The 144,179-nt window shown below is 32.7% G+C and overlaps 10 protein-coding genes across 14 annotated transcripts in view; 5 read left to right on the top strand and 5 right to left on the bottom strand.

The window, feature by feature from the left end:
- LOC128041283 (protein LATERAL ORGAN BOUNDARIES-like) overlaps nucleotides 1–706 on the bottom strand; it is a 2,351-nt gene extending 1,645 nt beyond the window's left edge. Inside the window, exon 1 of one of the 2 annotated variants that reach the window (XM_052630970.1) lies at nucleotides 425–706. The gene's annotated coding sequence lies outside the window, so the exon portion shown is untranslated. The remainder of the gene's footprint in view (nucleotides 1–424) is intronic. The other variant, XM_052630969.1, reaches the window with a different exon arrangement.
- Nucleotides 707–19,377: 18,671 nt separating this feature from the next.
- Nucleotides 19,378–22,685, top strand: LOC105770323 (ferric reduction oxidase 8, mitochondrial). 2 transcript variants are annotated; one of them, XM_012591470.2, is made up of 8 exons: nucleotides 19,378–19,629; nucleotides 19,744–19,837; nucleotides 19,936–20,121; nucleotides 20,227–20,464; nucleotides 20,555–20,882; nucleotides 20,970–21,228; nucleotides 21,322–22,058; nucleotides 22,194–22,685. In XM_012591470.2, exons 1-8 carry the CDS (start codon nucleotides 19,473–19,475, stop codon nucleotides 22,373–22,375), a joined length of 2,181 nt encoding a protein of 726 aa, XP_012446924.1. In that variant the 5' UTR covers nucleotides 19,378–19,472; the 3' UTR covers nucleotides 22,376–22,685. The 2 variants fall into 2 exon arrangements, with proteins under 2 accessions (XP_012446924.1, XP_012446923.1); XM_012591469.2 differs by having other exon boundaries at nucleotides 19,933–20,121.
- A 9,806-nt stretch (nucleotides 22,686–32,491) lies between these two features.
- On the top strand, nucleotides 32,492–36,082 carry LOC105765913 (SNF2 domain-containing protein CLASSY 3). The gene is made up of 3 exons (XM_012585189.2): nucleotides 32,492–33,397; nucleotides 33,522–33,686; nucleotides 34,071–36,082. Exons 1-3 carry the CDS (start codon nucleotides 32,492–32,494, stop codon nucleotides 36,003–36,005), a joined length of 3,006 nt encoding a protein of 1,001 aa, XP_012440643.2. The 3' UTR covers nucleotides 36,006–36,082.
- Nucleotides 36,083–55,501: 19,419 nt separating this feature from the next.
- LOC105769984 (protein MOS2) lies at nucleotides 55,502–57,354 on the top strand. The gene has a single exon (XM_012590983.2). It carries the CDS (start codon nucleotides 55,698–55,700, stop codon nucleotides 57,084–57,086), a length of 1,389 nt encoding a protein of 462 aa, XP_012446437.1. The 5' UTR covers nucleotides 55,502–55,697; the 3' UTR covers nucleotides 57,087–57,354.
- Nucleotides 57,355–59,084: 1,730 nt separating this feature from the next.
- LOC105769983 (phospholipase SGR2) lies at nucleotides 59,085–74,366 on the bottom strand. 2 transcript variants are annotated; one of them, XM_052631305.1, is made up of 22 exons: nucleotides 74,007–74,366; nucleotides 73,428–73,675; nucleotides 72,028–72,128; nucleotides 71,131–71,325; nucleotides 70,404–70,559; nucleotides 70,011–70,082; nucleotides 69,769–69,921; nucleotides 69,550–69,600; nucleotides 67,781–67,951; nucleotides 66,198–66,347; nucleotides 64,787–64,852; nucleotides 64,184–64,696; nucleotides 64,038–64,098; nucleotides 63,779–63,906; nucleotides 63,484–63,556; nucleotides 62,805–62,907; nucleotides 62,286–62,379; nucleotides 62,073–62,135; nucleotides 61,687–61,735; nucleotides 61,392–61,492; nucleotides 60,733–60,779; nucleotides 59,085–59,921 (listed from the first exon to the last, which is right to left on the bottom strand). In XM_052631305.1, exons 2-22 carry the CDS (start codon nucleotides 73,642–73,644, stop codon nucleotides 59,681–59,683), a joined length of 2,805 nt encoding a protein of 934 aa, XP_052487265.1. In that variant the 5' UTR covers nucleotides 73,645–73,675; nucleotides 74,007–74,366; the 3' UTR covers nucleotides 59,085–59,680. The 2 variants fall into 2 exon arrangements, with proteins under 2 accessions (XP_052487265.1, XP_052487266.1); XM_052631306.1 differs by having other exon boundaries at nucleotides 73,428–73,670.
- A 3,671-nt stretch (nucleotides 74,367–78,037) lies between these two features.
- On the top strand, nucleotides 78,038–84,597 carry LOC105769977 (uncharacterized). Of its 2 annotated transcripts, XM_012590973.2 has the most exons (7): nucleotides 78,038–78,304; nucleotides 79,041–79,441; nucleotides 80,154–80,339; nucleotides 80,480–80,581; nucleotides 80,704–80,775; nucleotides 80,860–80,976; nucleotides 83,104–84,597. In XM_012590973.2, exons 1-7 carry the CDS (start codon nucleotides 78,097–78,099, stop codon nucleotides 84,334–84,336), a joined length of 2,319 nt encoding a protein of 772 aa, XP_012446427.1. In that variant the 5' UTR covers nucleotides 78,038–78,096; the 3' UTR covers nucleotides 84,337–84,597. The 2 variants fall into 2 exon arrangements, with proteins under 2 accessions (XP_012446427.1, XP_012446430.1); XM_012590976.2 differs by lacking the exon at nucleotides 78,038–78,304 and having other exon boundaries at nucleotides 79,115–79,441; nucleotides 80,144–80,339.
- A 735-nt stretch (nucleotides 84,598–85,332) lies between these two features.
- Nucleotides 85,333–98,636, top strand: LOC105769978 (uncharacterized). The gene is made up of 13 exons (XM_012590977.2): nucleotides 85,333–85,624; nucleotides 87,578–87,659; nucleotides 87,745–87,815; nucleotides 89,315–89,429; nucleotides 89,561–89,640; nucleotides 90,332–90,416; nucleotides 90,507–90,587; nucleotides 94,715–94,809; nucleotides 94,903–94,953; nucleotides 97,032–97,112; nucleotides 97,600–97,672; nucleotides 97,758–97,835; nucleotides 98,241–98,636. The coding sequence occupies exons 1-13, from the start codon at nucleotides 85,515–85,517 to the stop codon at nucleotides 98,307–98,309; spliced, it is 1,071 nt and encodes a 356-aa protein (XP_012446431.1). The 5' UTR covers nucleotides 85,333–85,514; the 3' UTR covers nucleotides 98,310–98,636.
- Nucleotides 98,637–99,149: 513 nt separating this feature from the next.
- Nucleotides 99,150–100,782, bottom strand: LOC105769981 (cytochrome c). Its single transcript, XM_012590979.2, has 3 exons — nucleotides 100,513–100,782; nucleotides 100,213–100,346; nucleotides 99,150–99,614 (listed from the first exon to the last, which is right to left on the bottom strand). Exons 1-3 carry the CDS (start codon nucleotides 100,622–100,624, stop codon nucleotides 99,519–99,521), a joined length of 342 nt encoding a protein of 113 aa, XP_012446433.1. The 5' UTR covers nucleotides 100,625–100,782; the 3' UTR covers nucleotides 99,150–99,518.
- Nucleotides 100,783–119,556: 18,774 nt separating this feature from the next.
- On the bottom strand, nucleotides 119,557–120,432 carry LOC105769979 (ethylene-responsive transcription factor ERF022). Its single transcript, XM_012590978.2, has one exon. It carries the CDS (start codon nucleotides 120,396–120,398, stop codon nucleotides 119,859–119,861), a length of 540 nt encoding a protein of 179 aa, XP_012446432.1. The 5' UTR covers nucleotides 120,399–120,432; the 3' UTR covers nucleotides 119,557–119,858.
- Nucleotides 120,433–140,779: 20,347 nt separating this feature from the next.
- Nucleotides 140,780–142,145, bottom strand: LOC105767639 (ethylene-responsive transcription factor ERF021). The gene has a single exon (XM_052631825.1). It carries the CDS (start codon nucleotides 141,759–141,761, stop codon nucleotides 141,225–141,227), a length of 537 nt encoding a protein of 178 aa, XP_052487785.1. The 5' UTR covers nucleotides 141,762–142,145; the 3' UTR covers nucleotides 140,780–141,224.
- Nucleotides 142,146–144,179: the final 2,034 nt, after the last annotated feature.

Below are 144,179 nucleotides of genomic sequence, written 5' to 3'. Positions count from 1 at the left end.
AACTGGACCTTCATGATTCACACAAGGATTTGTGCCTGCCACACCATCAATTTTGGTTCCGAAGTTTGTCTCTTTTTTATATATATAAAATAATTTATTCCTTAATTAACTTGCGGTGCAAATTTAGTTGTATGAGCAGCTGTAAAGTCATAGGATCCTTTCTGCAATCGAATGAAGATGGGATCTGATCTGAGAAGTGCAAAATCACCAAGACAAGTTTATCTTTTCATAGGTATATTTAAGGTATTCGAACATAAGAAAGCCCTAAACTAGAGCCTTTAACTTAGCTTAGCTTAGCTTGCCAACAAAGAAAAAAAAAAGAAAAGATATGTTAATGGCAAAGAAAAGAAGAAAGCAGCTACACATATATAATATCCTGTTTTGGATCTGTGTTTATTGATGAGAAGAATAAAAAGGGAAGTACCTTTTCCCCTTATAGGAATGAGCTAGCTGTGTTTGAGGAGGAAGTTGTTTGCTCCTACCAAGATAAGGCAGCCTTGGGCAGTGAAGTGATGATATACCTAACCTCACAGATTTATCGCTACAAAGAGGAAAACCCTAATTGGAGAAGGAGAAAGGGAACTGCAAAGTTGAGTGAGAAAAAGGGTAATGGAGAGGAGAGGAGAGAAGAGAAGGCAAAGAGCATTTAGTGGATGGGGATGGAATGGAGGCAAAAGACAAAGGTAATAAAATGGGAGGTACACTAAAAGAATGACTATGACCTTGCATCTAATAATAATATGAGGGATGTGGGGATGTCTCCCATTTCTCATTCCGCATCATCTCTCTCTCTTTCTCCTTCTCATGCATTCCGACTTACCATATATTCCCTAATCCAAAGAAAACAATAGTTAAAGCAAACTAATGGAGAATTATACGTATTAATAATTGGGAGGCCAAAGGAAAAGGAAAAGCAAAGACAAAAAAGAGATGATTGCTTGCTAGATGCAAATTTAGCAATAAATTTGAAGTTGAGAATGCATAATGCATTGAGACTATAATTTTAAATATTACCAAGACAAGTGTTAACTATTAGTTTTTTTTTTTTTTAAAGGGTGAAGGTTGTACAAGGATAAAACTTAGGATTAATATCAGTTGAAAACTTAAACTCAAATCTTTTTTCACTCCACCTAAAATTCAGTTAAATATAATATGACATGAGGTAATTAAAAGCATAAACAATTAAATATAATGCGAAGATGTATATTTAATACCCTTCACCATTAAATAATAAATAATTCTAAAAACATTAAGTTAAAAAAATAGTATTACTATATTTAAATTAATCGGGTTCCATCAAATACAAAATTGATGAATTTGCTTGGTGTAGTGACAAATGACTTGCATTGTTTAGGCTTTTGTTGACATCAGGTCTTAGATTTAAACTTCGCACAACCCTTCCCCTCAATCCTTGATAATAAAAAAAAAAGTATAAAAAGAGAAGCGTTTGGACCGTGTTTGTCAATAACATGTCGTTGACGGTATCTTGGCAGGGTGGTGGATGTGTTACTACTTAAAAGCAGAGGGAAGAATTGACTTTTTAAAGATTAGGAAAACATGAAAATCAAAAGCATTGTTACAATACACCTGAAACATTTAATATCCCTTACCGAGATTAATCAATAAGTCAAGTAAAGGATATCTCACTAAAATTGTCACCCAAACTTCATATAATTCAATTTTACTCCATCAAAGAATTTAAGCATCGCAAAGTCTAAAATACCAACAAATATGCAATGTATAGTTTTGTACCATCAAACTAGATTACTATATACATTCACATTGTACTAAACCTATGGACATACAATTCTAAGTACCAAAGTATAAATTTCATACTCTTCAAGCCTTCCTTTGGTAATGAGAGGTGAACCAAGTCAACCTACTTTAAAATGATCCTCTTGAACTCAATATTCAATCTACACATTTAAGACAACGAACACGTTAAGCTACATGAATAGCTTAGTAAGTACTCATAGAATTCAAATCTTACCTTTAGTTTTAGTTGAATAACAATAAATTAAATATACATTTAATTGATATCACTACTTAAACAAGATTATTCATCACATATTTCATACCACATTTGCTTAGCCCATAAAAAACTTGAATGAACAAGTTGGATGCTTAGAATAAACAGGGGCACATAAGTGCTATGTTAGGGGCACCAGAGTGCATATGTCAGGGGCACCGAAGTGCAAATTATAACGGCACTGGAGTGCGAGTAACATAGAAGCGCTCGAATATTCCTATAATATGCCAACTATATCCAACAAGTTCAAGTCTTGTCTACATAAGCAATTCATTAACATGAGTTCACATTCACTTATAAGCATTTCTTTAAATTCACATCACTTATCAATTAGTCTACTTATATTATTTATAATCTTTCACGATATTCTCATATAGGCATAACAAATGTTTTCACATATTCACATAACATGGATATCTACTTGAGTAGCAATCACTGAATTATTTAATTCTCAATCCAAGAAATTCAAAATCAAGATTCGTTTGATGTTTTAGAAACTAGACTTTCTGACCTTCTACCACAAATATTTTCAGATTTTTACCACAAGTGAATTAATATCTAAGGGAATTTTGGTAATTTCACAAAATATCTCACTTGCAACATGACCATTTTGCCTTGATAATTTTTAATATTTAAATTTGAGCCATCCCACTCAGTATAAAGACAAGTTTAGTCCTTCAAGTTTTCCATATTTTCACTTTTCACTTTTCACTTTTTTATAATTTAGTCTATACCTCGAATTATTATCTCATAACATACTACTTGTTTCAACTTCGTTCGGCATCCATCAACTTTCTCTACTATCACTAATATACTTTATTTCATTTAACCAAGAAATCCACTATGCAAATTCTTAATTTAGTACCACTTATATAGCATGGTGGTTTCAAGGGAGTTATAAAAAATCCCCAACACATACACCCCCACACACACCCACATAGAGTTTAGCTTAGATCATATACTAAAAGATGAACATAAAATACGACTTTGCAAATAATAACAACATTGAAAACACCAATAAACGCAGCTGCCAAAATATCCCTAGAATAATCAGAGTCTAACTGGGAAAAGAAATCCTACTTGAAGTCTAAAACGCAACTGCCAAATAGGAAAACATGTCGTGACGTTGCAACGTCCCATTCGCCTCGTTATGACATCATCTATCGCGTTATCCCAACGAGCCAACTTTTCTCGTCCCGATGTCGGACATGTTTTGGCCATTCTTCGGTTGCTCTTTGATTCTCATCTAAGGTGCCTATAATGTGTCCAATAAATGCGAGACACACCTCACAAATCTCCACCTTGAATCGTATTTATCAAACTTTATTTTCCATGTCCCATTACGGGTGTAACTCGAATTTTGCTAAATGTTAACCAAGTCTAAATCGTGCTCGAACTTGGAAACTGAAAGACTCATAGTTTTTAAATCAAAGTTGTATAATGTAAAAACGGCCAGTAAAACCTGAATAGGAGAAAAAACACCAACTCTCTCCACTTGATTGTTACCCTATACGGCCAACCTCGCTTCAAACACTCTATAAACCATTCGAGTCTTAAAGACCAAAAGGGGATGAGATTCTTCCCTAAATCAGGCACATACTTGACATCTGACGCGACTCCACCTTCAATCAAATTATGTGGAGAGCAACAAATCATCACCCTCGTTCTCGACCACATCTGCTGTAACAATCCATTTTCAGTAAAATAAAAAAGTGGTTTTGGGACCACTAATTTGAGGCCAAAAGAAAATTTATTTTAAAATTTTTTTATGGTCTACATTATGATAGAAATATCGTATAAAAATTTTGTTAAGAAATTTTACTGATTATATGTTTAATTTGATAAAAAAGACCAAATTGCACAAAGTGCAAAAGTTAAATTCTAGTAGCTAAAGGGATCAAATAGCTATGGAATTCAAAATTTGAGGTCCTTATATGGAAAATAGACCATTTAGAGGAGTTAATAGATAAGGATGATTATATGTTTAAATTAAATGTTATGTTTGTGAAATATATATTTGCTATGTATAAGTATTGATCATATATCTGAAGATATCTGATAAGTACAAGTCTCATTTGAACCTTGGAAATTCGATGGATACAAATGACATTGTCATTAAGGGTTCCCGATTGGTTGGATCCTGCATGTGCTGCGGATACACCACAGCACTTATGAGTGTCCCGATAATTGGCTTTTATGAGCTTCTCGTTATTTGGCTCTCCGGAGCTTCCCGATAATTGGCTCGCAAGAGCTTCCCGTTATATGGCTCACATGAGCTTCCCGTTACATGGCTCGAAAGAGATTTTCGATTACATGCTCGTATGGGCATACCTGTATATGAATTGACGGATTATAGATTTTTACACTTCGTGTGTACTATCCATGTATCCATCGATATTTTGAATGATTCAACGGGCAAAGTTCTGACATGAGATAATATGAATTCGAGACGAATTATTACGGGTATAAACTTGAAATACATGGATATGATTTGTACATGTTATATGAACATATGATGTGGAAAGTATATGTATATGGAAATTTGATTATTAATGAGCTCTTACATGTTTCTTGATATTCATATGAAATACGTGACTAACATGGTTGATGAGGATATGTGTTAAGGCTGTTGGCCAAATTGGTTTGATTATGCCTTAAATGTTTACCTTAATTTGATTAAGTGGTAAGTTAAATTCCATGTTATACGAACTTACTAAGCTTAAATGCTTACTCTGTTTTATTCCTCTGTTTTATAGTAACTCAGAAGCTCGTTCAAATTGAAAGCTGGTTGGAGCTACATCACACTATCCATTGGCCCATTAGTAAATCAATTTTGGTTATAATGGAATGTATAGGCAAAATTTGGCCAATGATGGCATGTAAATGTTTGGTTGAAACTAGCCGTTGATATGGCTTGTGATTGGTATATTTTGATATGTATGTATATGGCTTTAACATGTTGATGTGTGTTTGAAATGGTTGATAGATGGAAAACATATAGGCATATTGATGATTGGTTTAAGATAATATATTTGGTAAAATATGCTTATATATGTATTAAGTTAATTTAGTAAGATTAGATACTTGGATATATGGTGATATACATGTATAAGACTTGGTTTTGGCTTGATTTAAATGTCTTGTTATGGCTTGTGAATGTGCATGTTGATGTGTTTAGGTTGGTACCAAGTTGGGTGAGAAATGTGGCTTAGAAATGACCTATTTTCGTCCACACGGGTAGAGACACAGGCGTGTGTCTCAACTGTGTGTAACATACGACCAGGTAACACGGTCGTGTGTCCCCTGTATTTTATAAATTTGCACAAGTCAGTATACTCAAAATTGTTCACACGGCCTAACATACGTGCATGTGGCTTGGGCGTGTGTCCCCTGCATCTTATAAATTGCAAAATAGAATGCTCAAATTATTCACACGGCATGGCACATAGGCGTGTAACCCAAGCCAGAAAGCTTTCAAGTTTGGACACGGGCTGGTACACGATCGTGTGTCCCTATTTCGAATGCCCACACAGCCTGAGACACGGGCGTGTCTTTTGATCGTGTGAGACACACGGCCTGGCCAATCGGGCATGTGTCCCTTGTACCTTTGAAAAAATTTTAATATGTTCCAAAAAGTTTTCTACGTACTCGGTTTAGTCCCGACTTGTTTCTAAAGTGTATATTGGGCCTCGATGGCTCATATAAGAGACAATATGATTGATTTTGATTGGTTTTTGATATGAATGCTAAATGACATGAAATGTCTGTTAAATTATCTATAAACTCTGGTAATGCTCCGTAACCCTGTTTTGGCGACGAATACGGGTTAGGGGTGTTATATCAACTACTTTTGTAATTATCCAAAACTGCTAGAAATTGAAATTTTTGATCTGTCAAACTTCTTGATATCCAAAAATATTGTTGCCACTGAATGAGTCAATCTACGGAAGCAAAATCGTAGCTCTGATATTGATTTTTAAGAAATTGACCCGTATGAACAATAAAACAGTAAAAGTAGAGAAGAACGAACACAAATATTTTATGTGGAAAACCTTCAAAGAGGGAAAAAAATCACAGGCAAAGAGGGCTTCGGCTTTTCACTAAATGAGTAAACAAGCAAGAGTACAATACAGAGTAAATAATTGAAATGTACAACCCGTACATTACCTAAAACCCTGAATACAAAGCTGAAAATCCTAAAGAGTAAATTAGTAAACAAAACCCTAAATCTCATAAGGCACTCACAAAATGGGTATAAAATACTCTCTATAATTACTACGAAACTCTTACCAAAACCAATACGTGACTACATCTTGTCACCCTCAAAGATAAAGCCAACGAATACATCTTGATTGGATTACCAAAATAGGGATACAATAATCCCTTTAAATAGGCTAAAATTAGAGTTCTAACTATACTAAAATATCCCTGGAACAATCAAAGTCTAATTAGGAGAAGAAGTCCTACTTGAAGTCTAAAACGCCACTATCAGATAAGAGAACACATCGTGGTAGCACAATATCCCATTCATCTCGTCACGACGTTGTCCAACGAGTCGACGCTCTTCGTTCTGATGTCGTGGTATCACAACGTATCCGATAACTATAAGGCATACCCTACGGGTAACTCCTCTGGAAATATATCCGAATACTCACAAACTACTGGCACTGATTTAATTTTTGACTCAGATACTTTAGTGTCCAACACATAAGAAAGATAAATATCGTATCCTTTTCTGATATACTTCTGTGCTGTCACGACTGATATCACATTAGACAACCCATCCAGTTTATCAGATTCAATACGGAGCAACTCACTATTCAGACATTTTAACATAATATATTTCTGTGTACAATTTACCACTGCATCATGCTGAGTTATCCAATCCACACCTAGAATTACATCGAATTCATCAAATGGAAACAACATCAAATCAACTGGAAAACAATAACTCTATACCATTAACGGACAGTTTTTACAAATTTAATCCATCATCACATACTGGCCCAGGGGGTTTGAAACTTTAACCGCGAATTCAGTGGACTCGACAATTAAATTTTTATTAAACACTAAAGTCGTGCAAATGTATGAATGTTTTGAGCCAGGGTCAATTAAAGCAGTAATATCAGTGTCAAGAAAATAAAAAGTACCAGTAATAAATTGGGTGTAGAGGCATCCTCACGTGCACGAATAGCGTATGTCCTTGCCGATGCTCATGCTTCAGATTTAACGGTTGAATCTTTCGTCGCACCTCGACTACTACTGACATTACCGGGGTGACGAGGTGGTCTACCTCTTGGGGCAGGATTGCTAGGCCTTGAAGTCTGAACAGTATCTTTTTCAGGCCTTTCTAGGCAGTCTCTGAGATAGTGGTCAAGAGAACCACATCTAAAGCAGGCTCCGCTTCTCATGCGGCACTCACCGAAATGCAATGTATTACAATGTTGCATCTAGGTTTGGGACTTTTGACACTTCCAACACTTGATGGGCCAGAGATCTCGGATTAGAGTGTTGAGTACCTCAGTCTCTCCTAGAATACCCCACAGATGTGGTAGAACGATCATGATATTTCTTCGATTTTTTTGAAGCCGACGATTGTGACTTTCCCATAAATCTTTTACTCGAAGCTCGAACTTCCATCTCTACTTGCCTCTTTTCTTTACTTAATTCTTCGGCTTGATGTGCTCGGTAGACCAGTACAATAAATTCTTTTAATTCGAGAATCTCAACTAATAACTTGACGTCTTCATTTAATCCCTTTTCAAAACGTTTACACATGGCAACTTTAGTCGAGATACATTCTCTGGCATATTTACGTAACTGAACAAATTCCTGTTTGTACTCGGATACAATCATATTCCCCTGTTTAAGTTCTAAAATTCTATTTGAAAAAATTCTCATGTAACATTTTCCCTCGGTACAACAGAAATCAGGGTATTCCACCACTGGTAGGTTGAGTCTTTTAGTAGAGATACAACACATTTCAAACATTCAGCTGGTGTGCAAGATAATTCATCCAGAACCCTGATAGTGTTTTCTAGCCAAAATTCAGCCCTTTCTGGATCGTCTTCAGCAGTAGCTCTAAATTTTTCTGCCCTATATTATGAATTTTATCTATCGAGGACTTATCAATTCTAACAGGTTCTGTACCTTGTGGCATATTAGGAACCGGTTGAGGAATATCAGGGGGAGGTTATTGTACAGCAGGATTTGCTTTTAAGAATTCAGTGAACCATTCATTCATCACTTGAAAGAATGCTTCTTTTGCCTCCTCGCCTCGGCCTTCAAATACGGGCCTTCTATTACTTGAAGCAGCTCTTTGAAATGAAGCTTGAGCATTGCTCTCAGCTGCCTTGGATTCAACTCGGTTAGACGACATTACTATATGAAAAACATGTTTAAAATGGTCAGGAGATATCACACTATCACATGTTATATAATGACATTTATAGTTAAACTCATACTTGCTACGTTAGTCCGAGAATCGGCTAAATCGTAGCTCTGATACTAATAAATGTAACACTCCTAATCCATTTTCGTTGCCAAAACAGGGTCATGGAGCATTACCAAAGTTTACAGATCAAATACAGTCAATTTATAACATTTACTATTCATTTCAGAAATCAACCATATTCAATCATAATGTCCCTTATATGGGCCCTTGAGGCCCAAATTATGCATTAGAAATAAGTCGGGACTAAATCGGGTACTCAAAGAATTTTTTGCGTAATTTCAAAATTTTTCTTAGATGCAGGGGACACACGCCCGTGTGCCAGGCCAAGTGACATGCCTGTGTCCTAGGCCGTATGGGCATTTGATGTGAGACACACGGCCGTGTCCCAGCCCATGTTCATACCCGTGTAACTCTCTGACTTGGATCACACGGCCAAGTCATTCGCCCGTGTGCTAGGTTGTGTGAACAATTTAATTTTCAATAATTAGGTGCAGAGGACACATGGCCAAACCACACGCCCATGTGTATGACCGTGTGTCACACACGGCTGAGACACACACTCGTGTCTCTGCCCGTGTAGACGAAAAATAGATCATTTTCAAGGCCACTCTTCTCACCCAACTTGCCTTCCGCCTACAACAACACTTAAACACATTTACCGACACATTCATAACCCTCAAATCAAACCAAAACTAAGTCTTATGCATGCTATACCATCATATTATTTATTCATGTATCCAACTTACCAAATTGATCAAATACTCTTTTAAATATGTTTATACCTAGTATATCATTCTAACCAATCCAAGTACACACATACCAAACAATACATAGCCTCATACATATATACATCAAAATATACCACCATTAGCATTTCAATGGCTAGTTACAACCAAAACATATCATCGTTTGTCCTAACTTAGCCTATACATGTCATTATACCAAATGTAATTTTTATTAATTATACCAAAATGAGCTGAAGTATAGTGTAATCTTGCTCCGACCCGCTTCTAACCTTTACGAGCTTTCGAGTACTATAAAATAGAGGAAATAAACAAAGTAAGCATGTAATGCTTAGTAAGTTAATATATCAGGAATTTAAGTTACCAATCATGTTCATTTTAAGTAAGCAAACATAGTACATCCAAACCAATGTAATCAATAACCTAAACACACATACATCATCATCCAACATGTTAATTATGTAATTGATATAAATATCAAGAAATATGGATGAGCTCATCAATATTCCATTTCCACATACATGTATTTATCACTTCAATTTTCGAATGAACATGTACATATCATATCTTTGTATATCAAGTATTTCTTATAGCAATTCATCTTGAATTCATATAATCTCATACTAAAACTTTACCCGTTGAATCATTTAAAATATCGATGGATACATGGGTAGTACACACGAAGTGTACAATATGGTAAATCCGTCAACTCATATTCGGGAGTGCTTATAAAAACACATAAACGGTAAGCAGAAAGCTCATAAGAGCCATATTTGGGAAGCTCGTGCAAGCTTATAACGGGTAGCTCTGAAGAACCATTAATCAGGAAGCTCCAGATAGCCATATATCAGAAAGTTCAAGCGACCTATGTCGGAAAGCTCACAAAGAGCCAATTAACGGGATGTTCATAAGAGCTAAGGTGTGTCCACAACACATGTAGGATCACAACCTATCGGGATGCTCTGAAGAGCTATAACGGGAAGCTCGCAAGAACCATATAACGGGAAGCTCATGAGAGCTAATAACAGGACGCTGTTTCGAGCTATGGTGTGTCTACAACATATGCAAGACCACAACCAATACGGGAGCTTTGTATCTAATCGATTTTCATGTATTCAAACGAGATTTAATATTTATCGGGCATTTTCGGATATATGATTAATTTCATAAACATAACAATTACACAATTCAACATTCACATATACAACATTTAATTCAAACATATAAATGTGCACAATTTAGTTACACGAACTTATCCCGACACTTGTTCGTATACGGGAACCTACTAATCCGATACTTTTTATCTTTCTCGATCCAATTCCGTACTAGGTTTATTCGGATTTATACGAGTAAATTTAACTCAATTTAATGAAATTCATATTCAATTCAGTCCAATTCACATCTTAGGCAAAAGTACCATTTTGCCCCTATACTTTCGATTAATTCCAATTTCCTCCTTAGGCTCGAAAAATGAAATTCATGCAATTTAATCTTCATTCCAAGCCTAGAAATTTTTATAAATGTTAATAGCAATCCCATGAATTCCATAAAATTCAGAATTTTCCATGAATTCAACATCTTTTCAATTTAATCCCTAAATCATGTTTTCTTCAAAATTTCTTTAATAAAACACTTTTAAAGACCCATCAACACCTCAAATTCATCATCTAATAACTAAAATCATATGAAATCATCAATGGTAACTTCCAAAATTTTCAATAAAATCAAAACAAAGGTAAAGGTTAATTGGACCTAATTGTAACAATCACAAAAACATAAAAATTTTAAGAAATAGGAGAGAATTTTACTTACATGAAGCAAAATTGAAAACCAACTTAAAACCCTCTTCAATGTCTATTTTAGAACTGAAAATGATGAAGAAATATCTAGAATTCTTTAATTTTCATTTATTTCTTTAAATTTGACAAAATTTCTAATTTTGCCCTTATTTCACGCCATTTTTATCATGTTTTTAAGCCAATGCCGCCCCTGCTAAATACTTTAGGCATATTTATGCCTAAATTCCTTATTTATTTACCATTTGAACTATTTAATCACTATTTCTTTTAATTAAAAAGTTTTGCACCTTTTTCAATCTAGTCTTTTTTAACAAATTAGACATGTAATCGACAAAATTTCTTAACGAAATTTTCGTACAACATTCCTATCATACCATAGACTATAAAATCATGTTAAAATAAATTTTCCTCCGACCTCAGATTTGTGATCCCGAAACCACTGTTCCGATTTCACTGAAAACGGGCTGTTACAAGTGATGGTTTTTGAAAGAGGTTCTTCTTCTTCCTCCTCTTCTTTCTCCTTAAGCCTGAATGTACCTCTTCCTCATTAATTAGGGAAACTATGATTCTGGGTCTAATAAGTGGTTATTCCATTCCTGGGTAAGAATTTCAACTCTGCATGTTAAGTTCTGAGAGAATAAGACTGTAATAATTATATGCACTAGTAAAACTTTAAGTACAAGGTTTTGCATGAAGTTATTAGCGATTGAAAGTCTTTGAGAGAATAAGACCCACTTGTCATGTATAATCACTTTTCAAGTGTGGACACGCCCTTGAAAGTCTTTGGACCCCATTTGAGCATAACAAGTTCGTACAACTATAACATAATAGTCCCCACTATGCACGTCATTCACCTACTCCCTGACAACAACTTCTCTGCAACGACCTACCATGTCACACTAGTAGACAAGAGAACCTCTTCTATGAATGCCCTCCTAAATAATGAGAAGTGGATCTTTTGGAGCCCTTAAGAAATCCTAGAGCACTTATCCTCTTTAGTCTCCCTCTCAGCTTTTTCCTTGTCCTCTTGTCTTTTTCGGCTCTCCACCTCTTAAAGTGAACTGGCATCGTCAGCACCACCACATCTTCCTCTTCGTTCTCCTCCTCATTGTACATTGTATCAACATAAATAATTCAAAAAAGAAATAGAAAGGAAATAGAAAACTCATGTTAAAAAAAAAAAAAAAACCAACAACAACAAACTCACACGTTGGATCAAGAATTCTTCACTTCAAACCATAGCTTTCAAAGGGAAAAGGCTACTTCTTGAATCTTCAACATAGTCACTCGTTCAGCAGTGCACTACTAGAGATTAGATTCTTCTTAGGCATTACTAAGCCAACTCGTTGTATCAGCAGCTCGAAATGTAATGTTTTGAACTAAAATTACTACTACGCAGTTTAAATTTGGGCTATATTTTGGTTGTATTTGTTCTGTTAAAATAATTTTAGAAAAATAGATTGATGTTTTAAAAAAGTATATATTTTTCAATGTTTAAATGATTTTAATTTTTATGTACAATATTTTTATTATTTGATATTTTTTTTTTTGAAAACTGTTTTCAAACAAGTAGAACATATATTTTTTCCACAGAATATCACATAAGTGTTTCATTTTAATAGTTGAAATTTATTTTATAAGAATTAATATCTTATAGATTTAATAATAATCGATGCATAATTAAATTTTAATTTGAAGTTACAGGTGTAAAAGTGGATAGTGAAATATTAATATTTTAATAATATTATATATATGAGTTTTGTTTAAGTTCATATTTATATTATTAAAATATTAATATTTTAACTATAAACCATTTATTACTAAATAATTATAAATTATAATATATATTTATTATTTAAATATTATTATAAAATATTAAAATATTATTATTACTGTTAAAATTTATTATTAAAATAAATGTAATATTAAATAATTTTATTGAAATAATTAATTATATTAATAATTTATTATTTTATTAAATATAAATATGTATGCAAATATAAAAAATATTGAGGTGAATATTTTAATATTTTAAAGTATTTTTAAGAATTAAAATTAAAACTTTATTTTTAATATAATAATATTTGTTTTGATTCAATTTAATTGTAATATAAAATTCAAATTACTCGTAACAGACTCTTTTACAAGAAAAACTTTAGTTGTGAAAAGATAAAATGAATTTGCAGAAAACAAAAGACCTACGGTGCACTTGGTTTTAGAAAATAATGATCGTTTTCATCAGGAAAATGAAAATAGTGAAGAAAACCATGTTTGATTAAGAATTTTGAAAATAAATTTCTGAAAATGAAAAGAAAAATATGTGAAAATTAAAGAATAAAAAATATGTTTTCATTAATTTTAGTAAAATGTTTTGGAAAAAATAAAATATGGAATTTTTGAATTTCATTTTATGCATTAAATTTACCTTGGTTTGAATTTTTAGAAGCAACTTTTTATTTTTATAGTCTTTAAACCTTTTTTTATTTAATTGCATTTTATTTAACTATTATAATACATTTTAATAAATTATACTTTAATTTATTTTTATTTTTTTGAAAGTTACATATCAAAGGCATTTTCACTATTTCCATTATTAAAAAAAAGTCTATTTTCATTTACTAAACATATTTTTAATTTTCAAAAGATAGAAAATGAAGATTGTTTTTTGAAAATAAAAGAGAATGTTTTCTGAAACCAAACACACTCTTATTTTTCATTAACTAATAAATTATTTTCCTTTGACTAAATTTATACCAAATAATTTTTTTTGTAAGTTAATTTTATAAAACATTCACACCCTTTGCTTTAGTCAAAAATTCTGTGTTTGGTCAGTTTGGTACAGTATGTTTTTTGGGCTAATTTAAGGTATAATTTCTTAATTTCAAATATATGGCTACAAAATAAAAACAAACACCAAAAGAATTACAAAGCCTCTTTCCCCAAACAAAAATGAACCCATAGCTACAACGTCTACCTAAAGACTAGCTCAACATATGCTACAATAAAACTCCATTCAAGAGTTCTAAACAGAGTTTCAGTTTCTATAATATTACTTATATGAAATTAATTAAAATTTGGCAACCTGCACGCTTTAAAGTCTAAAATATTCAATTAAAAAAAAAGGCGAACTAGTTAATTAAATGAGTAAAATAAAAATGTAAAGGAAACTATGCTAATTTGTACCTGTATTGCATTATGTCTGCTGCATTAATAGTTTTAATTATGCTAATTACATTAAACTCGGTTTGTAGCTGTGGCAAGATAGGTCAAAGCATATTGAATGAAATTTAGGCATGAATTCCACTAGTCTTTATCAGTATGCCCTTCTCTAACTGGTCAATACAATGACAATTAATTCTTTTATGTGAATTGACAGATCACAAAGTTGATAAAAAGGAAATTTTGATATTAAAAAGCACGACAAAGTTCATCTATTATCAGTTTCAGTCTACTCTAGCACCTCTTAGCTTAGGTTTTTCATATTAAATTCACAGTAGATGAATCTTTTTCAGTAGAGATGATAAAAAGACCCAAGACCCCTCCCACCCAAAACCTACCATCAAATGCCAGACTAAGCATGTTGGACAAAGCCTGGTCCTATTCCTATTCTATACACATTTCATTAGTAAATAATATGTGTACGACTGTTAGGCTCAGCATTACAATGTATTTACCCTCCAACGGACCACGTGTCATAAATTCTGACATGACTCCTGCAATTCACATTTAGGTTTTTTTTTTGTTCGGTTCATCAACTAGCTGTTGTCGGGTAGGCCCAATATCATTCACAAGATAAATGCACAAATTCTTTTTCGAAAATATTTTTTTGCATTTTTAGAAAATGTTAACAACTTGTTAGCTCAAAATATTGTGTACATTGACTGTGGGAGATATAGTGAGATGTAATTTCATGGATTAACATTTCTGTCGTGAAATGACTGGGATTTGATGCCACTAATCAGTCCACTGTCTGCAACAATCCGCAAATTATAGGGTGTGTGGAGATAACAACGTAATGTTGGCATGTATAGTGGCAATGAATTAGGGCTCTTAGACTACCTAAGATTAAGGTTTCTTCTAGATAGTGTTAATTTACATAATTATATTGCAAGCTAGTGTAGGCTATGTCGCTATGATGGTAGCTAGTGGTGGGAATTTTACTTAAACAGCACTAATGTCTTTATTGAAAAAAAAACCCCTTTTCTTGGTGGATAATTATCAAAGCAAGCATGCATATTAATTTCATTGTCTAACTTTCATGATTGCAGAACCTTATATTATATGGGGTTACTAGCTAAAACAAGAAAATTAATCATGTTTTGGACTGTCAAAAAATATGAAAATTGTAATGTTGTTGGTCAAAAGATCCCTTATCATTGAATCTTATGACCTTACTGAAACCTTGTACATCATAAGCACATACATCATTAGATTGGAAGGATGAAAATCACAGTAAAGACAAAACATAGTTTGTCACAAACCAAGCATAAAACAGATTAGTCCTATTAACACCCATATGTTAGTTAACGACTCTGAAAAGATGGGTTCCTCTCTTTTCTGACAGAAACAAAGTTGATCGATTCTCACAATCTAAGATCCACGTTATCAATCAGCATCTATTGAAGCGTGTTGGATGATCATAATACAGTCATTCAGCCCTGCTGCATCTGAATAGCTGACTTTATTGCTGCAAGTTCAGCAAAGCAAGTATTGGCTTAGCCGAAGTTCGGAATAGTTAAATTATTTATTGTCATCTTGTATATAGCCAGCCCTCTCCGTTAGAAGGATCAAAAGACACTGTTGTTGGGCTTCTTTCTTTTGTGATCAACAAGGCAAGGATGGACTATGAGAAGCTACGGTTTTGGGCCCTTTTTGTTGTTGTAGAAAACAGTTCAAACATTGTAGCTTTGTTATTGCATGTGTACTCAAAACACTTGTTGTATAATGCTGTCCTTGTAGGTTGTAAGCCCCTCCTTGAACAGGTAATTATCACTAACGCCATTAATTAGGTATTACACTTACTGTTTATGCATGAACAAAGGGGAGGGGTCCAGTTGGATTAGAAAGCTAAGCTTGAAGATTATGACAAGATTGAGGAGGAAGCAAATGGAATTAGTAGTGAGAATCATCATTTGTGGAGGGATGTCACAGCAACCACGTGTACGTTATCTTAATGCTTAAACTTTGTTCTTGCAAATAAATGTAACTTTATGTGCTGTGAGTTACCAAGTGGAGGAGACTAATCAAAGGAGGTCAACCATATATACCATACCTAATGTCATAACTGTTTTTTAGTTATATCGTGGTTTAATTAATGTCATAAGTTAATCAAGCATAAATTTAATTGAAAATTATTAAAATATTTATTTACGTAGAAAGTGAGTTATATGACAGTGGAAATGTTTAATTCCAGAAGTGAGGTTGTGGTTTCAATTTTTTTAAAAATATAACTTAAAACAGTTACTTACAGAGTTAAATTAAAATGTTCTATTATATTAGTATGAATCAATAAAAACTTATGAAACAATGTTCCCATCGGAACCTCAAGTTGTACTTTCCGTATCGGTAAATTTCTCCGTCCATACCAGCAATATTGGCTGGTTCCGCTGGATTTGCGAAAAGTTGAGTGTCGCCCGAAACATGATTTTATTACCTGTTGACTACAGTAAAATAAAAATGATTTTGCTTTGACTCTTCATCTCGACAGTAGGCGCTTCAAAAATCAAAACCCTTGGAATGCAACAAAACTTCATGGAATTATTAAATATGAAATCTTGGGTCCAGTTTCGTGGTGGGGAATCTGGTCACCATCGTGGTCGTTTTGGATTGAAATACAGTTAAGAGTTTGCGAAAACGGTAAGCAATGGAGGAGTGAAAATAAAAAGACAAAAGAAGAAGAAAAAGAACCTGAATTTGTGGGGATTTATCATTTGGAAAGGGAAAACAAAAGCTTGAAGACTGTGTTTTGATTATAATAAAAACCCAGACCCGTATGATGTTTTTTTATCTGGGTTTACTTGATGAATCTATTGGAAAAAAACTGACATCAATTTTTACAGCTTGATTGAAACTCGTAGCACGGAAGCAGGGTCGATTCATAATATTATTGGAAGTGATTTTCTCGTTAGAGTTTTACAATATTTAAATTAAGAAATTACTAATTCATAACGATATTACTTTTTCCTAGGGATTTGCTAATTTATGAGAATTTTTTGAAAACGTTTGTAATTAATATTTATTTAAGCTAAATTCCAGCTAATTTTCACCGGCTTTAAACTGTCTGTGTCTGCAACAACCCCCATCGATTTTACTACTTACCAAAAACATAAAAACAAAAATTGAACCAGTAACTGCCAATTAACCAGACAACTGATGTTCATCAAATAATCTGAAAATGAAAAATCTATGCTCGGTAGATATAGATATTTAGTACGAAACTGTGATACCTAACTCACAACAAGTAAAACTATTGCTTCGCTTAATATCTCTTCTGGAAGAATAATTTTTTGTTTAAAATAATCGTTATTTGAGAATAATTATGTTTAGAATTGGGCTCTAATTTAGAACAACTATCATTCGATGCAATGTCATTTGAGAACAATTCTTATTGAGAAAAGCTATTGTTCGAAATAACTCTTATTTAAAATTATTGTGTTTCAAGGACATCTTCTATTTAGAACAACTATATTTTTTTAAGAATATTATTTAGAATAAGTTTTTTCAAAAAAAGCATCACGAACAATTCATGTTCGGAACAATTTATAACAACACTTGTTTAAAACAATCCTTGTTTTGCATTCCAAGAGATATTTCATAAAAGATGTTTCACATTATACCACTTCACCAAAGTAAAATGAAAAATATAACCCGAAATATAATAAAGTTATTGGGTTGTCTTTACTCTTAAAATGTTTCAAAATAAAATATAAAGATAATTAAAGAGGTTTTTCTTAACATTTTCTGTAATATTGAGTATTTCTCCCTTTTATTTTGGAAAAATAATGAACTTTGCTCATTATTCACCATTATAACTTAAATTTTTATTATAAAAAGAGTAATAATGCCTTTAGATGGTAGTAGTGAATGTTATGAGGCTTGAGAAAATTGAGTTATGACAGAGGGTGAGATCGGAGAAAGTGTGTTGTGTGTAAACTTGGGGTTGCTGGTTCGGTTGGAGGAGCTGGGATGGTGAAGATGGTGGTTTGAAATGGTTAATGGTTGAGAGTTAAGTGCCGGTGTGCATGAGATGAAGATGGCCAGAGCTAGAGGCTACCGCTGGAGGTGATGGTAGTTGGAGTTGAAGGCTTGGTAGGGACTAGGAACAAGGTAAGAAGGGGCGAGAGAAGAATTAAAGTAAAAAAAAAAAAAATTAAAAAAACCTGTTTAATTATATGGTATTAAAATTTTTAATGTCGAGCAACAACACAATAATTAAAATATTACAAATCGATAACATTAGTAATCAAAATATAATAAGTTAAAGTTAACTAAATACTCAAATTAAGGCCCAACTTTTAGGGTTATTTATATTAGGGCCAAACATTTAAAACTGATTATATAAAGATTTAACCTTAACAAAAATGTTCAAATAAATATTTTTCACGTACTCCAGCTCAATTTGAGTAAAAATTAAGTGAATGTTATCATTTTAGAATAAAATGCACTATAGATGAGTTAGATATTGCTTGAAAAGAAGAGAATAATAAAAACATAATTTGAGACTTAATATGTAGCATTTGAAAAGCCCTTATTTGAGTATTTTTAAAAAATTTGGTCCTTATTTGAGCATTTTAAAAAAGATTTGGCCCTTATTTGACCATTTTGAAATGTTTAACCTTCATTTGAGCATTTTTGTAAAGATTAAGTTTTATATGACCATTTTGAAATATTTGACTTTTATGTGATTAGCCCCTAAAAATTAAGTCCAATTTGAATATTTGACCATTAAAATTCAATAACCAAAATGTAATTTAAATCATGCATAAATAATTATTTTTTATAGTTTACGCTTTCAAAAAATTCAAACCTATAAATACCAATAATCTGAAAATGAAAAATCCATGTTTGGGACTATATATGTCACATATATACAACAAGATTTTCCCATGTTAGTTGCATCTCCTCATGGTAATATATATGTCAAACATAGGAATAATGGAGACTTGAATATTAAGCCCCTTGGATATGCAAAAGAATCCTCTCTCTTTTTTTTTCCAACCACAAAGGAAGTGACTTTAATGACTTTGTAAGTGTAAATGGTGGGCACTCTTTCCTTATAGTTACAGGTAGTGGGCCAACTAGAATCTTTTTTATCACCTAACATAGTGCGACTGCTTGTGGTAGTGGAGCCAAATCTTTTCTCCAAACCTCTTTATATCTGATCCATTCTCACACTTACTGCAACTCACCAATCTCCTTCCTGCAACTATTTTGGAAACAAATTAGAGATGGGCAAAGCCGCCGTTGTTATCCTTCTCAAAGTCTTGATGATCTTAATATCCACTGCCTGGCTATCTCTCTGGCTGCTCAAACCAACCAACTTATGGACCAAAAAATGGAAAGCAGCTGAAAGCAGTGCTCGAAATACCGTGTTTGGTTACTATGGTAAATACTTGAGATATTCAGAAACCCAATTTTTTCTATATAGATATTTGTTTTTAAGTCTCTTCTCTAACATGATTGTACCAGTTAGAATTAACAGCCAATTATATATTACAGGTCTTGACTTTACGGTGTATACGTTTCCTGTAATTGCTGTGGCTATGATTGGACTTGTGTACTTGAAGTTGCAATCTTGGGGGCAAAGAAACAGGTAATATAGTTATGCCATTTTCATCTTGTGAAGTGGATATATATACATATTTGCTTGCTTTAACTTTCGCTTCTTAATTATTTAATTTGCGACAGAAGACAAATAAGGAGTTCAACAGCTGCTTTCTCAAATCCACTAGTTACAAGTAGTCTTGTGGGCATTTTATCCGGTGTTGAGATTCTCTCAGTATTTCTCTTTATCCTCTTTCTAGCATGGACCTTTTATACGCGCATATCTCACGATTTTACTAAGTTGACACCTATGGAATCTTTGAAGTTGGACTTGTGAGTTCTTAAAATCTCTTACTAAGATTCAAAAAATAATGACAGATGCTGAGAATCAAAGAATATCATCGTTACTTATATGTGAGTGTGTTCTTTTGAATTTAGATGGCAACTCAAGTTTCTAAGAGTGGCAACTCGATTTGGTTTGCTAGCAGAGGCCTGCTTGGCTTTGCTTCTTCTACCTATCTTGAGGGAACTGGCCGTATTTCGCATACTTGGTATCCAGTTTGAAGCTTCTGTGAGATACCATATATGGCTAGGGACTGCTATGATATGCTTTGCTACTTTTCATGGTGCCAGCACTTTGTTCATCTGGGGTGTTAGCCACTACATTCAGGATGAGGTCATAGTGAATATGAGCGAATCTTATCGTACTACTTGTTAAGTTTCACCTACATAATCTTACAGTGACACTTGTTTGAACAACTAACAGATAACAAAATGGCAGAGGACAGGCCGGATATACCTTGCCGGAGAGATAACACTGGTTGTGGGGTTGGTTATGTGGATCACATCACTTCCTCAGATCAGGAGGAAAAGATTTGAAATCTTCTATTACATGCACCACTTGTACATAATCTTCCTAGTATTTTTCTTGCTTCATGCCGGAGATCGACACTTCTATATGATCTTCGCTGGAGTGTTCCTCTTTTGTCTTGACAAACTACTTCGCATCCTACAATCATGGCCACAAACTCATATTCTTTCAGCTAGATTATATCCCTGTAAAGTTGTAGAACTTATCCTGCCAAAAGACACAGGTAAATTCTTCTTTTTTTACTGAAATATATACCATGTGAAAACATTTTGAGAAAGTTTCTTTGATGTGGTCTTTGTACTCATTTCAGGCTTGAAATATACCCCAACAAGTATAACATTTATGAAGATACCGAGTATATCCAGATTTCAGTGGCATTCCTTTAGCATAACTTCTAGTTCGACCATTGATCATCATACAATGTCTGTTTTAGTTAAATGTGATGGACGGTGGACAACTTCTTTATATGACAATATACGGGCTCAGCTAGACTCTGATGCTGATAAGATGAAACCCATACCTGTTGCAATAGAAGGCCCCTATGGTCCTTCCTCTTTGACCTTTTTGAGGTGTGCTAAAGAATCATATAGCATGAGATTTCATTATATCTAGAACTTAATTCTGTACTACACATTTTTGTTGAAATCAGAAATCCTTTGCAGATATGACAACCTACTTTTGGTTGCTGGTGGAATTGGGATAACACCATTTCTTAGCATACTGCATGAAATTGCTGCAACTCAAGGGAATGGCAGTAGCAGATATAGATTACCATCCAGAATCCAGTTGATATACGTTGTCAAGAAATCACAATACATTGGCTTGTTACAATCAGCTTCTTCCCTACTGCAGAACCACCCCTCAAACAAATGTCATCTGAAACTAAAAGTTTTTGTCACCCAGGAAAAGCAGTGTGGTGCAACACTAGGAGAAATGCTTAATGAGGCATCTCAAGTGCAATCGGTTCATTTCGGCTTAAAAGGTCCAATTTACGCAATACATGGACCACAAAGCTTGTATTGGACTGCTGCATTGGCTGGAATTGCTTCCATTACGTTCCTGGTTTTTCTTATCTGTTTCAACCACATATTTGTTCCCTCTGGAAAGAATACTAGTGGTCATCACTCTTCAAAACAGGCCGTGTCTTCCAAAATGAAGGCTCCTAAAGAAAAGAGCCCCTCTTGGGTTGCCGACATACTTATCATATCCTCATTCATCATATCATTAGCATGCACCAGCTTGGTAGCTATTGTTTTGAGATGGAGACGGCTGAAGAAGGAAGAAGTACCACTTGTCTCCTCAAAGGAAGAAAAAGTACAGCAACTAAGTTCGATTGAGACGAAAGGTGTGGTAGAGGAGGAACATGAAGTCCATTTTGGAGGAAGGCCTAATTTGAAAGGTACTGTCATACATACATATATAGTATGCCCTTCATTCTTATAGAACCTGCACTGGTCTTAAGTGTGTTTATGTTAGTATCAGATATTGTTGTGATTAATTTTCTTAACACATTGAAATGATGGAATCTCATCAGATGAATTCTCCAAATTCCTGAATGAAACTAATGGATCTGATATTGGAGTGTTGGTGTCCGGACCAGAAACAATGAAAGAGGCAGTGGCATCATTGTGCCAGCAGAAATCTGGATGCTTTCAGATTGGAAATAAGGAAAAGAAACCATACTTGAGTTTCCATGCCCTCACCTTTACACTTTAGTTTCACGGTAAAAAACTACAGTCATGGAGTCGCAATAGCTCCACATTTATAATAATTAGTCTGTAATGTCTGAATCAGTAGCTAATGGGTGCTCCTGATTAGCTTTATGTGAATTTTGAGCTTTTAGAAATATAAAGAAGATGTAAATTAAAAAAGAAGCTGATAGTATATATTGAGAAGTACTTGTAGCAGCAGGGACCTTAGGCCTCCAAAACTGGTACAAATACAGTTTAATCGTTTTTTAAAATTATAAAATTGTTAGTTGATACAATGATAAAATTGTATTTTGGGTCCTAAAATTTATAATTCATTGTTGTTGTCATTGCTACAACAATACCAAAGCCACTCTTCATCGCCTAACCCTTTACCATATTTTGATCATCCTTTATCAAGATTATTGTAACTTAAAACAACAATACCTTCCCCAAAAATAGCTTGTGACAGCGACAATGAACTACCCACGTTTTATCTTGGTAAAATTCTATTATTAATTCTTATACTTTTTGAATTTGATATTTTTAATCTGAATCTGATATTTTTATAAAATTTGATATTTGAAAATCCACATTAGAGTAAATGGATTGCATTCACAACTTACACGTACAAAAACTAATAGTAGAATTGACCTCATGTGTTCCATCTTTGCGGCCAAAAATCTAATCTCTTAGCCCACTGCATTGATCTTAATGGGTTCATGGCTTTCACATCGTCACCTACCAAACAGTTGTTGTCAAGCCATCAACAACAAAAAGAAGCACAAAGGAACACTATTTTTCCTTTGTTGTTGATCCCTTAAGAACCAGAACATTTCCAACAAAAACTCAATTTCAGGCGAAAAGACAAACCCATCAACAACAATTATAGGTGTAACCCAAGAAGAAATCTAGAGCTTCTAAGCATCCACTCACAACTGTTATGACTGCAGACAGAGTTGGTTCAGGAGCTCATTGGAATCCCTGCACCAGCTTTGTATCCTCACCTTACTATTTGCACAAATGGTTCATTTATTCTTTTTCACAACTCTTTTGAGATTTATTTTCGAGAATATTGTGTGAAATTTTGTTATATGTTGTATCATTTATGCATATTTTCAATCTATTTGTATAAAGCTTTTAAGTATATGGTACTTGCATTTACATGTTGAATCAAATGCTACAGTAATGGAAGCTAAAAATGTTTTCAGTGATGAAAAGCAGCTATCAATTAACATGACACTTATTGCTAATACTATTACTGATATGTTAAAGAAGCTTTGTTGTTTTGAGTGCGCTGCAAAGATAATTTATTTGGCTTTTTCATTTGAACCTTTTGAGGATAAAAAAATTTGCTAAAACTATTACTGTTATGTTTTTTTCAGATAATTAAAAGAGTTGTTTAGGATCGAATCTAAGCTCTTTTACTTACAAGTTATAAGCTATTGCTATTATGTTTGTCATAGAAAAAAAATATAGATTTCTTATAACAAAGTTTATTTTATTTTTCTAATTATCTGATCAATATTATTTTCAATGGGTATTTGATATTTAATAAAATGTTAAGATTCAAGAAGGAAGCAAGGATTTTGATGATACTTAGATAGTATAGATATTAAGATTTTGAGTTTTAAATTAGTACGAGTATTATTATTAGGATAAAAAAACGCTTAAATGCGCTAAAGCGCATCATTTTTCTATTTATAAATTAAGAAAGAGCGATGAATAATTATTAATATTATAATCAAAACGAAAAACTTATCTAACCCTCTCTACATATAAATGAGTTGTTGTAGTGACTGTAATTAATGCAGACTCGCCTGCCCCTAATCACATTTACTGGGAGAAAGGAAATATGGAATCGCCATAAATATATTTTTAATGGCTTCATGCTGATTGTACGGGTGTTCATTCGGTTAACCGACCGGTTAACCGACCCGAAATTACTATAACCGAATTAACCGACCTTCCAAAAATTTTAACCGTTAACGAACCGATTTTTTAAAAAATTTAACCGAACCGAAATTTTTCGGTTAATAAGGTCGGTTAACGAATTAACGAAAATTATGTATTTTTATTTTGGTTAAAATTACCCGAATTATCCGAATTACCGAATTACCGAATTAACGAATTACCGAATTAACGAATTAACTGAATTACGAAAAATACCGAATTACCCAAATTTTTTATTTTTATTTTAAAATTTAAAAATTTATAAATTATTAAAGTAAATTGGGTTTTAGATTTTAGTAAATTGGGTTGTCTTTTAGTTTTAGTTTTATTGGATTGGGTAATTGGGTAAACTTTAGTTTTAGTTTTATTGGGTTGGGTAATTGAGTTTGGGTTGGGTTGGATAATTTTATTTATTAATTTTTTCGTTAACGAAAATTTTCGTTAGCGACGGTTTCGAACCGAATTAACCGTTAACGAAAAATCATAAAAAATTAACCGACCCCGACGAAAAAATTCAGTTAACCGACCGATTAACCGAATTCGGTCGGTTAACCGAATTTTTTCGGTTTTACCCGAATTATGCACACCCCTAGCTGATTGTGACTTTTTCTAGTTTTTTTTCATTTAAAATTTTCACCATTTTTATATTTAAATTATAGTTTTATTATTCTGTTGAATTCAATTTTATAATTTCTATAATAACATTATGAATCAATTGACATGTTACGCGTCAATACTATACATGATTTTCATGTTTATGTAATAAAAATAATTTTAAAAATTAAAAAAGTATACATTTTAAAAAATATATAGTTGGCATTGACGGTCATCAACTGTTGACCGGTGATGATAGACGTTGACCGAATTTTAATATAATTTTTTAGATTTTTAAAATTTTAAGAAGTTTTTTAGAAATTATATCTTTTAAGTTATTACAATTGTCTAGAATTTATTTTTAGATTCTTTTGTAATTTTGTAAAGTTTAACGAATTTTTAAAATTTTGATGTACTTTTTGAATTTTCGTAATTTGTATCTATTTTTTGAGTTTTCCTTTTGCAAATATATATATTTGATTTTTTGGAAAACAAATATCTTTTAATTATTATAATTATTATAAATTTTTAATAATTATTATATGTTTTATATTTTTAAATAATTTTAATTTTTCTATATAACATTTTGCAATTTTATTCATTTTAAATAGTTTTATAATTTTTAAATAATTCTTAATAATTTTGGCCAATCAACTTAGTCAACGATCAATCACATGCCTCACCAATTAACCTATCATGTTATTGATAATATGGGGTGTTCTGATTGGCTGACATATTTTTAAGTCATTAGCTGTTAGGTTCCAAAACGAGTAACAGTGCAAAGTTCAGATATCAATTTGAGATAAAATATTTTATGTACCAAAATAGGGAAATGGGTATGGTTTTAGAGGCTAAATTATGAAAAAAGCCCTAAAAGAAAGGAATTTTTAGTCATTTTTCAACCGAGCTGGTGCTCGAGAGTTGATGTTGAGTTGTTATACCAACTCAGTTATAAGCTTAAATATAGCATATATCACAACAAAATTAAAATTAAAGTGAAAGTTAAATAAAAATATAAATTGGTTCACTTGAAATAATGAAACAAATCAAATATGATTAATTATCTAAATTAAAATTTGTTAGACCATACACCAACATCCAATAAGAAATAAGCATAAGATCATGAGATATTCTCTCTCCTTCATCTTCTTCTGTAACTAATCATGAATTGATTTAAGAACCGAAAAGTAATTAGAATGTAAAATTTGACCTTACCCTTTTATCTTACAAATCAAACATTACTATCTGAATGGGTTTTTGTTTCCAAAATATTCTATTTGTATTACAGGAGAGTAGTAAATGAATGCAAAGAGAGAGCAGAGGGAAGAGAGTGAGAGTGAAGCAATGGCAACAGCAACGCATAAACACGCAATGTGGATTATGGGTTCGTGATTTTAGTTAGTAAATCATTACTTTTAGCTAAAACCAGAAGAAGTGCACTGCAGAGCACATCAGGTTACCTATTCCGGTGCCTGACACGCTTCATATAAACAAGCAGACAACCAATATGCTAGCAAAGCAATCTTTACTTTTTTTTATAAAACTAACTCAAAAAATAATTAATTACTTAAATGACCTATTCTTTTGAAAAAAATACGAAAATAACATAAAATCTACAGTAAAAGTTGGTGGATTTATAGATTTTAGGTTATTTTCATATTTTTTTAAATAGGTCATTTAAGTAATTAATTATTTTTTTGAGGTTAATTTTATAAAAAATCCTAAACTTTCGGGTCAACTATCATCCAATTAATGCTCTCTTTTTTTATCACTAAACTATCAATTTATTTAATTTGGTCTCCCAACTATTGTACCATTTTTTTGTCACACAACTATCAATTTTTAAATTTGGTCACCCAACTAATCGAAATTATTTTTTTAAAATTCGTGTTAAATCTCTGACGAGTGGTGTGACAGTTAAAAGATCAATATAATAATAAATTTACACCTCAACTTTTACATATATCGATTTAGTTATAATTTTAAAAAATTAACCCACTTGATCCACAAAATTTACCTTCTTCTTCCGCTTCCCTCACCACCACTACCATTGTAGCCTCCATCTCCACTTCCTCCTTTTTAAACTTTCCAAGCAAACAAATGCATGTCATAACATTAAGCAAGTACGACTATGATGTGTTAAAATCAATGGTTCATGGCTATATTGTAAGGTACTAATAAAAAATAATCCAAGGATCCTCGGACAAGACCTTTGTGTAATCCTCCTTCAACTTGGAATTTGCCAAGCAATAATCATTCTCAATGTCTATAAGATGAAACAATTGATAAAGTTTCCATAATACAGAGATTTTGCTGAGGATATTCAAACTACTACACCTTCTCGATAACTTGATCACCGCAGTATTTCCAATGCTCTCCTCCATTAGGTGGTGGACTCTTTTAGAGAAACAAATCAAAGGAATATCATCTACGACTTCCTTCTCAACATTCTTATCCAATTTGCTTCAACTTCCTTTGAGGGATCATTTGTTTCACCCATTTTGCCCCATACGTTCAACAATTTATCACGAAAAGACATGCGATCCATGCCCTCAGTCGATTCCATACAAGGATCAATATCCTTCATATGGTCTTCTTTTCAAAATTGAACATTTTTGGTGGCTTTACCGCGATGACTTGCCTTTGGAGGTTGATTCATTCTACAAATCGTAGACATCAAATTTTTTTAAATTTGTCTAACTTCTTATAATTTTTATTTACCCAATTTTAGAAAAAGGCTAAGAAAGGAAATTTAAAAAAATATATATGTAAAATATCATTTTTCTTCTCTTCTTTCTTTATAAATTAATTATTTTATGAAAAGATCATGATTATAAATAGTTAGTTAATTATTTTTGTAACACCCAACTCAAATAATGAATGCCACATTTAGCATTAAACATTCTTTGTCCTATCAAATACTTATAGGTTGGGCTCTTATTAAGATCAAATTACCCTTTCTAGAACTTAATTGGTCTTACAATAAAGTTTAATTCCATTCCAAACTTGTATCAGGCTTCTTTTGGCCCAACTAAACTTTTTCAGTTCTAGTTCTATATATCTTGAGATAGTGTCATATTACCATAGAACTTTAGCTTCGAAGTTGTCCTGTCTCGAGACAAATGAGTGCATGTATTGAGACAAAGGGGCTTATTTCTCGAGACATGACCTTGATATTGCAGCTTTTTAGCTTTGAAGTTCTTGTGTCTCAATACACATTCCATACGAGACCCAGGATATGAGACCTGAGAATTCTATTTTCAAACACCTTCAAATCATATCAAAACTGTCCACGATCATTCCAAACAATAATTAAAACTCATAAACTATGTAATACCTCATATTTACTATTCAAAATATGTTGAATTCAAATGTCAGAACAATTAGACACTTTCTTTCATTCTTCATTAATTTACCTATGTACATGTCATACTCTATATCATGAAATTTATTTCATACCCCTTTTTCTCCCAAGCATTGATGAGGTGGCGAGATGTGTCGAGGTCGCTACTTCGAACGATAACTTCAATCAGATCTTTCACCTACGCGTTTTCAATCCGATCTTTCACCTATGCGTTGAAAAATAACGCGTTAAGCTTATGAAAACTTAATAAGTACCCATTAATTCAAATAATACCATTTTTTATTTATTTATCATAAAATTATTATTATAGCTGATTAATATATCTTAATAGTCAACAAGTTATTCCATATTTACAAAATTCACTAATACTTTGATTTACTAATTTTATCATTTCACGGATTACCGAGATCAAAACATTTTTCTAAAATCACTTACCACGACTTTTTAGCCCATGATAAACATGTTTGAACCAGATGGATATATGGAACATATCACAATACACAAAGCACAAAAGTGCTGGAAACACAGGCATTGAAGTACATAACAGAATAGAAGGCATCGAAGTGTGATATCACAAATAACACGGGAGTGTTTGGGTTCCAATAGCATGCCAATTATATCCACGAAATTCAACGCTAGTCTACATGGGTACTTTAATATCACTGAATTTACAATTATTAATCATGTATACTTTATTCAATTTTCACAATTTCATTACACTTTCACATTTCTTTCATTCTAGTTTATTATTTAATATTATACGAACATATAATTTCAAACATTAAAATTTTCAAGAGCATTTTCTTTACACTTTCATTTCATGCCTAACCATGATCTTTATTCATACTAGTATTTATTTCATAATTTTCATAATTTAACTATACTTTTGCACTTATTCAATTTAGTCCTTATTTTCATGATTTAAATAATAATTGTAATTGCAATTACAATAATCACAAGAATTTTATTTACTAAATACTTGGTCTGTAATTTATCATATATTCCGTACTCTCTACATCATTTTCACTTATCTAATAATAACACATAAAATTTCACATAATTTTCAATTTAGTCTTTTACCACAAAATTCATTATTCACTACTTATTCATTTCAAATCAATTTTCTTCCATGTAACACTTCACTTGAAAAAAATCTTTTCAACGTTTTTAATAATTGTAATCATTTTTTAATATTTTACAATTTAGTCCTTAATTATAAAAATCCAATCATTATCATAACATTATTCTAATTCCACCTTTTATTCAAATTCATTATCACTTATCACTTTAATTAAATAATTCATCATTATATCTTATTTGACATACTTAGATCTATACAATTTACTTTTCTAATTTAACTATAAATTTATAAAATTCACAATTTAATCCTTGATAACAAGAGAAATCAATGGTACTTACCTATCACCAACCTCAAATCACTTGTTTTTCGCTTCTCCTTATTACTTGATTCACTCTCTCAATTTCTTTCTTCAACAACACGCCAAGAACATAAAACTTCCCATGAGAAATCTTTACTTTAATATAATTTTTATACTTTTTTAACAAGAACATGATGGAACTTTGATATTTTTACCTTGTTATCTGAATTTCAAGCCTTAGCTTGATTTTCTCTCTCCTCTAACATGAACATGCAACCTTCCATTTTGTAATCAAAGTTCACTAGATTGTTGGAAGTTTGATTATACTAAAAACTTTGGTGTAATTTCAAGGATTTCTCTCTCAAATTCAAGAAAAAGGATCAAGTTGTAAAGAAAACAAAACTTGTTTTCGTCCGTGGAGAGGCATGAAATGATGGAGGGGATGAAGATAACTTTCTTTTCATCCTTTTTAATGACTTAACCATTAATTAATTAATTAATAAAAATACCTAATAATAAAATAATTATAAATTAATCATAAATTATTCCAACCAATCATCCTTCAACACCATTCATCCTTAATTATTACACCTTAATAATTGATAATTATCCAAATTAATAAATGATCATTTTGCCCTTCATAATTCTCTATAATTTCATCTTTGAATCACTATTCACTTTTTGTAAAAGCGTGATTTAGTCCCTCATATTGCTCCACTTATTTTATTTAGTCCTTACTTATCAATTTTGTGTTACAATAACTTTTGGGTTATTTGTAATTTTGTCATTCAACCTTCCCATATTTACATTTTAACCCCCAATTTTGAATAATTAGACTTGAGTCCCAAAACTTTTCACATCATTATGATTTAGTCCTTACCTTAAATTAATATATCACGACATACTTCTTAATTCAACTTATTTTGGCATCTATCAACCTTCTCTTTTATCATTTATATTTCTTATTTTACTTTACCGAGGAATCCGTTATGCACAATTCTCACTTATTACTACTTTTATAACATAACGATTTTAGGGTGTTACAATTTTCTTTTTCTTTATCTTGATTAATCAAACAAAAGTTTGTAAAATTTATTTTACCTTCTTTTTGTACTAATTTTAACCGTTTAAATAGTATCTATATCTATACTTATTATAAAGCCCTAACTATGTTGGTGTCACGGGTTAACGAGGTACCAATGTCATAGTTAGGAAAATATAAAAATACCCTTCCTGTACAAGTAAATTGTATTATTTTGAGATTATTTTTATCATTATATATTTTTTATATAGAAAAACATATACACATAATAAGATTTAAACCTATACTTTTATTTGTCATAAGAGGTTAACCACAAGTTGGCTAGCTACAATGGTCAACTTTCATAGCATCATGGTCCAATATTGGTTTAATCGACATAGGAGGCCTGGTGTAGACATGAAGACCAGCAGTAAGAGACCATCTTCGCCATGAAGTCTACTGCAAAATTGAACTCTCGAAAGACATGCTGAAGCTCAATTTGCCAATCTTAATCCATTAATTCTTTGATCTATTGGACGGTACTCGAAAACCATCTCAACAGCAGCTTTGTCGTCCCTTTGTAGCTTCTTAACTCTCGAATAAAGCCTTTATTTATTATTTGTATGAATTTTAAAAAAATATATTTATACAATTTTATTTTACTGTTTAAATAAAACTTTATTTATTATTTATAATGAATAATATTTGATGCACCGTTGATGTATAAGTCTCATGTACCACTTGTGAATAATGACATGACATGTCAACATTAAATTAAACAAAAATATGGAGGACTTGTAAATAAATACTAATAGTTTTATTTAAACATCAATAGTAACTATTATAAATAAATATTAACAATTCTAAGATTTAGTATATTGAGTTTAAAGGTTTAGGGTTTTAGCATTTATTTATAATTAATTATCGTTTAATTTTGTTTAAATAAAATTATATGTATTTATTTATAAGTCCTTCACTATTTTTGTTTTATTTAATGATGACATATCACGTTATTATTTATGGATGGTGCATGTAACTTATGTACCGATAGTATATCAAATATTCTCCATATTTATATTAGTTTTTAGAAATATAGTTGTTATATAATTTTATCTTTTTTATTGGGTTAAACCATTATTTGGAACTTGACCTTGGCAACCATTCTCATATTAGAGTCTGAATTTTTTTTAGTCCAAGTTAGACTTTAAACTTGACAATTATTTTCATATTGAGACCTGAACTAGATAATTGTTCTCACATTGGGGCTTGAATTTTTTTTATACAAGTTAATCCCTAAACTTGATAATTGGGGTCTGAACTTTGCAATCATTTCCATTGGAACCTAAACTTTAAAATTTTCAATGAAATATTAACAATTAATTTAGACAAAAAAATATTTAAGTTTCAATGTAGGAACATGGTTAAGTTGAAAACTTAATTTTGACAAAAAGAATTAAACCCAAAATGAAAATAATTATGTGAACAAATAATATAACCTTTATTCTGTTTTAGCTTTCCTTTTTACTAATTTTGATTCAAACATAATGGAAAAGCTTTTCAGTTGCACTTGCACTTAGGTTTGAGGTTGTCCGGGATTTTACTCTCTCCTTTTGTCTCTGATTTGTCCACTCCTCTGAATCGTGGGCTGACTGGGCAGGGCACTGCAGGCGTCCCTTCGTTTGACCTTCGCCTCTTATTTATTTTACATTTAATTAATTTTTAACTATTATATTTCCCAAGTTTATATTGTTATTGCATGCATTTGCCTTGCCTTTCTCTTCCTTTCATTTTTTCTTACCGTTTTCGAATCAAGTCACAATGTTGAATGAGTCGATGTCGGTCGCTTCAAGAACAAGAAGCAGGAAGGGGAAAGCGCCGTGTGGTGATAGCAGCAAGAAAAGGAAGAAGACACTGGCGGTGGAGGAGGTGCGGTTAGCGGCAACAAATATGGCAACGCCGCAGTCTTCCGTCAATGTTAAAGTGTCTTTGGCTTCTCAAAAGGGCACGGCTCAAGTTCAAACCTTGAGAGAAGAATTCGACGGTGAGTTACGCGGAAAAGATGGAAACGACCCTGACCCTTACATTATTTGTCTGGGTAGTAGTGACGATGATGGTGATGACGATGAAGATGAAGACAGTGAGGATGATGAGGCTCTCACCTCTACAAGCGGAGAGGATAATTCTGACTCAAGCGATTTGGATTATAGGGAGGAGGAAGGGGAGGGAGAGGATCCTCAATCCTCTTCCAGTTCGGAAGATGAAGTCGAAGAGACGCCAAGCCACGGCATTGCCAAAAGAAAGGCTACTGAGGTTGAGTTCCTTGGGGAGAATGGTTCCACTGTCGATGAAGTCGAAGAGACGCCAAGCCATGACATTGCCAAAAGAAAGGCTACTGAGGTTGAGTTCCTTGGGGAGAATGGTTCCACTGTCGATGAAGTTGTAATGAAGCCTAAGAGTAAAAGGAGACGGTCCGCCTCTGCCAAGTCCGGCCAAGTTCACCTTCTTAGTGTTTTTGTGGATTCTATTTTGGACAACCAAGACTCGGATTCTAGTACACAGGGAGAGGACCCCATTCTCCAACAAGAAACCTACGAAAACCCTTTGCCTCTCAAGTTCACTTTTGGAGTTGAGGACTCAATTGTTCCGGACAAAACTGAATTTGAGAACGAAATGAATTCACTCTGGTCTGAGATGGAGATTTCTCTTATGTCTGATCCAACTTCGACCCTGCCATCCCCGGTATGGTCAATGCTTTAGCATGTTTTCTTCTCTTTCTTGTGAACATTTTGACTCAACTTGTCTGCATTACGCATTTGTAGATTTGCACTGAAACTAAGATTTGTCACGATGAATTGATGAACAGTTGGAAAATGAAGATGCTGATGTATCTGAGTTTGAACATGACACAACAACCCATTCCCTATGTCTTCAAGGGAAGCATCATCTTGTGTTAGACGAAGAGATTGGAATGAAATGCAAATTTTGTTCTTTCCTGCTGCTGGAGATCAAAGATATCTCACCGCCTTTTGTAAGTTGTTTGTGATACTTCCATGTTTCATGCTTAATATTCTTCTTTCATTTTATCTTGGATGGAAGGGTGGAGCCAACATAGAGTGGCATGATGGTAGAGAAAAAAACTCTGTTGAAAGCATTGTTACTTGTTATAGTTAATTTACAAAGCACTGATGGATTTTGTTGAATTTTGAAGTATATAGGTATTGCTGTTGTGATGAATGCTAGGAATTTTATTAGCCCATAAAACGGTTCCAATGAGAATTATGCTGCTATCCGAGCTCAATGGCTCAATAATAGTCTAATCTCTAGGAGCCTTGTATATATATGGCACTTGACTGAATTGCTCTTACTGGTTTCAGATGATTGATTATTTGTAACTTGGTTTTGCTTGATTCAGATGACTGATCGTTTTGGAAAATATGAGAGGCAATTCTCTGGCATTGTAGATTATTCTATGTTTGATGACCTTCACTGTGAAGACTCTAACAATGATATGTCTGGTTTTGATCACTCTGCTGAAATCGAAGGCACAGTGTGGGAAATCATTCCTAACTTAAAAACTAAACTCTACCCCCATCAGCATGAAGGTTTTGAATTTATTTGGAATAACATAGCTGGAGGGATTTATCGTGACAAGTCAAAAAACTCATCCAAAGGTTGTGGTGGATGCATTATATCTCATGCTCCCGGGACGGGGAAAACGCTTCTAACTATTGTCTTTCTTCAGACGTACTTAAATGAATATCCGAGTTGCAGGCCAGTGATTGTTGCTCCTCGCAGTATGCTACTCACATGGGAAGCTGAGTTTAGAAAGTGGAAGGTTGACATTCCCTTTCACAATCTCAACACTCTGGATTTTTCTGGCAAGGAAAAACCGAAGGCAATTGGTCTTTATGAAAAATTCAAGCTGAAAGTTCCATGTCAAGATAGAGCTCTTGCCCGACGTCTGGTTAAGTTGCTTTCCTGGAAATCTGATAGAGGCATTTTGGGAATCAGTTACAAACTTTTTGTGCAACTTGCTGTAGTAGATAATGAGGAGAAGCACAAGTGTACAACATTAAATAAGGATGTAAGTAAAATCCTTCTTGAGCTTCCTGGCCTTTTTGTTCTAGATGAAGGGCACACACCTAGAAATGATGATACGCTTATATGGAAGGCTTTATCAAGAATCAAAACAGAACGTCGTATCATACTCTCAGGAACTCCTTTCCAAAATAATTTTGATGAGCTCTTCAACACTCTCTACTTAGTGAGACCGAAATTTGCTGAAGGAATCCAGTCTAGACATCGAGTAGAGGTTAATAATAAGTGTAGTGATGAAGGAAAAGAAGCAAAAAGGAAATGGGCCTATTTGACTGGTTCCATTGGCAAAGATGATATATATGAAGCTGAAAAATTGAGAGAGCTTAAAGCTGTGATTAAGCCCTTTGTGCATGTACATAATGGTAGAATTCTACAAACTACCCTTCCTGGTTTGAGGCATTCTGTGGTTGTTTTACGGCCCTCTGATCTGCAGAGTAGAATCCTCGAGCGTGTTAAAGAAACAAAAAATGCATTATTGCGGGACTATTATGTGTCCTTGATCTCCACCCACCCTTCTTTGTTGCAGCAGTTATCCAACAAGGAAGATATTAAGGAAAAAGTCAGCTCCATTGTTAGTATGGATATGCTAGAAAGGATAAGACTGAAACCCGATAAAGGAGTTAAAACGAAATTCCTCATGGAACTTCTTAAGCTTAGCGGGGCTCTGGGTGAAAAGGTCTTAGTTTTCAGTCAATACCTTGAACCATTAAACCTAATAGTGGACCAGATAAAAGATTTTTTCAAATGGAAGGAAATGGAGGAGATATTGTACATGGATGGGCAATGTGAGATGAAGCAGCGTCAAAGGGTAATTAATGTTTTCAATGATCCCACGAGCAAAGCAAGGGTGTTGCTTGCATCAACAAAGGCTTGCTCGGAAGGTATAAATCTTGTTGGTGGTTCTAGAGTGGTTTTGCTTGATGTGACATGGAACCCCTCTGTGGAAAGACAAGCTATATGCCGTGCATACAGGCTTGGACAGCAAAGAATGGTATACACTTACCACGTTATCTCATCTGGGACGATGGAGGGGTTTAAATGCTATCGACAAGCTGAGAAGGACCGGTTATCAGAGCTATTATTCTCTGCTTCTCACAGAAGGGATGATCATCACAAGAAAGGATTTAATTGCCCAGAGGATAAGATCTTGGAAGCGATGGTAGGGCAAGAGCAATTCACTTCAATGATTGAAAAGATAATAAATGAGCCCAAAGATTCCGACTTGATTGTAACTTATGGAGGTCTGTAACAGGTTTATATCCATGTAGAAATTGGACTCAAGGAATGCCAAGTTTAGAAGCTGACAGTGTTTGCTTTTTGTTCGGTCTGCTGAGATTTTGAATCCTCATTGGTATGTTGGTCTTGGTGTTTAGCTTTGGAGGTTGCATACGTATATTCTAAGACATCATTTGTATGCTAATATTTTGTTTTCCTTTTTGTACACACAACTAATTATGATCCTTTAATGTCATTTCCAAAGAACATCTTTCTATAGACATGACAATGAATGAGGAAGACATGATCAATATCAGCATTTCTGCCATCTCAAGGAGTATCAATTCTAGCCATAAGACCATTTTTTTTAACATATTTAGTTGCTAGGAGTTTGTGATATGCATTGTTTTTAGCTGGGAAGCAAGATAAACGGACATGCTGCGTCCAAGGTAAAAAAGGAATGAAAGAAAGTAGCTACCAATGCTAGGCTGGCTACCAAGCGGAAGATGATGCTTCCTTTGAAGACATGGGATTGTTCCATTTTTAAGTTTTAGAAAAGCTTTAAAGCAAACAAAACATGCAAAAGCTATTCAAGTTTATAAAAGTAAGAGAATTTAATTGATTTATTTTACGAAGTTAGGAAAAAAAATCAAATGTGGAATAATCTAATTTAGTAATGGATGGTAAAGCTTAACAAAGGCAAGTTGTTTAGGAGTGTTAATTCTTAAGTTTGATTTTAGGGTTTTAATATATTTTATTTTCTTCCTTTATTTAGATTATATAGACTTGTGTATAAACACATTAACTCGAGATGAAATACAAAAAATTTTCTCTCCATTTTATTTTCGTATATTTTTTCTTTGGTATTGATAAACACGATAACATGGTATCAAAGCCTCTTGGCTTGATTTAGTGGGTTTGTTTTTGTTGTTTTTGAATGTGAACCGTTAGAGTATATTTTTGGGTGAGTTTTTCAAAGTGCTCGTTTGGGTAAACCGTCGGCACATGGAGGTGCACCACCAAATCTATGACCGCACTACAGTTTTTGGCATCTAGCAAGACCATGTGTGAGCGTCACGCGCCTTTAGAGTGTTTAGATTGTTCTTCCACGCGGCAATGCGTGGGGGTGCGTACTATGGTGTTTGATCACTGTTTTTTTACTCCAATGTCGACTCGGGGTTTCGACCAAAGCCCAATTACCAGGTTATCGATCAAAGGTGGTTCGGAGGTGTTTTGGGTTTCTTCTTGTTGTTTACAAGGTACTGTTCAAAACTTTTTGGTTACACTATTTGGGGTACTATTCATGGGTATTGTTCACGAATATTGTTCACAAGTATTGTTTTTGGTTGTTTGTAGTCTTTTTATTTTTTCGGGTTTCGTTGCCTTTTTGTCATGGCTTCCTTTACTTCGTTTGTGGATTCAGGTAAATTTAATGCGTCTTATTTCCTCTTCATCCAAATGGGTCATCGATTTAGGGATTACAGATCATATGATAGGTAATCCCAACCTTTTCTCTACCTTTGAGTCACAAAATTCACTATTGTTGATGGATCTACCTATAAAGTTGTTGGTTTTGGAAGTATTAACCTAACTTCATCTATCACCTTATCATCGATATTAAATTTACCTAATCTTGCCTTTAATTTAATATATGTTAGTAAACTTACCCGTGACCTAAATTGCATTATCTTTACTTTTCTCAATCATTGTCTTTTACAGGATTTTATGACAAAACACACAATTGGTAAAGGATATGTATATGATGGTCTTTATATTTTTGAATTATGGGTTCCTAAATCCGTGGCTTGTCCTGCTATTTTCTCTCTGATCGAAGCATAATGTCGGTTGGGACATTCTTCTCTTTCTTTGTTGAAGAAGTTATGTTTACAATTTCAAGACCTACTTTCATTAGAATGTGAAGCATGTCACTTTGTGAAGCACTGTCGAAACCCCTTAAGACCGAGATCTAATAATGAGTTAGTTCCACTTTTAAGTTAATAAACTTGAATGTTTAAGGACCTTGTTCGATAGTATCCAAACCTGAATTTTGATGTTTTGTTAAGTTTGTGGATGATTATTCTCTAATAACATGGATATATTTTATGAAAATTTGGTCAGAGATGTTTCCTCATTTTCGTGCTTTTTGTGTCTAGATAAGAACTCAATTTGGGGTGTTTGTTCAAATTTTGCGCAACGATAATGCTAAAGAATACTTTTACGACTCTTGTGAGGCTTTTATGACCCAAAATGGGATTCTTCATCAATTCTTTTATGTTGACACACCATCTTAGAATAGGGTCATTGAACGAAAGAACAAACATCTCCTTGAGATAGCTAGAGCTCTTTTATTTTAAATGAAAATTTCTAAAGAATTTTAGGCTGATATTATTTCGACAACTTACTTTTTGATCAATTGCATTCCTCATTTCGTACTTGATGTTGATAACCCATACAATGTTCTATTTCCATCCAAACCATTATTTCTAGTGGAACTAATAATTTTTTTGAGTACCTATTTTGTTCGAGATGTTCGGCCTCATGTCACTAAGTTGGATCCAAAATCCTTAATAGTGTTTTTGGGGTACTCTTGCCTTTAAAAGGGGTACAAGTGTTATAATCTAGATCTCAACAGGTATTTGGTGTCTATTGGTGTTGCATTCTCAAAACAAGTGTCATTCTTTTTAGAAGAAATGCATTCGAATCTTTCGAAACAGAGGGAGGAAGATGATTGGTTAACTTACACTGTCACTAATCGACCAAGGGAATCTGATTCTTCGATAATTGCTTTGATAAAGCCACTGATTACTCAAGTTTATTCCAGACTTAAAAAGACTCATGATACATGTCTTCATCATCAAATCTAAACCATTTACTAGTGTCTTCGTCGTAAAATCTAAACCCTTTACTAGTGTTTTTGTCTTCTGATCCAAGTGACCTTGACCTTTCCATTTCTCTACGTAAAGGTAAATGTAACACCCCTAACCTGTATCCATCGCCGGAACAAGGTTATGGAGCATTACCGAAATTTACAGATCAAATACAAACATTTCATAACATTTAACATTCATATCAAAAATCATTCATAATTAATTATATTGTCCCTTAAATTAGCTCCGAGGCCCAAAATATGCATTAGAAACAAGTAGGGACTAAACCAAGCACTCAGAGATTTTTTCGCAAAATTTTAAAATTTTTCCTAGATGTAGGGTACACACGCCCGTGTGGTCAAGCCGTGTGGCTCACATGGCCAACAGACATGCTAATGTCACAGGCCGTATAGGCATTTGAATTAGGGCACATGGTCGTGTCCCAGCCCGTGTCTGTACCCGTGTAACTCTTTAACTTGGGACACATGGCCAAGTCACACGCCCGTGTGTAGGTGCAAGGGTCACACGACTAAAACAAACGCCCATGTGCTAGGCCGTGTCTCACATACGGCTGAGACACAAGCCTGTGTCTCTGCCGGTGTGGACAAAATAAGGTCATTTCCAAGCCTTATTTCTCACCCAATTTGTCTTCCACCTACATCAACACTTTAATACATTCACCAACCGATTCAAGACATTAAAACCAAGCTAAAACTAAGTATTATACATGACATATTATCACATATGTTCAAGTGTTCAAACTTACCAAATAGAGATGTGTGCATATAGGCATATTTTATTGATTATGCTATCTCAAACCAGCCATCAATAGGTCTATGTACTTTCCACCATTTAACCATTTCAAACACACACATCAAACATGTTTAGGCCATATATTTACATATCAAAATATACCAAACACAAGCCATACCAATGGCTAGTTTCAACTAAATATTTATATGCCATCATTTGGTTAATTTAATCTATACATGTCATTATATCCAAAAGAAAATTTATTATTTATACCAAAACAAGCTGAGGGATAGTGTGATGTTGCTCCGACCCGCTTCCAACCTTTACGAGCTTTCGAATACTATAAAACAAAGGAAATAAAATAGAGTAAGCTTTAAAGCTTAGTAATCCCGTATAACAGGAAATTAACTTACCATTTATTTCACATTAAGGTAAGCTAACTAAACATGCTCAAATCAATTTGGCCAATTGCCTAAACACATATCCTTATCAAGCATGTTAGTCATATAATTCACATAAATACTAAAAAAATGAATGAGCTCATCAATATTCAATTTTCACATACATGTATTTATCACTTCAAGTATGTGTGAACATGTACATATCATATTTTTGTACTTCAAATATTTCTCATAGTAATTCATCTTGAATTCATATCATCTCATGTCAGAACTTTACCCGTTGAATCATTTAAAATATCGATCGATACAAGAGTAGTACACATGAAATGTACAAGTCTAAAATCCGTCAATTCATATTCAGGAATGCTCATTGAGCATTTAAACAAAAAGCTCTTCCAAGCCAAATAACAGAAAGCTCATGTGAGCTTATAATGGGAAGCTTATACAGGCTTAATAACAGGAAGCTCATAAGAGCTTAAATCAGAAAGCACATGCGAGCTTAAATCAGAAAGCTCGTGCGAGCTTAACAGATAACTCCGAAGAGCTACTATCAGGAAGCACATGAAAGAGCTTTTAATCGGGAAGCTCTGGATAGCCATATATCAGGATGCTCATAGGAGCTGCGGTGTGTCCACAAAACATGCAGGATCACTACAGATCAGAATGCTCATAAGAGCATATAAACGGGAAGCTTGGAATAACCATGTATCAGAAAGCTCAAGAGAGCTTATATTGGAATGCTCATGTGATCTGTATCAGGACGTTCTTGCAAGCTATGATGAGTTCGCGACATATGCAGAACCACAACCACTCTGGGAACCCTGTATTCATCTAATTTCATTTGTTCAAACGAGATTTATTTCTTGTCGGACATTGTCGGATTGTGATTTATTTTCATACTTAACAATCATACAAATCATATACATATAAATCAAGCATATCACATAAATATACAATTTAGTTACACGAACTTACCTCCATAATGTTCGTGAACTCGTATGCTACTAATCTGTTACTTTTTCTTTACCTCGATCTAGCTTCGTATTTGATCTATCCGGATCTATACGAGTGAATTTAGCTCAATTTAATACAATTCATATTCAATTCAAGTCACCTCTTAGGAAAATTACCATTTTGCCCTTATACTTTTAATTAATGACGATTTCATCCCTAGGCTTGAAAAATAAAACTCATGCAATTTAATCCTTATTCCAAGCCAAGCCAATTTTTACGTATAACATTTCCAGCGCATATATTTCACAAAAATTAGAATTTTTTCATGAATTTTACGTCTTTTCAATTTAGTCCCTAAATCACAATTTCATGAAAATTTTCTTTACAAAAGTTGTTTATCTATCAACAACCTTTCCATTTCTACCATAAAACTTCATAATTCATGCATATTCATCCATGGAAAAACCCTAGTACTTTAATTACTTTACAAATTAATCCCCGATATAGCTAGATTAAGCTATTACGATCTCGAAAATATAAAAATTACTAAAAATGGGATAAGAAAGCATACCTAATTGATCAAAATAAGTTTGTCTATCTTCAAGCTCTCAACTAGGGTTTCCATGGCTTTTTAATTGGGAAAGATGATATAAAATGATGATATTAGATACTTATTTTATTTATCATCTTTTATTTATTTACTTTCAATTTAGTCATTTCATTTTCTTAAATTTCTATGGATGAATCATCATACTTATCTATTAACTCCTCTAAATGGTCTATTTTCCATATAAGGACCTCAAATTTTGAATTCCATAGCTATTTTATCCTTTTAGCTACTAGAATTCAACTTTTGCATTTTATGCAATTTGGTCCTTTTATCAATTAATCATGTAATCGGTAAAATTTTCTTAACGAAATTTCTATACAATATTCCTATCATAATGCAGATCATAAAATAATATTTAAAAAAATTTCTTACGGACTCGGATTTGTGGTGCCGAAACCACTGTTCTAATTTCACTGAAAACGGGCTGTTACAACTCTCCCCCATTAAAGAATTTTATTTCTCGAAAATCTTACCAGTAAAGAAGTTTATTTATTGCTTTCTCATAGTTCCCTCTGGTTCCCAAGTAGTTTCTTCTATTCCGTGTCGTTGCCAGAGGACTTTCACTAAAGCTACCTTTTTATTTATCAATTATTTCATCTCACGTGTCAGAATTCTGATCGGTTCTTCACTGTAACTCATATCAGGATTAATCTCAACCTCTGTCGGGGAGATGACATGTGAAGGATCTGACCGATACCGTCGCAACATAGACACATGAAAGACATTGTGAATTGTTTCTAGTTCTGGTGGTAATGCCAATCGATACGCAACAGGTCTGATTCTTTCAATGATCTCATATGGCCCGATAAATCGTGGACTCAATTTTCCTTTATGGCCAAATCGAAAAACTTTCTTCCAAGGTGAAACTTTCTTCCAAGGTGAAACTTTCAGAAATACTTTGTCACCAACTTGGAACTCTATCTCTTTACGTTTTAAATCCGCATAAGATTTCTGACGGTCAGAAATTGCTTTCAAACTATCTCTGATCACTTTCACTTTTTCTTTAGTCTCACGGATTAGATCAACTCCATGTATCTTTTTCTCACTGAGCTCAGTCCAATACAATGAAGTTCTACATTTACGACCATACAAAGCTTCATACAGTGCCATTTTAATGCTTGATTGATAACTATTATTATATGCAAATTCGACTAACGGCAGATACTTTTCCCAATTGCCTTCGAATTTCAAAACACAACACCGAAACATATCTTCTAAAATCTGTATTACCCATTCAAATTGTCCATCTATTTGAGGATGAAATACAGTATTAAAATGTAATTGCGTACCCAGGGCCTCTTGTAACTTGTTTCAGAATCGGGAAGTAAATCGTGGATCTCTGTCTAAAATAATGGAGACCGGCACCTCATGTAACCTAACAATCTCAGAAACAAATAACTCTGCTAATCTGTCTAGGAAGAAATCCATACGTACCAGAATAAAATGTGTAGACTTTGTCAAACGGTCAACGATTACCCAAATAGCATTTTTTTTCGGAGATAAGGGTAAACCGAATACAAAGTCCATAGTAGCTCTTTTCCATTTCCATTTCGGTATCATGACTGGCTGTAATAATCCCGAAGGTACCTGATGTTTAGCTTTAACTTGCTAACATATCAAACATTTAGATGCAAATTCAGAAATATCACGTTTCATTGGCCACTAGTACATCTTTTTCAAATAATTGTACATTTTATTACTTCCCGGATGAACAGACATAGTACCATTATGAGCTTCGTGCAAAATCTTCTGTATAAGCTCTAAATTCCTCAGTACACATACTCTGCCTCTGTACAACAAACAATCATCATATCCAATCTAAAATTCTGAATTGGAAGTCGACTCACAATGTACCCGTTTAGCTTATAACTCATTATCACTTTTTTGAGCTTCACAGATCTGCTGTAAAAATATTGGCTTAGCTTTTAACTCAGCTAAGATTGAGTCATCATCAGATAATGATAATCAAGTATTCATTGCTCGCAAAGTAAACAGAGACTTTCTACTTAGAGCATCTACAACTACATTTGCTTTTCCTAGATGATAATCAATTACCAAATCATAATCTTTCAATAGCTCAAGCCACCTACGATGTCTCAAATTCAAATATTTCTGCGACATCAAATACTTTAAACTTTTATGATCAGTGAATATATGACATTTTTCACCAAACAGATAGTGTCGCCAGATTTTCAGTGCAAAGACAATAGCTGCCAATTTTAAGTCATGTATCGAGTAATTCTTTTCATGAGGTTTAAGTTGTCTAGAAGCATAGGCTATTACTTTACCTTCTTGCATCAATACACAGCCTTAACCATTCAATGATGTATCACTGTAAATTACAAATTTCTTACCCGATTCAGGCTAAACTAGAACTGGTGCTTCAGTTAACAAAGCTTTCAATCTGTCAAAATTCTACTGACATTTATCAGTCCGTTCAAATTTCACATCTTTCTGCAATAATCGTGTCATCGGTAAAGCTATCATCAAAAACCCTTGTACAAATCTCCGATAATAACTGGCTAATCCTAGAAAACTTCTGACTTCAGATACATTTTTCGGTGGTTTCCAGTTAAAAATTGCTAAAATTTTATTCAGATCCACCCTAATGCCTTCAGCAGATACTATATGTCCAAGAAAACTAACTTTCTGAAGCCAGAATTTACATTTACTGAATTTAGCATACAACTGTTTCTCACGCAGTGTTTGCAGAACAATTCTCAAATAACTAGCATGCTCGGTTTCATTTCGAGAATATACCAGAATATCATCAATGAATACCACCACAAATCTATCTAGATATGGTCTGAAAATTCTATTCATCAAATCCATAAATACTGCAGGTGCATTTGTTAAGCCAAATGGCATCACAAGGAATTCATAATGTTCGTACCTAGTTCTGAAAGTTGTTTTTGGTACATCTGACTCTTTTACCCGTAATTGATAGTAGCCAAAACGAATATCAATATTTGAAAAATATTGTAGCACCTTTTAACTGATCAAACAAGTCGTCAATTCGAGACAGTGGATATTTATTCTTGATTGTAACTTTATTAAGCTACCGATAATCAATACACAATCTCAGAGATCCATCTTTCTTATTAACAAACAGAACCGGCGCACCTTAAGGTGAAGAACTAGGTTGAGCAAAACCTCAGTCAGTCAGTTCTTGCAATTGTGCTTTCAACTCTTTTAATTCTGTATGGTGTTATAGATATCGGTACTATTCTTGGTATAAGATCTATAGAAAATTCAATTTCTCTAACCGACGGTAATCTAGGTAATTCCTCCAGAAACACATCAAGATATTCACAAACCACTGGCATTGATTTAATATTTAATTCAGACACTTTAGTATCCAACACATAAGCAAGGAAAACATCATACCTTTTTTGACATATTTTTGTGCTGACTTGGCTGATTTCACATTAGATAAGCTATCCAATTTATCAGATTCAATACAGAGTAATTCACCATTCTGACATTTTAATATAATATGATTCTGTTTACAATTTACCATGGCATCATGCTAAGTTAACTAGTCCATACCCAAAATTACATCAAATTTATCAAACAGTAATAACATCAAATTAGCCGGAAAACAATAACCCCGTATCATTAATGGACAATTCTTGTAAATTTTATCCACTATCACATACTGACCTGGGGGTTTGATACTTTAACCACGAATTCAGTGGACTCGACAGGCAAATTTTTAATAGACACTAAATTCGTGTAAATGTATGAATGAGTTGAATTGGAATCAATTAAAGCAGTTATATCAATATCAAGAAGAGAAAAAAATATAGTAATAACATCGGGTGCAGAGGTATCCTCACTTGCACGAATAACATATGTCCTTGCCGGTGTTCGTGCTTCAGATTTGACGGTTGTATCTTTTGTCATACCTCGACTACCACTAACATTGACAGGGTTACGAGGTTGTCTACCTCTTTTAGTGGAGTTGCTCGGCTTTGAGGTCTGTATAGTATCTTTCTCAGGCTTTTTCAGGAAATCTCTGAGATAGTGGTCAAAAGAATCACATCTAAAACATGCTCTGCTTCTCTCGCGACACTCACCAAGATGAAATTTATTACAGTTTTTGCACCTAGGTTTGGTATTTCTAACACTATCTATACTCGCTACAGATGTAGCTTGAGATCTCGGATTAGAGCGTTGAATACTTCTGTCTTTCCCAGAATACCTTGTAGAGGTAGTAAAATGATCATGATATTTCTTTGATTTCTTTGAGGCTGATTATTGTGACTTTTCTGAAAATCTTTTACTTGAAGTCCGGGCTTCTATCTCTGCTTGTCTCTTTTCTTTACTCAATTCTTCAGCTTTATGAGCTCGGACTATCAATACTACAAATTTTTTTAATTCCAGAATTCCAACTAATAACTTAATATCTTCATTTAAACCCTCTTCAAACCGCTTCCACATTGCAATTTCAGTCGGGACACATTCTTTGGCATATTTGCTTAGTCGGACAAATTTTCTTTCATACTCAGATACAATCATACAGCCCTGTTTGAATTCTAAAAATTCTTTGTGTTTCTGATCAAGGAACCTCTGACTGATATACTTCTTTTTGAATTCAGTTTGAAAAAAATTCCCAAGTGACCATCTCCTTCGGTACAACAGAAATTAAGGTGTTTCACCACTGTTAAGCTAAATCTTTTAACAGAGACACCGCACATTTTAAACATTCAGCCTGTGTGCATGATAATTCATCAAGAACTCTGATAGTGTTTTCCAACTAGAATTCAACCCTTTCTGGATTATCTTCGACTGTAGCTCTGAATTCTTTTGCCCCATATTTTCAAATTTTATCTACAGGAGGCTTAACAGTTCTAACAATTTTTGTACCTTAAGGCATATCAGGAACCAGTTGAGAAACAGGAAGGGGTGGAGGTTGTTATACAGCCGGATTTGTTCTTACGATTTCTGTAAATCATTCATTCATCATTTGGAAGAAGGCTTCTTTTGTAACAACCCAGTTTAAACCCTAGTCAAACAGTGGTTTTGGGACTACAAATGTGAGTCAAAATAATATTTTAATATTATTTTTTTATTTCTACAGCATGTTAATTTATGTGTCTGAAAATTTCGTGTGAAAATTTTATTGTTTGTGTGTTCGATTTTAAAAAAAAGACTTAATCGCGTAAAATAAAAAAAGTATCATGCTATTTGTTAAAGTGTTAAATTGCTTTAATTAATTAAAGGTGAAGTCCTTAAGTGGATATTTGGCCATGGAACAATGTAGTGGACGGTTATGGGCTTTTGTTATATGGTTTTCTAATTAAATTACAAAGGTTAGAATAGTAAATGGTATATTAATAAGAAGTAAATAAAACAAATCAATAAGTTAGTGGGTGTTCATCTTTTATGGCCGAATGTGAGAAGAAAAGGAAGCCATTTACTTTGTTTAAGGGTTTGGCACTTTGAAGTTAAATTTGAGGTATGAGTTTTGTTCGGTTTTTGATAATTTTTACGTTTTTGAGATCGTTGCTTCGTGTTTTAGCTAGCCCATGCTTTAATTTTCTAATTGGATGATGAAGTTGAGATTTGCCATTGTTGATGGCTTGATGAATTTTGTGTTTGATGATGAAAAATAAATATATGTTGTTAGATTATTATGTTTAATTAAGTAATTTTTGATAAAAATGTGTATTAAGGATTAAATTGTGAAATTTGTAAACTTAGGGGTCAAAATGTAAAATAAATGAAATAAATGGGCTGCTAGGGACCTAAGGAGAATTCGGCCTAACATGGGTTTAGTGAAATTTTGAGTATTTTATGTTGTTTTGAAATAGGGACTAAATTATGGAAATGTGAAATGCTAGGGGCTAAAGTGCAAATTGCCCAAATTGTATATTTTTAGATGAATTTGAGTGAATATGTTATTAAACAAATCAAATTTGAATTAATTTTGATCAAGAGAGAAAGAAACCGGATTTAGAGCGAGGGAAATCAAAAGTAGTTGAATAGTTCGTTCGTCTCCGTACGAGGTAAGTTCGTAAGTAAATAGTTGTTGTTAATTTATATGAAAATGTATTTAATTGTGCCAAATTGAGTTTTTGTAACTATATATGAGTTTGCCGAATTGATATAAGTGTGGGAGAAGTAGATACGAGATTGAATTGATTGAATTACGACGTCCGAAAGCCCCGTACAAACCATAGGAATAGTTAGGATATATATATGTCATGACATAGGATTCCGATATGTGATTTCGTGTAAGACCCCGTCTGGGACGTTGGCACCAAATTGAGATTTACGTGTAAAACCCTGTCTGGGATAGTGGCATCGATATTTGATCACATGTAAGACCTCGTCTGGGACGTAGGCATTGTACAAGCTTTTCGAGTTATCCAAGTATCCTTATTGATTTCGAATGGTTCAACGGGCAATGTTAAGTTAAGATCGAGTGTGAAATCGAGTTAAATGGCTCAAGTACATGCGAAACTAAATGTTCATAAAAATAGGTAAGTATAATACTTGAGATGATTATATGAATTATACATGTTAAAGGTGTGACTATTATGTGCATGAGTTTGTTCATGTTCGCCCATATTGATATAATTATGTTAATGTTCATTTGATAAATTATTTGCTTATAACTTACTAAGGAATTTAAGCTTACTATGTGTGTATTTGTTCGTTGTTTTATAGATTTCTGGAAAGCTAGTTACGAGCTCGGGGATCATCAAGGAAGTCTGTCACACTATCGATCTCTATTTCGGTATTTTAAAAGCTTGAAACTTTGAACATATGGCATGTATAGGCTAGCATTTGCTTTGTTTAGTCTTGAAATGTGTATATATTTAGCCATGCGAAAATGGCTTAATCTTGATATTAATGTTATGTGTATTCAGTCATGGCAATAGCTTATTATGGAAGTATATTTCATGGTATATATATATGTGGTATTTGGTTATATGGTTTGGTTTGATTAATAAGTTAGTTGATGGTTGTGTAATTTTGGTCATGGTGTACACATATTTTGGTAAGTATGTTCCAAAACAAGTATGAACGGTGTTTTGGTTATATGTCTTGGTTGAGTAATGATATGAATGATTTATAAATAGTTCATTTAGTAAGCTTGATACATGATTTGATTTGCAATTGTGGTTGGTTTTGTGTTTCGGCTCAGTGAAGAGGTAAATTGATGAAATTATGTTCGATTGTGTAAAGGTTATTTAAATCAGTCTGTAATGGTTAAGCATGTACATATTATATGCTTGAATGAGTGAGTTTTTAGGCACAGTTCAAGATGTAAATGGCATGAATAATTTTTGGAGGTTAAATGTGATGATCGAATATTGGATTAATGGATTTGGTTGTGTATATGAAATTTTGGCATGGTACATAGCATATGAATTTGGCATATTTAATTTTGATTATTGAACTTAGAAAATGGTTAAGTATAGTCAAGTGGGCAGTGTATGGAATGGTTACTTTTACAATTAAAATTCGATCATTTAGAAATTGCTTGTATGTACTTGTATAATTTTTCCCATTTTGCCGTGTGATATAGTTCAGCTTCAATTAATATGTACATGTACAAAGATCGTAAATAATTTATATTGATATTAGTTAATGTTATGAATTGATATGGTTAGTTGTGGTTTAAATATGCGCAAGTGGGTAAGTTAATATAATAGATGTATTGTTGTAAGTTGAGTATATGAAAGTGACATATAATTGATGTTTATTAAGGTGTCCAAATGCCTACCTATATAGCCACAAGTTTCGGCTATTGGAATTATAATGTATAATATTACGATATGATGTTTTATAATAGTAAAATATGTTTGATTAGTTGGTTAAGTGGTAAACATGTAAGAATTTAATAAATTTATGACATATGGTTTGAATTTGGTTTTCATGTGTTAGTTTGATTAAAAATTTGATGTGGAATGGCTTTATGATTCATATATTCGAATCTAGTATAAATGATTCATGGACATTTGAGTTTAGTAATGTTACAAATGTATTTTTATTCTTTGGTGAATAAAATGTGATAAATGATTGTGCTGAATTGTGTCTTTTACGGTAATGCCTCGTAACCTTAATCCGGCGACGGATACGGGTTAGGGGTATTACATCTTTAGCCTCTCCTCCTCAGACCTCAGATACGGGCCTTCTACTATTTGAAGCCGCTTTTTGAACTGAAGCTTAAGCATTGCTCTAAGCTTCTTAAGATTCAGCTCGATTGGATGACATTACTATATGAAAAACATGTTTAAAATTGTTAAGAGATATCACACTATCACAGGTTATATAATGGCATGTATAGCTAGACTTGTACATGCTACGTTAGTCCGAGAATTGACTAAACTGTAGCTCTAATACCAATAAATGTAACACCTCTAACATGTCTCCGTCACCGAAATAGGGTTACAGAGCATTACCGAAATTTACAGATCAAATATAAACATTTCATAACATTTAATATTCATATAAGAAATCATTCATAATGAATTACATTGTCCCTTAAATTAGCCCTCGAGGCCCAAAATATGCATTAGAAACAAGTAGGGACTAAATCGAGTACTCAGAGAATTTTTCGTGAAATTTCAAAATTTTTCCTAGATGCAGGGTATACACGCATGTGTGGTCAAGTCGTGTGGCTCATATGGCCAAGAGATATGCCTATGCCATAGGCCGTATGGGTATTCGAATTAGGGCACATGGTCGTGTCCCAGCCTGTGTCCGTACCCGTGTAACTCTTTGACTTGGGTCATATAGCCAAGTCACACGCCCGTGTGTGAGGCCCTGTGTAGGTGCAAGGGTCACAAGGCCAAGCCACACGCCCGTGTGCCAAGCTGTGTGAAAAATCCTGAGCATTTTGTTTTGAATTTTAATGATGCAGAGGACACACGGCCAAAACACACGACCATGTGCTAGGCCGTGTCTCACATACGGCTGAGACACAAGCCTGTGTCTCTGCCGGTGTGGACAAAATAAGGTCATTTCCAAGCCTTATTTCTCACCCAATTTGTCTTCCACCTACATCAACACTTTAATACATTCACCAACCAATTTAAGACATTAAAACCAAGCTAAAACTAAGTCTTATTCATGACATATTATCACATATGTTCAAGTGTTCAAACTTACCAAACAGAGATATGTGCATATAGGCATATTTTATTGATTATGCTATCTCAAACCAATCATCAATAGGTCTATGTACTTTCCACCATTTAACCATTTCAAACACACACATCAAACATGTTTAGGCCATATATTTACATATCAAAATATACCAAACACAAGTCATACCAATGGCTAGTTTCAACTGAATATTTGTATGCCATCATTTGGTTAATTTAATCTATACATGCCATTTTATCCAAAAGAAATTTTTCTATTTATACTAAAACGAGCTAAGGGATAGTGTAATGTTGCTCCGACCAGCTTCCAACCTTTACGAGCTTTCGAATACTATAAAACAAAGGAAATAAAATAGAGTAACCTTTAAAGCTTAGTAAGTCCGTATAACAGGAAATTAACTTACCATTTATTTCACATTAAGGTAAGCTAACTAAACATGCTCAAATCAATTTGGCCAATTACCTAAACACATATCATCATCAAGCATGTTAGTCATATAATTCACATAAATACTAGGAAACATGAATGTGCTCATCAATATTCAATTTTCACATACATGAATTTATCACTTCAAGTATACGTGAACATGTACATATTATATTTTTGTACTTCAAATATTTCTCATAGTAATTCATCTTGAATTCATATCATCTAATGTTAGAACTTTACCCGTTGAATCATTTAAAATATCGATCGATACAAGAGTAGTACACATGAAGTGTACAAGTCTGAATTTCGTCAATTCACATTCAGGAATGCTTATTGAGCATTTAAACAGGAAGATCTTCCAAGCCAAATAACAGAAAGCTCATGTGAGCTTATAACGGAAAGCTTATCCAGGCTTAATAACAGGAAGCTCATAAGAGCTTAAATCAGAAAGCTCATGCGAGCTTAACGGGTAACTCCGAAGAGCTATTATCAGGAAGCTCTTGAAGGATTTTTTAATCGGGAAGCTCCGGATAGCCATATATCGGGACGCTCATAAGAGCTGCGGTGTGTCCGCAACACATGCAGGATCACTACAGATCAGAAAGCTCATAAGAGTATATAAACGGGAAGCTTGGAATAACCATGTATCAGAAAGCTCAAGAGAGCTTATATCGGGATGCTCATGTGATCTATATCGGGACGCTCTTGCAAGCTATGATGTGTTTGCAACATATGCAGAACCACAACCACTCCGGGAACCTTGTATCCATCTAATTTCATTTTTTCAAACGAGATTTATTTCTTGTTGGACATTGTCAGATATGTGGTTTATTTTCATACTTAACAATTACACAAATCATATACATATAAATCAAGCATATCACAGAAATATACAATTTAGTTACACGAACTTACCTCGATAATGTTCGTGAACTCGTATACTACTAATCCGTTACTTTTTCTTTACCTCGATCTAGCTCCGTAGTTGATCTATCCGGATCTATACGAGTAAATTTAGCTCAATTTAATACAATTCATATTCAATTCAAGTCACCTCTTAGGAAAAATTACCATTTTACCCCTATACTTTTAATTAATGATGATTTCATCCCTGGGCTCGGAAAATGAGATTCATGCAATTTAATCCTTATTCCAAGCCTAGCCATTTTTTACATAAAACATTTACAGCCCATATATTTCACAAAAATCAGAATTTTTCATGAATTTTACATATTTTTAATTTAGTCCCTAAATCACAATTTCATGAAAATTTCCTTTACAAAAGTTGTTTATCTATCAACAACCTTTCCATTTCTACCATAAAACTTCATTATTCATGCATATTCATCCATGGAAAAACCCTAGTACTTTAATTACTTTACAAATTAATCCTCAATATAGCTAGATTAAGCTATTACGATCTCGAAAATATAAAAATTACTAAAAATGGGACAAGAAAACATACCTAATTGATCAAAATAAGTTTGTCTATCTTCAAGATCTCAAACTAGGGTTTCCATGGCTTTTTAATTGGGAAAGATGAAGAATCATTATACTTATCTACTAACTCCTCTTAATGGTCTATTTGCCATATAAGGACCTCAAATTTTGAATTCCATAACTATTTGATCCTTTTAGCTACTAGAATTCAACTTTTTCATTTTATGCAATTTGGTCATTTTATCAATTAATCATGTAATCGGTAAAATTTTCTTAACGAAATTTCTATACGATATTCCTATCATAATGTAGATCATAAAATAATATTAAAATAAATTTTCTTACGGACTCAAATTTGTGGTCCCGAAACCACTGTTCCGATTTCACTAAAAACGGGTTGTTACAGTAAATGTCACTATACCTATCCTATTTTTAATTTTGTTTCATTTAACCATTTGCCTCCTTCCTCTTATTCTTTTTGTGTCCTCAAATATTGTTTTCATTCCTAAGAAAATTCAGGAAGCTTTGAGTCATCTTAATTGGCGTGATGCGAGATTAGAGGAAATACATGCATTAGATGAGAATGATACTTGGAACCTAGTGGATTTCATTTTGTATGATTTTGGATAATGGATATTCGAGGTGGTCTATCGACGTCCGCTCCGAATCCGCAAAATTCAAGTCGACAATTTGACATTTGAATTGTCATCCCTAGTGTGCACCAATTGATTTCGCCCATATCGACCAATACAAAAAAAAAATTTAATTTTATATTTATTTGCACAAAAATTTATTTTTAAAATGTTCTTTAATTTTTAATTTTTAATTTAGATTTGTTGAAGTATGAATTGTTGTATGCACTCTATAGTATGGGATGATCTTATTGTTTAATTTGTAGAATAATTTTTTGTTTATATATTTTGAGTTTGTTAAATGATGGGTTTTTATTTGTTTATTTTGAGTGTTTTTAACCATAGATAATGGATTGTATTTGTGAAGCTTATTAAAAATGTTTTTTATAAATGATGAATATTTTATATATTTTTTTGTATCGTAAAATTTACATATGTAATATTTAAACTCAGTCACCAACATTTTAAAATATTTTCTTTAGCAAAGCTTTATTTTTTATGAGGATTTTATATATGATTTTTATTCAATCTCATTATATAATATTTGTAAATATTTTTTATATACATATATCAAAATTTTTTTAACTAGTACTAGGATTTCATTAGAACTTCACAGTTTAACATGCTTGAGCAAGAGTAGTATTAGGATGGATGACCTCCTAGGAAGTTTTCGTGTTGCACCGATCTTTTTGAGAAATAAATATTTATTCTCGAGTTTAAATCCTTTTTCATGCATTTTTGAACCCTGAGTTGTGGCCTATTGATCGGATGTTTATCTACCTTATGAATAGTCTGTGTTTAAATCATCGTTGTATAAAAAAATCAAATGTTTTTAAAAAATAACAAAAAATTCAAAACAATACACTGAAATAAACTAGTATTGATACGTATCAATACTAAGAGAAAAATAATATGCCCACCAATACGATATTGACTTAAGACCCAAACAAAATCTTTTAAAAAATCCAAAATATGTTTTTAACAACTACTTGAGAAATGTAAAAATTCAAATAATATTAATTTCAAAGTACCCTAAAAATATTAGGGTAAATTACACTAAATAGCACTATATTGTTAGTAAGTTTATAATTTGGTCACTCAATTTCAAAAAGTTACAAAATGATCATTGAACTATTCAAAACTTTTCATTTAGGTCAATGGGTTGTTAAAATCACTGTTGTATGGCTTTCTCTATTAGCACCGCTTACACCAATCAAGAGCTTTCATTCTCCTTCTCTTCTACAATTCAATTCTTTTTTTCATGAAACAACTTTGAACATCATAAATTTGCAAACTAAAATCCAAACAACTTCTTTCTCCAATCTCCAACAATGACCATCAGGTTGATTTGAATCTAATATATGTTTTTTCTATTCTTTGATGGGTACTGATCCATCGTATTGATCGTCAAATTGTCGTTTAGAGTTTAATAGCCAAACTTTAAAAAAAAAAATTAATAACCCTGTGACTTAAATAAAAAAACTTTTGAACAGTTCATTCACTTAAATAACAACTTTCAAATAGTCTAAACTTAAGTGACTTAATGAAAACTTTTTTAAGTCGAGTGGCTAAAACGTAAACTTATAAATAATTTTGTCTCTTGGTGTAGTTTACGTAAAATATTAAAATATTAAAAATATTATGTTGAAAAAGTTTAGAGACTAAAGTTAAAAATTTTACTAAATTGAGAAGTTAAATATTACTTTATCTATTTTTATTTGATAACTCAACTTTTACTATTTTAGAAGATAAAAGAAAATTTAAATAGACATAATGATAAATTTAATCCTCAACGTTTATATTTTTTTGTTAATTTAACCTATTTTTTAGCTAAATTTGGTTGTTAACATTTGAAAAGAGTCTAATTACTTTTCTTTAATAGGAATCTTGACTAAACATTAATTTTTAACGATGTTGAAGTAACAACCTATATGGTAGTCCACATGCACTCTTGCTAAAATAAAATATTTATCTTATATTTCATGTCAATAAATAATTTAAAATTATAAAAAATTAAATTATAAAAAATATAAAAGGTTTAAGAAGTTTAGCATGAAGTCCACGTGAATTGCTATGTAAGTTGTCATGCTAAAAGATTAATATTTTAGTTAGTATTTTGCTAAAAACATTAAATTAACTATTTTTGAAAGATTGATAAACAAAGTTGACATTTTTAAAAGATTTAGATCAAATTTAACTTATAAAAAGAATATAAAAACCATATTGGCAAAAGACGTAAATATTAAGGACTAAAATCCACATTACACCATTTAAATATAATAAAAATTAGAGTATGATGTACCTCTGTTCATTTTCAATTTGTAACTAAATTTCCTCGCCAGCTTGTGCATTTGTGTCGGTCTTTGTATTCCCGTTCTTTCCCCCCTTTCCCTAAAAAATCAAATCCCTAACATTTTTATTCTTCAACTTTGACCTAATCCCATCGGCCCCTCTGCTTTCCGTTGAGATCCGGCATAAGCTTTGGTCTGGTTTTCAGCGGATTTTCGATTCGACGCCATGAAACTATCCTTCTCTCTCCCCTCCAAATCAAAACCCACCCAAAAAGTGCCCATCCCCAAGCCCTCCACCGCCCAAGATGACCTAAACCCCAAAGAATTTGTCACAGAATTCGACCCTTCCAAAACCCTACCCGACCCCAATTCCAAACCCTCCTACGTAATCCCTCCCAAGCAAAACGAATGGCGCCCATACAAGAAGATGAAGAATCTTGACCTCCCTCTCCAATCCGATGCCTCTCGTGATCTCCAATTCGAGCTTGATTCCTCCTCTCACAATCCCAACCCTGATTCCGCAATCTCTTACGGTCTCAATCTCCGCAATAACAGCTCCACCAAGGGTGAGGCGGATAACAAAGATGTAACTCCTGGATCAGCAGCTTCCGTCGAGACGCTCCTTCTCCAGAGTTTTAAAGAGGATTTGAAGAAGTTGCCCGAGGATCGAGGGTTTGAGGAGTTCGAGGATGTACCTGTGGAGGGTTTTGGTAAGGCTTTGCTTGCTGGATACGGGTGGGTTGAAGGTAGGGGAATTGGGAAAAACGCTAAAGAAGATGTTAAAGTAAAGCAATACGAGCGGAGGACCGACAAAGAGGGGTTAGGGTTTAGTTCTAAGGAATTTAAAGACAGAGGACAGGGTTTGAAGAATGTCAAAGAGAATATTGACAAGAAAGAAAGAGAGGAGGATGAAGATGGGTTTTTTGTGGGGAAAGACGTCAGAGTGATTGAAGGGAGAGGGATGGGTTCCAAAGGTACAATAATGGAGAAGTTGGGCGATAGTTGGGTTGTTTTGAAGTTGAAGAATAGAGACGAAGAAGTTAAAGTCCGTATATCTGAGATAGCTGATTTGGGTTCAAGGGAAGAAGAGAAGTGTTTGAGGAGATTGAAGGAGTTGAAGATTAGGGATGAAAAAATGTCGAAACATAAGGATGAAAGAAAGTATAGTAAACGGAGTAGAAATACTGAAAAAATAAGTGAAACACAAGTTAATGTGGAGAGAACTAGGACTAATGGTGACCGAGGGGTTTCTTGGCTTAAAAGTCACATTAGGGTTCGGATTATTAGTAAAAGTTTAGCAGGGGGGAGGTTATATTTGAAGAAAGGGCAGGTGGTGGATGTTGTTGGACCATATATGTGTGACATAGCAATGGATGAGAGCAAAGAGTTGATTCAAGGGGTTGAGCAGGAACTGCTCGAGACTGCATTGCCGAGGCGTGGGGGTCCGGTTCTTGTTTTGTATGGTAGGCATAAAGGTGTGTATGGAAATTTGGTAGAGAGGGATTTAGATCGAGAAATGGGTGTTGTAAGAGATGCTGATAGTCAGGAGTTGCTAGATGTGAAACTTGAACAGGTTGCTGAGTATATGGGGGATCCAAGCTATCTTGGGTATTAATTATGGCATATACCTTCTCAACACAGATAAAAGCAATAGGTATTTCCTGCTAAAGTGTGCCCTTCTGTCAATTTTTGTTCATCACCTATTGCCATGTCAAACGCTGTATTATCGAAGTTATGGTTCAAATATAACCATTCTTGCTGTATTTTTATTTGTACTTAGCGTATAAGCTTCTCCATTAGTGTTCAATTGGCAATTTAAAGTATTCCAATTTATAGATTAGAATTCCAATCAATCTGAAAATGAAGATATTTTTCTTCCTCTCCTCTACCTGAACTCTACTTTTGGAAATTGACTTATGAAAAAAAGTTGAAAATAATTTTCTGGAATAGTTTATATATTTTATTGCTTGGAATGATAATTGTGTAAAATTATTTTTCATTATGCGGTTGCTTTGTGGAAATTTTGCATTGATATAAATTATGAAAAGAAGCGATCCCTATGGTATATAGATCCTTCGTTGCTTTGCTTTAGCTTTTATTGAAAAGGGATTGATCCTGGATTAAATGACATAACTGGAATGAGCAAAAGCTTGAAAGTGTCCTTCTCTTTTATGTTTATGAATGTTTCTCTTGGTTTGTATTGTTTTTCTTCTCTGCTTCTTATCTATCAATCAAATTGACTCATGTTAGTTAGGCATGAGGTACTTAAAAGAGAACACGAAAAGTGAGAGAACAGGTAGGTATCTTGTTAGTGACAAGAAGAGGCTTCTACTGTTAGTTCCATTCTGTGGGTATTAAGCATTAAGGAAAAGGATTGTTTGTTTGTTTGATGTACTCATGAAACTCTGTGCAAGTGCTTGTATGTTTGGTTCTAAAACTAATGCAACTATATCTAGGTATTTTCTGCTAGTTTTTTCAAACCATAAAGTGAATGGATTCTTATCCCCTCTATCAATTAAGAAACTGGTATCAGTTAATCATGTATATATTTTTAATCTTGAAAAAGTAAATATAACTTCTTTACTCATATTATGTGGTTGATTTGAAATATTATAATAAAGAACTTTGGAACTGGGGGTAATCTGCCCTTATTTAGGAAAATATATTTTTCTTGCAAGAGGTAATTATTGAAAATACTATGTTGATAGTTCTGATAATGTTTTCTAATGTTCTATGATTATTTTTGGGGGGTAATCAAACAGTGAAATTCCTAAACCATGTTAGTGGCTATGTATTTCGAGTAGGCATCCACCATCCGGTTCACAGTAAAAGAAACCGAGTTTTGATTATACGAACAAATTTTGATTTCTTGAAGCAAAAAATCATATAATTGACAAAACAAAACATGCAATCCAGTTGTTTTAACGAGTCAAAAATCAAAAGCATCCTTTTAATTATTTAGATAGACGTAGTGTAGCAGAATACATAAAATTTGCAGATACGAACTTCCAACATGGTGCGAATCATCCATCTAAAATACATGACAGCATCTAAAACTAAAGCTTTCCCTTCCAACAAAACCATATCTGCAAATTGATTCAAACAGGTTTGTAGCTCAACTTCAATGAATTCAAATAGCAATTAAGTTCTTCCTATGTGATGTAAAAAGATAAGAGAGGCTCTCATTACATCTACAAACCAGATTCAAACAGGAGTACATACAAATTAATGTTAAATCCATTACAAAGCTAAGTAACATTATTACAAATACAACATATAATCCCTTATTTTATCTAGCAGATGCTACAAACAGGCATATAACTTAATGGGATGGGATTTTTGTATGCAGTCCACAATTCCTCAGAACTAGTACCTCCAAATCCAGGTAAGGAGAGGGCTATAAAACTATCACAATTCCAGAGAAACATACCTAAGCATATATGAAGTAGAAGTTGAGCTTCTTCAGCCATTTTAACCACTGTCTGAGAAATGAAACCTCCAACAGATTACCCCAAACGAGATGCAATCTGTTAGGAAATTTTAACTTTCTCTACCAAGAAAACCAAGAGTATTAGGATGCAAGGGGATACCAAATCATCACTTCCAAAATTCTTCAGTCCACAAAAATAAATGCTCTCTACATTCATGACAAGTTATTATTAGTATCCAGAACAGATCAAAATAGTTTATCAACTATCAATTTTTATCAAACCAAAATAAAAGATTCAACGACCCCTGGAGCCCCGAAAGACAAGGCAAGAATTATAATAGTTAAAATTAGTTACCAACAATATTCTTCAGTTTATATACTATGTAAACTTTCTGCACTAATAGTACACCTGTACATTTGTTTGAGCCACCTAAATTCACCAAAAAGTATACGACTTTGGTACAATTGTCTGTGTTTCATTTTTGTACAGAGGGAAGCAGATACCAGAACACCTTTGTGTCTACTGCAGCATACCAACGTCCCTGATGCAACAATCATAGTCTCCAAATTATACTTCTTTCCTTCAATTCTTGAGAATCCATGTAAAAGAATGGCACGCCAACCATCTTGTATTTAAATACAAGATTAAAGACCCAAATGCAGCAACATGAGTTGCAACAGCAAAAGTCACTTCTGGTATGATGGTATAGTACATAACTTCATAACCAGCTCAGCTTGTATAAGTCTAGCGCACGGCAAGAAAAGAAATCTGTTGCCACTCAAGACTTCTTTACAAATTTCTTAGCTTCCCTCGAGAAACTTTTCACCATAATTCTGTCAGAGAATGTAAGAGGAGATTCTTCATCTGGAGACCCTCTGTGATCAGACCAACCCGTAAAAACACTCTTATCCTTTGAGCTGTCTCCATTGGATTCCATAGAGGAGTCAGGATCTTCAGGTATATCTCGATATAAATGTTTCAAAATGAACAGTGCGGTATCATAATCTCTCCAATAGTTTCTGTTAAACCAAAAGAATAAATGAGACTAAAACTATATACTTTTATTCTTCAAAACTGAGGCACCATCAAACACAAGGTTCAAACTATTAGACCATTACAAGTATTCTTACTGCATAAAATTAGAAAACATGAGGACATTATGAAATTGAGCACATTTTTTGCAGGGGCTTGTCTGGAGGCAGTAAGATCCCCAAATTTCGTTCTTTTACATTATTTGTTCATATACTAATAATGCTTTTCAGTTCTCATCTCTTATGAGAAAAAAATCAGTTTGATGTTACTGTCAATAACATTCATTTACGATTCCAACCTCAAAACTAAAAGTGACACAGTATATTAGAACATGAGAAATAAAAAAAAGATACTCTGGTCATTTGCATTGAAAACTAATAGTACTACTATTGAGGTTCTCATCTCACAATGGTCAATTTTCATGTTTGCCATGGTCTTACATTCAAGTTTAGCCTCTCCACCAATTATCTTATGGTTTTATAGTTGGATGCTTAACATATGAGCTAAGACGCTACAAGACTCTCCACGATTAATGATCAAGTCCATATGTTGTTTGATGGCCCTTATTTGTTTGTCCACATGGCATGCAGGCCAAAGAAAATATTCAATAGTTCAGGATTTCCTATGATAACTGCAAAGGAGGACGACTGAACTTGTCACAAGCACACTATGTCCAGGACCAGAAATGTGACAATATGCCATAGGAAATACATAGCATACCCATTAGTCTGCCCAAATACGAATCCAAACCTGTACAGGCACCTACATGCATATTATACAACAATTCAAGAATCTTACGTATGTGCTCCAATGGCTTGTAGATATGGATGTTCAAATGTTTTATCCTGTAAAATGAAAAGACCCAAGTTAGGAGAAATCAGCAATATGAACCAGCAGTCATGATAAAGAGCACACACTAAACACCCTCAGGTGAAAAACCAACCAATCAAACTCACCCCACCTTTTCTTTAGTCACAAAGCTCCTTGAGTTCTGATCTTAAGTTTTAATTTGGCATTATCCCACTTTAACATTTGTTACAGAAGATACTTCAATATGGTATTTTGATACTTCCTCATCCAACTCAAATTACTATTATGGCTAAACCATTAGAATTACGATCACAAGTAGCTAGAAGCCGGGAATGACCGTTACTTATGGCATTAAAGTGCCTCATTCTCCAATTACATACTGTCCTATTTGGGTTAGAGCCATAGTCTATAAGGACTCTCATGATCAGTGCTACTAGATCCAACGGTACAAAGTACAAATGAAAGACAGAAAGAAACAAAAAATTAAACTGAAGAATCCAGGCTGGAAAGTGTGGCAAGAAAAAGTTCACATGCAGTCTCATTTTCACATGTACACACCAATGCACAAATGCTCACACCCAAAAAAGAAGAGGGCCCGGGGGGGGGGGGGGAAGGAACTCAAATAGCATCACTGTATAATTACATACTTGAAGCATGTGATCTATTCGCCCTTCTTCACTCCCAGTTAACCTCTCAATCATTTGAGAACCATATGGCCTCTCTTCTTTCTCTTCCATGTTCTTTGGTCCTGTTGTGATTAAAAACAAATAAATGAAAGAAAGAAGGTTGAATAAAAATACAGGGGCAATGCAGATTAGGTCAAAATCAATATTGTTGGAGGTACAAAGGTAATATGAACTTATTCATGCTACTTTCTTTACATAAAAAGGAAATTAAAACAAAAAAGTGTTGCAAAAAGCTTTGGAGAAACTACTGATTTACCTTCTAGGTCGTCAGTGTTTCTTGATTGGCAAACTGTGAGCACTTTAGCCTGTTCAAGAAGCATATAGTTTAGAAGTTTATAAGACCAGGAACTAAACAAATACAAGTTAGTAAACAAGTTAGTAATGTGAACCCCAAAATATGATTCAATGAGACTCCAAGTTTGGCAGATACATAGCATTAAAAAAACCACTAATGCAAAAAAGTCAAAATTATCATAAAATGGATTTTGATCATCATTCCTACACACACATACTTTTAAAGTTTCAGGATTAACCAAGGAATTGGCACTTGGACTGAGAAAATTTTGAGAAGTTTTCATTTTTCATAGAAATCAAAGCAATAGAACCAAACAAAATGAGATACTGGAAAGTGTAATAACCCACCCTTATAAAGCTGAGACGATCCATTACTCCTTGAGAACGAGCAGCTAAATCTTCAGTGAATTCCTAAACATATCACACAAGCATAACAAAAATTGAGAAGGGATAAAAATTACAGTAACGGTACACAGTGATAGGTTAAAGATACACCAAGGGGGCCAACTATGAGAAAGTGGGAAACATTATCTGATGTCATGCATGTATCAAAGGGCTTACTTGAAATCCAATATGCAACCTTCTTCCACCTTTGTGATAAGGGATAATGACAGGACGTTTTGTGATGTGTTCTTTGCAAACAAGTGGTTCTATTCTGCATAAAGATACAAAACACTGTCAAGTTTAGGACAGAATAAAATAACAAATTAAAGAGGAGAAAAATGGACCATTTTCTGAATCAAATAGGTATGGAAAGGGGAAGGATGCCACCAAGTTGAGGACACACAAAAATACATAAAAACATAGACACACACAATGTATATGCATGTGTGTACTTATATCAAGTTATCAACAAATCAAACTCATAAAGCTAGAATGGGCCATTCCTCACCCACACACCCACCCTCCTTAAGGGTTAAAAGGATAAATATTGTCTTCTCCCAAGCATGGCAATCCTACCAGTTTTGTTAGGCTAATAAAAAAGGCTCATGCCAAGTCTTGAATCAACCATTTCACTTAAGGAGTTTGACATTCTCGGTTCCAATAAGAATAAAAAATGCATAACAGGCTAGCACCAACCTATATGCTACAGGATCATATGGGTGGAAGATGTTGAGCATTTGACGACAAGCTGGCATCTCTTCAGAAATGTTTTCCTCATCCCAATAATCTTGGCCTTTGCCTGCAATACAAAGAGAGACAATTAGCAGTTCAAGCAAAGTACCAAAAAAAGCATATAAACAACGACCGTTGAGAAATGAAAGAATATCTGGGAAAATAAGGCAAGAAACATAATGTTGGGACCTGAAGGTTTTACTTGAACTGGAGATAAGAAAGATAGAAATCTACTAGCTAATCACATCTCAACAGCAGAGAACTAAAACAGTGGCACACTGGGAAACCATAGTATTTGATCATAAAATTTAAAAGAAATAATATGGCAGAGTCATTAGAAGAATAAAGTGAAGTAAGCAACAATAAAATAAAATGTGAGATCATTTATAAAAAGAACCAGGCATAGCTTGAAGTTAATGGCAACAACCAAAATAAAGTTAAACCATTGTCATAACTTTCTGAGACTCCATAACATATACAAAAACTATAATTTTCACCAGCCAATGGAATCCATCCATATTAAAAATAAAAAATATTAAAAAAAAACTGTTCCAAGTAAGGGGGAAATCAGAAATATGCTGAAAGAACTTCTATGTGATGTGCCAATATAAAAGCACAAGAACATCTAAGATTTGAGAATTACCAAGTCCAATACGGATATTGCGAAGGGCAAGGAACACTCCCAGAGGTGATCCCACAGCAAAGAATGTGTCAACCTGATATCATAAATTGTTAAATGTAGTTCATATAAGACTGTTAACGTATCTACATTTTTCTATTTCTATGGACCGCATGTGTTTGTATGTTTGTTGTGTGTCTACAGATAATGCTAAAATACCACAAAAATGTAGTCTATCTTAAAAAGAAGGTACTCTACCACAATACAACAAGAAGACTCATTAATGAAAGAAAAACAGTTACTACTATTTTCACCATACCTTGAATTCAAGCTTTGTGTATCTGATATAAGGTGTATATCTCTGTGGTGCATCATCCAACGTAACTACCAGCTTTTGATCGAACTTCTGCAGCGAAGGTGGCTTTCGCACAAGCATCTCCTTATTTTCTGTTATGTAAGAGATTGATACTTACATAAGAATTTCTTCCATAGGAATGAACAAACTAGTAATGACAAGCATACAGACTCCTTTCTACTTGCAAAGAAAAAAAAATAGACATTTCCTTTAAGCAACATACCAGTGGTATCCTCACTTTTATGTGATTGCAGTTCTGCAATTTTTGCCTCTAGGGAATTAACCTGAAGCACGAAACTTTCATTTAACACATTGGAATCCAGAAAAGCATTTTGATTGCTTATATAACATGCATATCAAAATTCCTACCTCTTCCCTAAGCATTTTGATTTCTTTATCCTTATCTCTGGCTTCTTCACTCTCTTCCTCCGTCACTTTCTCTGAAAGACCAGCAACATCTGTAGCTTTACCTAATCCACCCTCATCCAGCAAAAGGGTTCCACTAAAATCATTAAGTAATCGATGCACATCCTCCTCACAGCTTTTCTGAATAGAGTCCTCAGCAGACACATCAATTTCAGAATTTACTAAGGATTCATCTTCCACATTCCCTTCAATCACCAAAGCAGTTGGTTGTGAAACCAACATGTCTTCACCAACACAATCTACTGCATCCTTCATCCTCACATTGATGTTGTTTTCCTCTAGATTATCCAAAGAACTGGGATTAGAAGATTGGTTATTCGTATCAACGGGACATCCAACATCCTTTGAGTGTTTCTCATACACCCACTCCATTGGAAATGGGGAGGAGAGATTCTCTTGATGGCAGAGGATGTCATAGGAGAGGACGCTTCCCAAAGAATGCCCATATATGGAAACCTAAACAGAATTCATATAATTACAAATAATTAAATGCAAACATGATCACAATAGTAACATAACTAAATAAAAGACAGAAAACTAACATACCTTTCCGTCATAACCAGGATTCCGTTTAAGAAACTTTAAATACAGCCTATTTAACTGGTTCGAAACCTGCATGAAAAAATGTCAAATACATTTGGTTTCAATTTTTAAAATTTTCACAGACTGTAAGAACCGTATTTTATGGAAGGATTCAAACAGAAAATGAACCAATAGAAATCATAAGAAATGTGAGGCACCTTAAAACTTGCTCTAGAAGTAGATCCTATAATTGATCTTTATTGACGGTCAACTTCACCAACTGCCTATATTTCTCCTCCATGATATTAAACCAAATAATTTCCTGAAATTATAATGTAGATCTTACATCTGATAGCACTAAAGTTCCCCCATGTCTCCTCAGAGATCATTGATAATATGCTAAAAGAGGAAATTTTACAATATATTTCCTTCTTTTGGAGCCAAGATGATAAACCAACAATCCTACACTTTTGCTTGTCCAAGAAGCCTTGAAAGTTACTTGAAATATTTCTCAAACTTAACCACTAAATAAGTTGAATATATCTAAGCTATACATATCACAATGAACATAATCACCTACATAAATCACTAGAAGATGATTCATTCATAAAATACAGTTCGAGATATAATAGAGAACTTAGCAGGAAGTAAGAGCATTCAGTAACCTTGAATAGAACCATACAGCCTAATCCAAGGTGGTTCACATGTCTGAATCACCTAACTACCATTTATATTTTCTATTTCCAGTACCCTTTACTGGAAACTTGCCAGCAGTGTATATTAGGCAATTGTGTTTTTAGCTCCCACATGAAAACTGTACAAATTTGCACAAAAGTTTTCCGTTATTTAAACAAAATTACATATTCAAGATACTAACCAAGATAGCAATTAGTTCTTAACAAAATTAGACTCATCTTATCTGGATATTAAAAGGCTAAAAAGATCTATAAAGTAAGTGTTTAGGGTGAAAAAAGTTATAGATCCATATTCTTTTTTCTTTTCGAAAAAATTCTACAACAGTAGCTCAAACTTTTTTCCTATAACTCTTTAGATCAAAGTACATCCCCCAGTTCCAAGGACCATTTTTATGTGAAACTGAAAGTTAAATTCCTTATTACCAGCTCCAGTGCAAGATATTGAAGATGCAGTATAGATATCTTAGAGAAAAGCCCTTAAAGCAGTGCAAGAGCCAATTCCCCAGTGAGACTGATTGCTATTATACCCAACGTCTAAAATGCTTCAGTTTATCAATTGATCAAGCCCAAGAAATAATCTAGCAATGAATTGAATCTCAAATTCTAGAAATTGTTTGACAAATTCTTCTGCAATTCCTCCATTTAGATCTATGGTAATAATTCTAGGAACAGAAACTAATAGAAGCATTTTAGAATAATCATGCAGACTGTAAATATTAATATAGTAGCAAAGAGAATACCGAGTTGATAATGCTCTGACAGTATATGGGACTCATGTAGTATAATACATCATGAACAGTAGCACTTAGCATAACACGCAAACCCCGCACACCATCTAGTGTGATTTTCTCAACTGCAGCTTCACCACTGAGCTTCAAGCCTTTTCTCCACTGAAAAATGAATGTGAGGTACCATGAAAAGATAACATCAGAAAATAGAAAAAAAGAAATGAAAATTGCATTGAAGCATAAAAGACAAGAAAATGATTAAGAAGAGAATAAAAACAAGCAAAACAAGCTCATAACAAATACCAAAAAAGAGTTTACAACACATATACATTCTGACAACAACGTATATCCAATGGAGTCCTGCGGTAGTCCCTAATTACAGCAGAAAATACCATCCATTCATGTCTAAATATTATAGTAATCAAATTACACAGAACTTCCACTACTTTTTCCAAGAAGAACTCCCTTCCACATGACCTTTCATGACATCCATTGCTTTGATCTAACCTATGTTTGAAACTATCAGGCTCCCAATCAGTTCCAGCAGACAATCATTTCATCTTATGGCAGAAAAAAAATGTGAGTGAGCCAAAAAAAAAAGCATCAATCAGGGGTTAATGCTTGTACATAATACAAAGCCAATATGGTCCAGCAAGTTCCTAGTGGTGCAGTTAAGGGTAGTGTTTGTACAGAATACATCCTAAACGAATTATTCTAATAGAAAGGCCCTATATCTTCGCATTTCAATCATCATTTCTTTAGTATAATGCATTGCGCAGATAAAATTAATTAGTTCTTCAAAATTTCAAAGAATAACAAACTCACCCATTATGCCAACCTACTTTTTTTTATACTAGTTTTGTTGATGTCCTTGATTTCAACCAAGCAAAGTTCAAAACTCAAACCAACAAAATCTTTCATGCTCATAACAAAACAATGAACTGTAATAACAATTTGCTTCCCAAAACGTAAACATGGGTCTATAAATGTATACGATCTAAAACCACACAGTCCATCATGAATTCATTTTTCAGATTCATCTTCTAATATTTCTTCATTTTAGCTTCATTAATCTTCTCATTTATATCACTTGAAGTCCTTTAGGGCTGGCTAAATTTATCTGCGATAAAACAGATTTTAAAGCAGTTAGGTTCTCAAAAAACCAATTATTGCAGAAAGCAGGCAGGTTCTTAGAAATAACCCAATACTTGATCCCACTAAAATATTAATATTGAGCAATAATGTGTGGTGATTCTTAAATATGAACCCAGAAGATGCCAACACAAGATTTTGCCACACAAGGGCCTATATAATGTGCATAAAAGAAACACCGTAATGCTAGAGTTCATGGAAACGGACTGTCACATTGTGACAGACAACCAACTTATTTAGATAAAGCAATCTTATCCACCGAAAATAACACAGTGAGCAAAGAGTATTAACATGACAGAGAATGATAATAAGGACACAGTAACAATGATATAAAATCATTCATGTTCAGAACAATTTTTGTACTTAATAAAAGTTTCTACTTAATAAAAAGAAACAAACAAGGAAAGGAAGTATAAGATCATTATAAAGGAACAATTTATTACCTGACAGGGAATGAAAAGGACTCTTTGTGTGCGCCTTTGATGTGAAGTCAGGTGTTTCTCAGCAAGGGTTGCTGTGATGTGCCGAAAGTTGCCAACATCATCAACCAAATTAGATTTCTCCAACCTTTGACCAATACCGTGGACCATAAAGACCAAATGTCGAACAGGAACCTAGATGAAATATGTACAATCTTGTTGTAAACATCATTAAGCAGATAGAAAGGCTCTGATATTTACAAATATGCACAATATTTGTACCAAAAAAAGATTAGAGGAAGAAAAGGAATGAAGTTAACAAGCAGCACAGTTAGAAGTTTAGGATTCAATTAAAAGCAAATGTGAAATCAGACACATACAACAAGTCTACATTATTTTCCATGTAAAAGATCCATCTTGTGAAAGGTTTGTCAACACAAACTTCAGCATATAATCAAAAGAAAGCATCCCTTTATCTTCCGGGCAATTGCTAATCAAGTCACCCAAACCCATCATAGTATTGAAAAGTGTGCATTATATTAACAATTGGAATGTCATGTAGTTGGATCATACCCACACTACAACAATTCTATTTACGCCAATGATAAAATGCTGCATGAAAACTTGTTTATCCATGGTAGTTCTTAGCCCAAGTTAATTCTCAAGCACTGAATATTTTAGTATAGTACAGTAACAATAAATCCATCTGATCAAAAGCAGGAAACACACAACAATTTATTTCAATGAATAAGTCAAAATCAAGATGCAGTCAACCCAAGCAAATACTTCCAATTGCTGCTTTAAAATATAGGCTGTTATTATAGAACATTTGACTAGCTACATAGTTTCCTGGTTTGTTGCCATTAGGGTTACTATGCAATTTGGCCTCCAAAATACTCATTTTAATGATTTAGTACCCAAAGAAAAATATCACAATTATGTACCTAGCTTTATATCCATCAATCGAGTTAGCCCATTACTTAGCGACATGATGACATGTCCCTTTTTGTCCAATAAAAATTCAACATCAGGAAACTTTTACGGGTCAACAATGCCATGTTTATATTTTTAGGGGAAAAAATATTTTCAAAATTTATTTCAACATATTTTAATTAAAAAATTAAATTAAAAATGTTTTTTAGTTAAAAAAATTTGAACATTTTTTAAAATGAAACTATTTGCCTTTCTAAATTTTAATTGAATTTTTCAAAAAAAATCTAAACCGGGGCAAGAGAGGGAAAGGGGGCAATCGGCCTCATATCTAACCATCTTGAGGCAGGTACCTCTCTCTCCCTGGTTCCCCCACCCCCACTGTTTTTGAACCTCAACAGCCTCAATCACAGCAGCTGAGGTCCAGTCAGCTGGCCCTCTCGCAACCCTAAGCCCCTTGTTCTTTCTTCCTTTCCCTTCTTCCTCCCCAACCCTAATCTTTACTTTTTTTTTCAATCTCTATTATTTTTTCAAAATAAGAAAAATTCTTAGCATGGTATGGACCTAACATGAGGCAACTTAGTAGCCGACTAAGCTACATCAGCATTTTTTGTATCATTGGTAAATTGGGGTAACATGCAGGTAGAATACAAGCTCAAGTACCTGATTGTGAATATTTTTTTTTTGGTTTTCTTTAGGTACAAATCGTTAAAAGGTGTATAGGTCATGGGTCAATGTCAATAATAACCCTATCTATTATAATAATTATAAATAGTTTTTTTGAGAAATACCATGTAATTTCTTTTATCTATAATATTTAAAACGCATGGACATATGCAACAAACAAAGGCTTTAAAGCATACCTCAGAACAGTAATCATCCATTTCTTCCTCCCTTCTTTGACGCAATTCATCCTACAAAAGCCAAGCATATGGTTAAAAAGCCAATACTCTGATAGAAAAAGAAAATAAAGATCCAACGTCAGTCCATCGCACATATAATTGGCATATCAGCATATTTACCATTAAAACAAAGATTTTTTTCTTGCTGTTAAAGCATAAGAGAGGGGAAAGGACGGAAACCTGGGTGGGTTTGGGGGAGTGAGATGCAGAGTAACCACGTCTTAACTTGATTGCACTTCCACCGAAACTAATGACACTTGAAAAACCAGAAGCGTCAACATTGAGCCAAGCCTCCCAAGTATCATCTTCTCCAGTAAAAAGTGCATGCAGTCCCTGCATTAAGTGTTGCATCTCATGTCCTTAGGCATGACATATTATGATTTGAGTGAATAGTTTGTTCTTCCAGAAAATTATAAACATACTGGGGTAGAGCCCTGCAAATCAACTCTAGCTGCAAAAAGTCCTGACGGTTGAAATGTTCTCCGGTGCCAAACCTGTGAAAAGGTCTAACTTCAGCGGGAATTATGATTATATTTATTAAAAAATAAAAAATAAAAGGAATTGCTTATATATGCCTAAGTTCAATAAGATGAAAGAAAGAGATCAAGAATGAACAAGTTAAAAAACAAGAAAATGAAGATGGAAATAATTGGAAAGCCATCATATTGCCCTCAAATTCTATGGGTTCAACAAGCAACAATATCACTGGCATTCTTGAAAAAATTTAGGAGCTTCACTGGGATAGACAATGCAAACTCGGTAAATCAAAATTTATTGAAAGAAACCGGATCTTAGGACATCAATATGTTGCAAACCTTGTTACTATATGCAATCTCCAATTGTTCAGCTACATCTTCACGAAGTGGAAGCCAATCCACTCCCCCTTTACGAGCAAACCAGTGACCTCTTAAAACACGCCTATTTTCTCCATTCCAGTAAACAGGGAAGCAGTGTCTCTTAACTAAATCTACCTGCATTATTTAAACCATCTCAGTTATAAAAATCAATACTTGATTTGAGCAAATAAAACTTAGTTCTTGACAGTTACAAGAAAATTATTTTTAAAATTCTCAACTATAGGAATATGTCATTTTAGCACGCAAAGAAAAGAATTAATGTGACAATGTAACTTAAAAAGCATATCATACAGAATCAAAAATAACATAAAAAGCATACCAGACAGATCCAAAGGTAACTTAAAAAGTATACCATACAGATGCAAACAACATTCCAAGACTCCAAAATATGGTGCAACATTCATGTGAAAACAAATAGAAACTTATCAAAGAATGCAATCAGCTAATACATATCAAAGCCATAGATTGTCTGCACCAGGCAACAAAATGGCTTTCAGATAAACACTACCCGAATTCACAACTGCAGGCTACTGCCCCACCTATATCCAGTTATGTAACAGGGAAAAAATCTCCCATCTTGCTACATAAAAGATTTGCACTGAAGGATCACACATCTTTTGCTTCAACTTAAAGTATCAAACGCAAAAACCTGAATAGAACGGAAACTTGAATAGGAATGGGATACCTCATACAGCCCTCCCTTTACAGGGACACCAACCCTCTCTTCTTCAAACCCATATAGTTGGGCTGATTGCAAACCCTTGGAAGAAGATGAATCTTCTCCCAAGTCCAACTTCTTGCCAGAACTACTTCGTCCTCTTGGACCTTCACAGCATTCAGCATATTCTTTCCACCAACTAGATAGTAGCTCTTCTTCTCTCTGTAAACATATATTCAACAAACTACAGGGTCATGGCCAAAAATAAAACAAATTACTAGGTGTTAAATATATATATATATATATACCACCTAATAACTTAAGCATAAAGGTCTCATTCACCAAAAATATGATAAGAAATGAATGATTAGACACCAACAATTTTTGAGAGACACACTACTTGATCAGGGTAAAAAAGGTAGGATATGATAGGAGAAACCAACAAAGAGTTGTTTTTTTTTTTTGCTTGGTCTAAGATCAAAAGCAGGATTGGGCAGAACCATGCTGTCTTTCTTTATCATACAGCTAGGATTAGTTTTTGAAATAGAAGATTGGAGAAAAGAAATGCAGAGATAATCGATTGTTATATTTCTAGGGTTGCCTTTCCAGTTCTTCACCCTACCAGATTATTTTAATCCTTTCCCCCTGTGATTGCCCAAGCTAGTTGATGGGACACTTCTAGAATATAAAAAATTATTCAATCATCTTCTCTAATTAATTCAAATCAGACACAATAAGAAAGTATTTTTTGATTCCTTATTCAATCTAACAAAGGTACTCTAGTATTTAAATTGATACTTGCATAGAGCCCAATAAAATTCCAAAATGATTCAATAGTCAGAAGAAAGTCCAGCTACAAAGAATAATAAGGGACAGTCACTTTATCATGCAACATAAATATAAGTTCAAAAGAAAAAGGAGGACCTGCAAGAAAGATGCCTCTATAGCAAGAGAATCCCTCATCCCAAAACGAAAATAGTCACTCTTCCCCACTATCTCAGTTCGAGGAATAGAGGCAGCTAGCTCTGTAGAGAACAAAAGAGAAAAAAAGAAGTCATCAAAATAATTTGAATCACTCATTCGCACAAAAAAGGCCTTTCATATGCAGGGGGATTGCTATTGCTATGTCAACTTCAAAATTCTACACAAGGATACAATTCAAAGGAACCAGAAGATTAGATAGTTTAATATGGTGAAAGACTTGTAAGTAAAAAATAATATTTGATACTATGTATTTAAATAAATGATGCACATGTGCAACATCATTCCAGAAAATGAATCTTATCTTTATTAAAATTTGGCAAATAATACAAAGCATGGCAGCTGAAGCACAGAAAAATAAGTGTTATAACCTGAAAATGAATCCCTACTTAAGAGGGTAATCAAGAGAAAATATTCTTTCATGGAAAAGCCAGACAGCAACATTGGACATGGAACTGTGACTACTAATGACCAGCAGCCCACCACAACCTCTCGACTCCTTTCCTGTGCCCAAATTAATACATAGATCCATCACATTTGTTCCACCTAATTTGTTTTCTTGTCTATTATTCACTTACAAAAATAGTAGAGGAAGTGGTCTGTGCATATTTCAGTATTTCACAGGCATCCTTTGGGCCATGCAAATCTTCAGCATTATTCACCACTACCCACAATGATTGTAAACAGCTATACCATTCACTTTAGTGCGTTATTGCATCATCAATAGAACCCTGAAGCACTGCTCCATCTAACCATGACCTTAATGATCCATGACAGAACTGCAAAACTCTTTATCCCTCCAGAAATAGCAGGGAAAATTCAATTCTCTTCCAAGAGATTAAACTAAACAAAGAGAAGTTAGACTTAATATTATTTTTTGGCCAACAGTGTTCAGAAGCGTTGCCATTTCCAAAGACTTATGCAACGCCCTTGCCTAGTTCTCTCTGGTCTGCAAGTTTGAATCATACTTGGAAGTGCATGCTATTAGTTTTTCATTGAGGAGGGAAAAAAAAAAGCAGAGATGGGTAAGAAGTTAAAACTTCAATTTCTGAACCAACTATCCCTTCCAACTAAGCCCATTATCATCCTCGTCCAAAAGTTGATTAATCTGAATAGTCTATCACAAAGAAAAAGGAAAAACAATGGACCAACAGAATGCATATTAAATTGAGCAAAAAGCTAACAATAGGACAAAATGCTCCATGAACACAAGAAAATCTCTTCAATGTTTCCAGTGCATTAGAATGTGTTGCTAACAAACTGCTCCATAAACACAACCAAAAGAGAACAGAAACTAAGAATAGCAAACTAAAACTAGACTTTGAAATCCAGCAGAAACTAACCATTTTCAGCTAAAGGAACCTTGCAAAAGTACCAGCGGACGTCACCCCCATCTGAAGGACTCCTTGTCTGTGCAAGATACTTCCGACGGCCCTTACAATGCTCTATCACATCCTCCAATCTTGCAATGTTAGATGGTGTGTTCTTCAACAAATCGGGCGATGTTTCCTCCACCGTACTTGCTCCCACAACTGTGGGATTTGCTACCGATTCAGCCATTTAAATCAAAGCTTTAATCAGACTACCTGCACTGTATCAAATCAAGTACATGTTCTCTTTAATTTGTCTTTCCTCAACATAAAAAGAGGCAAACAGATAGGAACTGGAATTATGCTTTCAAGCTTTTTTCTTCCTAACAGAAGGATATTCTACAATTTGAACAGATATGCAAAGAAGCGAAAATCCAAGAAAGAACATCAAATTTAACTAAAAAAGTTTTGAATTTCAAAAAGTAAAAAGCAGAGTGTTCTCTAATTCTAAACAAACCCAAATCTAAAGGATGCAAAATCATAAAATTTAACATTCTTAAATTCAAACGCAGGTCCAAACCAAAGTTGCACAAATAAAGAAGGAAACAATACCTTTTGAATACTGAATTGCTAAAGAATTTGTTAATATTTTACTGATATCAGATCATCCATCTTGCACTCTCGAGAACAGTGGAGACTTTTCGTGTAAATGGCGTTTGATTTACTTTTTTCAACTTCCGTAGCAGCATAAGCTATCAGAACCTCTGTTTCTTTCGCTTTGCCAGCCAAAAAAAGAAGATTGAAAATAGAAAAAGAAAAGAACAAAAGTAACCGCCCTAATTCTATTTTATTGATAAAGAATAGTATTAGAAATGGTATATTCGAAAATGAAGAAAGTTGGAGGATTGAATTGAATGGCAGTTAGAGTTAGGTTAATTGAATGTCTGGTAGTGAAGCACCATGAAACTTGACCATCAAGAGAACGCCAAAAAAAAAATGGCGGTTGCTTCTGTGCTGGGCTCGTAAGGTCAAAGAGTCCAACTTTCATTTTTTAAATTAAATCAAATAAATATGAACCAAATTGGTAAAAAGACCTTTCCAGTCCCTCTTAAATTCAAATTTGAGCAGGTTAGTCACTTTCAAAAAATTTGAGCAATTTAAAATAATTAATCATGGCACTAATGTATTTCATCAATTGTGCATAAATTTGATTGGTATAATAATAAAATTAACCTTTGATGTTTACATATTTTATTAATTTTGTCTTGATTCTAAAATTTCAACAAATTTAACCTCAACATTTTCATATTTATAAAAATATTACAGGCTAAATTTGTTAAATTATGACCAAATTGATAAAATATGTAAATTACAGGAGCTAAATTTATTATTTAACCAATTAAAATTATATAAATTTGATGATAAAATTAATGCTGAGATTAATTCTCTTTATTTGCTCACTTTTAAAATTGACAATGATTGAATAACTCGATTTTTTAAAATAACCAATTGCTCAATATCAAAATTTAAAAGGACTAGAAAGGTTTTTTCCCAATAACTTTTATTAGATTATGTGAACCCTCGCACAGTGTGGACCAAACAAAATATATTTTTTTAAATTTATTCAATAATTATTATAAGTGGAATGGTAAAGAATTTATTTAAAACTTACATAAAATTGTAACAAGATAAAAATATCATCATAATAATATTATTTATCTTTTAAAATAAATGATGTATTAATTTTCTCAATTGAATTGATATTCGGGACATCAACTTACTGAATTTTAATGAATAAAATTTACTAGCCCCTTTGATAGATAGTTTAATTGAGTTGGTGTCACTTTCTATCGAATCTCAATTCAATTGTTAAATTATTAAAAGGTCCTAATTTTAACAAATCAATATATATTATTTTAGCAATATTTTGTCATTTTCATATAAAATGCAGGAAAATATATACATGTGTATATATTAAGATTTGAAATCAATTCTTATAAGAATTATTTCTCAACTTAATCATTTCAATTAAATTCACATTTAACTTTAACATTAATTTTCAATAATAAATTTGTTATGTAATTGTTTTCACCTACACCATTGCTAATTCATCATCTAGTATATATATTATTTATTTTATTATAAAATAATAAAAAATATAATTTTAAAATTATATTTAATTACTATAAAACTAAACTATTTTTATTAAGTAAATTTAAAATATTATTTTAATTTTATATTTAATTAAATTATATGATAAACTCAACTCTATTAAATTGAAAAACACGTGTTATTATATATATATATATATATATATATATATATATATAAGATTTAACAATTATCCCCAACAATTTGCCACAACAATTATCACAACAGTTATTTTAAGTTACATAAAAATTATCTCAATAGTTTGAATTGTTGGATAAATTTTAAACAGAAATAATTGATATTTAAATTAAATCTTATTTACATGCATGGATATCATTCCAACAAAAAAATTATCAATATACATTATTTTTAAAACAAAATTATCTGAATAAATTTTCTATGAGAAAAATAAACAAATTTTAAATAAATTTGATAAGTTGAGAGATTTAAAATAATAATTAACGTGATAAATATTAGTTTGATTATTATCCTGTATTCTCTCCTTGTGGCATTTCTCTCTTATGCTTTTTGGTTTTTTGTAAGTATTTCAAAATAATATTTTCAAAAAGTCCTGACAACTTTGAGTTTTAGATCTCAACATAGAAAAAATGTACGTTTTTTTTATATTTTATTATAAATGAATTGTTTTTTATAATTTCCAGATCAATGTTTTCTTTTCTTTTATTTTCTTTTTTATTACACACAAGAAAATTTGGTTGATGAGAAGTGAGAATAGTCATGGAAAGCCTTAATATTACGGTGGAAAATTTAAAATAATTAGAAAAAATGAAAGAAAATGGGTAATTTTTTAACAATTCTGTTATAGGTTTTGATCGTATCTATTCTTTTTGACACATTGCTTAAAACTACTCATAACTCCTCCTCAACCCATAAATAAGATTATAATTTATTTTAGCGCACTTAAACCCACGCCCTTTTATATTAACATCAATATCTAAACTAATCAAATTAAGATTCAATCGACAAAAAAATCAACACTTAAATGACTACAAGAGGGAGAGGAGCATGGGGCTTACATAATTGATTTGATAAAGAAAAACATTTTGAGAAGCTTAATAAGAAGAAAGTATTTATATGAATTTTATTAAAAATAATAATGGTTTTTCTTTTGCGTTTTAAGTCCTAATATATTTTTTTTGGTTTAGTTTTAAAAAATTAATTTAGTGCCTTTTCAAAATTTTAAATTTTGTAATTAAGTCCCTTCTGAACTTTTAATTTATTGATTGAAGCCCTAAATACACACATAATTATTCAATTTTGGTCCTTAATTTTGTTTTAATTTAGTCTCTCTCTGTGATTCTAATTTGTTTTAGTCCTAAATTGTTGTAATTATTTACAATGTAGCTCCTTTATGTAGTCCTAATATATGATTTTATTTTAATTATTTCTATAACATTTTTGTATTTTATAAATATATTATATGTTTTTCTTGATTTTTAAAAATATTTTTATTTTAGTATAATTTTCACACTTTTTACCAATCTCAATGTATATGATTGTCATTATTATTTTTTCAAATAATCTCATTATAGGTTCTAATCATATTTGTTCTTTTTAAAACAATACCTAGAACTACCTATAGCCCCTCCCCAATCCATAAATAGGAGCATAATACGCTTCAACGCACTCGAACTCACGTCTTCCTACATTGGCAACAATATTCATGCCAATCAAGGTAAAACTCAATCAATTTATTATTTTTTGTTTATTAAGTACCAAAATAAAAATATATTATTATTATTATTATTTTGAATTATAATATTAGGTAAACTTTATATGTTAGTTGTATTAGTTAAATTTTGCATATAAAATTTTGTATGTAGTAGTATTAATTTGTAGCCATACGATGTTTTTACCATGTAGACATTTAGCAATGCGATATTGTAATATATTTTATATGCAAACTTTTGCATATATAAAATTTAATCAAATTTAAGAAAACATTGTGCATAGTGATAGTATTAATTATGCACATAAAATTTTATATTCAAAATAGTTAATATTTCAATTGTTTACATTTGCATATAAATTTTATGAATCTCAATATGAAAAATTTTGTATACAATATTTGAAGTATTTGTACTATTACAATAAACTGTGCAACTTTTTTGTCTATCTCAATGTATACAATTGTCATTTTTAAGATTTTAAATATTAAATAAAAATATAAAATTAGTTAAAATTTATATGTTATTTTTAAATATTAGCAAAAGATATTAAATTCAAATTATAATATTAGCTAAATTTTATATTTCATTTTCAGAATATTAAATTAAAAATATAGTGTTAGATAAACACTGTAAACAGTTTAAACACATATTTTAAAAAGAATTAAACACGGTAAAAAATAATTTTAATATAGTACTATTTAAAAAAAATCTACCTATATTTAATAAAATTATTTTTTTTACGATATTCAATTTTTACCGGACAATATTAAATAATATTAAATGTTATAGATACTTCACTTCTTAATCCTCTGCCTTCTCTCAATAAAATCCGAGTCTGTTTTTCATTTACATACATTTTGATGGCAGAGGAAGAGGTCGTCGCCGCTTCACCCGGTCTCGTCCCCTCCGATCATAAGCGGAAGCTTGAAGATATCGAGCCCCAAGCCCCTCCTGTGGAGATGCCTCTCAACTCTGCTGGAGACCCTGATGCAACGGCATCTGATTCGTCATTTGATTCGTCCGAAGCTAAGCGACCTAGGCTCGTCGACGAGAAAACCGACGGCTTGGGTAATGAAAATTTTCTTCTGGTTTTAGTTTAGGGTCTTCTAATGTGCAACTTGTGGGATGGAATTTATGCGTTGAATATTAATTCTAGGGTTTCCTTGTTATTACTTGCGATTTTGGCTTTGGGTTTAGTGGAATCTTTCTATTTGATAAAACAGCTTGTTAGGAACACTGACGATGTTCAGAAGTTTACAGTTTTTGTGACTGAATTTACGTTATCTGCCAATTTGCACGGTAATGGGCTTGGATCTCACATAGCCACACTGAAAGTATGGGATTTTCCCCTCGGATTTAATGGACCTAGAGTCTTCCACTCTAATAGTTGGCTTCTGGAATGTTGTTTTCCAAGGGTTCATATCAAATATTGTGCTATGTGAATGCGTAGTGAGAAGATTAAGGCTCCATTTCGTTGCCATTTTTAGTAATATTTTTTTTTGTCATTTTCTTTTTACTTGTTCAATAATTGCTAGAAGCAGAGCAAATATTTTGAAAGTAGATATGGTTAAGATGCAGTACACTTTCGATCATATTTCTTTTATCTAGAAATAAAGTAATATAAATCATGGAAATTTTAAATTTAATTTTAATATATGAAATTTGATATTTGCTTCTGGGTTTAAATGTCTGTCTGGAAAGAAAGAAGTAGCCAATCTTGGATTACAACTGTTTTATCTCTTCTAATTGTTTATTGCTTTACTTATTTTGGCTATTCTAATTCTATGTTTGTTGTTCTTAACAGCTAGTGAGAATGGGTTCAAAGCTGAGCAGTCAGATGAACCTGTGAAGGAGGAAGAGGAGGCTTTCCTGCAAAATGAGGTTACCAAACAAGCAGAGGATGGTACTGCTCAAGCAGAGGAGGCTCAAGAAGCAGCAAAACCTCAACAAGTTGAAGGAACAACAAAGGAAACTGAGCAACAATCTACTGATAATCATGCGACTACTGATGCTGAGTTAGGTAAAGATGAGAAATTTGAGGCAGATGGTGGTCAGGAACCGGGTAAAGTTGAGAATTTTGGGGCTGATGGTAGCCAGGAACCGCCTACTAAAGAGGAGAGTAAGCAACCTTCTAATGAGGTGCCTCAGCAGGAAGTTGATGATGGTTCAACTATTACTCGCAGAATTGAGGTTCCTAATGCTAAGGTATGCTAATATTTTTATCTGCCTCAATTGGGATGAGGAGTATTTTAAGAATTTAGGTTGTGATAAGGATGAAGTCTCATTCATATAGTAATGTCCCTAGCTTGCGCCCTATTTGGGACTAAGGCAGGTTTGGAACCTTGTCCTATCACCTTTATCAAATCCCTAGCTCTCTTCCTTAGTGCAATTGTGCCATTCCTACCACATGAACATCCATCTTTCTTTCTTGGGTCATATCTACAGTTCTGGACATCAAAGTGGATGGCATCATAAATGTAGAAAGATAGCGTCTGCATTAGTAAACTAATCTATTCGTTGTTATCACATTTCTTCTTGTGACAGCCTTTCCTATCAAAAGGGCAGCCAAACTAGCTACAAGCCAAGTTTATTTTGCTTTAGATGCATGAACAAACAGCGAAACTGATCTTTTTTTATACTGTAATGTATTTAAACCCATGCCCATTCTAACTCAGAAAACTGGGGTCCATTTTAAATTCTTTCCATTAATGTTTCGTGCTATTTTTCTTCTCTGCCTCTCTTAACCTCGATGTCCTCCTTTAACTCACGTCTTCTAATTACAAGGATCTCATCTTTATGAGTGACTACCTTGAATGTGTTTCCGACATTATTTGTGTTCAATGTTTGTGACCTTCACCTTGTTCCTCATACATACCTGCCTAATCATGTCTTCTCATCCAAGCAAAGCTTTCTGCAGATTGGTGTTCTCATAGGAAAGGCAGGGGATACTATAAGGTACCTACAATACAACTCGGGGGCAAAAATTCAAATTACTAGGGATGCGGATGCTGATCGAGATGCCCCAATAAGGCCTGTGGAAATAATAGGGACTTTGAATAGCATAATCAAGGCTGAGAAGCTTATAAATGCTGTCATAGCAGAGGTTGTATGTTGTTTCTAGAACTTCTTCCTCATATCTCCCCCTATGCTCTCATTATTTACCCTTTTCTTAATACATCCCGCTTATTTGCTGGCTTTATTTTGATTGCTTTGTCATTAGCTTAACTTTTGTGTTTGTTTCAGGCTGACGCTGGGGGTTCCCCTTCCCTTGTAGCTAGGGGCCTTGCTACCACACAGGCTGCTGGGGATGCTGATCATATTGAGATGCAAGTTCCAAATGAGAAGGTTATTCCCTTTTCTTTCTTTTTCCCTATAGGTACCTGCTAGTACAGGTACAGAGGTACTTATGTCTGTTCAAGCTTGCTTTGGTCTTCATGATTGTGTGTAATTTATCTTTCCTGTTTCAGGTTGGTTTAATCATTGGTAGAGGTGGGGAGACTATCAGAGGAATGCAGACTAGGTCAGGGGCTCGCATTCAGGTAGGAGATATTTGTTTGCCTTGTATGGATTAAAGTTCTTGCAAAATTACTCCTGCCGATTCTGACAGTTTAATATATGTTTAGTTGATACCTCAACATCTCCCAGAAGGGGATGAATCAAAAGAAAGGATAGTGAGAGTGACAGGTGATAAGAGGCAAATTGAGATTGCCAGAGAAATGATAAAAGACGTCATGAGTCAGGTTTGTTTATGACCTCGTATCATCTTCTTTAGAATTAATTTTCTAATGGTATTTTAACAGTATCCAGTGTGTGTGTTCCGTTATCCTTTATTGAATATGTCACTACTATAGTTAACATTTTTACTTTGATGAAAAATTTACTTTGTTTTTTATTGAACTGCCAGCAGTGAACGTTTGATATAAATTTACGTGATCTTTGACTGCTCAATCCTTTCATTTTTTGAATTCTGTTTTCCATCATCCAATTTTATGTATATTGTTGTGTTGATGACTTAAAACACATCTAACATAAGAATGAGGCTTGTTAAAAAGATGTCACAAGCTAAAGAATATTACTTGTGTACGTGGGGATTTTGCTAGCATGCTTTCCTAGTTGGTTTGGCGGTTTCTAGTTAGTGGAGTAGCTGTGGTTGTTTATCTGGGGTTTTAGTTGTCTTGGTAACTTCTAAAATCTGTTATTCTCAGCATGTGCAAGATACTATTGATAGGATGACTGATATTCCAGTTAAATGTCATTGTTTTAAGAACATATGCATGTAGAATTGTATGTTAATGAAGCCAGTCTTTCTTTCCCTGCACAAACAAAAACATGCTCTTTATGAGATTGGATTTTAGCAATCTATACACCAGAAGTAATAATTCTAAACTCTAGAAGCAGGGTTTGAATGTTATCATGTATCTATTTAACTATTGTAAGGATTATAATTTTTCTTAAATATATCTTAATAGGACATGTGCCCTTGAATCTGGAGCTTAAAATCTCCACGCTGGTGTATAGATTATTTCCTTTAACCGAATACTTGAAGTATCAATTTTCCGTCTATCTTCCTAAATGGATTTGCCAAGCAAACAATCTATTGTAGTTAACTGCGGTGTAGTTTACTGCATTTTCTTCTATGACTCCTTGTCTTCCAACTTAGGTAAAGATCTATTTCATAATTCTCCTCAGACTAAGAGTTTTGTTTCCTTAACTTGGGTGTTAATTATCATGCCAACATCACTTGAATGCTATTAGGACAATAATATATTCAATCCAATATGCCGGTTGCCATGCTTTATTTAATGTTGAAGGTGCCAATTTCGAATTCGTTGGCTTTAAAATCTGCAGATTTGGATAGCCTTTTCCATGGGGTCAGCATTGCTCTTTTGGTGTAGCAATAGACAACCACTATTCCCCTTCATGCAATGAAGAAAGGTATCTGGCATTAAACTCGCATCCAAATAGTTGGTAAGATTGCTTTGAGACTTAAAAATTGAAAATGATAATGTAGTGAGCCTGCATGTAAGCGGCTTCCTTGATATATGCATGAAACGTGTTGGAAGAAGCATGTAAGCGGCTTCCTTGATATATGCATGAAACGTGTTGGAAGAAGTACTCCTGGTGAAGTTATCCTGTCTGAAATGTGTATTGGATCGGTACCTTCTAGAATTTTGTTTGATGCTATGCTGAAAATTCTGAAGAACATGGAACTTGTCCTTTGATATGTATAGAGATGATGCACGACTGTCAGAAGTATATTGCTATAAGGTCAGAGAAAGAATTGACATTTATATCATCCTAGCTCACTGGATGACAAGATCCTATGTGAAAGATGTAACACATTTTTTGTAGTTTAAGATGCCTGAACGATTAGAAGTTCCTCCTTTTCAATCTTGTTTAACACTCGAATCTGCTTATTCTTTTTCCTTTAATTGTTAATAGTTAAGGTATTCGTTTGGTATTTGATTTTTGGTAGTGCCAATGTTTTTTCAATCCTCTGTTTTTGAGGGAAATATCTACAATGGTGGCATTAGTCTGCTTGGATAGAATTTCAGTAGGAAATAGGTGATGATATTCATTGCATTAATTTATCCCCTCCATAACAGTTTGAATGAAGATGCATTTCAACAGATTTGTTCCTCTCAGTTTGCTCTTCTAATCTATGTTTAAATTATTATCAGTTCTGTCATTGTTGCTGTTGTATTTGGTTTCTTTTTGAACCAAGATGTGACCTGGTCCCGTTTGTTTTGTTTGGGTAACATGGTTAAGCATGATGTTTGAGGCATTCTTCCTACTCACTCTGTTTTTTTGGCTTTTTTAATCGGCAATCTAATTCCATTTATCTAACTGTTTTGTTAATTGAATAGAATGCCAGGCTATCACCTCTTTCTGGTGGTTTCAATCAGCAGGGCAATCGACCTCGGGGAAACACTGGACCACCTCAATGGGGTTCCTTTGGCCATACTGTCCCTACAGCATCATATGATTTTCAGAGAAGGAGACCATATCCATCTCAAAACTCACATTATCAACCTCCTTATGGTGGCTACCCTTCTCATCAAATGGCTCCAAGAAGCAATTTTGGTTCTAGCTGGGAGCAGAGGCCTCGTAACTTTCAGGGACCTCCACATAGTGGAGGGTATAATTACTACAGCAGGCATGGAAGTGTCTCTGTCCTGCATTTGGCTTCAATTCGTGGGCATGGACCTAGGCCAACACCTGCTCCAGCTATGGGGGCAGTGTCATCTCAGTCAAGTTATAATTATGGACAGCCTCATGGTCGAGCAGATTATGCACATCCACCACCCTATTCCCATGCTTTTCCCCAGCATAGCTATGGAAATGGATATGGAGAGAAGTATGAAAATCATACCCCGGTTCTGCACCCTTACGGAGGAGGGCATGGATCTTCTCAGCCAGGATATGCACCACCAGGTCCTCAATCTGCGTATGCCCCTCAGCAGCAGTATGGCAAGCCATATTCTTATGTGCAGTCACAAGGACCCCAAACATATGGTCCTCCAGCCAATCAACCTGGAGAAGTTCCATATCAAGGTCCAACTGGCCAATCTTACAGTCCAAATGTGCCTCCTCAGCAGCAATACCCATATGCAAGTGGGCCCTTGCAACAAAGCTATCCTCCATGTGGCTCTGCACCACCCGGTGATGGGTATAATCAGCCTCCACCAGTGACTGGCCAGGCTTATTCGCAACAAGGTGGGCAGTCTGTTCCTGGTTACAGTCAGCCTTCTGCTCAGCAAGCTACTGCTTATGCACAAGCGAATACTGCTGCTGGGTATGGTCAATATCCACCCTCACAGCAGGGTTATTCTGATCAGGCAGCTCCAAATAATGCAGCTTATGGTTCTCAAGGGACACAAGATTCTGGCTATGGCAGTGGCCCTGTGACAACATACGGTGCAGCACCTAGTGGGCAAGTTACTTATGCTCAACCGACAGCAACTCAGGCAACCTATGATCAGTCTGGTGGATATGCAGCAGCGCCAGGTAGTGCACCTGTAGCATATGGAAACACAGTATCCCCGCAGCTTGGATACCCTCAGTATGATTCAACCCAGATGTATGCCGCACCACAGTGAAGTTCTTCCTCGCTCTAGTTGTGCCAGTGATAGTGTAGCCATATTAATCTAGCTACTGATCTTTATTTTGTTTTTTGGGTCTTTTACTTGTCAGTTTCTTACTATTGGTGGTACTAGCCTCTCTTTAGTTGCCTTATCATTCCTTCCAATAATATTGCTTGGGTAAATGAACTTTGATTTTCTGTAATTATATGCATTAAATTTTAATTTTAAATTAACTTCTACAAATCATTAATACCATTAAAATCATTATCGCTGTGACATCATTTTACATTTAGATATTGTATATATCAGCAATTATATTCATCTAACTTCTTAATAAAATGATATATTTATTTTTAAAATACAAATAATTGAGTCAAACTTAAAATTTTGTATATATATTTGATGATAATAAATGATATATTTATTTTTAAAATACAAATGATTGAATTAAACTTAAAATTTTGTATAATATATTTTTGGTACAATAGTGATTTAAACATCCATTATTCCTAGAGAAGGTGAACACTCAACTAATAAACCATAGCTTTTCTGGAGAAGATGAACACCCTATTAATAGGTCACAATTTAGTATTTTAAAATTTCATATATAATTGAATCAAAATTTAAGTTTTATGTGTATAATTCTTGAAAATAAATGGATGTATTTATTTATTAAAAATATATAATTGAATCAAAATAAAATTTTAATATATATAATTGAACCACAAACAATGTTTTATGTTCGTAGTTGCATCAAATCAAAAGTTTAGATATCATTAAATTAAAATTCATGAAAGAATTTATTAATTATCTCAAAAGAAAATAAATCAGAATTTGCAAATTAATGGTAATGAGTTCTAACTTAGTTATCGTTATTCAAACAATTATGGCTAGTTTAAGAAATGGATAAGATAATAGTTATTGTACCAAATTAAAAATCAACCATAAATACGTAGACGGATTGATTATTTAACCCTTAAATAGAAGTATAAAAGGAAATATAACACTTGGAAAGTTGGACCGAATGCCTGACGGTTGTTTTCCAACTTTTGTTTGGGCTTTGCGTAGTTATTCTTCTTTCTACTTTTAACGAGCTCTGAACAGTTCATCGCCATTTTGCAATTGGAAATTGTTACTTACCTATAAAATTTAAAAAGCAGTTTGAAATTTGGTGAGAGAAATCATAACCAAAAATGGATTCATCGAATTTGGGTTCAGTCCCTGAAGAAGAGCAGCATCGAGAAGAGAGTAACAAGCCGGTTGTTTCTGCCTTTGCCTCGCTTCCCGATCGCCGTCCAACTAAGTGAGTTTTCGATTTCCCTCCTTTCCGATTTCTTTCTTATGTTGGTTCTTTTTACTCTCTCTTGCTTCCGCATTTCATTCGTTTTGAGAAACCTTGTTTTTCTTCTTTTTCTCCCGATCATTTTCTTGCTTAAATTTACTTTATGTTTATCTATTATTTCATAATTTTTTTTAGGTTCTAATTTTTGAAGGAAACCTGAATATGTACAGGAAAAATATAATAATGATAATAATAAAGAAAAACACGGATCTTTCTGTCACGTTTTAAGGTTGGTTTGAGAATTTAGATTTTAAACTTTGGATCTTAATTTGTTTTTAGAAAAGGTCTAAATTATGCAATAGAACGCATGTACATGTAATAATAGTCATGATTATTTTTAAATTCATGGATTTTATATATATATATATATATTTATATCTATATCTATATCTATATCTATTCATCGGTGAATTTGGAATACTATAGATATTTTGTGAATTTGAAAATTCATGTTTTCATACCTTACAATTATATATTTATATTGAATCTCAACTAAATTGAACATAATATATGCATCTCACTTTTGCATTTATATTTCAAATGTAGCCTAAATTAGAACTTTCAGTTTCTTGTTACTATTGTATCAAAAAAAGTTTCTTGTTACCAGACATAGTGTAAAATTCTATCAAATGGAAAGTTGTGGCATTTTAAAAACGTGAATGAGATAGTTATAATAAATTATGAAAAGTAGGAAATCAAGTGATTATTTTTCATTTACTTAAACAAAATTATAAGGAGTTAGTATTTACAAATATTTGTCCAAAACGAGTTAAGCACTTTATTTTGAAGCCCTACACTTAATAGGTAGTCACACCCAAACTTCACTTTTAAAATGGAGTCCTAAGCGCAATTTACTAATCACGTTAGTGAATTATTTGCATGCAAGTCCATATTAACTTTGCATTTCTCTTGAAGTACCCATGTTTGACACTCGCATCTGATGCATATCCATAAATGCATATGGGGTTATGACCCTCCAAGCACTTAGAAAACTTTGAAAGTTGAGCATACACATGTATTTGTATGCGACACTTACATCAAGTCTGAGCAACATAGCTGTAAATCACTTTGCATTAACATACTATAAAATCATTCTTTTTCATGCAATGGTGTGCTATTTGTCATCATGTTTCCAAATTGTTAATTATATTGTGATATAAAAAAAGCACATAATTGCCTTTGAAAGGCCAAGAATGAGAGGAGGGGGGAGACATTGTTGATGATCTCTTTGTTCAACAACGTAATGGATGCACTCATGTTTGATGCATGCCATTTCTTGTTCGGTTATGTCTTTGTTAACTTTCTCCTACCTGTTTTTTCTTAGGTGAAGAGAAAAACATTTTCATTCATTTGTTCATGATAGACATGTTTGGGGTTAAGTTATATATTGATGGATTTACTTTGCATCTACCTTTCTCCAACATCTAGTTGTGCTTTTGATTACTGCTACATGGTATTTATTGCTAATGAGTTCGGTTTCTTTAGTCGGAAGTCTTACTCAATGCAATACTTTCTCATTTTATTGAAATTTTGGATGGAACGAGGAGTCCTTCTCCTATTGGGTGTGTCAAGTTCTAGAAAAAGCAGATTCAAAGCAAGAGATCTTCCCTTCTCTGTGTTCCCCTGCCCTCCTATTCCTCTTCCGAATGCTTCTCATCTGAATTTTATATGTGAGACTGTCCTGAACAAAGTAGATAACACATTTATATAAGTAAAAACCAGAACATTGACATTCAATATTCCCTTAATCATTATCCTTTCTGTGTGGTCTTCTAGATGGCACTCATTCTCTTCTTAATTTGAGTTGGGAGAGATGAACTATTTTTGCTAGATTTTGTTCTGAACTTTTTGTTTGAATTTATGTTTTCTATGTTATTTTTATGCTTTAGATTTTTTTAATAATCATTTTTGTAGGAGTTCTGAGAAATACTCACCTTTAGATTGGTCCGGCTTTTTTGATCGAGAGGAAGATGTCTGCATACCAGATTCAAATGATGTTAGTGTTATTTGTTTTGGCAGTTCCATGGAAAAATTTTCCATTTTCAATACCTATTTACTTCTAATATGCTTTATCATTTTAGGTCTTTCATTTATATATGGCAGGAACAGAAGGACCAGTTGTTTTTTGTCTACATGGGGGCGGCTACTCTGGGTATGTTTGATCTTGATGATATATTTTCATTTGTTCATATATTTATTTATTTTACTTGTTTCCAATTCATGAAGTTTGATCTTGGAAGTTGTAGAAAGATGTGCTTGGATTAGAAGTTTACCATATTAGACATTTTTCTAAAGAGTTAACAACTAGAGTGATTAACATATGAAATTAAAGTAGAGGTACCATATTACATTTCTCTTAGTTAAAGTATAAATGGTTTTTGATTTCTTTCAATATAAAAATGAATTTTCCTTTGTCATGTGCTTTGGCCAGTATTGTTGCTTTTGCTATATGCTTCTTACTTCGAAAAAAGTTGAAATCAAGTGTTGGAAAAGAAAATCATAATCTATGAAGCACTGACACTGGAAACCCCCTCATTCTAGTGTTGCACCAGTGTTCGACATGGACTTGCTGTTGGCGAGGTGGGATATGTACAGGACATGCCCAAAAAAAATATAAATCAAATTGGACACAAAAAGAGATCTTCCGTCAGAATCTTAGTACTCGCACTTGTACAAACCCCCCCCCCTAAAAAAAAAAAAACAAAACAGATCCTTTTCAAGAATTCCTAATGTCAAGTGACCAAACTTTACTAAAGAAGAATAAGAGAACTAACAAAACTCTAAATCTTGTTCATGAACTCAAATACTTACATTTGAATTCACAAAATAAACCCTAAATCTTGTAAAATAAGATGAATATTCTGTATTATGTTTTGTGCTATAATATCATCAAACTATTACTTTGAATGATAAATTTGGTTTCTAATTTCATTTTTGGCGTTCCATTTCCTTGTGTTGAAATGACAACAAATTTGTCTCAATGAATCAGATTCCTAAGCAACCCTCTTCGTTCTTTCAATTTGTGTAGCTACTGCTATTTGTTTTCCATTGGGAAATTGAGGAAGAAATGATAAATTAACTGCATAGATGATATGAAATCTTAGTCATAATGTTATTTTGGCCTGGAAATTACATAGAATAGCAGCCCTCCCCCCTTTCTTTAGATGTTCGGTCAGAATTCCATATTGGTTTTCATTTTTACTATTAAAGATCCTTTTATTTTTCCTAGGGTACATTTCTAACTAATTAACTTTTAAATATGTTAAAGAGTTCACCAATTCCATGCTAGTTCACATTGTCTTCGTGTGGAAGTTAGTTTAACTTTCACCACACAATTCTGCCATTTTCCTGAAGAAATATAAATGCAATACTGCTTTGAGGAAATACCCTAGCAGATATTATAGTTAATTCATGTTAGAGACTAACTTCACAGAAGATAGTTTGATTTATCTTTATGCTTCATTGAAGTCTGCTTCTTATCATAAACCATTAACTAGTCCAGAGTATACTTTTCCTTTAGTGGTTCTCTCCCTTGAAATTCAATCTAAAAATATTTTCTATTTATGTAGGTTTGAGAGATCAATATTTGATTTATGCTTTTTCTGTGAGTGAATTTCTGATAAATGCGAGTTGTCTAACTTGCTATGGTAGGCTCTCATTTGCTCTGTCGGCTAGTAAAATTAAAGAGAAAGCTAGAGTGGTTGCCATGGACCTTAGAGGGCATGGAAAATCATCCACAGAAAATGATCTTGATCTATCTATTGAGGTACACAATTATGCATAGTAAATAGAAATAAATGGTTTTTTTCCTGCAGTCTATTGTTTTAATGGTTTGGTCATGAATTTTGACATTCTAGTGTTGCAACGATGGTACTAAAGGATATCTTATTCATGCAGACTATGTGCAATGATGTTTTTGCTGTTTTGAAGGCATTGTATGGAGATTCTCCACCTGCGATTGTGCTTGTTGGCCACAGGTTGTGCTCTTCTGTTGTTTTAGTTTTGATCTAAAGCTTTTTGTATATAACTGTATGAAATTCTTTTTCTAGAGGAGAAGCAGGTACTAAGAAATGTGCTCAGTGACCAAGTGCACTAGTCAAGGAAACTTGCCAAAGTGCAAGTTGACTGGGCTTTTTTTCTTCATCCCTCTCTTTTATGCTTGTACACGCACAATCTACATATGTGCATGTTTATGAACCTGATGATGGCTGCAATAGTGGTTCTATGTGAATGTGATACATGCATACGCAATTTCTTTCCTTCTGCAATTATATGCATTATTAGCACTTATAAAAATTTGTTTTCTCTTTTGACAACCTTATAATTTGGAGTCATGGGATTCAAAGAATGAAGAAGTTTCAGATTTTTTTCTTGGAAAACATTACTTTTTGTCAATCAATTTGGAAAACTGAATAATCTAAGTTGCCGGTATAACTTTTGTACTTCGAGCAAAGAGTAATTATGTTGGTGATGCACTCTCTTCTCAAATGGCATTGGCATATTTCCATAAAATGGTATTGGTCTTTTGGTGATTCTGTTCACATTGTCAAAATAGAAAAGTGGGCTGTGTGTCAAACTTTCATATGTTGCTTGTAAAGAATGAAATGGAAAAGGGACATGCTGAGTGATTCAATTTCTCATTGGTCACCTGATGTCCTTGCTATGCAGCATGGGAGGCTCAGTTGCTGTACACATTGCTGCAAAGAAAACATTGCGTAGTTTAGCTGGTTTGGTGGTTGTGGATGTTGTAGAGGTTGGTCCCTTGAAAAGCTGCATGAAATTATCTTTTAATTGTTTGATTGCTAGCAAAGCTATGTATTGAAACCAATCATATTCACTTCAGGGAACAGCAATGGCATCATTAGTTCATATGCAGAAAATCCTCTCTGGCAGGATGCAGCATTTTTCAAGTATTGAGAAAGCGGTAAAAGGCATTTTCTTATCTTATGAATGCTATTTTTTAAATTTGTGTGTAAATTATTTCTCCTTGATGTGATTAAATGCACTGTTTTTCAAGCTTATGTATTTTAATTGGTGTATTTTCTAAGGCATTAACCTTAATATTTAAAGTCAAGTGGATATATGTTTGTAAGGTAGCTATGAGCACATTAAATTTAACTATAAACTACTTTTTAATGACAAGTATTGTAGTTCTTGAAGTTATAATTTTGTTGGTAAAAATGAACAAGGAACCAAGTAAGGATCCATCAAGACAGTCACTAGACAAGGGTCTGACAAGCAATTGAAAGTACTGAGCAGTCAGATTCCTGAATTTGATGCTGGAACTATGATGGGAAGAATCAAGGGTGCAATCAAGATCTCACAAATTAATGCAGCAATATAAAATATATTAGTTAATTATTCTATAAGGTATTCTAGTCTTATTCATGTCTTTTAGTCAAATCCTAGAATAAAAGGATTAGAATCCTTATCATCCTTATTATTATGATTTTGATCGTGTACTACCTAAATTAGTTAGCCTAGCCTTGTTATTTAAACAACAAAATGGAATGAAAGAGCAGGCAGAAAATTATTCAACTTTTAGATAGGCAGCTCTCTCTCTTTGAGCTCCAAGGTTCGTAGCCCCCTTTGAAGAGCTCCCCCCTTTCTTTTAATGATTCTCTAACCATAGGTTCTCATAGAAATCGAAGCAAAATTATCCTCTGACTAGATTCCTATATAAGGCTTGCAATAACTTGGCATCAAAGCTAGGATTCACGGGAGATTCAAGCAACTAAGATGAATCAAATAATGGAGATGATGAAGCACATGTTCGAGGAACTAGTGCCAAGCATCAGGTATCATTTGTTGCCTTGACCACTCGAATTGATAATTTGCCCCAAAATCAAGAAAGGCTAACAGGCCAAAGGCATGAGCCAGAAAACAACAGCAACGTGCCACCACCTGCATGGCTAGTATCTACATTAGAGGGATGACCAGACTACAAATTTGTTCCTTGATATGCAAAGTGTGGTTTCTCTTCGTATAGTGGAAAGAAAGACCCGGTAGGATGGCTAAACAGATGTGGTCAGTTTTTTTGCAGCTAGTGGACAATTGCAGAAGATAAGGTTGAACTTGCTTCATTCTGCATGACTAGAGAGGCCTAACTTCAGTTTTTCTAATTTGTCCTGGGAAAACCAAGATTTATCTTGGGAACATTTCAAGGAACTGTGGTATCTTCGTTTTAGACCACCAACATGAAACAATCCCCTTGGAGAACTCATCACACTTTGGCAGACAGGGATGATAGAAGAATAAATGAGCAGATTTTAGAGTTTGCTTGCACTAACTACCACTCTGCATGCTGGCCCGCATGGATATTTTCATAGCAAAACTGTTTGAAATTATTCACCTTGATGTGGAGTTCACCACCCTATAGATTTGGTGTGTAGCTGAGATCCTTGCTAGAGCATTTGAAAGAAAGCTTCAGTCTACTGAAGGGACACTCCACATTTACAGCAAGGCAACTTCAAGATAGACTCAGAATATTGCAAGAATCCAGAAAGGAACACTGCAAAGTAGCAGTAGGAGAGCAAGCATAAGCACCAACCACCATCAACGCTTGAACTGGACTGAAATGATAGGAAGCAGGGCAGAGGAATTGTGCTATAATCGCGATGAGACATACAGTAGTGGCTACAAATGTAAATGCCTCTTTTGGCTGGAAAAGGCAGATATGGAGTAGAATGAGGATGTGAATGGTGCTGTCACTGCCCTTGAGCCTTAAGTCTCTCTACATGCAATTCAAGCTTGAGGGCAAGCTCGTGCTTGAGGAGGGGAGTGACGTTATGATAGAAACAATCGATTGAATCTAGGCAAGATTCAAGGATGCAATCAAGATCTCACAAATTAAGGCAAAATAATATCAGTTAATTATTCTATAGAATATTCTAGTCTTATTTATGTCTTTTAGTCAAGTCCTATAATAAGGGGATTAGAATCCTTATTATCATGTACTACCTAAATTAGTCAGCCTAGCCGTGTTATTTAAACAGCAATATGGAATGAAAGAGCAAGTAAAAAATTATACAGGCTTTGAGATAGACATCTCTTTCTCCCTTTGAGCTCCAAGGTTAGTAGCTCCCTTTGAAGAGCTCCACTCTTTCTTTTTACAATTCTCTCACCATAGGTTCTCATAGAAAACCCAAGCAAAATAGTCCTGTGACTAGATCCCTATCTAAGGCTTGCAACAGTATTGCCTGGGCTTGTGGCTCTTTCGCACCCTGCCTGCCAAGTGTACCAGGCCAATTTATCATTCTCTCTTCAATTAGCATCTGTTAGAAGGAACATCTAGGGATTTTAGCCTCATAAGCTTGATATTTTCCCTTAATATTTTCTGTATCATAATCATACATTGCACTGAACCTCCTTTTAAACTTGTGCCCTTTTCTTCTGTCTGGTATTATGTGATCTGGTTCAAAGGTAGTCTCTTGATACTTGGAACTAAGATAAAACTATACATGGTTTGAATCTAAGGGTAGTCGCTATTTGGCTGTCTTAATTAAAATTCTGTTTGTGGTATTTGTTCTTTATACCTAAAATTCTGTTTTTGGATATAAGAAAATGAAAACTCAAATTATTTTAATTGATATAATAGCTACTTCCAGCCAGTTTATATGTGCAATCTCTGTAGACAATTCAAATCAGAATAACAATTTTACATATTTAAAGTTTTAGCCTTACTTTTATGAAAATATTATTTCTTAGTGGAAGAGTTACATAGCTTCTTGACTGCTTTTGTGGGAATTTGATTGTATTTCTTGTGTTTACTTGGAATAACAGTGTTGAAGTTCATAATTGACTAATTAAAAGTGATTCTTTAATTACACATTTAGAATTTCTTAATACAATTCTTGCATAAAATCATGAATGTGGACTACTGTAAGGGTCCTAGAATGGTTCCACTATCTCCAATCACATACCGTATTAAGATTTTTGTGGGAATCTACAAGCTATATATTGACTCATAAAAGATTAAAGGACTTTGATTAGGAATATTTTTCTGTATTTATTAACGTCAAATTCTACTATTAATCCTTGTATTATGTGTAAGTTGCGGATTTAGTCCTTATACTTTAATTTGGTCATTTTAGTCCCTGTACTTTTTGAATTTTGAAAATTCAGTTCTGAGTCAAACTATTAGTCCTGTACTTTAATTTAGTCTTTGTTTTCCAATTTGATTAATTTAGTCTCTATACTTTTTTATTTTTAAAAGTTGTCTTGACTCAACTGGTAGCCATTAAATCCATTAATTAAAATCCATTAACTAAAATAACATGTCTTTTTGTGAGTGTTATGTGAAAATAGCAAGCTTGCATGACATTACATGTGCACTAATGTTTGCTGTATAAGATTTTGGAAATGACAGAATTTAACTTAATGAAATTAACAGCTGCCATTGGAGGCAAGAGTTAGGACTGAAGTTTCAAAGTTCATTAAATACAGGCTATAGGATTGTGGATTATTTAGTATAACTGTACAAGAAAGTTGAGCAATTAGTGAACAGTGTTTGAGAAGTTATTGGAATCATGTCTCAAGGGGCTGACTTGAGTAATGGTCTGCTTGTGCTTATAAAGGTGGCTCAGCAGATAACAACTGCTAGCTTGCTGAACTACTGCACAATTATATGAGAAGAAAATATGAAAATGAATAGAATTAAGCAACGAGAAATATAGGCTTAAGCTCCCAAAAAGGTTTAAGTTTTAACCACTGTTAGTTTTGACTTTTGAGTGCTAGGAGAAACAGCCCCCCAAGTCTTATTTCTGGATCCGCCACAGGAGAAATATCTGATTCTTATAGTAGACTGGGACACTGGGCACAAATAATGGAGTGAAGTTGCTTAACTTTACCAGAAAAATGGAAACCCTTTAGACCAAACTATTTTGTACTTCAGAAGCCTGGTGTTGAGGATACATAGAAAATGCCCTACTTCTTATAATCAGAATGGGCCAAGGTCATGTCACTTAAATTGAGCATAAACTTAGTTGAGTTGTATTTTCATCGAGCAAGCTTGGTGAGATTATTGTTGTAACAGAAAATTAACATGTGCAGATTGAATGGAGTGTTAGAGGAGGTTCTTTAAGAAATATTGACTCTGCTCGTGTATCCATTCCTACCACTTTAAAGTACGATGATTCAAAGAATTGGTAAGCATTTCTATCATACTAAATTACTAACCATGTACTGTTATTGTGTATGTTTCCAAGTCCAACAGACATAATTTTATCCTTTTCCCGCAGTTATGTCTACAGAGCACGGTTGGAAGAAACTGAACAATATTGGAGAGGCTGGTGAGTAAAGTTTTGTTGTTCATTTATTTAGGTTGTGTAATACTGATGAGGTCTAATCCTTATTGTGGACATTTGAACTGAAACATCAGTTCTCATTAAGGCTTTGCTAGGTCGGAAGGATGGGAAGGGGTGAGGATACAGAACTCGTTAATCTGATGGTTAAAATGCCTAACATTAGATTAACAAATATTCCATCATTTTTACAAAGCAAACTAAATGCCCTAGCTACAAATTGGTGCTTCATGTGCCTGCTTGGGTACAACTTTTGTGGTTGATGAGTCTGAATACTGCATCCAAGAATGCGATATTGCCAGGTTTTTTGTTTGATATTTATATTAACCCATGATTTTAGGAGTTGTCAGTTTACGTATGTATATATTTTGTTGAAGCTGCTTCAGGTGAGTCAAAATCATGCTTGTGGCTAAAGCATGCAAATAGCTTGTAGATTTTTCCTTTCTTTTGCTCTGGGGTTGTCGTAGAGCTTAAACTGTCTTGTTTATCATACGAATATTCTGGACTTCTTATGGGTTGCCACCACATATTGTGTGCCTGAAAACCGATTCTTTTCATGTTCATGTAATTAATGTCCTGTTTGTTTTCCTGTGGTGAAGAGTTGAAGTTTGGTCTTTTTTTTTTTCTTTTTCTAATATGGCTTAGTCTGAGGATATTTTGGAAGCTTACACAATGGGAATGTCAGTAAAAAGTCTCTATCCTATTATTTTACATAATTCTAACCTTGATCTGTCAAAATCTAAACCTTTTCCCATGATTACTTGCTCACAACAACTTAGTTCTGGCCCATTTCTTGTTTTGTTCTATAATGAGACTAATTTTAAATTTGGCTGACTACCATTGGTAATACTTTTGCTTGTCAAGAAAACGGTTCACGGTTGGGTGGGTTGTGTCTAGGTTCTTCCTGTGTGGTTCATTTCATGTTTTGTACTTTTGTGATCATTTGAGGTTTTGTATTTGTTTTCATCTTTTGTGTTATGCCTCAGTTATTTCTTTTGTCAAAGGTCTGATGGGTAGGCTGGGCATATGGGATTTGAATCAAAATTTGCCATTTTTATTCTGCAGTGAGATAGTACTGTCTAGGCTTGGATTCATATAAACTCAGATCCCAGCTTTTTCAGCTAATTAGAGTACTGGGTAGGTTGGAGTTGATTTAGTTGAGATCTTTTTCCACTTTAATGATGGAGTGTAAATACGTTGGCAGTGGCTCCAAAGAACAATATAGTGAATTGTGGTTTGGGAATTCCTGCTGTTGAAATTGAATGCCAAAGATTTCTTGTAACTCGTAAATAGGGTATTTACAGGTTTTTCTGTTGTGCTTCAATGTTACAAGAATATGAACTCATAAGAATATAGAAAAAAAATCATGGAAAGTAATATAATTGGCTCCCTGCCTGCACATTAATGTGAAAAAACCTCCCTTAATCACTTACGTAAGGACACCCTTTTTGAATTTGTCGCGGAAAGAAAGTTAACATCATACACTCCCCACTGCACAGATGAATCTTTGTTAAGGTGTGTTGGATAACTATGTCAATGCAAGTTAAGAGGTCCTTGGTAATTTTTTCTGTGCATTTTGTTTTTCAGGTCTTTGCTCTGGTAACGTCTGAACTTCACTATAAAGCTCCTTTCTTTTTTTTTTTTTAAATTTAGGGGCAACATTGTGCTTTCAAAATAGGTGGGAGTGTACGTGTTTATAAATATATTTATACACATATAGCTAACCTAGCAGCATATTAAAGTAGAGCATATATATTAATTATTAGTATCATGTCTAGAAAGTTCCAATGTGTAGTAGTGTTCCATCTTTCTAAAAGGTGAGGAAAGGGAAAAAAGAGGAAAAGGGAAGGGAGAGAAAATCCTGACTGCAATGCACAGTGATCTTATTGTACTTGTAATATTAAGTTGGCTGGATCAGTTGTATGAAACTGAAAGCTTCTCAAGGTTCATCAGGATAGACAGTTCTTATGACAGAGTAGTGAAAGGATGCTAAATTCTTTCATCTGAAGACAGAGAGCTCATGCTGTTTCTAGTTTTCATTTTTAACTTCTCCAGCTGTCTTGCAGGTATGAAGGCCTTTCAGAAAAATTTCTATCTTCTCCTGTTCCAAAGCTCTTGCTTTTAGCTGGCACCGATAGACTGGACAGGTAGCCTCATTGGATTTTTATTACTCCGTCTATTTAATTTTAGAAACCTTTCGGTTTTCTAGTTCTATATACCAGGGTTTTTGTCTACTACCATAGATAGACGAGGACCTTTAGTGATTTTTACTATTATATCATTTTCGATATTTGAGGTACAATGGTTTATGTTGGTCCAATTCTTCATTTTTCATGATACATTTATGTCCAAGTCACATCAATGGACATGGGTATCTAGGTTTGGTCCTCCAAATATACTATAAGTTAAAAAATAAGTTAAACATTACTTACCCTTGACTCATAGTTGTCTGATATTATTCTTGAAAGATGTTCAATAGAAGTTTTTCTAATTCTTTGGCATTAGGTGCAAACGTAACTAATGATAGATTCTTAAGGATATAGCATATTCTTTACTAGATTCTTAAGGATATAGCATATTCTTTACTCTTGGTTAACAATTTGTTAACTTCTTAGCATTTTTTTTGGGTAACAGAGCGCTCACAATAGGTCAAATGCAAGGCAAGTTTCAAATGGTGGTTGTTAGACATACAGGGCATGCTATACAGGTTCACATCAATTATATTTCCTCGGATGTTCTATTTGGCATATTTATTTATCTTTAATTGAAACTTCTAAATGTTAAATTTGTAGGAGGATGTACCCGATGAATTTGCTACCTTGATAATCAATTTTATATCTCGTAACCGCATTGGGCCTCATGGAGTTGAGGTTTGTATCTTGTTTCCGAATAAATTGTTTGGGAGAAGGTTCCCTAATTGTACTCCACTGTCGTTTAATTATTTAAAGTTATTAATTGATTTGGACAGCAAAGTATTAACATCATGATTCACAAATTCTTTGATTAGTTCAAAAAGAAAAATGTAACGTAGAATTTCAGATTCTTTGTTTTTCTATGAAGATGACTACCATCTCCTAAAATAAAATTGAATACTACATCCAATTCATTGTTATTTGTTGTTTGATACGTTCAGCTGTCAAATACTGATGACATATCTTTGGGGCTGTATTCAAGATTGACAGTTTTGTTCTTTTTATTTCTCTAATAATACAGTAGTTGATTTTGATTATCGTTATTTACTTATAGCTCAGTTATGTGTATATGTTGTTCCGCAGATCCCAGGACTTGCTCGGCCGAAGCCAGCACAAGCCCAAGGCCAATCACCCGCACAAACAAAATCATGAAACAGTCGCAATGATGAACGTTATTAGCTGCTGACAAACTTCGTTCTATGGTCTTGGCTAGCTTTAAACTCGTGCACTTTCTTTTGTTTACTTGCATTGCATGGGACTATTTTAAAGCTAGAGTAGCGGAAAAGGAAAAAGTGGAGTTATCACGTTTTGATAATAATGGGTATTAATATTATGTGATAACCAAAAACACCTAATCAAGTGAGATCTCTGCTATATATAAAATAGTCTTATGTATGTTATCTGGTTGAGGAGAATTGAGTTTTCCATTTCCTTCCCCTTATGTTATGTGGTATAAATGAAGTGATTCATACGGCAAAATGAGTTATTTATTCAGTAACTTCAGCTTTTCTACATGTTTTTACGAATTTCTACTAGTATTAACATCATCCCAAGAGGGAATTCAACTAAAGAAGCACAACAGAGATTTGGATTCCGAATATCCCAACTATTCTATTCCATGTTTTGGATATGGTTTTGAAACAAATAGTCCTTGGTAATTGCCTGACACCATTGAGTGAGTTATACTATAAATATAAATATAAATTTATTCATAAATATACCAAATGAAAAATCCAAAACCATAACTTCCACACCCCTCTCACCCCCAAAAAGTGCCGTTCCCCTCATTTTTTTCTCAAATATTTGGGATATATTAGTCATGTGGTAATTTAACCAGATGCGCAAGTGATATTAGATCAAACCCCAAAAGAAAAGAACACTCCCCAAACACTTATTTCTCTAATTATATTATTTTGCAAGTCTTACTTGAAAAGCAATTCAATAGGCAACGAACTCCTTAAATCAGGCAAGATATTGTTGGGAGCCCATCCATACAACACATACCAGCCTGCCACATCCCTGTTTTTATTCCAACATTCCAGCCAACCAAACACAAAATTAAAAGCCTGCAATAACAGTCTGAACAAACAATTATCCTTCTCGTGCTTGTAATACACCAGAAACTATCTAATTGAATAAGCCTTACAATAGCCGGCAACGGCAACCTCTAGTCAAAGAAAGAATAGTTACCGGATATGAATGCTCATTGTGCAAATTAACAAGCATGGCTGACCTACACCAACAAGGTCTAATTTTATTCTTTTATTATATCCTGTTGCTTTGAAACAGAGAAACAATCTCCAATGACTGCAAAATGGAATGGAATACGTAAAACTGAAATTATTACTGTTCCCAGCCCATTTAGGATGCCGTAGACTCCTTCAAATATGCAATGAGGTCTGCTCGATCTTGTGGTTTCTTCAATCCAGGGAATACCATTTTCGTTCCAGGAATGTACTGCACATAAATCAACCAAAAACTTTCAATTCCAGTAAAAATGAAGAAGTAATTCAACAACACAGCACCCAAACCTGAAAACACTAAACAAACAGAATAGCTTTGAATCAACTTCTATATCAATCCATAAAAGGAAACGACGGACTTGTTGATAAGTAACACCATCAATAACAATGACAGACAGTCCACAACAGCACACATGTCCTCAGCAACAACACAGTCAATTCAAACTATGCAAATATTTCACTCAAATCCCCCATCCACCCACAAATAATGGGAGAAGTCCAGTTTTCCCAGAGATTCTATATTCCATACCAGGAAAGCACGAGGCTCATACGAACCAAAATCAAACCCCAGATGATAGACAGGTATAGCCAAAAACTGGAATTGGTATTTACATGCCACAAAGATCAAAAAGCACAGAGTGACAAGCATATACTTATAAGCAAAGAATATCAGCAATGCATGCATATTTATTTAGCAATATACAAAAGTGGGCAGCACGCATCTATTCTTGAGGAAATTGAGATATATAATTATAGAAAAATAAGCAAAGGAAAAAAAAAAGGGGGTTTTAAAGAATGAGTAAAGAGAGTACCTTCTTAGGGTTGAGCAGATAATCATACAAAGTTTTTTCCTCCCAAATCACAGCCATGTTCTTGTTAGCAGCGGAATATGAGTACCCTGGAGTTGTACCCGACTGCCTCCCAAACAGACCATTAAGGTTGGGTCCTAACAAACAAAATCCCAACATTAATAGCAATGATACCCATTAATTATAATATGATGTTGATTCAACTCAAAAGCTCTATACTTAGGATTTCAAAAACAATTGAAATGCTTCAAGTCAAGCAAAAGGTATTTAAATGTATGAGAATTGTGAAAGAAAAAAGGGTACCTTGCTTGTGACCGGCACCCTTGTCAACGGTGTGGCACTGGGAACACTTGGTCTTGAAAATCTTCTCCCCCGCTTTTGCATTACCAGGCGGAGCTTGCTCGAACGACGCCATGTTTGCTAGCTTGTGTTTTTCTTTTTATTTAAACGAAAGAAGATGTGAGGGAGAAGACAAAAGAGAATAAGAAGCAAAGCGGAACTTTGAGAGGCTTCAGTGAATATTCCAGATATTGAGGGAATCGAGAAGCGTGGTTTGCTTATGCCTCACGTATTAGATTTGCTATTACGCCCATTTCTATCATTTTTTAAATATTCTATATTTTTTTGTACGAATTTTAATATATAATATTTTTGGGTAAAGATTAAAATTATGTTTAACTTTCAAAAGTTAAGTAATAGTTACCATTAGTTATTATATTTTAACCATTCGTCTATTATCTTTTATTGAGAGAATTAACGTATCACATCGTCATTTTGTCAATGAGATAATAAAATTAACAAATAAATAACAAAATGTCACAATCCAATAACGGGTTAAATGATATATTAGTAAATATAATTTTTGATATACAGGTAATAGATTTTTTTATTTGAATTTCAGTATTTATGTTAGGATGTTTCACATATTTTAATTGATATAAAAACACATAACAATATTTTAGTTTTACTTATACAATTAAAAAACTCCACTGTGAATATCAAATAATGATCATATTAGTAATCGATCTTATATATTTTATATATTATAGATTTTCTATCTATTTATATGTATGTCCGTCTATATATTATTGTGTTTGATTGAGTTAGTGTACGGGTCAATCAAACATCAATTTAGTTATAAAATACTAAATTACCCTCATGCATACAAATTAAATTATATTTTTATGTGGATATATTTTTCTTTTTCCATATAGTAAATCAATAAAAGTTTATCATTTTAAGGTTTGAATCCAAAACACACCATGCATAATAAACAATTAATTTTGTCATTATAATCAAGGCATCAATTAGTTTTATGTGAATTTTAATAATTATATTTGTTACATTATTGTTTTCACACACCATAATTATTGTATTAATCTAAAATTCCTCCGTGGAGTTAGTACCTTAAGTTAAAGTTATTCGATATCAATTTAATTATAAATAAAATTATAAATAATTTAATTTTGAAAATAAACAAAAAAATTACTTAATATTCTTTTGTCATGAATCATGATCTACTCTTTATATTATATACTTTATTCATTTATTCTTGTAAATTGAAAAATTAAAATAAAACAAAGAATAAAGTTTTAAAATTTATGTCTCTTTATAGAATATTGTTAGTGATTCATGTAGAGCCCAAAAACATTAGTAACTATTTTAGGACGTGTAACAGCAGATCGCATTACCCATTTCACAAATCACAAGGCCCATTGTTAAAGAAGCTGTGAATCATGTGTCTTGCAGTGCAGTCCTTTTGAACGGCTTACCAGCACTGCTTTCAGCTTTCTACCCCACTGCTTCATCTTTTTCACCTCTTTAGTAGAAGGAAAACAAAATTAGTGGGAGAAATGAAAGCCAAGAGCTGAGCTTGGTTGATTCACCAACTCAAGCATTAACATATGCAACCATGACTTCTTCTTTTCTTTTTCTTTTTTAATAAAAAAATATCGGAATATCTCTATTTGTACCTTTTGCCTGTGCGTTAAGCTTCCAAGAAAATCTCGCAAGTCTTTGCATAAATAGTTGAAGGAGCATATTTATGTAGTAGGAGCCCCTTGTGCAGTGCTTTTCAAGTGATCATGCTAGGTTCAGGTTGAGTTGCAACAGTACTAACACAACATGTGTAGCACACAGAATCCACTATAAAACTAAAAATACTTGGTAGAATGTGTTAAAACATAATTTATTCTCTCTCAGCATCCAGTACTTATCTCATTAATTTATAAATTATAAACTACCTTGCTCCAAAGAAAGAAATCATTTTTAAAAGTATATTTTTGACAAATAATTTAATTTCATATAAAAGCATAAAATCAAATTTAAATTTTATCTTACAAACACGGTCACTTTCGGCACAAAAACACAATCGCGACCATTTTTTACTGGTCTGCGATAATTACCCAATAACATTCTTTTACGAGTCAAATAAAGCTTGAATTACTTTAGTCCTCAAAACAAATGGGTATGTTCTATTATAGCTAAATTGCTTTTGATTTTACAGTACATCAACCTCCTAAGTATTCATCCATCATCCATTTATAGCTAAATCCTACTTATTTTTTTTGAAACATATTGGAATCCAAAATCTGCTTAATGAGACATTTCAGTGAACTGTATGATAGGAATGTGATTTAGAGTTGATTAAATTTTTAAGAAAGTTATAGTAAATAGTAATATTACATATTATTTATTATAAGATATTATTTTTAGCCTAAAACAATATCTTAACATATTCTCATCAAATAAAATATATTTTCTACAACATTTGTTATGAACAAAATTAATTTGTAAATTGATGATTCATTTGTGAAAATTAAATTAATCACAAAATTGATATATAATTAAATTTAAATTAATAAAATAATTTAAAGCAGTGTGATGGTTGCTCACCTCGTCTCTTAATCATGTGATTGGGGGGTTTAATTTCTATTCAATGTTATTGACGGTGGATATTTAATATATATCTAGATTAAAATATAAGTTAAGAATAAATTTTTGAAGATTGGATTTGGTGTCCAAGGAGTCTAAGCAGATTCCGTCTTCAAGAAATACTCCACGAACTATACCTACATTTGTGGGTCAAGATGGTTTTGTTTTTCCGAGGATTGAATGATTTAAAAAGGTTTTTATTGGTATTTAGGATCAAATGACTTGACACATCAAATTGGTAGGAAACAAAGCCAAAAGAGAAAGTATATGAAGGAGAGGGGCCTAGTTTTGAAATCGAAGTGACGAAGGAGAGGACTAACAAGTAAAAATTGTCAAAGGACAAGACAGGGCAACCCCAATCCAACGAAAGATCCAAACCTGGTTGACCCAAAGTAAACCCAGGCCTCATTTTTCACTTTGACACACCACCACTTCACATGGGACCCATCGCTCTACTTCATATTTTCTAATAACTTTCATGTTCGCATTTGAATTGGATCATCCTATTTTATTATTTAAACAAAAACAAAACATATTTTTATTATTTTAATTATATTTGATAAACTCTACTTTTGACTTATCAAATATTAACTTTATTTTTATTATATCTCAATTTGTTTTTCCTTTTAATTTTCCTTAGAGTTGAATATTATTATTATCTAAATACAATCTTGAACAATAATACTTTTAATGTAAGTATTTGTTAAGTATTTGAGTTTAATAAATTAATATGCTTTTTTTTAGTTTTTTTTAAATGTGTTCATTGAGTTTAGTTTGGTTGGCATCAACATTGTTGGAAATCTTATTTCTATTATCGCTACTAGCAACACCAACTCCAATTGTCACTCTACACGCATAAAGCTACAATACACCCCCCACTATAGGTACTAGCATTCTCAACATCTTTGTTGGTATAAATCTTAGCTCACTTAACCTTTCCTCCTTCACATCCACAACCAATGAAGTCAATCAAGCTTTTGTTTCCATCTAATAGCCAAGCACTCAAACTTTGTACACTAAACTTCACGTACATTATCATCAACTGTATATCCCAACCTGAAATGCAACATTGTACTTAAATATTCTTGCAGTTGCTTCCAAAATCTCGACCTGAAGTGAAGATCTCTATCTAATATGATTGACACCGAAACATCATGCAACCTGACTATCTCCTGAATGTACACCTTAACTAGTTTTTGAGTGACCAATCAATCCTCACATCTAGAAAATGAGTTGACTTTGTCAAACAGTAAACAACCCAAATGGCATTTCTTTGCTTTGGCGAGACAGGCAACCCTGGCACAAAGCCCATCGTTACTCATTCCCATTTTCACTCAAGAATCTAAATGGGTTGAAGTAAACTAGAAGGAACTTGATGTTTTACCTTAACTCTCTGACATATCAAACATTTAACAATATATTCTGACAGAAAAAGGACAATTTCCATAAGAAGTACCTTTAGCAAATCCCCATCAAGGTTAATAATAACAATTGATGAGGTATCAAATGGACATGAATAACTTATAAATGGCATGGTAGCCTCTATCAAAGGACACGATTCCCAACCAATAACAAGGAGTGGTTATGCCTTAAAAATCTCCACACACTCCCACACAATTGAGATACCAGCAATGGCTCGTGTAAATTGTAGAGAGGTATATGTAGGAACATTGGTACACGCCATGACGCAATAAAAAAATAATTCTGATAATCACAACCCATGGATTCATGTATGAGAAACGAATCTGAGTTGAAAGAAATGTTTGAAAATTTACCTTCTTAATCTGAGTAGGGAAAAATCTGATTCTAATTGTCGATGTTTGAGGCAGAAAAATGAACCATAGCCACAACATTCAGTTCTGGTCTTTAAGGTATCCACTCGGTGAAACGATTGGAAAACCTCTTTGAACTTTTCAAAGAAGCCAAAAATTCTTATTCACTAGATAAATCATCGAGAGTGATTTAAGGGATTGGAATAAAACTTGACATCCTTTTCAAAAAGGATATCAATTTATTTTCCACCCTTAAATATATCTTTTGGTTGAAATTTGTTAAAAACTCTTTTTAATAATTATGACAAAGATATACCCAATTAAAATTATATGTGTAACACCCAAAAATTTGGGGTTAGAATTTTTTAGGTTTGTGTTTAGAGTCAATGAGTAGGTTGAGCAATTAGGTTGAGTTCCACATTTTAATGTCAGAATGAGCCTGTTAGTTCAGTGGTTGGATGTGTGTTAGTTTCCCTTTGGGTTCTAAGTTTGAATCCTCATGAGTGGTTAAGGAATTAATTATGTTTGAGTTTTGTCTTTAAGTTTTTATATACATTTATTTATTTATGTTTTTTATTTTATTTTATTTTTACTTTGGAAAAATGAAGTTGTTTCTAAAATTCTTTTGCATGTTCTCTTTTCCCATTTTTTTGTTTTTGCTTCCTCTCTTTTTCCACGTTCTTTCTATTCTTTTTGGTTCTTCTCCCTTTCTCTCTTTCCTTGTTGGTGATTTAATTACCGCCGTACTTTTGTTCTTCAAACAAATTCTGGGTTTTAACATTGACGTTGTTGGCTGATTGTCCTTGTGTGTTCCGTTTGATTGGTTTCAAAATTGGTAAGTTTTGTCATTGGAATTAAATGAAGAATTATTTCGATTTCGTTTACATTGCTGGATTGAATTCTTATAGTTTAGTTTGTGTGTATTGTCGAAACTTTTTTTTTTTTGTGAAAAGGGTCGTCTTTAATTTTGAAAACGAAAACGAATATGGGAGTCACCACCGATTTTTTTTATGAGGTGTGATCGGGTCACCTCGTAAAACGGTTATTTTTAATAAACGGTTTGGATTTATTAAAACAACGCTTTTGGTCTGCGAAATTCAGAAAAACGGGTTTGGAGTCGGTTACGTACGAGGAAGGATTAGCACCCTCGTAACGCCCAAAATTAGTACCTAGTTGATTAATTAATGTCTTAGTGTCGAGAATGAAAAATTTGAAGAGATTTTAAAAATATGATCCTTTGTCAATTAAAAATTGAGACAAGGTCATGTTTCACGTTACTCGAGAAAAATAATTACGTCCCGTAAGTTAGGATACAATGTCTTAAATTCCCAATACGAGAATAAACGCGAAAAATTTATTTAATTTGAAAGATAATTGATTATCTCGATTTTAGAAAAAATCATATTCGTAAGTTAGAACACGATTTTTCTTAATTCTCGAGAATATTTAAAACTTATGTTTAAAAGAGGTTCGTGTATTCGGATTTATCGAGAAAATTGAAATCTCGTAATTTAGGGTACGATTTTTCGAATCTCAAAATACGAACAGTGCTTATTTTAAAAAACGCAATTGTATGTGTCGAGTAAAAGATTAATGTAATACCGATTTGTTGTAAAAAATAAATCACGATGATAATAGGCGTAATAAAATAAATACGTTAAAAATAATAATAAGAAAGACGAGAATAAAATAAAGAAATTAACGAAACAAACGAGCTGATTGCATATTGAAAGAGAAAAAGTAGAAACAAAAAAAAACAATAGTAAATAATTTCGTAAATAAATGGTATATAAAACAGATTAAGAAATAATATTAATAAATATAAGAAAAATAAAGTTTAAAATGACGAAAAGATATAAATAAACAAATAACAAATAAAAGCATGATATCAATAATAATAGTAAATAATCTAGGTTTGAAAATATAAAAGAATATAAGTAAATATAATAAAATGATAAAATAAATATATTTACAAAAACATTAGGTAAATAAACAAAAAAGAAATATAATAATAATAGGAATAATATAAAATTGATTTATTTAATAATAAAATAATAATAAGTAAGTAAATGCAAAAAAGGAAAATATAATAATAGTAATAATAATATTAGATTAATTAATCTAAAAGTATAATAATAACAAAAAAGGGATTAAATTGAAATTTTAAATAGAGTTTCGGTTAAATTCGAAAATAAAAAAGGTAAAGGACAACATCAAACGCACGAATAACAAGGAGGGACCAATATGGGAAATAATCTGTCCTCCAAAACGCACAGTTCCATTAGGGACTAAAATGTGATGAAAATAAAACTATCAGGCCGAATTAAAAGAAACAAAAATAACAAAAATGTTCTAATTAAAACAAGTTGAAAAAGCGGAAGGACTTGCTGCCTAAATAACCCAAAAGTTGAAAACACGCGAATCCTCCAGAACAGGTCGGGTCGGCGCGCGAGTCAAGGGAGAAACGGCATCGTTTTGGCGCCTGTAAACCCTAGCTCAAAACGGCGCCATTTTGCACCTTTATTTAAGTCAAATTTTTTTTTTAAAAATTCATTTTCTCTCTTCTCCCTCAAAAAAAAAAAAACAAAAACTCTCTCAACTCTCTTCCTCCCCTTCGATTTTCAGCTAAGGGTCCGACTATCGGCCACCGTGGCAGCTGCCGGTTACTGGATCTAAGGACTACCGACCGAAAAGGTAAGAAAGTTTTGATTTTTTTCTTTTTGTTCGTTTTATATATATGTATATATTCAAAAAAGAAAAAATAATAAATAAATAAGTAAATAAGATAAAAAGATCACCTTGAAAGCTTTTTTGTTTCTTTTATTTCTTCTCCGTTTAAAAAAAAAAACCAAAAAAAAACCTCCCTTACAATCGGTTCAATGGCTTTTTATAGCCGATTTTACAAAGTTTTCTATTATTTCTATTGTTGTTTGTGTGCTTCTTTCTCTTTTTTGCAGGTGCCTCTGAAGTCATTGACGGTAGCAAGTGGGCGACGTGACAGTGTCAGTGGGAGAAGAGTTAGTGCAGCGCTGACGTGAGAGGAGCGACAGTGGCAGTGGCTGTTAGAGGCTAGGTGCGGCGCAAAAGGGGAGCTAGGGTTTCTGTTTTTTTACTGAAACTAAGTTTAGTTTTGGGCCAACGGGTTTGGGATTTGGATTTTGGGCTTGATTTTTTGTCATGTAATTGGACTATTTTATTGGGCTTGTGTTTTGGACTATTTTTTTATTTGTCTTAGGCCCGGGCAAATTGGGCCTACTACATTTTCTAATTGAGGTTTCCGAACAGTTTGGTGGAGCAAATTGAGTGGTTCTCGATGCTTGTTATCGCATTCTAAGGTGTGTGTTCTGAAACTGTTTAACTCCGTATCGAACTGCTGTGAAATTCAGTAATTTTGTGTGTGTTTCGTTAATTGAATAATTGAAGTGTTGTATCGCTGTAAAGTGCATGAAATTTGGTATATTATGGTGTATTTCTGAGTTGCCAAGGATTGGGGATAGTTTCGACAACAAATGCACGATTTGTAGCCTAATCCGGTGTGGTTTCGTGACCACACGGTTGTGTGCAATTGGGAAATTAAGGTTTTAGGTAATTTTTGGTGCCACACGATAGTGTGGCTACTGTTTGGGGATTTTTTTCAATTTTCACACGGGCATATACCTTGGTCACACGGTCGTGTCCCTTAGCCACACGGGCGTGTGAGATTTCCACACGATCGTGTCTAATCTGCACTTAATTTTAGCATTTTCGGACAGTGAGTTACACGGCCTGCTCACAAGGCCATGTAACTCGGTCACACGGGCATGTGTCCCCTCCACATGGGCGTGTAGACCACCCTATTTCACAGATTTCTATTTTGTGTCAGATTTTGACTCGTTTTATGTTTCTATATGTACTGACTCTTTGTCGCAACCACCTTTTTTGAAAAACAAAAAAAGTTTAGTTGTCGACTTAAAAACAGAAATTGGAGTCGCCACCGATCTTTTATTGAGATGTGATCGGATCACCTTGAAAATAATTTTAGGTCTGCGAATTTTGAGAAAACAGGTTCGAGAGTCGGTTACGCACGAGGAAGGGTTAACACCCTCGTGATGCCCAAAATTGGTACCGAATTGATTGGTTAATGTCTTAGTGTCGAAATTTTTTAAAAGATTTAAAAATACGATCCTTTTATCTTGAATAAAATGAATTGGATGATAAGGCTCACTTATTTCAAAGAAATAAATTGTCACACTCAGTAAGTTAGAGTGCAACATTTCAAATCCTTAAAATTAAGTTTATTTTTTGACTTTTAAAATCTATGCATTTTGAGAAGGATATCTGATTATTTGGGTCAAATGAGAAAATCAAAACCCAGTAAGTTAGGGTTCGATTTCACAAAATTCCTAAATGTCGAATATTGCCTTTATTTTCATTTGTTAGAAAAATCCTCGTCTCGAGAAAATAACATGTCATATCCAATGCGTTAGGACACAACGTATTGAATTCTCGAGAATGAGCTTTTTATTTATGTTTTAATTAAAAGGATACTCAGTCTCTTAGATTCAACGAGAAAGATTGGAATCCAGTAAGTTAGGACACAATCTTTTCGAGGATCCCAAATTCCGAGTGTCGCGGTATTTTCGAAAAAACTTTTTGAATAAAAATGCTCTCGATACTTGAATGATATTAAACGTAATCTTTTGAACAAATGAAAACAATGAAATAATAATGTACAACGCGAAATGGTGATTTGTAAATTAAAATGCACGCTAATGAACGACAAAGAATCGATAGATACGAGCAAACAATACCATACACGTAAGAGCAATTATCTCACATCATATACAAATTACTAATATTTAAAAAAGTTAATTGAGACACATGAAATTGCACAAATATAAAATCAAAGATGTAATATACAAAACAATATACATATTAACTTAAATAAGTATTATATATTAAATAAAAACATAATAATAATATAAATGATAATATAAATATATATAATAATGTTAGCAAAAGGGTTGAAATAAACCAAATATGTGAAGTAGGGTTTGAAAATAAATTGCATAGATTGATTTAAAAAAAACATATAAACATATTCGAAAGAAAACTAAAGGTCAGTAGTTATAATAATATGAAATCAATGATATATTCATGAAATAAAAAATTTAATAAAATTATATACTTATATAATGATATAGTGTAAAAGTATTATCATATAGATTTTTAAAATATATTGATATAGAAGAGAATCTAAAATAAATATTATAAAACTACAAAAGTGTACAAATTATATTTAATTATCACAAAATTAAAATAATAAGTATTAAATTTTAATAATAATATATGAAAACTTAAAATGATACACGAAAGAAAACTTTTAGAATAATGGTTCGATAGATTTAAATAATATCAATAATGAATTTATACTAATAAGTTTAATTATTAAAATAACATTAGATTAAAAACCAAAATATATTAAAGACAACAGAACCAAAATATTTAAATTAATTAAAATGAACAAATTAAAAAGAGATTAAAATGGATTTAATGCTTAATCGAAAAAGAAAATAAATAAAAAGAAAAAGAAAACAAAATTAAAAGGCAAAATGAAGCTTGCGCATTACATAAGGGATTAAATGGGAAATATTCCCCGTCCTTCAAAACGCGTAGTGGCAGAAGGGACCAAAATGAAACAACAATGAAATATGCGGGGAAAATTTAAAAAATAAAGGAAAAACCGAATTAAATCAATGAAACAAATTTAGCATTTTCGGACAGTGAGTTACACGGCCTGCTCACTCGGCCATGTAACTCGGTCAGACGAGCATGTGTCCCCTCCACACGGGCGTGTAGACCACCCTATTTCACAGATTTCTATATTGTGTCAGATTTTGACTCGTTTTATGTTTCTGTATGTATTAACTCATGATTCGGCCTTAGTAAAGGTGATTGGGACTCTGTTTCAGCTCGGACTCGTGTGTTTATTCGTAATTATAGAATTATTTTAACGGTCTGTTAAGGTATTAAGGTGTTGTGTTAGTTGAATTTGAGATGATACCTAGTAATTGAATACGGGTATAACTGTTTCTAAAATTGATCGATCGAATATGTGAAAATCTATTTTTGTATGTCTGTCCGCAAATTGTGTGCACACATTCATTTGCATAAATTTTGGGATTTTAGTTGTGAAGAGAAGGAAGAGTGATTTGGCAATTTAACTGCATTGTTTCTGTACAGCGGGTTACCGCACTATATTACAATATGTCAGCTCAGCTGCATATTCAATTTGAGTGGCTAAGACCCACTACGCGGTGTGTAGAGTGGATGGGCCTATCATGGTCCTATGTGGTGTGCAGGGTGGATAGGCTTATCATAACCTATAAGTGGTGTGCAGGGTGGTCGGAGTGGCGTTCAATTGGTGGGGTGGGATTGTTTTTAACTTGTTGTTGCATCATCACACATCTGGATATATGTTTGTCTATGTGAGCATTGGAGTGTTGATAATTTGATTAATGTACAAATGTGCATAAATGATATGTGTTATGGTAAGCTTGGATATATCTTATACTGGTTTATCGTTATGAGCTTTTGCATGTGATTCGTGAGCATATGCTTTTCTGGACTAACCGTTGAGTTATTCTGTCTTTTGGTTGATTACCTTTGGTTCCAAACTCACACTGAGCTCGTGTGGCTCATTCCCTTAGTTTTCTTCCTTTCAGGTGATTCCGTGTTTCGAAGCTAGACTCGACAACCGGAGGTCTCAGACGAATAAGTTTGAATTAAGCTAGTAAAGTTTTTCTTTAGATCTTAAGTTTTTAAACTATTGTGGACTGTTAACATTTTATTTGAACTATAGTATAAATTTTATTTTAAACTGAATTTTAAAACTGCAGAGTTATATTCCCGAATGTTTTTAACGTAACTTAAATTTACTTTTTTGAATCCTATAATGTTAAACAGTTTAGTTCGAATCAAGCAAACTGCGCTCGAAATGAGATTTTAACAATTCGTTTTGTAAAATTTCTTTTAGATCACTTCGGTGATCAGTGTAACCTCCGAGATTCGGTCAAAACTTCTAGGCCGGGTTTTGGGTGTTGTAATATAAAACTCATTTCATATTTATTTTAATTAGATCCTTTATGTATGTGCATCAACCTTGCACACACATTGTGTCTAACATTTAACTTTATCGAGCTAAATTAATTATGAGAACAATTTTATAATTAATATAGCTCGAGCATCAAGTTAAATATAACCTCATCCTTTTACATATTCCAATCATTTTAACTATAGAGCGTGACCTTATAAGATCCTGCAACGTTGGCAGTAATATTAAAATATTTCTAATGTTACAAATAGTGAGTGTTATCTAACAATGCATCACTACTACCCAAGTTACAAGAAGTCATGGTTTGACATATCTTTTTGTGATAATGTCATCATGTAATATGTATCTCTTTGCCCTTGATATCTAGATTAAACACAAGTCATTGAGCAATCACACTTGTATAATTCAATCTTTTGTTTATTGATTTCCCTAGTAGACTAAGATAAACAAATGTATGTGATATCTCATATAAACTCATTTGAGTATAGTCATGCATTTCTGGTCTTACACAATAGAGAGGCCTAAGATATCGCTCTTATTATGTAAGAAGGATAAATCCTATCTTGATAATTCACATCCCACTACACAAATGGTGACACACCCAACATCAATCTTTTTAATACAACCATTTACAAAAGACGTTTGACTGTGCCAAAGCATAAGACTCATGATGTTGGAACAATGATGATATCAAGTCTAAGGATTATACTTACAATTATCATTGTAAGACATATCGTGACTATTACATAATAATCCAATAAGCATTCTCATGGTGGGTCAATCTAATAAATTGTTCTCTAACATATACTTATGTGTTGACTTGATATCACATATCCATAACAACACTTGTCATCAATCAAGCACATATTAGTCTCAATGCATTATTGTTGTCCAAGCCCACAATAATACTCGACTAAGGACATTTAAGAATAATCATATCATTGTTAGGACTTTATCATTATATAGCTTATTAAGCATACAAATAAAAATTGAAAACAAAAATGAGAATATCTTTATTAATAAACTAGGTAAAATATATTATTACAATCATTCTTTGGATATACTTCAATAGTATTTGCTTTAGGGTAAGAGAAAAACCTTTGATTCACATCATTTGCAATTATTTTTAAAGCATTGCTCAATGCTCAGTCATTGATTTAAACATTAGAGAGCGCTTTGGAGAACAAACACCAACACCCTCATAATTACCCATTGTTTTGCATATTCGCAAGCCTCTCGTCCAAACTCCCTTGAGCCAAAATCACAACCAAGACAATTAAAGCACTTAAAAAGTATTCTACTACTGCATATACTCAAAATTTAATTTAAATCTCGCAAATAATGAATCTAGAAATCGTATCTTAAAACTATCATCTAGGGCGAAGTCAAAAAAATTTTTGGGAGGGACTGAAATTAAAATGTATATTTTTATGATAATAAAAACACAATTTATCATTTTAATAGTCTATGTCTTTATAAAATTTAAAAATTTAAAGGGTTAAATTAAAATTTTATCATTTTGAAGATTAAAGTGTAATTTTAGTATTATTAATTTAATATTTTATAAATTATAAAAGTATCAAAACAAAAAAAATTCATTGTAAAGAAGCGAAACTCCTATCAATCTCTAACTCCGCACCTACTATCCTTGAATAATAACATATACAAGGAATCACTTGATTATATGAGAAAAAGCAATTTACTTAAGCATGATAATTAATGTGCTTCATTGAAGGACTGGTATTAACCTAACACAACTCCAATTTTCCCGACTTGGGGAATGAAAACGAGTTATTTCCTTTTCCGAAATGTCGTAAGATAAAGTCATGGGGTGTAGGGCCAATTAGATTTGGACGGCACATCCTAAATCCTACTTCATTTTCACTTTAGACCATCTTTCATGCGGACTTAGCTGTAACTACACTACTTTTTTCAGTTTTGACGTTGAATTCTATCCCCACACTACTACCCTCAAAAACTAGAGTGAGACTGGATAATCTTTCATTTGCCCCCCGTCGTAGATTCTTTAAAAAAATTAGAAGGTATAATATGAATTTTTAAAAAATTGAGGGGGGACTTAATTAAAATTTTAAGGAAAAAATAAAAACTTCGCAAAATCTTGGAATGACACGTTAAGGATTTATCATTGTTTGTCCCGATTTTGAATAGAACAGTTACTAATCCTAAATATAAATTATAAAAAGGCATGATTGATAATAAAAAATGCATTTCTTATCTTGATTCGTATAAAAACACTTGGAAATTTTATTAGACATTCGTGTAATATATATTTTTACTTTTGCTTGGTTGATAAAAGAGAGGTGGTTAGCATATCATAGAGTGCAGTCTTCAAATTAATAGCACGTCACCTGACTCTCCAACACCCACTTTAATTTACCTCATTTTAATAATCTTTTTCGTACATTCATTTCAATAAAATTAAACAAAAGCAAATATAGATTATTGCTAAAAAAAAGCCCTCAATTAGTGGGTCTTGTTTGCAGACATATTTAATAAAGTCACGTTTGACCCCCAAACATGCACCCTCTTCCTCGCTAATTAACTAAAATTAATTTGGCAATGTTCAATTAATGTGACTGAGTTTTAAGTGGTACTACTACTATGATCGTTGCACCTAAATGTTCAATTAGCAGAAATGGTCTACCCCATAATCACTTTTCATCAACCCCACTAAACAATGTACACAGTTTCCCATTGCAAGTGCACCATAAATTAATTTTGACAACAACTCTCAAACAACATCAAAGGACTCTATCTTAGAGCCCACCATTCATTCTGATAGCAATAAATGGTACATAATTTTAGGGTAAATTTGGATAGACAATAAGGTACGGTACTATGCGTTTAGATTATTTTTTATTTCACGTTACAGTATTATTATAGTATCTAATTTTACTGTTACAGTTGCTTTTACACTAATCATATGAAAACACACCGTCCATTCAAGTCCACCGTTAATTGCAAGACTAATTAGATGAAAATATGTTTTTTTTTCTTATTTATCCATTAAAAAGTTTACCACTTTTTAGTTTTTATTTAGAGGGAATTTTTGTGATCATATAAAAATGGTGATTGCATTATACTTTGAAAACAAACCTGATTACAAAAGAAAATACTGACAAATCTTGAATGTTGTCCGACATAGAAGCTGCAAATTCTATAGGCTGAGGATCTCGTTTATAATAATTAATACATGTGTTTATATGATAATCTACATTATTAGTCACTAAATTATAGGTAATTTTTCGTTTTTGTCACTTAATTAAAAAAGTTATAATTTGACCACTGAACTATTTAAAAATTTTTATTCAAGTCATTAGGCTGTGAAAATTGATGCTATATCACTTTCTCTGTTCTTACTGCTTACACCAATTGAAAGTTCTCTTTCATCTTCTCTTCTACAGTTTAGTTTTTTTATGAAATAACTTTGGACGTCATGAATTTGCGAATCAAAATTTAAACAATTTTTTTTCGATCTTCGACATTCACCATACCGATTGTCAAATCGTTGTTTAGAACTCGTTAGCTAAACTTTTTTTTAAAAAAAAAAACTTAACTCAATGACTTAAATAAAAACTTTTGAATAGTTGAATGACTTGAATGAAATTAAACTTTCGAATAATTTAATAATCAAATTGTAACTTTTTAAACTAAATAACTAAAATAAAACTTACCTATAATTTGGTGATGGATGATACAATTTACCCTTAAATCAATAACTTATGGCCTCAGTGGACTTTAACTCAAACCCACTATTTTTAAAAAATAATATTAATTCAAACCCACTGTTGTTAAACTATGAGTCTCAATTCCCATATGTGCTTGTACCAAAAATAAAAAAAATCCCATCTGTGCATTTGTTAAAACTATGGAATTAATGTCCAATATGCATCATTTATTAAATTATTTCATTTTTATGATAGTATAAAAAGCATATCAAATTATAATTTTAATAGTTTAAAATATACACAATAAAAATATGTCAATTTGGTAAAGACATTAAACATAAATGTGTTTGTTTAATAAAAAATTAGTTTATATGATATCATTGAAATTAATAAATTATCAAAAGTATATTTATTTTAAATACAAAATTTATTAATGAAGAAAATTTTATTTTCATATAATATCTATTTTTATTAAATCATATTAATTTTATAATAAAATATATTTTATAAATAAGTTAATTGCACTAGACATCCCATAAACTATGACCCTCATTTTAAATTGGCCCCAACTTGAATGTTCTAATTATATCTCTAAACTATCAACGTTATATCAATTAGGTATTTCAATTATTAAAACCATTATTTAACTGTTAAATGACATGTCAAATCTTGTATGGCATAATTTATAATAAACATTTAAAGAAAAGTAAAATGTTACCGCATAACTTTTAAAAATAATAACTAAAAATAAAGCAAAAGCAAAAAAAAAAATAGAGAGCGAGTAATAAAACTTTTGCAAAAGCTTGAAAACCTCAAAACCAAAATTTTTACAACATTTATTTTACAATATTCATTTTCCTTTAAATTTTTTAATTTAAACTATGCCTCATAAAATTTGACATCTCATTTAATGGTTAAATTAATGATTTTAGTAATGGAAGGACCTTATCGATATAACCTTAATAATTTGGAGATGTAACTAAAATGTTATAAAGTTTAAAGATCAATTTAGAATGAAAGTTGTTAACCAACAAAGTGAACAAGGGAGGAAGATGATGGTTAGATGGGGGAGAATGGGAAGAAGGTTGGCAGAATTCTTTGTTTTGGGAAAAGTGTTTGGGGTTCTTGGAGAAGAGCCTACGTCACTAACATGAAAGTTTGATTTAGTACTCTTGGTAGTGATGGTGATATTATGTCCTAAGGTGAGATGTCTTAGGGTGACTGACAATAAACTACTTTGACCCTCCACGTGGTATCCATATAATCTTAGTGGAGGCGCCTAATTTCAAAGTTGGCTAAGTTGAGGTTCACAAACTTGCTTTGAGGTTTGCGAACTAACTTCGGGTTTATAATGTCTCTGGTCTTATTGAGAGACACATGTGAAGCTCTTTTACGAGTATGTTATAAGGCCAGCGAGGTAAGTTGTGGGTCCGTAATGTTTGTTACCTAAAGTATAACAAAGGTTATAATTTGGGGATGTAAAGTGCAGTTAATTCTTTATAGATTTATTATGTAATTGTTATAAAACAAAAAGTAACTATAGTAAAAACAAGAGACAAAAGGAAATATGGGACACAAAACAAGAAAATAGTTCTTCTTTTTATTGTTTAATCTACAAGTGTCTTTAATGCCTTTATTTACCGGCATTCTAATAAAGCATCCCATTAGTTATAAAATTAACGAGATAATAATCACCTTTATGTAAAGGAAACCTTTTGAGTTACTTCATTTATTTCATAGAGAGTTACGGACGTTCATAATGAATTATTATTTGTAATAATAAAATAATTTATAATGAATTATGAGATGTAATGTGGTGGTTTCTCACATCATTCTTTAATAATGAGATTGAGAGTTTTGATTCCCACCCACGGGAATGGAACACATATCATTATCAGCTCGAGCACCCACGGTAAAAAGGATTAGTCACATTTATCAATGATGAACACCTTGATTTCAACCAAAAATATTATAATGTATTTATTTCTTATTTATAATAAATTTAAAATGCATTTTATGAGAGGAAAAGGCAAAAAAAAAAAAATTCAAATAAATGGTAAAATTGTAAAAAGATTGTTTCACCTTAGTAGAGCATGAACTTCTCATATGTAAGAAAAAAAACTACTACTGCGTTTCAAGAGTTCAATCTCATCTTACTAGAAAGGATGTCAATTAGGATATCCTATTCATTTTTAAATTTAGATATTACAAATAAATTTAGATTTAAAAAATCATTACTTGTAGATTCAAAGCGGATGCTTATAGATATCCCGAATATCTCTTAATTGAATCGCATTACTTATTAGGATAATTAACGAATGTGGATTCAAGTTTGGATATCCAAAATTATTAGTTACAAAATATTTATAATTTTGATTATATATATGAATTTTAGTAGTTTCGACTTTGGAATTTTGCAAAATTGGATATCCAAAAATATTAAAAATTTTGAAATTGGTTTTCTTTTTACTAATTTGGATATCCAATAAATAATAGTATTTAATATGGATTCATAGTAATATTCGGATAATTTGTGAATATTAAATGAATTCAGATTTTCAAGTAGATTTGTGGATTTTGATTCAAATAATTCTAAAAATGCAGATGTCTGACACGTTGTCATCCCTAGGCTAAATATCAAGGTTGTTTGAAGTACTGGACCAAATCGGTTGGACTGGAAATCGGCTAGGGTACGGTCCGAAGAAGGGCGTTGAATCGATTGATCCACCGATTGAACCGAATAAAAAACGGGTTGAACTTGACGGTTGAACCAAATTTTAAATATATATTTTTATTTTATGAATTTTTTTAATGGTATTTTTAATCAGACCGAATTGACTAGTTGAAGAGGTGACCTAATTGACAGGGGCAAAGCCATAAAATTTTTTTAGGGGGTGAAATTAAGTTGTATATTTTTACGATGATAAAAATGTAATTTCACCATTTTAAATATCCTATATCTTTATAATTTTTAAAAGGTTAAATCAAATTTTTATAATTTTGAGGTGGGGGCAAAATGTAAATTTATTATTACGAATTTAAAATTTTATAAATTATAAAAAAGACTAAACATAAAAAATTTTATTTTAAGGGCCGAAGCCCCTACCCACTCCCTAACATCCCTATTAACTGGTTTGACCATATATCTGATTTAAAAAACCCTCCAAAATATTAAAACCATCTCTCAAACACAAAAATTTCGTTAAGAGGTGAAGAAGTCATTGACATTCTATCTATGAAATTAAAAAAAAAAAAACTCCACCTATAAATAAATTAAAAAAATCATACATCTTTCTTTTATTTTATTAACTTTTACAAATTTTATATAGATAACAATTTTTTAATTCCGCTAGTAAATTCTTTTTTAAAGTAATTGTCATTTATAAATATATTCAAGCTGTTGGATTCTCATTGTTTAATTGTGAGTTTGGATTGACAGAATATTTATCTATAGTTAGTGTAAAAACAACGATGACGGTGATGTTAAATATTATAGCGTGAAATAAAAAGTAAATTAAACATATCGCACTTCACCCTACCGTCCATCCAAACCCATTCTACTTAGGTATAAGTGTTGTTAAGCTTATAAAATTATGGAAGAAAATAAAGTTAAAATTTTCCTTCTGTACGTTAAAATACAAAAGAGATTATATTACAGCGCCTGCCGCCTCTCATTGTCCAAGCGAAACCAAAGGAGAGCGCAAAACTGGAAACCCCAAAGCCTTGCCACATTTAATATATGACTTTAATTTTAATGAATGCATCCTTCATAATTAAGCCTCATATATTGAGCAATGGAAAACCGATGTTTTGGTGCATTTGGCAAGAAAAAGTAAAGCAACTGATAGACGTTCCAAAATAAAGAAGAAAATAATAATTAATTCCTTCACAACAATTACAGATAGTATATATTACCACATATATTAATATATACTTTCTTTTTCTGGGCACCATCTAGAAATAAAAAAAATGTTACAAATACTAGAATAATCCAAATCCTAAATGTCATCCCATGTTGTGAAATTATTGATTAATTAATTTTATGTAATGTGTTGCAAGGATTGCCACCTAGATTGATAGGAGCAACATTCTTTGTTTAATTACCCACCCCCAGTTAAAAAAAGGGTTGTGTTTTGTATGTATACCTGGTAAAATATTTGATTAATCCCAAATGGGTTCAACCAGAATTTCTTCATAGTCACTCATGAACTCGGCATCATCAACCGCACACATCATTGGCTCAGCCAACAACACTGCACCAGCTAATTCCATCCACATCTTGGGCGAGTCCAGTGGGAATTCATTGATAGCCTGAATTTGGCTTTGTGACAGTCCAACCCTAACCGGACCAAGGCTCTTACCAGTACCAGCTAGCTCACCACCCACCTCCGAACTTATCTTGGCCCTTCGACTAAGCCTCAATGCTGCCTCTTGAGCTGCCATTTGAACGTCTTCTGCCCTTGAGCTAGCCGGACGCGGAAGGCTGTCCACCAACTCCGGGAAGTTAAGCCGAGCAGCTCGTCCCCGGAAATGCAATGCCGCCACATCGTAGGCGGCCGCTGCCATTTCAGCAGTCTCGTAGCTCCCCAGCCATATGCGGGTCTTTTTCCCTGGCTCTCGGATTTCAGACACCCATTTCCCCCATTTCCTTTGACGCACACCTCTGTAACTTGATGGACTCACTCCTGCCTCGTGTTCCATTTTAATTAACACTCTCCTGAAATTTCAAATTTGAGCAAGGTTCAAAGCAGAGTGATGGTTGAATGGATGATATCGATGTATATATATAAATATAGAGAGAGAGGGGAGTGATGGAGGAAGGGAGCTTCCGAGTAGCTACGTGAGTGCGAAGAAGGCTGTCATGCGTGCATGTGGCAAAGTTTTGGGTTGGATGATGCAATCATATCCAATTTTCCCCTATTTGTTTTTCATAGATATTTATTTTTATTATTTTAAAAATATATATTTTAAATTTTAATGTCTTTTCATGGTAGGTGTGTAAGTTGGATTCACCCATAGAATGCTAATTAAACACAAAATAGATTAAGGGTAATTAATTTTGAAAAAGGAAATCAGTTTTTAAATGTTAAATGCAACCTAGCTAGGTTTAGACTTTGAACTTAGACTATAGTATTGTCTTTAAAAAGTAGTTAAACTAATTAGATTTTAATTAATCCCAAAAGATATGGAAAAAGATTGATATATATATATATATATATACTTTTGCATGGTGGTATACTACACTAACAACACTTGCTTTGATACCTTTGCAGATGTATTTCAAGGTTTAGTCCTTTGAGATCCTTTTACTGTTTTAAATTAGTTCAGAGATTAACTACATCCCATGGTTTTGAGTTGTTGGAGATTAATTGGCAACAACACTTGAATACTCGTTGGAAACTCTTTAAAAGTGCAAACTGTATTCAAATTTTCAGTAGTTATCTTTACTAAGTTATCCGCAACCTTATTTTGTTCTCATATAAAGGAAAGATATAAATTATAGAAGTGAAGGTTTGATATTATTAGCCATGAATTTACAACTTTTAAGTACTTCTACTTTTTAACATGCATGCATACGTCCCCTGTAATCCAAAAGAAACAAAAAGTTTGCATCTTTAAAGTCGTTGTTAATGGAGGTATTTTAAAGATGAAATATGTGGCTTTATTTATTAAATAAAATAAGATTGGATTTAATTAGTTTTAATTACAACTATTTATATAATTGTCAATTTAATGTTTAATGAAATAATTAAATAAGAAAAATTAGGTGAGGCAAAATTGAATTAAGATAAAAAAAAAAAAGGACCTAAACTCAGCTTAAAATAAAATAATAAATTGAAGATGGAAGGGACAGAAAGGTTTCTATTGACGACGCGGTTTGCTCACACGTGGCGTTAGACTAGACACTTCCTCTTTGCATTCAAGAGTGAACTCCATCGTATTTCAATTTCTATGTACCATTTAAATGAATTTAACCTCATAAACATTTTCAATCGGTTTGATGAGATTTAATAAATATGTAATGATAAAATTGTAAGTTTCACGTTTATCAAATTTTCAAATATTATCCTACTCTTTTTTCAAACTTACAAATACAACCATAGTTTTAGGTGTAAATAATTTACATTCAAATCATTTTTATCTATTACCAAGTATGATTAAACTAATATTTGTAATATATTTTGAATTAAAATAAAATAATCCCCACGAAACGACTTAAATTAAAGTAAAATTTTAAAAATTCACACCTAATTTACACAAAATAAAATTTCAAATTTCTTGATATTTAGCCTTAGGATTAAGCAAAAGTTACGCAATTAGAAAATGCAAAAGTTACCACTACTTTCTTACCAAATCTAGGGCTGACCCCATAAAATAAAATGAATTTTTTTATTCAAACCCTTTAAAACTTTTAAAATTTTAAATTAGTAAAGGTCAAATTACTCTTTCACTCCTTAAAATGACAAGATTTTGATTTAATCCTTTAAAAATTATAAAAATATAAACTATTCAATGATAAAAATTATATTTTTATTATCGTAAAAATTAAAATTTAATTTCCGCAATTTTAACATCAAAATTTACTTCTATTTGTTCTAGTCTTTCTTTATTCAGTTTCCACAAGTTAGTTCCACTTTCTTACTCAATCAAAGACGCTTAAAAAGTAAAACCGTAACTACCACGCTGGGGAAACTACCAAGCTCTCGGAAATCGAGAGTTTAACAGCGGGGGCCACGGGGTCGGCACGGTAAATTTTCTTATTTAAGTCGTTTGTAAATATCAGTTAGAAAATGTTTAATTAAGTTACTGATATAGTGTGGTAAAAAACTTTATTGATTAACCCTTTGATAAAAATTAATAATTTTTTTATATTTTATAGTTTATATTCAGAGTTTATAACTGTTTATTTCAATAATGTCGTTTTTAAAATTTAAATCTATATTCTCTTATTAATTTATTTTATGGTAAGTGAATATTCTATGTGTTCTAGAATCATTAAAAATATTTATGGTGTTACGTAGTTGAACATGAAACGCGTGGGATATGGATACTGACATTTTTCTACATTCACATTTGAAGGTTTGACAAGAAGGGAATCAAAATCTATATAAGAAAGTGAAATATAATAGGATGTGTTCCACTCGTACTTTGTCCCAATTGGTCGACATAAATACCTTCAACTAGATTGCCTGATCAAATCCAAATTTTTATCTAAATAATAAAAATATATACATTTTTATCTAAAAACATTTCTAATATTAAATAAAATGCATTTTATGAAGTCATAAATTTTGTTAGCTGCGAGATAAAATTATAAAATTTAAGAGGGCAAAAGTTAAAATTTTTATATTAAAATACTTAAATTAAATTTGTAATTTTTCAAAAGAGTTAAAATTATAATTTTTGTATTTAATCTAAGGTTAAAAAGGTCAAAATTGAATCTTTCAATTTCAGGGAAGGGCTAACAAGTAATTTGCTCATTTAGCTAAGAGGCCACGGCCACTGCCTGCCCATTTTGGCTATGCCCTTGATTTCATGGTAGGTGTTACTTACACGGAATTGACAAATGTGATTTTGGACTTAGAAACTTTAAACTCTTATGCCTTGTTTGGTTGGGAGTAATGAATTAGCCATTACACCCCTATTCCGTGGCCCCACTCAATACGCCGTTTGGTTCGCTGTATTGCCCTAATACGGGCCTATTACGTTGCGGACGGATTCGGCATTTTCTCTACTTCAGCGCCGATTTCCTAATCCCTTCCAAAAGCAAAGATTAGGTAATCGGTCTCTGTTTTACCCTCCCCTTGCCGAAATCGATCTCCACCCCACCCTCTCCCTCCCAACATCAACAGAAGCTGCCAGCGAACCAAACCTCCAGCCGCTCCCTCTCCCGATTTCTATTCGTGTTTCACTTTCAGCCTCTTCCTGTTTTATTTCTTGCACCTTTTTAGAACTCTCTCGATTTCTTGCACCTTTTCAGAGCACTGTTTTGTCGACCAAAACAGACTTGTGTTCTTCAAATGCAGTGAGTAAAGATCAATCCCAAGTATCTCCAAATAAACCCTCAAGAAAACCTTTCCAATTCAATCAAGGTAAATATTGTCTGCCCTAACATTCTTTCAACATGTTTTCCCTTTTATGTTTTTTTATGACGCAAGATTCAACATTTCTAGAAATTGAATCATGCATTTACCTTTAACATGAGGTTTTAGAAAGTTTAATCATGTAACTATAATTAAAAAGTGGCATATAAGGTTTCTGAAAACTAGGGCTTAAACTAGTTGAATTGAATCATGAATCCCAATTTCAACGATGAAAGATTGCACTTTTTCGACTAAGCCTCTTCGATTCTTCAACTTTTGGTCAGCATCCTGATTTCCTAAGCATTGTTAAGAATTCATGGTTTATTAATTGTTAAGCATTGTTAAGCATTGTTATAGATGCTACTTGCTAATATATGCTTATTCTATATTCATTACGTTTACCTATTTTGTTCAAAGTACTTCATCTTCTATGTGAATAAGTACGCCTACTTGTTCCCTCCTCTGGCCACCACCAGTTGCATAGAATTAAGCTTCAGATGTTTGTAAAGCATGAAAATTTTGGTTTAGTAATTCGTATATATCTGTATGCATTGCTTTTGATGAGAAAATTTAACAATTAACCATAATTTTTGCAGGAGGAAAGAAGAACACAACAACCAACTAAGGTATAGCTTTGGCAACCTCTATTTATGTAATTATCTGCATGCATCTTTTAATCATCTTGTTCCTAGTATATCATATAGGCACGTTTTTAGATTGGTAATTTTCTGAAAACTTAGCAAACCAAATTCCAGTTCAAGTTTGTATGTCGAGGATAACCATGCTTGATTGCTAAAACAACTATCTTATTCATCTTGGACTGGGAACATTCCTAGCAATCTTTTAGTGCAAAAGGATTCCCCATGATTAATTTTATCATTTTATTTTTCATCATTTTATTGTTTATTCCCACCGGTTATTAGTAAATATAATGAATATTATACCAATCATTTTAAGATAATTTCTATCATTTTAATGTTGTTTATTTTTAGAACTCATTTTAAGATAATTTCTATCATTCAAGGTATATGAGAGACTCAATATCTTCCTCTCAAAATTTCAGATTGGTTCATATGCTCAAATATGCTAGTCAAGAGTCAATAATACTAGGGAAAACAAGTGAAAGTGTCGACAGCTTATTATATGATAATAGCCGGTTGCACCTACCATAGTTCTATTAATTATCAGTTTAAAGTATGGTTGTTTGGCTGTACATCCAATTACTGTGTGGGCTTATCATATGATCTAGATGGTATATGCTTGAAATTTCTTACTTCTATTATACATCCTTAAATGATGATGCTCTTTATTTACCTTCTGGATTTGCATATTGGGAATCTAATGTTTCTCTGTTTTGTTGCTCCTCATTTTGTTCCGTAGGCTGCAAATGATGGTGCTCATTTTGCTCCTCATTTTGTTTACCTTCTGGATTTTGTTGCTTAATGATGGTGCTCATTTTGTTCCTCATTCAATGCTTGAAATTGAATGTGTTGTTTATTAATTGGAATGATTTGAAGAGATGTAATTTTGTTTTACATATTTAGTTCTTAGCTATCTATTATCCAGCTGAATATTTAAGTGGCGTATTGTACTATTTCTAGATAATTTGGCACCTTTTTTTGCCTGTTAGTCTCTTTTGTGGTACCCTATTTCTAGAAAAGAACCCAACAACAAAAACATAGAAAAAAAACCTCAAAAAAAGAAAAAATAAAAAGAAGGGATCGAAAAAGAAAGAAGTAGGCAGGAAAGACCAAACCTGAAAAGTGATAGATAAGGGCCGCTAGTTAAGGAAGAAGGGAAAGAAAACGAAGATCATTGTTGTTGTTGGAGTTGGGAGTTTATTGTGCTTAGCGTGCGAAATAACAAGTAAAAGAGCTGACCGGCCCTTTTGTTTGAAACAAAGGAATATGGTGTGCTGTTTTGAGTTTTAACATAACCCACGGCTGTATCTATGTACTTTTTTACTCCCAATTTATTTTGGTTAAACTACATCATTAGTTGTTAAAGTATGTGTAAGTTTTTGTTTTAATCATTGCCTGTTAGTCTCTTTTGTGGTACCCTATTCTATTGAATAGCCTTATTTTTATACATATCTGTGTTGTTGAAGTTACTCTTTGTTGCAATGTACTGTGTATATAGTTTAGATTCCCTTAAATCCAATAGAAATTGCTGGTGCTGGAGCATAGTGTTAGATTATGATGTAGTTATTGTATCAGCTTAGTTTCACTAGAAATTAGGTGTAAATTTGGGCTTGGATCAATCGATGGGCAGCTTTAGCATGTTAGTTTCACTTCTGTAAGATCTAGTGACAAATATATCATGTATGATTTGCCTATTATGACATCGTATATATGGTATTACTGAGTGAAGCATGCTTCATGTTAACCTCTCATATAGTTTCCTTTCTTATGCTTTATGTGCTACCAAATGTGTGAGTGCCTCGATAGTTTTACAAAACATTTTATGATGCCTGAAATTGTAATACTGGACTTGTGCATCAAAATTAACAACATATCTTCAGCTTCATGTTTTTTCAATTTTACCTTATTTTTTCAATTGTAATACTGGACTTGCGCATCACAATCCATGGAACTTTTCTATTTTGCAGATAGAGCCAATCCCAAGTGGAAATCTGCCTCCTGGTTTTGATCCTGTTGAAGGTTGCAAGCTTATCAAAAAGGAAAACGTATTATTTACAAGTGGTGATGTAATAAGTTGATTTTTATTGGTATTGAAAAATTTGAATTTGGGATCGAATTTCTTAAGTTGAGGTAGTTCAAAAATTTTAATCGAGCAATTACAAGACCTGTACGAAATTATTGGATTTCTTGCACTAGTGATTACTTAGATGAGCCGTTAGATATAATACAATGAATAAATTGTAAGGTGATTAATATTGAACGAATTAATTAGAAATATTTTATTAAAAATAAAACTAATTAAATGTGTATATTCATATACAACACATTAATTAAAATATTATTTTAATAATATTACATATATATCGACTTTTGAACCATTATAAATTAAACCCATTCCAATCATGAGTAAATAAAATAAAATAAAATTGGATCATTGAAGTTGAGAAACTATCACTTTATTCTTAATTTTCATTTAAAATAAAAATAAATAATGAGACACATGTTGATATCATAATTTTGGTTATGGTACCAAATAATAATCGTAATTAAAATTAACTAAAATACTGGATAAATTACTTGTATAGTGGATTTTTTTATTTATTTTGATAAGATTTAAAAAAATCATATTTAAAAGATGCAAAAATCCTATAGAATTTCATGAATTTCATTTAACCTTTTGTTAATATATGAAAATTATGTTTATGCAAAATATAATTCTCAAGTTATTTATTATTGGTAATATTTTTTATTGTAGAAAAATTAAATTATTTGTTCCACTAATGATATTTTAGCACATTAAAATATGTATTGCAATTTAAAAATAATAAAGTAGATTATAAATTATATTTTATAGTATTATATATTATGATTTTAGTAAATTCATATAATAATATTTAATACTAAGAATTTTATCAAATTATATATTTTATTAAATTATATTTAATAATATTTTTATTAAATTATATTTAATAATAATTATTTTAAATTATATTTTATAGTATTATATATTATGATTTTAGTAAATTCATATATTTTATTAAATTATGTATTTTATTAAATTATATTTAATAATAATTATGTTAAAATATGATTAAATTATTTATTATTTATATTAATAAGCTTTTTAAAATTTAAAAACAATAACAATAATCATCTACCTAAAAAAAATTCTGCTAAGGGTATTCTAGTCATTTTAGTTTTTTTCCTTATGCTATTACACCTCCATTCCATTCAACCAAACACAAGAATACTATTACGCCTGTATGCCATTCCATTCAACCAAATAAAAGAATTACCTATTACGCCTCTATTCCATTACGCATCTATTCTATTACGCCTCTATTCCAATACAGCGAACTAAACGTGCTGTTAATTCTTGCCATAAAAAAAACTTAAAATATGCTTTAAATCTTTATATTCTTTGTATATTTAGAATTTAGTCCTCTATTTTTAAAATTACATAATTTAGATCCATGTAACAAAAAAATAATGTTTTAATGAACTCAAATTTAACAAAAAATTTTAGCTATGTCAACAACTCGACTTGCATTTTTAAATTTGAAAGGTGGAGGAAATGAATTCCTTAAAATAAAAGTAAAATGTTTAAATTTCAGATGTGCAAAAAGTAAAGAGACCTAAAGCCTATTTTAACCTTAAAAATAATGTAATTAATAATATTTAATTACAAATGTAAGATAATATAATTTTCTTATTATCTACCATAAAATTTGATTTTCTTATCTATCTATAATATATAGAAAAATGAGACGTAATTTTTTAACCGACAAAATGCTTTTTATTATTTATTATATTACTAAATTAGCATTTAAAAAATATTATTTTCAATATATTGACAAAAGAAATATTAATTAAAATTTTCATTAAACAAAGTCATAGTAATATTGGAATAGAATTATTATTTTGAGTTAATTCCATCATATATCCTTAAACTATAATCTTCTTTTAAATTGGTCCTCAAACCTTCAAGCATTCTAAATATATCTCCAAATTATCGATGTTATATCAATCAAGTCGTTCTATCGTTAAAACTGTTAATTAAATTGTTAAATGAGACGTCAAATTTTAAGTGGCATAGTTTAAAATGCAAACTTTAAAGAAAAAGAATATTGTAAAACAAATGTTGTAAAAAGATTGATTTTGATGTTTTGATTTTGATGTTTTCAAAACTTTTACAAAAGCTTTATTGTTTCTCTATTTTTGTTTTCAAATTTACTTTATTTTAATTTTAACTTTTAAAAGTTATGAAGTAATATTTTACTTTTATTTAAAATTTTATTTTAAATTATGTTACAAGATTTATAGCCCTTGTGTTTGTGATAGATATTTTAACATATTATGTAAATAATTTCTTGTCAAGATGAATATTGCATGATCCAACATCATAATCATACCCTTTTGGTCGGTTTGATTGGTATTTCTTAGAAGTAATATTGGATTTATAATCCATTGATGTAATAGGTCCCTTTTCTTTCTCTCTATGATTCCTTATGATAATAAATGACCTACTTAACTCAGCGGTTAGAGTATTGCTTTCATACGGCAGGAGTCATTGGTTCAAATCCAATAGTAGGTAGAACTTATTAGATACTATCGATCCCGGTGTCTAATAAGTTTTTCTACCCACCTTTTTTTATTGATTTTCTATCTTTTTCATCCTATTCTATTTATGTTTTCAATTTTTAAATTTTTCGTTAGATCAACATCTGATTTCACTTTTGATTGTATTTGATTCTATTTAATCGGCAGAATCAAAATGGGATGTATAAACGAAAGTTCTGTTTCTACGGAAATTCTTTCAATTAACCAACTCGTTACGAAATCGCGTTGAGTGTTATTTAATGATTAAATTAACAATTTTAATAATAAGCAAATCTGATTGATATACCATTGACAGTTTGGGGATGTAATTAGTACGTTTTAAAGTCCGGGGACCAGTTTAGAAGGAAAACCATAGTTTGGGGATGTCTAATGCAATTAACTTTGTAATCTTAAACTAATTATCACTTAATTATTGTTACAGTTACATATCAATTAAAATTAAAATTTAGCACTACAAATAGATACATAAGCATCAAACGCTTACGAATTTCAGAAGTAAATATAAGGGGTAGGTAGGGGCCTCCATCCCCTCCCAAAGAAAAAGGGAAAACTCGAATTCGGCCCTCTATAAATGAAGGGGTTATAAGTAAATATATGGCCGTAAACTTGCACTTTGGCTGCCAAAGATGAATTTTTTTTATTCAATCCCTTCAAAAATGATGTAACCATAAATTGATATTTGATAATATTATATTTTTAACCTTTTAAAATTTTATAATTCAATTCCAGCTCCTAAATTTTTTTAGATTTGGCCTTGCGTGTTTTCTTTTAACTAACTTTTAAAGAATGTAATATTTGTATAGTAGATTTATAGGAGATTATATAACATATTTATAGGGATTAGAATTGATTAGCTTTTATTCTCTTTTCTTTTAGAATAAACCCTAGTGTGTGTGTGTGTATATGTATTCTTTGATACAATGATATACAACAAAAAAGTCATTCTTTCATTTCTTCTTCCTCCTATCATTCTATAATTTTGTTTCATGGTATTAAAGCTACCCAGCTCAATTAAGTGAGTTTGTGTTTTGTTATTCCAAATGAGAAACGTTTGAGTATTTCGCGGGTCACTTTTTAAAATAAGAATTACTGTACACCGCCAACTCAAGGAGGTGTGTAGGGGTCCCTACATGTTGTACGGAATTTTCAGTGTTTAGAGGGTTCACGCATGAATCTTACGCACTGCTAGAAGTCTCAACATCTTTTCTATGCATCGGTGCATAGTGGCGCATGAGAGGCCATCTAGCCATCGAATTTCACCTCTAATATCAACTTGAGATTTTGATCCATCCTATAGGGTTGAATGTTTGATTAGCAACAATTATAAAATATTGTATGGTGTTTTTAGAGAGTTTGATACTGTTCCAGTATTGTTCACTATTCAAAACTATTTTTGGATTACTTTTTGTGACTGTTTGACTTGATCTAGGCTACTGCGGTACTAGGCTTTTGGTTTCTTTGGTTTATGTGATATTTGGTATTATCTTATTCAAATACAATGGCTAACATAAGTAGCTATGAATGAGATGATCCTAGTAATGTCTAAAATCATGGAGCATAAACTCAATAAATATAATTATCTTTATTGGAGTAAGACGGTTCAGACTTACTTAAAAAGTAATCGACATGGATCAATACTTAGCCAACAACCTATCCACTAATGAGACTCAGCTAGCTTGGCTGAGAGATGCACGACTTTTGGAGATCTAAAGCTCTATTGGCAGTAAGGTAATTACCTTGGCTAACCACTTTAAATTTGTTAAGGAATAAATGGTTTACTTGGAATTTTGCATTGTAAGAAAAGGGAATATTTATTATATGTATGACTTATATTAGGTGTTTTATTGTCCAAAAAAGAAGGCAGGTCTCTCATAGCATATTTTATAACTTTAAGAGAGTGTATGACGAACTTGATGTTTTATTACCATTTAATTTAGATATGAAAGTGCAACAAACCCAGTAGGAGAAAATGCATGCTATAAGTTTTCTATTTGGTCTTCCTTCACAAGAATATTGCGGACCGAAAACTCACATTCTATTCAAACTCATAGTAATGCACTGGTGAGTCGTGGTAATAAGACACGAGGAACAAACAATCCTGACAAAGGTGGTGATTATCGTAGTAAGGAGACATGAGAAGTTGTGTGCTATTATTGTCATGAGCCTAGCTATACAAAATGTTACTGTCAAAAGCTTCAAAATAAGGCTAGGATATCACAATTAACACATTACTAAGACCATTCCACCATCTAAAAAATCCACTCTTCTTATCATTATTATTGTCAAATTAGGAAACTCCACTAAATGCATCATTTGTTCATCATCCAACTTGGCCGTTGACTTTGGTGCTACATATCACATGATAGGTAATCCAAAACTCTTCTCCACCTTTAAACCACATACAAATACTACTAAAGTTGTTTTAGCAGATGGGTCAACCTTTTGTGTTCTTGGATTTGGAATCGTTAATCCTACATCATTTATTTCTTTAAACTCTATGTTAAACCTACTTGATTTCTCTCTCAACCTATTGTTTGTTAGTAAGCTTACTCGTGCTTTAAACTACTCTGTCTCGTTTTTTCCAATCATTATATTTTTTTAGGATTTTATGAGGAAGTAGATTATTGGTAAGGATCGTGAGACTGGAGGTCTTTATGTCCTTGATACACAAGTGACGAGATGTGTTGCTTGCTCTAGTATGCAATCTCTTTTTGAGGTACATTACCGGTTGGGCCATCATTCTTTGTCTTTCTTGAAAAAATTGTGTACTCGATTTCAAAATTTGTCATCATTAGATTGTGAGTCATGTCAATTTTCTAAGCACCATTATCTCCTTTAAAATCCTAGAGTCAATAAAAGACTTGAGTCTCCATTCGAGTTAATCTGTTTTGATGTTTAGGGTCCATGCCCTATATTTTTAAGTTTGGGTTTCATTATTTTGTTATGTTTGTGGACGATTATTCATGTGTGACTTGGTTATATTTAATGAAACGCCCTTCTAATTTTTTTTTATCTTTTATGTTGAAGTAAATATCAATTTAATGTTTCAATTTGCATTTTACAAAGTGACAATACAAAATAATATTTTTTTGATGCCTTTAACTTTTATATAACTCAAAATAGTATTGTTCATCAATCCTCATGTGTTGACACTCCTAAAAATAGAGTGGAAAAAATAAAAAAAATAGGCATCTTATTGAAGTAGCCAGAGCCCTCCTTTTTCAAATGAGTGGTCCAAAACACTTTTAGGATGATACGGTTGCAACTGTGTTCTGTCTTTTGTACTCAATTGTGACATTCCCTATCATACTCTTTTTCGTTCAAAACCTTTGTTTCCTGTTGAGCCTAAAATATTTGGTAGCACTTGTTTTGTTTGTGATGTTATCCACAAGTCACAAAATTGGACCCCAAGTATTTTAAGTGTGTATTTCTTGGTTATTGTTAACTTAAAGGGTTACAAGTGTTATTTTACCAATCTTAAATGGTATATTGTGTCTACTAATGCTACCTTACTTGAAAATGCACATTTTTTTCCCTTTGTCATTTGATTATAGTAATTCACAGAAAAATGATGATATATTAGTTTACATTATGAATCGTTTGATAAGTTCTCCAGAAACAAATATGTCAGATCAAGCAACAACTTGACCACCAATTTATCATGTTTATTCAAGATAACAAGATCTTTTAGATGCATATCCTTTGCTAGCCTCTTCAACGATAGGTTCTGTCCTTAGCCAACTTGATCCTAGTATCGATCTTTTTATTACTCTTAGAAAAGGTAAACTACAATGTGATTAGCTCTATAATTAGCTATACAACTTATCTGATTTCATCCTTTATTTCTTATGACAATTTGTCATCTATAATTAGCTCTATTATTGCATCTTTAGACTTTATTTCAATTCTTAAAAGTGTTTGGTAGGCCTTGTTCCATCATGGCTAGACTGATGCGATGATAGAGGAAATGACTACTTTAGATGGTAATGGTACTTGGGAATTGATGGATCTTGTAACACCCCTAACCTGTATCCGTTGTCGAAATAGGGTTTAGAAACATTACCAGGATTTACGGATCAGACCTAAATATTTCATATTACTTCACATTCATATTAGAAATTAGTCATAAATTTATCATATCGTCCCTTATATGGGCACTCGAGACCCAAAACATACATTAGAAACAAGTCGAGACTAAATTGGAAACTCAAAATTTTTTTTACAAAATTTCAAAAATTTTCAAGGTGCAGGGGACACACACCCGTGTGGTTAGGCCTTGTGGCTAGCATGGCCAAGTGACACACCCGTGTTTTAGGCCGTGTGGTATTTGAAGTAGGGCACACGGCCGTGTCCCCGGCCCGTGTAACTCTCTGACTTGCAATACATTTAAGTGCATGGGTCATATGGTCAAGCCACATACTCGTGTGCCAGGTTGTGTGATCAATTTTGAGATTCTGCTTTAAAATTTTAATTTGCAGGGGACACACAGCCAGAACACACGCACATGTGCTAGGTCGTGTGTCACACATGGTTGAGACACACGCCCGTGTCTCTGCCCGTGTGGACAAAATAAGGTCATTTCCAAGCCTTATTCTTCACCCAATTTCACCTTTCACATATATAAACATTTAAACACATTCAAAAGCCAATTCAAGACATTTAAACCTAGCCAAATTCAAGTCTTATGCATGACATATTAATACCTATGATCAAATGTCCAACTTACCAAGATAGCCTAATACTTATAAACATGTTTTACCAAATAAACTATCATAAACTAATATCCAATATACTTATATGATTTTCCTCATTCAACCTTTTAAACATACTCACCAAGCATATTAAGACTATTTACATATCAAAACATATCATTTAATAGCTATTTCAATGGCTAATTTCAACCAACATTAAATTGCTATCAATGGTAACATTTAACCTATACTTATCATTATTACCAAAATTAGTTTACTATTTTTATATATATCGAAAAGTCCGGGGGATAGTGTGCTGTAGCTCTAACTAGCTTCCAACCTTTACGAGCCTCCAAGTATTATAAAACAGAGGAAATAAGACAAAGTAAGCACTTAATGCTTAGTAAGTTCGTATAACGGAAAATTAACTTACCATTCATTTACTTATATAATAAACATGCATAATACATCCAAAGCAATTTGACAATTAGCCTAACACATATAACCTCAACAAACATATTAGTCATGCATTTCATGTGAATAACAAAAACAAGGATGAGCTTACCAGGTATCGAGTTTCCAAGTATTTCATGCATATATAGATAATAGTTTCATTTTGATTTCACATGTTTTCATGTTAGAATTTCACCCGTTGAATCATTTGAAATCTCGATGGATACTTGGGTAGTACACCTAAAGTGTACAATACTATAAATCCGTCAATTCATATCCGGGAGTGCTTTTATGAGTACTTAAATAGAAAGCTCTCTCTCAAGCACTATAACGAGAAGCTCATTGAGCCTTGTAATGGGAAGCTTATCCGGGCAATATAATAGGAAGCTCACAAAGAGCCTATAACGGGTAGCTCCAAAGACCAATTAACGGGAAACACCGGATAGCCATATAACGGGGAGTTCAAGCGAGCACTAATGGGAAGCTCACAAAGAGCAATATAACGGGACGCTCATAAGAGCTGTGGTGTGCCCACAACACATGTAGGGTCACAACTGATTGGGATGCTCCGAAGAGCATTTAACGGGAAGCTCGCAAGAACACTATAATGGGAAGCTTGAGAGGGCTTGTAACGGGACACTCTTTCGAGCTACAGTACGTCCGCAACATATGCATGAACACTACCATTTCGGGAAATAGAACCTTGTATCCATCAAATCTCATTATCTAAACGAGACTTTTTTATTTCTTAGGGATTTTCAATTACAAGATCAATTACATACACATATATGACATTTACATAGTTTACATATTCAACACTCAATATAAGCATATAAATATACACAATTAAGTTACACGAACTAACCTCGACATTTGTTCTTGACTTGTAAACTACTAATCCGATACTTTTTCTTTTCCACGATCTAACTCCGTTTTGATCTATCCAGATCTATACGAGTAAATTTAACATCAATTTAATACAATTTACATTCAATTCAAACCAAGTCACATCTTAGGCAAAATTACCGTCTTGCCCGTATACTTTAAATTAATAACGATTTCATCCCTAGGCTCAGAAAATGAAATTCATGCAATTTAATCCTTATCCCAAGCCTAGATATTTCCATATATATCAATAGCATCCCATGAATTCCATGAAATTTTAGAATTTTTCCATAAATTCAACAATTTTTCAATTTAATCCCTAAATCATGATTACATCCAAAATCCTTTAATAAAATACCTTTAAATATCCATCAACATCTCAATTTCATCATCTAATAACTAAAATCGTATAAACTTATCAATGATATCTTCCAAAACTTTCAACAAAATAAAAAAAACTAATGAAATGGTTAGTTGGACCTAATTGTAAAAGTCCCAAAACATAAAAATTTAAAGGAAAGAGCAAGAATTAAACTTACATGAAGCAAATATTGAACAACCAGCTTAAACCATCTTCAATAGTTGTTTTAGAACTGAAAACTGATGATGAAAATGTCTAGAATTACAATTTCCTTTCTATTTCACTTAAATTTGGCAAAATTTACAATTTCGCCCTTATTTCACATCAATTTCTTGACTTTTCTATGCTTATGCCGCCTCAGCCATCCCATGTGGCTCCAATTGCCCTTATAGTCCTCCTTTATTTACTATTTAGGCTATTTTATCACTATTTCTTTAATTAGCAAGTTTTGCACCTTTTTCAATTTAGTTCTTTTTAATTAATTAACTACCAAAAAATTAAAATTTTCTAACGAAACTTTAATACTATCTTAATGACACTCCGTAAACATTTATAAAAATATTTACGGCTCGGTTTATAGGATTGAAATCTCGATACCTCTTTTCTAAATCACTTAACCTAATAAAGCCTTATAAAACACAAATTACTAATTCAAAACTATTTTAAAAATCACATTTGATTCGTAAATATTAAATAATAAAAATTTACGAGCTTATTTGCCGAATTGGTGGTCTCGAGCCACCGTTTTCGACATCATTAAAAATTGAACTGTTACAAATCTGCCTACTGGTAAAAAAGCTATTGGGTGTAAGTGGATGTTTATCGTCAAAGTTAATCTTGATGGGTCCGTTGCGTATTTCAAAACTTGTCTTGTTGGTAAAGGATATGCTCATACTTATGTGTTGGTGATTATGATACTTTCTCCCTAATGGCTAAGTCGGCTTCAATCAATTGTTTATATCAATCAATTGCACTCTAATTTTTTTAAAAATTTACAATTCAATTTCTAATTTTTTAATATAAAATTTTTAACTTCACTACAAAATTTAACTTTATCATTAAATCGATATAAAAAATTTGAATAAATAAATTACATATGTCGACCAAGTACAACATCAATGCATGTTTTGGTCATCTTATTCCCAATGAAACAAACACATCAGATTTTGGAAAAATGGGTTTCAAAGTATATTCAAAGTCGATGCATGCAAACCAAAGATTCCAAGAAATCTTAAAAACGAACACATGTGAAAATTTTCATGCATATATATATATATATATATATATATATATATATATATTATGTTTTATGATTTAGGGGCTGTGATTGATTGGAACATACCACCAAACGAATCATTAGAGATAGTCAAATAGATAACTGAAACAGCTGGATCCTTCAAAACCAACACACTTTTGGTCTGTCTTCCATTAACATTGTGTCACTTGTTTTGACCTCCAAACCGACTATTATTTGACATTTTTCGATTTTTGGAACTGACACCGCCCATTCTCGACCCATGCATGCCGTACCCCCAAGTACAGGTTTCGCCTCCACCGCCACCATTCGCTTGACTGCCTGCTGGCTTGGCAGCTTCACAATTTGGCACCTAACCGTACAATTTGTATACTTTTAAGGACCTCGTAGATTGAAATGTACGCACCGCTCATGCGGGATGAGAATCGGGTTATGGGAAATTTTTGTACTTTTGTTTTCTATTCATCTCCCTTTATATTTAAAACTTCTTTTTCCTCCTCATTAGATTAATATTCGATGGAATGGAGTTTTTATACTTATAAATGTATTATTGTTTATTGTTGTAACAATTAAATTACATTAAATGATCATGATTCACATTGAAGAGAATTTGGAGAATCGTTATAACAAGAATAATTCACACTAGTGTGAAAATTTGCTAGAAATTATAGTTTGAGAAAATTGAAGTTCAATTTTATCAAAAGTATAGTCAATGTGAGTTGCCATTGTTCCTCTCTTCATGCTCTAGTGCTAAGGAAGGGTATTTATAAAGGAAGGCTAGTTGGCTTAAGCCCTAGTCATTGAGTTTTTTACCCATAAATGTAATGGTAGAGTGAAGAATGTTAATTGGTAATACTTTTGGAATCGACTTGAAAAAATTAAATGATGCTTTTATTAGGTTAATATGTGATAAATTAATGGATATTGCGAGGAACTCTTTCTAATAGGTTGTTGTTGTGTTAAGGGACTATAGTGATAGCTTTGTGCAAGGTTTGTCAGGCCATTTCACTAATGTATGAAATCCTGGTTTTGTCGAGATTTATGCTCTTAGGGAAGCTTTACTTTGGCTTCCCAAGCAGAGCTTGGATGCTTTGATTGTTGACTTGGACTACTTACTTGCGGTTAATGCTTTAGAAAGAAAGATTATTGATATGTTGGGTTACTAGTTCAAAATTATTTTTATCTTCAGTCATTTTTTATTGATTTGTTCTTTTTTTTAGATGAAGAGGGATACTAATAAGATTGTTCATCGCTTAGTGTTGATGGTCTTATCTTATGCATCCTATCATGAGTTTGACTCTACTTTAGATGTTTAGAAACCTATTTTTAGTGCAAATATTTTTGCTCGTTCTAATAAGGTTGGTATGCATAGGATATGATGTATGATATAAATCTATTGGCTTGAAATTAACTTGTTTATTCTCTTATGTTTCTTTGATACTCTAAATTTTTATCGAATTAAAATAATTAATTTTGGTAAATGAAGGCGTCTTGACATTTATACAATTATTGTGGATACTGTTTATGAATGACAAGTTACATTCTACGATCTTCATATATATTCTTTAAATATTATTTTTGCATAATGGAAGAGTTATATACTCATATCGTACTAGTGTCGAAAGTTTGATACATTTTACAAGCTATACTTCAACACATTCGGTATGTTGTATACATATTATTCTTTGCAACATTTTTATTTACTTAAAAATTATACCATTTTTCGAAGTATAATAAGTTGGTAAATTAAACGTAATCATGACACAATGCTTTAATGCCTTAGAGGCATTTTTCTTTTTCCAAACGTGCTAATTGAAGCCATAAAAAAAAAGGCTGAATTGAATCAAACACACATCATTTTCAGTGACTTGAGGGTGTTTAAGCTTTAAGAACACCGGCATATAAAGAAAAAGGCCAGTGTCGACCACGCCAGCCCAAGAGAAATAAAGCATTGGGCGACATAATTTTAGTACCTGGCAGCAACTTAGCTAGTCAAATTTGGCGTCTTAGTCCCATAAAATAGGAGTAGACGTGGACCTTCACTTATTTATTTAGTATTTGTATATGCATATAATGCAAAGGCAGTGTATGTTTTGTATTACCTTTCCTCCTAACCATCTTGCATTAACAATCAACAAAATTGACCTATCATTTGGATTATTTGTCCCATGCAAACTTTTAAATCCAATTTTTCTGTTAATTATTTTTAAGCAATTTTGAATAACAAAATAGAAATGAAGACGTGATCTGATCCATTGACAGTAGCAACTAAGAGTTGGGGGTCAGCTTAGCCTCATAAGTGTTGGGCTAATTTTGAGACACTGTAATGTTTCTGTGTGCTGCATGGATGGGCATTGTTTCTGGACCTTCATTTCTTCCCTTTATTAATCGATACTATTTTTTTTGTTTAGATTAGTTTAAGTTTTAATCATTTCAATGTTGGATTAACGGGTTAAAGTTGGATCCAACTTATGTTAAGGTGGGATTATAATTGGTAGATCTACTTCCGCAGATAGTAGAAACAATCAAGAAAAAGTTTAGTATAATGGTTTATTTGGCTCGAAATTTAATTTTCCTTTTTTTTCAATCTTTAGATTTACGTTTTTTATTATGAAATTATCTTAAAATAAATGAAAAATTAAAGTTTTTAACTTTGCTGATATGACATACGTGGATGACATGTCAGCATTTAATTAATTATTTTAAAATTAAAATTAATTAAATCTTGACATGGCATACACATGGTGTTATCCACATATATGCCACATCAACCAAGTTAACAAATGTTAAATTTTTCATCCATTTTGATGTCATTTGAAAAAAAAGGCAAATTCAAAAACTAAAAGAGGTAGGTAAAAAATAAAATTAGGGATAAAATGATTTTCTGAAAATTCATGATGCTAAAAAATTTAGTACAAACTCTCGTAGAAAGAGGATTGAAAAGATAGAAATTTAAAGAAAAAAATAGCAACATAGAAAATTTAAAATTTCTTTTTATTCATACGATTGGTAAAAGATTAAAAAAAGTTGTACGGAAAATATATTTTCCTTTTACTAAAGAAAAATTAAGATAAATTTAGTATTGTATCATTAGAAACAGTTTCTTTTATATATTAGATGAGTAAATGAGATTTTTTACAAAATGATTTTTTGTAATACTTTTATTTCTTTTCTTAACTTTTGGTAAAATAAAAAATTATTTTATTCTCTTAAAATTAATATTTTAATTTAAGTTCTTTTAACATAATTTTTTTAACTTCATCCTTCAAAGTTTTATAATTTTAATCTTGATTCTCAATATAAAATTTCTTACTTGGCTCGCGTACGGAGGTTACACCAACCATGACGGAAAAGATGAGCTGTGGTGGCTCTAATGCGGCTTAAGACACCAGGTATTACTGCGACTTTGCCTTCTAACCCGACCCAAAACAATGATAAAAGCAGAGTACATGGAACATAGGTGTGGCTTGTGCGGCGCAATGTCTTCAAGTATGAAATAGTTTTACAAGGACAACGTAAATATCATCATCATCTTCTTCTTTTTAGGAAAAGGGAAATTTTGATTTAAAGTTAATTTAATAATGCAGTGTAATATTAGCTAATTGAGTCTTAGTTTGATTAACATAAATATTGTTGTCAATGCAGGAATATGTCGGTTCGAGTGCGCTAAAACGCATTATTCTCTTATTTATGAGTTAGGGAGAAACTATAGATAATTTTAGATATAATTAGAATGAGAGAGCAATTCGAAGTTATGCTTTTAGATATGCTACTCTACTTACAATAGTTGAAAAAGAATTTCAACACATGCATTGCATTGCAATATGATTGGTGAATTTTTATTGTTCCACTCTAATCTTCTCACATTAATTTTAGATATAATTATTAATATGTATCATTTTCTCCTTCAATGTCAACATCAAAATTAAAATACAAGAATGGCAAAATGTATTAACTTTAGTAAATTAAGCAAGATATTAAACCTTAAAAGACACAATCATACAATTAATAAGAAAGTTTAATTGTACATGTACTTAAATGACAAATACAATTCAGTCACATTATATATAAAAATCAGAAAACAAAGCCTACCACAGCAAATAAAAAAGTAGCCTATATGTCAGATGGTGGCTCTTTCACAAATCTCAGCCACAACAAGTAACATTGTTTAAGGCTTAATGGGACCCTCCAAAATCTCCCACCATTTGAACTTCTCTCATTGAATTACACATGGCCTTCTCTCAACAAATGCACATACCATCTCGGAAAGCCTCGTGTCAACTCAATTCTCCACTTTCTATTCAATTTTTGATTCACCAATAGCATCAAATTAACACCCTTTTCTTAATAGAAAATAAACCCATTTTGTAAAATATCTTAACAAATTATGTTTTTTTTTTAATTTTTCGAAAACAATACTTTATAAAAGTTCAAATATCATAGTTAATGAATATGTAAGACAATCATGGTATGGAGTTATGTTATTAGGGTAAAACCATGGTTGGTATTAGTTACCTAAATAGTAAACAAACATTACCTAAGGATCCCAAAGGGAATCGCTTTGCATATCATCCCACTGATCATTCTCCTCATTTTCATTGGGCAACATCATATCATCCATCATCAATGCCTCCGACATTTGCATCCACATCTTGGGAGAGTCGAGAGGGGACTCATTGATGGCCTGAATCTGACTCTGCGTCAGCCTGACTGTCACAGGCACCACGCCGGCACTGGAGCTGCCTACGTCGGGCTGTGTCGCATTAGACCTCACTATCAAAGCTGCCTCCTGAGCTGCCATTCGGATATCATCAGCATTGGAACTTGCCGGCCTCGGGAGACAGTTGACCATTTCAGGGAAGTTAAGACGTGCATCCCGTCCCCTGAAGTGTAACGCAGCAACGTCGTAAGCTGCGGCTGCCATTTCAGGTGTCTCGAAGCTCCCTAACCAGATTCTTGTTTTTTTTCCAGGCTCACGAATTTCCGACACCCATTTCCCCCATTTCCTCTTGCGAACGCCCCTATAGCTCGAAGATAAGCCGGCCCGAGTATCGCCGCTACTCTTTCCTTCCATATACGTTGTGGTGTTTTTCTTTTCTTCTTCTTGGTGTCGTTTGAGAAAATGGATTGGTTTGATGAATGTGATTGTGTGTAATCCAGTTAAGGGTATTTATACAAAATGCTGGGATTACTATTACCAAGTAAGCTTCCAAGCAGCTGCGCAAGTGATAAAAAAGATATGAAAATTTGCATGTTAAGAATGTAGCAAACTGAAAAATGGAATTTAAAAAGATGTTTAGTTGATGGGGGAAGGGAGCCAATGAAAGGGTGACAAGGTTGTGGAGTTGTTTATAAACCTAGGAGAATAACAGAGACTTTATTTACTGTAGAAGACGCGGTTTGAAGAGCCATGGTGGCGAAGGGTCTTTGGACCCACTCATCCATACAAAGATAATATCAAGTTTGGTTGAATGAAATGAATCTTCTGTGCTTTCATCACTCTACATATTATATTATATGTTTCCTTCCTACGTATGCTTTGGTTTGCTTTTCCTCTGCCTTGGCCTCTCATTCAGGCAGAAACCAAATCCCAAGGCTAACTAGTTAGACTTTCAGTTTTCGGTTAACCAATTCCATCATCTTTAATTTAATGGTATGATGAAATTTTTCTTCAATTTTTTACTGCACCTTACTGTGAAAACATTCATTATGTCTTAACTACGGGGTGAAAAATATCTTGGCGACTGCAACATCATCTGTTCTCTCGTCTTATATGAAAGAAGATTGTATAAATAAATGATTCAACACAATTAATTAATAAGAAACCGACGTAATCTTTGTTGGTCTGATGACAAAATTAGGAAAGCTTAGGGATAAAATTTGTTGCTCCACCTATTTGGGATTTTTGTCACAGACATCCAACAAAAAATATTTACATATTTGAATCATGAGCAGTTTGCTAGGTTATTATTGTAATAATTAGGGGATGTGGATTTTAATGCACTTAACCATGGTTTTCTTTCATTTTAAAAGTTAAAAGAGAGTTTATGAGTAAAAATAAATATTTTATAAAAAAGTTTAGTAATTATTTTTTTAAATATGTTTGATATGCCAAGAATAGAAGGGAGCAGTGATTAAATCTCTTGTTGACCTATAAAAAAAATCAGGATTCATGATTGATATTCCTTCCACAATTTGTAATTTATAGAAAAAAAACCTTTGTCATGAGATAAAAATTATTTGATAGAAAGTTTCAATAAAAAAGTTTTGAATATAATAAGTAGATAAGAGTTACTAATCAACACGTTCAATTTATTTTATTATTTCATTTTTTTTATTTTCTTCTTGTTGATACAGGTTATCAACAAGGACGAGGTAGTGGGGGAAGAGAGTGCCCGTTCACCTAGGTTAGGTAGAGAGTCAGTGAAGAGGAGGTGAGCCAATTGTGGGAGAGGGGAGAGAGTAGAGAAGGATTGTGTTGGTGAAAGGAGGAGAAGATCCTCGTACCATTGTGCGCCCATGCTTATATAGTAAGTCGTCTCTTGTCTTGTAGTGCCACATAACCGATAATATGGTGCCTGTATGACTGTGCAGGCTGACTAGGTGTTAGTGCCATTACAGATTAGTCGTAGTATGGTGAACTACGTGTTGCTGCCAGTATTATAGGTTGTCCTACTCTGGCACTTCAGTTCTTGTGGCTATGTAAATGGTTACACCTAGGTGGTCCTAGCAAAGGATGCTCCATAGATTGTTCTCGAACTAGTTCAACGAAGTGTCCCTAAGAAGCCTACGAGGGTAGATCATAGCCCATTTGACAACCTGCCACGTGTCCCCTCTTGCTAGGGATATAACACTTTTAAAACTATAATATCATTTAAATATCATATTATTATTTAGTGCACTGTTAAACAGAAGTTAGAAGTTAGATGATAGCAAGTGTCCCTTAAATTATATTTAAGAATCTAAAAAAATAAATAAATAGACAATATAATCGTCTTAACCCTCTTGTGAATATTTTTCTCTTTCTACTTGTAATAGCTATTTTACTCATGATTTACTCTTTCTCTTTGTAAAGTTTTTCCTTTTTAAATCATTTTTATTATCACGCATAATTTCTTCTCCAAATCCTTAAATAAAAGGATAATAAATACTTAAACATGCTTGGATTTATATGTCTTGATTGTATTGAATTGCAACTCTAGATATACCTTATTACAAATCGTAAATTTTAATAACCACACAATGTCCAAAACTGGTAAAATTATTTTTGGTAATATTTTTTCCTTTTGGTACATTTGATAATATTTGTTTTAAACATGTTTAAATGATATTGAACTTTCATTTTATTTTATACTTGGGATTTAAATATTTAATTTAAAAATGAATTATACTAAATAATTTTTAAGTAAAATACCTTTTAAAATTTTTTCAATTAAATTATTATTTTATATTTTAATATTTTATGAAATTAAATTTGGAACTAAATTAAGAT

Source organism: Gossypium raimondii, chromosome 5 (assembly GCF_025698545.1).
Source record: "Gossypium raimondii isolate GPD5lz chromosome 5, ASM2569854v1, whole genome shotgun sequence".
In the NCBI taxonomy this organism is placed as follows: Eukaryota; Viridiplantae; Streptophyta; class Magnoliopsida; order Malvales; family Malvaceae; genus Gossypium; species Gossypium raimondii.
The sequence above is the reverse complement of the archived record's forward strand: the minus strand, read 5'-3'. Positions and strand labels throughout refer to the sequence as shown.

Coding starts and splice junctions, on each gene's coding strand:
- LOC105769978 (XM_012590977.2), top strand. CDS start 85,515: ATGGATTCATCGAATTTGGGTTCAGTCCCTGAAGAAGAGCAGCATCGA. Junction 87,660..87,744: donor GCATACCAGATTCAAATGAT/GTTAGTGTTATT, acceptor TTATCATTTTAG/GTCTTTCATTTATATATGGC. Junction 97,673..97,757: donor ATACAGGGCATGCTATACAG/GTTCACATCAAT, acceptor TTAAATTTGTAG/GAGGATGTACCCGATGAATT.
- LOC105767639 (XM_052631825.1), bottom strand. CDS start 141,761: ATGGAAGGAAAGAGTAGCGGCGATACTCGGGCCGGCTTATCTTCGAGC.
- LOC105770323 (XM_012591469.2), top strand. CDS start 19,473: ATGGGCAAAGCCGCCGTTGTTATCCTTCTCAAAGTCTTGATGATCTTA. Junction 19,838..19,932: donor TCTTGGGGGCAAAGAAACAG/GTAATATAGTTA, acceptor AATTTGCGACAG/AAGACAAATAAGGAGTTCAA. Junction 20,122..20,226: donor GAATCTTTGAAGTTGGACTT/GTGAGTTCTTAA, acceptor TTTTGAATTTAG/ATGGCAACTCAAGTTTCTAA.
- LOC105765913 (XM_012585189.2), top strand. CDS start 32,492: ATGTCGGTCGCTTCAAGAACAAGAAGCAGGAAGGGGAAAGCGCCGTGT. Junction 33,398..33,521: donor CTTCGACCCTGCCATCCCCG/GTATGGTCAATG, acceptor ATTGATGAACAG/TTGGAAAATGAAGATGCTGA. Junction 33,687..34,070: donor AAGATATCTCACCGCCTTTT/GTAAGTTGTTTG, acceptor TGCTTGATTCAG/ATGACTGATCGTTTTGGAAA.
- LOC105769977 (XM_012590973.2), top strand. CDS start 78,097: ATGGCAGAGGAAGAGGTCGTCGCCGCTTCACCCGGTCTCGTCCCCTCC. Junction 80,582..80,703: donor TGCAAGTTCCAAATGAGAAG/GTTATTCCCTTT, acceptor TTCCTGTTTCAG/GTTGGTTTAATCATTGGTAG. Junction 80,776..80,859: donor GGTCAGGGGCTCGCATTCAG/GTAGGAGATATT, acceptor ATATATGTTTAG/TTGATACCTCAACATCTCCC.
- LOC105769981 (XM_012590979.2), bottom strand. CDS start 100,624: ATGGCGTCGTTCGAGCAAGCTCCGCCTGGTAATGCAAAAGCGGGGGAG. Junction 100,347..100,512: donor GGGTGCCGGTCACAAGCAAG/GTACCCTTTTTT, acceptor TTTGTTTGTTAG/GACCCAACCTTAATGGTCTG. Junction 99,615..100,212: donor ATCTGCTCAACCCTAAGAAG/GTACTCTCTTTA, acceptor ATTTATGTGCAG/TACATTCCTGGAACGAAAAT.
- LOC105769983 (XM_052631305.1), bottom strand. CDS start 73,644: ATGGCTGAATCGGTAGCAAATCCCACAGTTGTGGGAGCAAGTACGGTG. Junction 70,083..70,403: donor AGATTGCATATAGTAACAAG/GTTTGCAACATA, acceptor ACCTTTTCACAG/GTTTGGCACCGGAGAACATT. Junction 61,736..62,072: donor ATCGTCTCAGCTTTATAAGG/GTGGGTTATTAC, acceptor CTTCTTGAACAG/GCTAAAGTGCTCACAGTTTG.
- LOC105769984 (XM_012590983.2), top strand. CDS start 55,698: ATGAAACTATCCTTCTCTCTCCCCTCCAAATCAAAACCCACCCAAAAA.
- LOC105769979 (XM_012590978.2), bottom strand. CDS start 120,398: ATGGAACACGAGGCAGGAGTGAGTCCATCAAGTTACAGAGGTGTGCGT.